At 43.3% G+C, this 143,384-nt stretch overlaps 7 protein-coding genes and 1 pseudogene across 10 annotated transcripts; 5 read left to right on the top strand and 3 right to left on the bottom strand.

Moving 5' to 3' along the window:
• Positions 1-26,436: 26,436 nt before the first annotated feature.
• On the bottom strand, positions 26,437-49,538 carry si:ch211-266o15.1 (zinc finger MYM-type protein 4). The gene is made up of 27 exons (XM_041854820.1): positions 49,027-49,538; positions 48,017-48,491; positions 47,772-47,876; positions 47,568-47,617; positions 47,295-47,459; positions 47,101-47,164; positions 41,619-41,937; positions 41,235-41,412; positions 40,876-41,088; positions 40,414-40,561; positions 39,779-39,894; positions 39,161-39,511; positions 38,682-38,832; positions 35,643-35,803; positions 35,189-35,351; positions 34,925-35,041; positions 34,630-34,806; positions 34,233-34,378; positions 33,891-34,017; positions 33,433-33,618; positions 32,633-32,727; positions 32,089-32,245; positions 31,697-31,851; positions 28,152-28,266; positions 27,777-28,019; positions 27,466-27,589; positions 26,437-27,271 (listed from the first exon to the last, which is right to left on the bottom strand). The coding sequence occupies exons 1-27, from the start codon at positions 49,060-49,062 to the stop codon at positions 27,040-27,042; spliced, it is 4,569 nt and encodes a 1,522-aa protein (XP_041710754.1). The 5' UTR covers positions 49,063-49,538; the 3' UTR covers positions 26,437-27,039.
• Positions 49,539-50,005: 467 nt separating this feature from the next.
• Positions 50,006-59,034, top strand: adprs (ADP-ribosylserine hydrolase). The gene is made up of 6 exons (XM_041854236.2): positions 50,006-50,431; positions 50,730-50,826; positions 50,925-51,132; positions 51,414-51,607; positions 58,198-58,301; positions 58,490-59,034. The coding sequence occupies exons 1-6, from the start codon at positions 50,245-50,247 to the stop codon at positions 58,846-58,848; spliced, it is 1,149 nt and encodes a 382-aa protein (XP_041710170.2). The 5' UTR covers positions 50,006-50,244; the 3' UTR covers positions 58,849-59,034.
• Positions 59,035-59,146: 112 nt separating this feature from the next.
• LOC121544316 (cyclin-dependent kinase 2 interacting protein) lies at positions 59,147-62,831 on the top strand. Of its 2 annotated transcripts, none has more exons than XM_041854235.1 (5): positions 59,147-59,278; positions 61,385-61,565; positions 61,729-61,861; positions 62,110-62,239; positions 62,488-62,831. In XM_041854235.1, the coding sequence occupies exons 1-5, from the start codon at positions 59,272-59,274 to the stop codon at positions 62,688-62,690; spliced, it is 654 nt and encodes a 217-aa protein (XP_041710169.1). In that variant the 5' UTR covers positions 59,147-59,271; the 3' UTR covers positions 62,691-62,831. The 2 variants fall into 2 exon arrangements, with proteins under 2 accessions (XP_041710169.1, XP_041710168.1); XM_041854234.1 differs by having other exon boundaries at positions 61,382-61,565.
• A 426-nt stretch (positions 62,832-63,257) lies between these two features.
• On the bottom strand, positions 63,258-70,084 carry LOC121544727. 2 transcript variants are annotated; one of them, XM_041854818.2, is made up of 8 exons: positions 67,723-70,084; positions 66,366-67,298; positions 65,880-66,083; positions 65,584-65,676; positions 65,181-65,327; positions 64,655-64,765; positions 64,402-64,495; positions 63,258-64,267 (listed from the first exon to the last, which is right to left on the bottom strand). In XM_041854818.2, exons 1-8 carry the CDS (start codon positions 68,560-68,562, stop codon positions 63,564-63,566), a joined length of 3,126 nt encoding a protein of 1,041 aa, XP_041710752.1. In that variant the 5' UTR covers positions 68,563-70,084; the 3' UTR covers positions 63,258-63,563. The 2 variants fall into 2 exon arrangements, with proteins under 2 accessions (XP_041710752.1, XP_041710753.1); XM_041854819.2 differs by having other exon boundaries at positions 66,366-67,295.
• Positions 70,085-74,258: 4,174 nt separating this feature from the next.
• Positions 74,259-85,157, top strand: LOC121544725 (annotated as a pseudogene).
• A 755-nt stretch (positions 85,158-85,912) lies between these two features.
• On the top strand, positions 85,913-142,511 carry LOC121544723 (TNF receptor-associated factor 3-like). Of its 2 annotated transcripts, XM_041854813.1 has the most exons (17): positions 85,913-86,084; positions 88,434-88,607; positions 88,995-89,136; positions 89,387-89,579; positions 89,871-89,919; positions 90,171-90,395; positions 97,313-97,445; positions 135,496-135,770; positions 136,209-136,260; positions 136,397-136,501; positions 136,745-136,909; positions 138,723-138,803; positions 139,008-139,082; positions 139,331-139,423; positions 139,843-139,983; positions 140,873-141,047; positions 141,441-142,511. In XM_041854813.1, the coding sequence occupies exons 7-17, from the start codon at positions 97,362-97,364 to the stop codon at positions 142,010-142,012; spliced, it is 1,818 nt and encodes a 605-aa protein (XP_041710747.1). In that variant the 5' UTR covers positions 85,913-86,084; positions 88,434-88,607; positions 88,995-89,136; positions 89,387-89,579; positions 89,871-89,919; positions 90,171-90,395; positions 97,313-97,361; the 3' UTR covers positions 142,013-142,511. The 2 variants fall into 2 exon arrangements, with proteins under 2 accessions (XP_041710747.1, XP_041710748.1); XM_041854814.1 differs by lacking the exons at positions 85,913-86,084; positions 88,434-88,607; positions 88,995-89,136; ... (2 more) ...; positions 90,171-90,395; positions 97,313-97,445 and adding an exon at positions 128,226-128,903.
• Positions 106,397-109,301, bottom strand: LOC121544726 (ankyrin repeat domain-containing protein 9). Its single transcript, XM_041854817.1, has one exon. The coding sequence runs from the start codon at positions 107,527-107,529 to the stop codon at positions 106,648-106,650; it is 882 nt and encodes a 293-aa protein (XP_041710751.1). The 5' UTR covers positions 107,530-109,301; the 3' UTR covers positions 106,397-106,647.
• LOC121544724 (REST corepressor 1-like) lies at positions 110,852-127,586 on the top strand. Its single transcript, XM_041854815.2, has 12 exons — positions 110,852-112,414; positions 112,514-112,573; positions 113,327-113,407; positions 121,591-121,805; positions 122,011-122,129; positions 122,280-122,358; positions 122,446-122,499; positions 122,623-122,829; positions 123,061-123,138; positions 125,598-125,655; positions 125,857-126,104; positions 126,321-127,586. Exons 1-12 carry the CDS (start codon positions 112,258-112,260, stop codon positions 126,360-126,362), a joined length of 1,398 nt encoding a protein of 465 aa, XP_041710749.1. The 5' UTR covers positions 110,852-112,257; the 3' UTR covers positions 126,363-127,586.
• Positions 142,512-143,384: the final 873 nt, after the last annotated feature.

Below are 143,384 nucleotides of genomic sequence, written 5' to 3'. Positions count from 1 at the left end.
AGTCAACTTTCTGTTACAGGAGAAGGGGGTTTCTTATCTTTTTCAGATGTTCCTGAGTATGTGGTCTTGGGGAGAGATGTTAGTTGAATTGGGCAGTTTTGTAAGTATTAAGATATCAGGAGTAGGCAGTGAAGGGAGCTACCAAATAAAATAAGGCAATTTTTTGGTTTTCACACAACCCACCTATGAAATGTTAGTTGGATTGGGTTTTTATTTTATTTTAGGGGGTTTTCAAGGGTTAGAAATGACGTATCTTAAAGGGACACACACACATGGAAGTGTTTGAAGTTTTATTTTCTGAGTGAGTTTTAATTAAACATATGTGATTTATTTTGATAAGAACTGTTATGAAGTATTACTATACACTTGGGATACGAAAATGTATGAAATGTTTTGAATGTTGTTAATGATTAGTCTACTATAGAATGAAACACTTCTTTGAAGGATTTGAATGACCTCTGACCTCTGTTCTAACTTTCTAGTGTGATTTGATCACCCACACTGGAAACCCGAGAGGCATAGGATGGTGAATTTAAGGTCATTTATTATAACGAGTTGAGGGTAATTTGTAATACTGATAATTATGACGAAGTTTATGGTTCATTATCCTATATATGATTCGGACCATGACAAGGACAGAGAGAGAGTGCTAGCCCTGTATGAGGGATAAGTGTCGCTAGTCAATTTTACTATTCCTGAATTACTTTATGGGATACAATTAAGTTAAGATATTATCAAAGGTTGTCATTCTAATTTCATTTATTATTTTGATTTAACAGGCAATGTTGTTGTTTTATTTTTTGAACCCATGAATCACGATGTGAGTCATGTGACCAGAAGGGGGAATTACTGGTCTTTGTGGTAAATATGCGAATTGTATTAAGAATATGAGCAGTAGTAATTCATGTGTTATGGTTTAGATGGAATGTGTTATGTGCAAATGAGCCTGTCTCTGAAAGATAATAGACTACAACGAGATGCATGAATGTGCACTTCCTAATCTCAAGGCTTCTCCTGACTGATGAGAAGACATGGTACAGTAGCATACTGTGTCTCACCTAACAATGTTCTTAAGACTTTCTTCTCACGGGTGAAGGTTTCTCTGCCCAACCTAGAAGGAGAATCTGTGAGTTGTATATGCTGGAGACTTTGTGGCGGTTAAAGACTACAGAAGAAATAGCTGGAAATACCCTAGGTAGAGGGGCCCGTACCAGGTGTTGCTGACTACCTCGATGATGGTGAAAGTGGCAGAGACAGATATCTAGATCTATGTGTCTCACTGTAGGAGAGTTCCAACCCCAGAAGAGGAAGATGGCCTCGCCATTGGGTAGCGTTATTTTATTTTGTGTCTGTATGTGTCTGTGTCTTTGCAGTAGTGACTCCGAGCTTACCTATTGGTAAGCTGCCAGAAGGACACTCTCCGAAGACCGATGTTGGTGAATTGAGAGGGAATCTGCCTGATCCGAGATCCTAGTGACGGAAGATTGTCCCGAGCCAAAGAGACCATACATCGTCACCCAGGCTACACCAACTGCTGTACAAATAGAGGGGAGCTTGCCCTGGTATCATCTAAACCACTTCGCCAGAGTACCATGAGGAAACCGCCGACCTAGCGATGAGGGAGCTGAGGATGATGGAGCTGGCCAGTATCATGAGATGGGAGGATGACAAGGGGAAGGCTACTGATGAGCTACATGCTCTGGCTGATTCGACAGGGTGATAAGGAGAGTATATTAGCAATTGGTATTAAGAATAATTGGTAAAACATAATAATTTGTCATATAGTCAATGCTTATATGGTTTTCTTGGACCAGATATGAACTTAACTAAACTGTTATGATCTGTCCTCTCTCGAGGTAACTACAGATGGTGTCTGGAATACATAGCAGGGATAATTCGGTCAAGAACGGTGTGAACCTCCCCAAAAAAAAAATACGCTTCTAAACCGGCTGAAGATGAGCAACAAGGCGTTGAATACGGTCCTGTCCAGCACCACTTCTACCTGCAACCGATGTATAGCATCCAATCGAAGCTATCAACTGTCTTTTATCTCATGCTTTTCTCGCGGGAGTCCATGTGGAGTGGGCATGGAGAGAGATCCGTTAAAATATAACATTTCTCATGTTGTTGGTATATTGGTTGGCAAATGGACGAGACAGAATGGGGGGTAGAGATGGTAGCTGCTCGGATGAGACATTGAAATTGGGACATTATCATGGGCAATTCAAGTTGAACTATGAAGCTGTCTGAAGAACATAATGAAGAAACGCCAGAAGATTGAGTGGCGGGGAAGGACGGGGTTGGTCAGCTGTGTCCATAATTAATTTGGACTTCTCTAAATTTGATAATTTGGGTATGAGGTTGATGTAGAAGGTATATACACTGCTACATTTATAGTAATTTGGACTAAGAATGCATTGTGATAGTGATCTGTAGTTATTCTCATGATGAGGAAGGTAATACTAGAATTCTGGATAGTTATACTGTATGTTAATATGTGTACATTCTGACAGGGGTAATGTGTGCTAAGTTGAGGGTTTTTAACTTTGAGTGATAGGACCAATGTGAATCACTGAGAATTGTCATGCTAAAGTTGGGCTAATTAATTTGATTGTCACGCCCTGACATTGAGATCTCTAGTTGGGTTGGTCAGGGTGTGAAATCTAATTTATATATTTCTATGTTGGTTCCCAATCAGAGGCAGCTGTCGGTCGTTGTTTCTGATTGGGGATCATACTTAGGCAGCCATGTTGCCTACCTTAGTTGTGGGATCTTGTTTCTGTTTGGCTTGTTTGATGTTTAGCCTCTTGAACTTCATGTTCTGTTGGATTTTGTTATTTTGTCGGTGTTTATTAAAATAAACGACTATGTACGCATACCACGCTGCACCTTGGTGCGATCCTTTACACAACGAACGTGACAGAAGATCCCACCACCAACGGACCAAGCAGCGTGGCCAGGAGGAGCAGAAATGCTGGACATGGGAGGAGATATTGGCCGGTAAGGGACCCTGGGCGAAGGAAGAAGCCCAGGCAGGAAAGGAAAAACGGCGACTCAAACACGGGGTGGTTGGCGACGCAGCAGGAGGCCCTGAAAGGGCTGACTGTGAAGGAGGAGAGAGCTATAGAGGAGGCCACTCTGAAGATGGAGGCCCTCCAAGTAGCTAAAGACCTGCAGCTCAGCACTCTGAGAGAGGAGGCCACCACCTTACAGGAGCTGTTAGTTAAGAGGGAGCAGGAGCTCTCCCTTCAGAAGGAGGCACTGCAGGAGGCCCACAGGGAGAAGGAGTCAGTGGATGCACGGAGAGAGGAGCTGGCCAGGCAACAGGAGGAGCTGAGAGAGGAGTTAACCCTCCAGCAGCAGAGTGCTCGGTCCTTAGAGCAGAGGCTGGCGGAGCCAGGTTTAGCAGAGCCAACTCCCCGCACTCGCTTTGAGGAGCGTGTGACCGTGCAGGCACCAGGCTATGCACCGGCTTTACGCCTTCACAGACCGGTACGGCCGTGCCTGCTCCTCGCACCTAACCAGTGGTGCGTGTCTCCAGTCCGATACGGCCCGTACCTGTTCCTCGCACCTAACCAGTGGTGCGTGTCCCCAGCCTGGTACGGCCCGTGCCTGCTCCTCGCACCAAACTAGTGGTGCATGTCTCCAGCCCCCTGCGCCCCGTACCTGCTCCTCGCACCAAACCAGTGGTGCGTGTCTCCAGCCTGGTACGGCCCGTGCCTGCTCCTCGCACCAAACCAGTGGTGCGTGTCCACAGCCCAGTGTGTCCTGTGCCAGCGCCCCGCACTGGCACGAAGCCTCCAGTGATGATCCATGGCATGAAGCCTCCAGTGATGATCCATGGCATGAAGCCTCCAGTGATGATCCATGGCACGAAGCCTCCAGTGATGATCCATGGCCCGATGCCTCCAGTGATGATCCATGGCCCGAAGCCTCCAGTGATGATCCATGGCCCGAAGCCTCCAGTGATGATCCATGGCACGAAGCCTCCAGTGATGATCCATGGCACAAAGCCTCCAGTGATGATCCATGGCACAAAGCCTCCAGTGATGATCCATGGCACGAAGCCTCCAGTGATGATCAATGGCACGAAGCCTCCAGTGATGGTCCATGGCCCGGAGCCTACTGCGACGGTCTGCAGTCCAGAGCCTCCAGCTCCGGTCAGCTGCTTTAATCCAGTGCCAGAGCAGTCCGCTCCACCGGTGCATAGTCCAGCGCCGGTCAGCTGCTCCACTCCAGTCATCTACCTATATTGTAGTCTACATGTAACTTAGGAATTGTTAGGAGGCAATGTATTTCCTTGGATGATGTCATGATGTTAAGCATTTATTTTTATGTATGTTTTTCTTGTATGGTCTATGTGGGATTTTTCCTGGTACAGTTGAAGTCAGAAGTTTACATAGACGTAGGTTGGAGTCATTAAAACCCGTTTTTCAACCACTCCACAAATTTCTTGTTAACAAACTATAGTTTTGGCAAGTCGGTTAGGACATCTACTTTGTGCATGACACAAGTCATTTTTCCAACAATTGTTTACAGACGGATTATTTCACTTATAATTCACTGTATCACAATTCCAGTGGGTCAGAAGTTTACATACACTAAGTTGACTGTGCCTTTAAACAGCTTGGAAAATTCCAGAAAATGATGTCATGGCTGTAGAAGCTTCTGATAGGCTAATTGGCATCATTTCAGTCAATTGGAGGTGTACCTGTGGATGAATTTCAAAGCCTACCTTCAAACTCATGGGAAAATCAAAAGAAATTAGCCAAGACCTCAGAAAAGAAATTGTAGACCTCCACAAGTCTGGTTAATCCTTGGGAGCAATTTCCAAACGACTGAATGTATCACGTTCATCTGAACTCTGTAGCTCAGCTGGTAGAGCACGGCGCTTGTAACGCTAAGGTAGTGGGTTCGATCCCCGGGACCACCCATACACAAAAAAAAAAAAAATGTATGCACGCATGACTGTAAGTCGCTTTGGATAAAAGCGTCTGCTAAATGGCATATTATTATTATTATTATTACAAACAATAGTACGCAAGTATAAACACCATGGGACCACGCAACTGTCATACTGCTCAGGAAGGAGACGCGCTCTGTCTCCTAGAGATGAACGTACTTTGTGTGAAAAGTGCAAATCAATCCCAGAACAACAGCAAATGACCTTGTGAAGATGCTGGAGCAAACAGGTTCAAAAGTATCTATATCCACAGTAAAACGAGTCCTATATCGACATAACCTGAAAGGCCGCTCAGCAAGGAAGAAGCAACTGCTCCAAAACCACCATAAAAAAGCCAGACTACGGTTTGCAACTGCACATGGGGACAAAGATTGTACTTTTTTGAGAAATGTCCTCTGGTCTGCTGAAACAAAAATAGAACTGTTTGGCCTTAATGACCATCATTATGTTTGGAGGAAAAAGGGGAAGGCTTGCAAGCCGAAGAACACCATCCCAACCGTGAAGAACGGGGGTGGCAGCATCATGCTGTGGGGGTGCTTTGCTGCAGGAGGGACTGGTGCACTTCACAAAATAGATGGCATCATGAGGAAGGAAAATTATGTGGATATATTGAAGCAACATCTCAAGACATCAGTCAGGAAGTTAAAGCTTGGTCGCAAATGGGTCTTCCAAATGAACAATGACCACAAGCATACTTCCAAAGTTGTGGCAAAATGGCTTAAGGACAACAAAGTCAAGGTATTGGAGTAGCCATCACAAAGCCCTGACCTCAATCCTATAGAACATTTGTGGGCAGAACTGAAAAAATGTGTGCGAGCAAGGAGGCCTACAAACCTGACTCAGTTACACCAGCTCTGTCAGGAGGAATGGGCCAAAATTTACCCAATTTATTGTGGGAAGCTTGTGGAAGGCTACCCGAAACGTTTGACCCAAGTTAAACAATTGAAAGGCAATTCTACCAAATACTAATTGAGTGTATGTAAACTTCTGACCCACTGGGAATGTGATGAAAGAAGTAAAAGCTGAAATAAATCATTCTCTCTACTATTATTCTGACATTTCACATTCTTAAAATAAAGTGGTGATCCTAACTGACCTAAGACAGGGAATTTTTACTAGGATTAAATGTCAGGAATTGTGAAAAACTGAGTTTAAATGTATTTGGCTAAGGTGTATGAAAACTTCAGACTTCAACTGTACATACTGTATAGGTAGGGGTAAAGTGATTAGGCAACAGGATAGATAATAAACAGTAGCAGCAGCATATGTGATGAGTCAAAAGAGTTAGTGCAAAGAGGGTCAATGCAGATAGTCCAGGTAGCTTTTTGTAGTCTTATGGCTTGGGGGTATAAGCTGTTCAGGGTCCTGTTGGTTCCAGACTTGGTGCATCGGTACCGCTTGCCATGCGGTAACAGAGAGAACAGTCTATGACTTGGGTGGTGGAGTCTTTGACAATTTTTAGGGCCTTCCTCTGACACTGCCTGTTATAGAGGTTCCAACCGCCGTGTCTTTGTGAGACGCATAGTAGGTGAACAGATTATCTCTGAAAGGGTTGGTGTGAGGTGTGACCCAGGTGCGGTGCAGGTTAGACAGTAGGCAGTAGGCAGAGATGGTGAAACAAGGAACTTTACTGATGGTCCCGAAGCCAGGATACAAAATAAAGGACTTTACACGAAAAGGAAAGGCGGAGCAAATAAGACTCCAAAAAACAGGCAGACAGCCAAAAATACGAAATACTAACTATGACTGAAATAATAACTAAACAGGGAGAACACTTCTCACGTACCTGTCCATACGTTCCGCGATCAGACACTGATTAGTACTGCTTGGCATGGTGAAACTAGCAGAGAAAACTGAGCAAGGGAACACAGGGAAGTGAGGGCATAACTTAACCAGTATGGCTACCACAGCATTCTGCAGCGATACGCCATCCCATCTGGTTTGCGCTTAGTGGGACTATCATTTCTTTTTCAACAGGACAATGACCCAACACACCTCCAGGCTGTGTAAGGGCTTTTTGACCAAGAAGGAGAGTGATGGAGTGCTGCATCAGATAACCTGGCCTCCACAATCACCCGACCTTAACCCAATTGAGATGGTTTTGGATGAGTTGGACCGTAGAGTGAAGGAAAAGCAGCCAACAAGTGCTCAGCATATGTGGGAACTCCTTCAAGACTGTTGGAAAAGCATTCCAGGTGAAGCTGGTTGAGAGAATGCCAAGAGTGTGCAAAGCTGTCATCAAGGCAAAGGGTGGCTACTTTGAAGAATCTCAAATATAAAATATATTTTGATTTGTTCAACACTTTTTGGCTACTACATGATTCCATATGTGTTATTTCATAGTGTTGATGTCTTCACTATTATTCTACAATGTAGAAAATAGTAAAAATAAAGAAAAACCCTGGACTGAGTAGGTTTTTTATCCATGTCACGCCCTGGCCTTGAGAGGCCGGTTGTCTTTAGTTGGTTTGGTCAGGGTGTGAATTTCTATGTGTTGATCTAGTTTTGTATTTCTATGTTGGCCGGGTGTGGTTCCCGATCAGAGGCAGCTGTCTATCGTTGTCTCTGATTGGGGATCATACTTAGGCAGCCATGTTGCCTACCTTAGTTGTGGGATCTTGTTTGTGTTCCTGTTAGGCTTGTTGTGTGTATAGCCCATAGGACTTCACATTTTCGTTGTTTTGTTATTTTGTCAAGTGTTTATTCGTCTTAATAAACATGTACGCATACCACGCTGCACCTTGGTCTGACCCGTCTCTCAACGATCGTGACAATCCAACCACAGAAGTCCACTCTCAATGTTCAAAATACACCAGGGAACATAATTTGGGCACAGAAGATCAATAGTTTACTTTTTTAAATACTCTGGATTAAGTTTTATCACACGCACATACAGGTTTTTGCCAAAATTAAGGAAACACCAACAAAAAGTGTCGAGAAGGCTGCAGTTTGGGCAGCATGTGCACCAAATTTAGGCTACAGCTTGTTGCTTTGTGGCCATAAACATATAATCCATAGAAGGGTTTTGTAACCCTGTGTCACGACTCCCTCCGAAGCTGCCACCTCTCCTTGTTCGGGCAGGCTTCGGCGTTTGTCATCACCAGCCTTCTAGCCACTACCGCTCCTCATTTCATCATTCCATTGGTTTTGTCTTGTTCCTTACACACACCTGGTTCATATCCCCTCATCAGTACCTGTATAAGTGTTCCCTCTGCCCTGTTGTCTTTGTGTGTGATTGTTTATTGTGAGGATAGTGAAGCTCGGTGGAGCTCCTTGTATTTTGCATCGCTGGGTTATTTTCCCAGTGTGCCTTGTTGGTTCCAGTGCGCCTGTTTAGCGCACTGGACTGTTTTGACGCATTACTGCGTAACTCTGTTTTCCGGAATAAATCCTGTTATTCTGTGATTTACCCTCAGGCGCCTGACTCCTTCAACTCACCCATCACACCCCGGGGCCTATGATTTCTTAATCCGGTCCTGCAAATGCATCCAACAAGTTTGTAGTCACAAGCTTGATGTAGTTATAGTGTGCAAGGAATATGGGACCAAATACTAAACTTTTGACTACTTGAATGTACTTTAAGTGAATTAGTCCAAATACTTATGAAGTCTTCAAATGGGGGGACTAGGTACATAAAGTGCTTTCATTTCTAAACGGTAAAACTGATACTGTATGTATGAAAATTACCTCATATGAACAATATGTATAGAGGCAAATTTAGAATTTTAGCTTCACTGTCCAAATACATACAGGGGTGAAAATGTGTGTATTTTTAAAGATACATATATTAATATGTATTTTTTTAAATAATTAAGGCACTGTCCAGAACCCCTAACTCTATGTAGAGGGCTTAGTAGTAGGCTAGGTCAGGTCTAGTCCCCAATGAAAATGGCAGTATAGAATATCAAAGGAAACCTGTTTCTAACCTATTCAATTGAATGTTTATTGTGCTCATGACTCAGAGGCCGATGGCCATAACAAAAGCAACGACACCCACTCTCAGTCATTTTGAAATGTGCAACGTTCACCTCACTCACTCAGAACACCATGCAAATGAAATCACCTCTCACTCTTCAACAAAACAGAATTTGCATCGCCACCACAGACAATTCAATACCCCTTTTCCAACTGCATGCTTTACACAATATAAAGGCAACAACAACCTTTATACAATTCAAAAGGCCACAACAATCTTTGTACGGTTCAAAAGCTACAACAAAAATACAGATAAATTCAAAAGCACTCCTTTTTCTGAAATCATCTCTTTTTACTCTCTCTCATAGGTTCTATCCCCCCGTCTGTGTTCTGAAGTCTCAGCCCACACTGCCTCTCTCTCTCTCTCTCTCTCTCTCAGCTAAAACGCCTTTTAAAATAGCACACTCCATCCGCAGCACAGCACATTGCCTGCCTGCCCAGTTACATAAGCGACACCTGTAGAATTTTACTTCCCTCCTACAATTACATTTCTCCATTATCAAAACACCTTCTCCCTCACTCTATTCTTCCCTCTGTCATCTAACCACAATAACCATTTCCTTTAGTGCTCTCTCGTTGCCATGGCTTACACAGCTTATTGTCCCTCATTCAAGAATTGTCTGATCCCACTGGGCACAGACGTCTATTCCACGTTGGTTCAACGTTATTTAATTGAAACGACGTGGAAACAATGTCGATTCAACAAGTGTGTGCCCAGTTAGATGGGTCTATCATTCAAATATCAATTGATGGCAGCCGATAAGGAAGAGCGAGGGTGTCAGATGTAGCTAGCACATGGCAGATAGTCTACTGCATGATTCACCCACTCGGCTACACCCACTCATGCAGTGTCCTAGCTGGCTTCATATCACACATACTGTAGAAACAAGCACACAGCATGCACCCCCACATACTCCTTGTCAAAAATGCAGGACCAAAATATATTTAAAAAAATTATTGAGTGAGAAAATAAACATGTTTAATCGTAAATATGTTCATATCTGTATTCTCTAATGATAATAATGATGATGATACATAGAGCTGTGAGTGAGTGCCAGTCTGTTTGTGCTATAATGCCAACTCCCTTCAATCATTCCCAAATGAAAGAAATACTACAGTTTACTATAGAATACTACAGTACTTACTATATAATTATATTGTAAACTGTAGTATACTGTAGAATACTAAGCTACACACTGTATTATCCCTCAATCATGTGTAGTACTCACTATAGAATGTTGTAGAATACTATAGTAAATACTACTGTTACAAAGGCTCATGGCAGCAACCAGGTTTTTCCTCTACTCTGGGTACGCCCCTCCCTGGTAATTACCATACCTGTTCCCACTGAACTAATTGAGATACCTGCACTATTTAGGCTGCAGTTTTCCCTCTTAGCTTTCAGTTGTGCTGGTGATTCCATGGGGTGGCCATCTTGCCTTTGAACCTTCTTTGTTGTGTGTGACTGACCAAAAATCACAACAATTCCATAACCTCCAAACAACCCAATGTGTTGTGTGTAATAAAATCAAGTATTGGATTCCACCTCCTCACTCCTGTAACATCATGTACCATAGCGGTAGCAACAGCCCTGAACCTAACTTACAGCCCACCCTAGTCCTAGCCAGTCCTTTTCAACTACAGTATTACCCGCAAAAAAAGCACTGTAGTAAATAATACAGTAACGTCCTCAAAAACACTACAGTAAGCGAAACCATTTTTTAAACTATAGTAAATACTACAGTATTAATTTGCATATACCCTGCCCATTCCAAAAGTGAGAAACCTACATTCCAAATATAGACCCTGTATTGTGTTCCCTACAGTTTATAGAAAGAGAAGAAGCACTGAACTATCTGTTCAGACCTACGTACATGTTATAGAAAAGTGTAGCTCAATTGGTAGAGCATGGCGCTTGTAACGCCAGGGAAGTGGGTTCAATCCCCGGGACCACCCATACGTAAAAATTTATGCACACATGACTGTAAGTCGCTTTGGATAAAAGCATCTGCTAAATGACATATTATTATTATAAGTTCTGATCTATCCGTTCAGGCCTACCTACCTAGATGGAAAATGTGCTCTTTTAGTATTTTTCCAATAGGTTTCCAGAAGGAGAAAGCCTCCACTTCTATGTCAAAGATAATAAAACAAAGACACTATAGTAAATACTACAGTCGTTTCTGCTAAAACACTACAGTAAATATTACAGTATAGTACAGTCCACAAAAACAGTAAATACTGCAGTATACAACAATCCACAAAAAACACTACTTCAATTACTATGGTATTACTACCGTTTTTTTTACCACAGTATTTATACTATAGTTACCTGTAAATACTACAGTATATAACAGTAAATACTGCAGTATTAACTGTACTTTAGTCCGCAAAAAGACTACAGTGAATACCTCAGTTGTCACGAATCACGAATTCAGCCGAGGCTGCCCCTCCTCCTTGCTCGGGCAGGCTTCGGCGTTCGTCGTCACCGGAGTACTAGCTGCCACCGATCCATGTTTCTGTGTTCTACTTGTTTTGTCTTGATTGCACACACCTGATTCCCATCACGTTAATTTGTTTCCCTATTTTACCCTCTGGTTTCCTCATGGTGTTGTGCGTGATTGTTCGTTGTTTTGCTGTCGTTCTTGTGAGCTGGTATTTTTTCTTCCCTGCGTGGAAGATATGCTCTGTTACTTTTGTTAAGTAAAGTACGTCGTTTACTAAGTTATGTGTCCTGAGCCTGACTCCTTCCTACCGCTACACACTGACACATGACATCAGTAAGGTCTGCAAAAACACTACAGTGAATATTATAGTATTTACAGTGCATTCGGAAAGTATTCAGAAACCTTCACTTTTTCTACATTTTGTTACGTTACAGCCTTTTTCTCAAATTGATTAAATCGTTTTCCCCCTTCATCAATCTACACACAATACCCCATAATGACAAAACATAAACAGGTTTTTAGAAATGTTTGCAAATGTATTACAAATAAAAACTGAAATATCACATTTACATAAGTATTCAGACCCTTTACTCAGTACTTTGTTCAAGCACCTTTGGCTGCGATTACAGCCTCACATCTTCTTGGGTACAGTGATGTAAAGTACTACTTAAGTAGGTTTTTGGGGTATCTGTACTTTACTTTACTATTTATATTTTTGACAACTTTATACTTTTACTTCACTACATTCCTAATGAAAATTATGTACTTTTTACTCCATACATTTTCCCTGGCACCCAAAAGTACTCGTTACATTTTGAATGCTTAGCAGGACAGGACAGTTGTCTAATTCACACACTTATCAAGAGAACATCCCTGGTCATGCCTACTGCCTCTGAGCTGGTGGACTCACTAAACACATGCTTTGTTTGTAAATTATGTCTGAGGGTTGGAGCGTGCCCCTAGCTATCCGTAAGTAAATTTAAAAAACAAGACAATGGTGCCGTCTGGTTTGCTTAATATAAGGAATTTGAAATGATTTATACTTTTACTTTTCATACTTAAGTACCAAACCAAATACTTTTAGACTTTTACTGAAGTAGGATTTTACTGGGTGACTTTCACTATTACTTGAGTCATTTTCTATTAAAGTATCTTTACTTTTACTCAAGTATGACAATTGGGTACTTATTCCACCACTGCTTGGGTATGACACTAAAAGCTTGGCACACCTGTATTTGGGGAGTTTCTCCCATTCTTCTCTGCAGATCCTCTCAAGCTCTGTCAGGTTGGATGGGGAGCGTCGCTGCACAGCTATTTTCAGGTCTCTCCAGATATGTTAGATCGGGTTCAAGTCCGGGCTCTGGCTGGGCCACTCAAGGACATTCAGAGACTTGTCCTGAAGCCACTCCTGCGTTGTCTTGGCTGTGTGCTTAGGGTCGTTGTCCTGTTGGAAGGTGAACCTTCGCCCCAGTCTGAGGTCCTGAGCGCTCTGGAGCAGATTTTCATCAAGGATCTCTCTGTACTTTGCTCCGTTCATCTTTCCCTCGATCCTGACTAGTCTCCAAGTCCCTGTCACTGAAAAACATCCCCACAGCATGATGCTGCCACCACCATGCATCACCGTAGGGATGGTGCCAGGTTTCCTCCAGACTTGACGCTTGGAATTCAGGCCAAAAAGTTCAATCTTGGTTTCTTCAGATCAGAGAATGTTGTTTCTCATGGTATGAGAGTCCTTTAGGTGCCTTTTGGCAAACTCCAAGCAGGTTGTCATGTGCCTTTTATTGAGGAGCATTTATAGTTATTATGGATCCACATTAGCTGCTGCCAAGGCATAAGGTGTATTTTTATCTGTTTTTTAAATCTGATTCTACTGCTTGCATTAGTTACCTGATGTGGAATAGAGTTCCATGTATTCATGGTTCTATGTAGTACTGTGCGCCTCACATAGTCTGTTCTGGACTTGGGGACTGTGAAGAGACCTCTGGTGGCATGTCTTGTGGGGTATGCATGAGTGTCTGAGCTGTGTGCTAGTCGTTTAAACAGACAGCTCTGGGCTTTCAACATGTCAATACCGCTCACAAATACCAGCAGTGATGAAGTCAATCTCTCCTCTACTTTGAGCCAGGAGAGATTGACATGCATATTATTAATGTTTGCTCTCTGTGCACATCCAAGGGCCAGCCGTGTTGCCCTGTTCTGAACCTATTGCAATTTTCCTAAGTCCCTCTTTGTAGCAACTGACCACACAACTGAACAGTAGTCCAAGTGCGACAAAACTAGAGCCTGTAGGACCTGCCTTGTTGATAGTGCTGTTAAGAAGGTAGAGCAGCGCTTTATTATGGACAGACTTCTCCCCATCTTAGCTACTGTTGTATCAGTATGTTTTGACCATGACAGTTTACAATCCAGGGTTACTCCAATAATAATAAGCCATTTAGTAGACGCTTTTATCCAAAGCGACTTACAGTCGTGCGTGCATAAATTTTTGTGTATGGGTGGTCCCGGGGATCGAACCCACTACCTTGGCGTTACAAGCGCCATGCTCTACCAGCTGAGCTACAGAGGACCACGAGGTTTAGTCACCTCAACATGCTCAATTCCCACATTATTTATTACAGTATTTAGTTGAGGTTTAGGGTCTGGTGAATGATTTGTTCCAAATACAATGCTTTTAATTTTTGAAATATTTAGGACTAACTTATTCCTTGCCACCCATTCTGAAACTAACTGCAGCTCTTTGTTAAGTGTTGCAGTCATTTCAGTTGCTGTAGTAGCTGACGTGTATAGTGTTGAGTCATCCGCATACATAGACACACTGGCTTTACTCAAAGCCAGTGGCATGTTGTTAGTAAAGATTGAAATAAGTAAGGGGCCTAGACAGCTGCCCTGGGGAATTCCTGATTATACCTGGATTATGTTGGAGAGGCTTCCATTAAAGAACACCCTCTGTGTGCTGTTAGACAGGTAACTCTTTATCCACAATATAGCAGGGGGTGTAAAGCCATGACACATATGTCTTTCCAGCAGCAGACTATGATCGATAATGTCAAAAGCAGCACTGAAGTCTAACAAAACATCCCCCACAATCTTTTTATCATCAATTTCTCTCAGCCAATCATCAGTCATTTGGGTAAGAACTTGTTGAATGTTCTTCCCTATAAGCGTGCTGAAAGTATGTTGTGAATTTGTTTACTGTAAAATAGCATTGTATCTGGTCAAACACAATGTTTTCCAAAACTTTACTAAGGGTTGATAACAGGCTGATTGGTCGGCTATTTCAGCCAGTAAAGGGGGCTTTACTATTCTTAGGTAGCGGAATGCCTGAGGGCACACACATTCTAGTAGACTTAAATTGAAGATATGGCAAATAGGAGTGGCAATATCGTTCGCTATTATCCTCAGTAATTTTCCATCCAAGTTGTCAGACCCCGGTGGCGTGTCATTGTTGATAGACAACAATACTTTTTTCACCTCTTCCACACTCACTTTATGGAATTGAAAATTACAATGCTTGTCTTTCATAATTTGATCAGATATACTTGGATGTGTAGTGTCAGCGTTTGTTGCTGCCATGTTTCTTCTTTTTATTCAGTTTAGTCACATGATTTCTCAATTTGCAATACGTTTGTCAATCGGTTGTGCAGCCAGACTTATTTGGCATTCCTTTTGCCTCATCCCTCTCAACCATACCATTTTTCAATTCCTCATCAATCCACAGAGATTTAACAGTTTTTACAGTCATTTTCTTAATGGGTGCATGCTTATTAGTAACTGGGATAAGCAATTTCATAAATGTGTCAAGTGCAACTTTTGTTTGCTCCTCATTACACACCATGGACCAACAAATATTATTTACATCAACAACATAGGAATCACTACAAAACCTATTGTATGACCTCTTTTACACAATATTAGGCCCAGCCTTTGGAACTTTGGTTTCCCTAGATATGTCTAATATATTGTGATCACTACATCCGATGGATCTGTATACTGCTTTCAAGCACATTTCTGCAGCATTAGTAAAGATGTGATCAATACATGTTGATGATTTCATTCCTGTGCTGTTTGTAACTACCCTGGTAGGTTGACTGATTACTGTTACAGTTTGAAGCATTTTCTTGAGTGGGCAGCTTGATGAAAGCCAGTCAATATTTCAATCACCCAGAAAATATGCCTCTCTGTTGATATCACATACATTATCAAGCATTTCACACGTTATCCAGATACTGACTGTTAGCACTTGGTGGTCTATAGCAGCTTCCCACAAGAATGAGGCAGATGAACCTGTAGCCATATTACTTCAACAGTGTTTAACATGAGATCCTCTCTAATCTTTACAGGAATGGGGTTCTGAATATAAACAGCAACACCTCCACCACTGGCATTTCTGTCTTTTCTGTAAATGTTATAACCCTGTATTGCTACCACTGTATCATCAAAGGTATTGTCTAAGTGCGTTTCAGAGATAGTAGTAAGTTATTAATTTCATGAATCTTGTTTCTTAAGCTACATATGTTAACGTGGGCTATTTTGAGCACTTTTCTGGGATGCTTGCTTGTTTTCATTGCTTTACTGGGAAGCTTAGCCGAAGTAGATATTCTCGTGTTATTTATGTTAGTGCAGGGTGAGCTGCACACAGTGGACTTCCTACTAGGGCATACTGCCTCAGTGCTAACAGCATACATCTGGTTCATAGACACATGATTGCTGCATACAATAGCTGTAGGATCAGAAGAGGCATTAAGGGCAGTTAGAGGGACATAAATTAGGTTACTTACATTGTGTCTACCAATGCCCCTGGTATAAGGTACATTTGCTAAAGCATTATGATGACTCAGCAACACAATAGTAGGGATTAACTGAGCTGGGCTTGGGTCATTGATAAATCATTGGCTCAACACAGCCTTATAATGCTGTGAAAGGATCCAGGAACCCAAATGATTTAGGTGGATCCCATCTTCCTTATAAAACATGTTTTGTTTCCAAAAGGTATCTGAATTGTCAACAAAAGTTACACCCATTAAGCTGCAATAATCACGTAGCCAGTTGTAAAGAGAACGAATCCTGCTAAAGCGGTCAATGACACGATTCAGAGAGGGCACAGTGGCTTCTGTCTGGCCACTACCATAAAGGCCTGATTAGTGGAGTGCTGCAGAGATGTTTGTCCTTCTAGAAGGTTCTCCCATCTCCACAGAGGAACTCTGGAGCTCTGTCAGAGTGACCATTGGCTTCTTGGTCACTTCCCTGACCAAGGCCCTTCTCCCCCGATTGCTCAGTTTGGCCGGGCGGCCAGCTCTAGGAAGAGTCTTGGAGGTTCCAAACTTCTTTCATTGAAGAATGATGGAGGCCACCGTGTTCTTGAGGACCTTCAATGCTGCATACATTTTTTGATACCCTTTCCCAGATCTGTGCCTCAACACAACCCTGTCTCTGAGCTTTACAGACAATTCCTTCGACCTCATGGCTTGGTTTTTGCTTTGACATGCACTGTCAACTGTGGGACCTTATATAGACAGGTATGTGCCTTCCCAAATCATGTCCAATCAATTGATTTTACCACAGAGACATCTCAAGGATGATCAATGGAAACAGGATTCATCTGAGCTCAATTTCCAGTCTCATAGCAAAGGGTCTGAATACTTATGTAAATAAGGTATTGTTTTTTATTTTTAATATGTTTAATTCGTTTTGTCATTATGGGGTATTGTGTGTAGATTGATGAGGAACTTTTAGAATAAGGCTGTAACGTAACAAAATGTGGCAAAAGTCAAGGGGTATGAATACATTCAGAATGCACTGTATACAATAGTATACTATAGTATTTTTTCATGTGGGTTGTCATGCCAATGGAGTTGGCAAGAGCACAAACAGATCTGGTACCAGGCTAATATAGAGTGCCTTAAGAAAGTATTCACACCCCTTGACTTATTCCACATTTTGTTGTGTAATAGCCTGAATAAAAAAATTATAAAAAAATGTTTTTCTCACTCATCTACAAACAATACCACATAATGACAAAGTGAAAACATGTTTTTAGAAATGTTTGCAAATGTATTGAAAATGAAATATATAAATATCTTTGTAGTGACTGGGTGTATTGATACACCATCCAAAGTGTAATTAATAACTTTACCATGCTCAAAGGGATATTCAATGCTTTTTTTTATCTACCAATAGGTGCCCTTTGCAAGGCATCGGAAAACATCTCTGGTCTTTGTGGCTAAATCTGTGTTTGAAATTCACTTCTCGACTGAGGGACCTTACAGATAATTGTATGTGTGGGTTACAGAGATGAGGTAGTCATTCAAAAATCATGTTAAACATTATTATTGCACACAGAGTGAGTCCATGCAACTTATTATGTGACTTGTTAAGCACATTTTACTCCTGAACTTATTTAGGCTTGCCATAACAAAGGGGTTGAATACTTATTGACTCAAGACATTTCAGCTTTTCAATTAATTTGATTTTTTTTTTAAGAAGATAATTCCACCTTGACATTATGGGGTATTGTGTATAGTCATAAAAATCTCAATTTAATCAATTTTTTATTCTGGCTATAACACAACAAAATGTGGAAACAGTAAAGGGGTGTGAATACATTCTGAAGGCACTGTAGAACAGATATTCTCAATAATAATATTTTGCAGAATCAATCAATTATGCAATAACCACGTCTGGTGTGTTTGAAGCACCCCGAAGCCACATGCCTCTGAAAGATCCTCATTGCATGAACATGTTCAGTGTATTTTTTTTAAATGTGGGGCCCTGTCGATCTTACACTGGAGAAGTCTCCTTCCTCAAGATGCTCAAACAAAAGGTTGATGTCATCTCTGTCATTCAATGCGCCAGAGCTCAATGTCAACTGTGCCACTTATTTGGGTTGGGGTAAGCAGCGACAATGATTCCTTCTACAAACAAAAATACACAACAACAAAAAAGAACAGTGGCGCATAGGAGTGAGTGACATTGTAATAGTATTGGGAGGTTAGTCACCCAGACAAACACTGTGGTGGTGGTGAAAGGACACTGATGTACTATTAGCCTGGGTACTAGTCTGTTTAGTGAAAAGGAAAAGGTGCAACGCTCGCTCACCATTAAAAATGCATTGTTTTATTTAAGCAAGGTTAAAAGATTAATGTTTCGGCCTTCAATTCTTTCCATACTAGTCTGTTTGTGCCATCATGCCACTCCTTGCCACTCCTTGTCATGTTTGGAATGACAAGGAGTGGCAAGATGGCACAAACAGACTAGTACCCAATGTACTACTACTCATACACAAACACAGTTTGTCTGTCAGCCTCCTCAGATAATGTGGGTATTGATCCTCATGTGAATTATAGCTGACATACAAAAATTAACTATTAATTACGACAGCCCCCACCCCCCACAATCACATCCACTTCCACCTCACTGGCCTGGTTCACAGTGATCTAATTAATTTGGCCTGAAATAGACAGACAGAGCCCTACATTTCTGCAATAGAGGAGTGTCGGCCTTGGATGTATCCACTTGCAGTAGTAAAAAAAAAATGTAGAAAAAATAAACGTGGGGCTTACTTTTCCCAACAGACAAAATGCAGGTGACACAGAATCCCCATTAGAGCCACCAAGTTAAGGTATTTATTTGCACATTTATGCATTTCAACAACAAGTCCTCATAAGATTGCACATACAATCTTTACAATAGCTCCCTTTATATGCATCACTTAGTATTATACACCATCAAGAACCAAGCAAGGTAGGCTACTGTAGATCAATAGTTAACTGCAAGAAATCTTCATAGCTTTACAATGCAAAATTAATTTCAGTGCACTTTATTATATATTTGGCAATGATCAAATATACCACATTCACTCATGATTTTCATTTATACAAGACCCAATCAACATAAATTAAATATACTGAAAAACATTAGTAACACCTGCACTTTCCATGACATAGACTGACCAGGTGAATCCAGGTGAAAGCTATGATCCCTTATTGATGTCACTTGTTAAATCCACTTCAGGGAAGGAGACAGGTTAAAGAAGGATTTTTAAGCCATGAGACAATTGAGACGTCGATTGTGTACGTGTGCCATTCAGAGGCTGAATGGGCAAGACAAAAAATGTAAGTGCCTTTGAATAGGGTATGGTAGTAGGTGACAGAGACACCGGTTTGTGTCAAGAACTGCAACGCTGCTGGGTTTTTCACACTCAACAGTTTCCCGTGTGTATCAAGAATGGTCCACCACCCAAAGGACATCCAGCCAACTTGACACAACTGTGGGAAGCAATGGAGTCAACATGGACCCGCATCCCTGTGGAATGCTTTCGACACCTTGTAGAGTCCATTCTCCGATGAATTTAGGCTGTTCTAGGGCAAAAGGGGGTGCGCAACTTAATATTAGGAAGGTGTTCCTAATGTTTTGTACACTCAGTGTATATAGCAAATGTATAGGCATGTCTGAAATTCACAACCTTTCATTCTAACAATCAGATTAAACATAAATACTGTAAATGAAAATCCAACAGCATTTCAATATCAATCAACTTGACAAATTATATTTAACTTATTTGATGGAATAGAAAATACATTAAATAAAGCAACTGTAGAAGGAGAATTCTTACATTTTGCTTATATGGTAATAGAAATCTATGAAGAATTAAGCTGTTATTAAGGTAGTATTTACTATAACTATCTTTACTGAAATTAAGCATGAATACCAAAACATACAGTGGGGAAAAAAAGTATTTAGCCAGCCACCAATTGTGCAAGTTCTCCCACTTAAAAAGATGAGAGAGGCCTGTAATTTTCATCATATGTACATGTCAACTATGACAGACAAAATGAGAAAAGAAAATCCAGAAAATCACATTGTAGGATTTTTTATGAATTTATTTGCAAATTATGGTGGAAAATAAGTATTTGGTCAATAACAAAAGTTTCTCAATACTTTGCTATATACCCTTTGTTGGCAATGACACAGGTCAAACGTCTCCACAAGGTTTTCACACACTGTTGCTGGTATTTTGGCCCATTCCTCCATGCAGATCTCCTCTAGAGCAGTGATGTTTTGGGGCTGTCGCTGGGCAACACGGACTTTCAACTCCCTCCAAAGATTTTCTATGGGGTTGAAATCTGGAGACTGGCTAGGCCACTCCAGGACCTTGAAATGCTTCTTACGAAGCCACTCCTTCTTTGCCCGGGCGGTGTGTTTGGGATCATTGTCATGCTGAAAGACCTAGCCACGTTTCATCTTCAATGCCCTTGCTGATGGAAGGAGGTTTTCACTCAAAATCTCACGATACATGGCCCCATTCATTCTTTCCTTTACACGGATCAGTCGTCCTGGTCCCTTTGCAGAAAAACAGCCCCAAAGCATGATGTTTCCACCCCATGCTTCACAGTAGGTATGGTGTTCTTTGGATGCAACTCAGCATTCTTTGTCCTCCAAACACGACGAGTTGAGTTTTTACCAAAAAGTTCTATTTTGGTTTCATCTGACCATATTACATTCTCCCAATCCTCTTCTGGATCATCCAAATGCACTCTAGCAAACTTCAGACGGGCCTGGACATGTACTGGCTTAAGCAGGGGGACACGTCTGGCACTGCAGGATTTGAGTCCCTGGCGGCGTAGTTTGTTACTGATGGTAGGCTTTGTTACTTTGCTCCCAGCTCTCTGCAGGTCATTCACTAGGTCCCCCCGTGTGGTTCTGGGATTTTTGCTCACCGTTCTTGTGATCATTTTGACCCCACGGGGTGAGATCTTGCGTGGAGCTCCAGATCGAGGGAGATTATCAGTGGTCTTGTATGTCTTCCATTTCCTAATAATTGCTCACACAGTTGATTTCTTCAAACCAAGCTGCTTACCTATTGCAGATTCAGTCTTCCAAGCCTGGTGCAGGTCTACAATTTTGTTTCTGGTGTCCTTTGACAGCTCTTTGGTCTTGGCCATAGTGGAGTTTGGAGTGTGACTGTTTGAGGTTGTGGACAGGTGTCTTTTGTACTGATAACAAGTTCAAACAGGTGCCATTAATACAGGTAACGAGTGGAGGACAGAGGAGCCTCTTAAAGAAGAAGTTACAGGTCTGTGAGAGCCAGAAATCTTGCTTGTTTGTAGGTGACCAAATACTTATTTTCCACCATAATTTGCAAATAAATTCATAAAAAATCCTACAATGTGATTTTCTGGATTTTTTTTCTCTCAATTTGTCTGTCATAGTTGACGTGTACCTATGATGAAAATTACAGGCCTATCTCATCTTTTTAAGTGGGAGAACTTGCACAATTGGTGGCTGACTAAATACTTTTTTTCCCCACTGTATGACTGAATGAATTGGTTATGGTGTTAAAAACCTTAAAAACTCATTTGAAATGTAATCAAAAGAATGTTGCGGGCTGCTTTAATCAGTGTGAGATCAACAACTATGAACCAGACTCAGACTTTGTCTGTGTCCCAAATGGCACCCTATTCCCTATGGGTCTTGGTCAAAAGCAGTGCACTATATAGGGAATAGGGTGCCATTTGAGACGCACCATTGTCTCTCTTCTCACACCTCTGTGTGGGTTGAGGAGTATGATGAGGATGAAGAGGAAGATGAAGAGGATGACGTGTCTTTTTTACTCGTCTGACGAGTGGAACCTTCAGCGGCCCTGAACTGCCAGGTAACCTTCCTTGGTTGATCAGTTACGGGGACTGTAACTTCCTCTGTCACTGGCTCTGTCACTGGTTTCACTTCCTCACAGAATAGATCAGACAACACTTCCTGCTCTAGTTCCTCCCACAGATCCCATGTTGGTTGTTTGATTGGTTTAGACTTAGGGCTGGACTCGGCCTCATCAGAATCCCAGTCACTGTCTCCAACCATGGAGCCGAGCACAAAGTCCACTCCGGACCCGCTGTCATCGGAGGAGTCGGACTCCTTGGAACAACTAATAAAGGAAGAGTGGCCTTCTGTGGCGAGCAGGTGGCACTCAGGACCCGCCAGATACACAAAGCTATCTGTTGAGAGGAAGTCACTCTCCTCAACGTTGGGGCAGAGCGGTATGGAAAGGGAGGTTGAGGGTATTGACTCAGTCAGAGAGGGGAGAGAGGGGGACTCCTCCTGTGCCAGTGAGACAGCAGGGGGCACAGACACAGCCAGGTATACAAAACTATCTGTAGTGACGAACGGATCCAGGTCACTGCTGTCCAGGCCTGACTTCTTCCGTGGCATCTCATGTCTGGAGGGGGATAAGGGGAGTGGGGAGTCAGTGCCCGATATGATCTTAACACTCTTGTTCCTCGGTTTCAATTCTGCCTGGTTTAAAGGGGTGAAAACATCATGTAGATCTGGATTATCTGGCCCTTCATTGTTGCTGGATTGCAGCTCACCCATTTCAGTGTCTTTCATCAAAGGTGCGTCTTCCTCAATCCCATATCCCTCACAGTGAGAGGAGCTCTTTAAGAGTGATGGGTAGGACCACTGGAGCTCAGTGCTCTCCTCCCTCCCCCAGTCTTTAAATGCCACCTCATCTTTATCCTGGTCCAGAGATGTGTTGCTCCCCAAGTCTGACTCAGTCAAGGGTCTGTCACTACCATCTGAGGCGTCGTATTCCTGGCTGGTCTGACTGGGGTTCGACATGAAGACTCCACTTGAATCTGACTCCAAGGTCAGGTTGGAATCAGGTGAACCGTCTTCCTTGACATTTGTTGTCCCTGTTGAACACCCCATGGCAAGGAGTTCCAGGCTGGGTTGGGTACTGCTCTGTTCAGGTTCAGAGACTGTTCCAGAAACAATAGACTGCCCTGCTGTGAGCCGTGAAGCTTTCTTTCTCAGAGAATCTGTCAGACATTGTTCTGCCACAAGCTCACTTTCTACATCCTTGGCCCTCCTCTCCAGCTCCAGGAGAGAGAGTTCAGAAGCAGCACTAGAGGGCGGGTGAGATCCTTCAAACCCAGAAGGGGGTTTGAGCAGAGGCCAGTGCCTCAGAGAGCCAGTGTAAGACTCTGCGTCCCCCCAGCCTTCATCCCACAGTGTGTTCACCATACCGAGCACTGTGTCCCACTCCTCCACATCCTCCCCCTCAGCACCACCACCCCCTGCTCCACCCTCCTGCTCCTTGCTTTCAGGATCTCCCTCCTTTACACTTGACTCAGTGCCATTGCTGCTTTTACATTCTGTCTCCTCCCCTCCTTCCCATTCCTCCTTTGGCTTTTGGAGAGTTTTTTTTGCAGAGTAGACCCTCCAATTGTCCAAGTGTTGCTCCTTCAAGGAGTAACCTACCCTACCCATCAACCCTACCAAGTTACCCTGGTGCTCAGAGAAAGGGGTGAGGCGGGGAAGGTTTTTTCTCTCCATGGCACTAAGTGCCACCAGGGAGGGCAGAGGGGGAAGGATAGGAAAGTTATGAAGTGCACCACCTTGTCTAACAGTTCTCTTCCTTACAATCAGCCTGCGAGGCCAGGTGGATTCCATAGGCTGGGGGCTCAGAGCACGAGCAGGAGCAGGTCCTGGGGAAATCTGATTGAGCAAGAGGGGGGTAGTGTCATGGGGTGGCTCTGGGGAGAAGGGAGAATCATTGTCAATGGCTGAGTCCAGTGCCTTCGTCCTCGGTGCAAAACCAAAAACCCCAACATTCTCCTCTTGAGACATGGAGCCCACTGAGTGGGAAACCGCTCTTTTATTCTCAATCTCTCCCCCTTTCTCTTTCTTTCTTTCTCTTTCTCCTATCCTTCTGAGATCCTCTTGAACACATTGGAGGGCCGTGACAGAGAGCTGGGCGAGAGGGGGTTTGGGAGGTGGGTGAAGAGGCTGAGAGGGGGGTGATTCTTCGAAGATGAAGTTCTGATGCTGAAACGGCAGGGGTTTGGCTGGGGAGTAGAACACAGGGGTGTGACAGCCAGAGGAGAGAGGTGACCCAGAGAAGGGTGAGATGAGAGGGGAGGTCGTGTTGTGTTGTGGGTAGAAAGGAGTCAAGAAATTATTCTCCATTACATCGCCAGATGAGAGTTCTAGATGTTCAAGATGCTTGGGAGGTGTTAGGACTTTCCAGGAGTGCCGGCCGTTGTCCCCTCTCTTGCCGCTGTCATGCTGGTGTTGATAATGTCTCTTGCCACTGGAGGAGGAATTTCCCCCAGGGGCTGACATCAAGGAGACACTGGGGGACACTGACCTCCCCCCAAACCCCCCTGGGGAACGGCTGCTCTGGCCAGCTTCAACCAGCTTCAGCTGGTCAAATATCACCCTTTCGTCTAGCCTCCTACCCATGGAAGGTATGGGAGTTGTGGATCGTGCCTCGAACGTGATCATGTCCCCGCAGGCACCTGCCCCTAACCGTTGGTTACCGTTGCTGGAGAAGTTGTTGTCCTGGCCTCCCCTGGAGATGATGGTGCTCTGAGCAGAGCCATGGTCAATCTGTTCATTGATACACATAGTGTCGTAGATGGAGCGCTGGGGGATGTAACCGTCCTCATTGTAGCCATCCCCGTCCACACTCTTCTGCAGGCAGCAGGGGCACTGCCTGAAGCAACCCGGTCGACTAAGAGGCTTCCCCATAGTGTTCTATCCACCACCAGCAGAAATTACTGTCAGTAAATGTTCCAAAAAGAGTAGTCCAAAAAGAGATGGTAATTGAAATATACTAGATTACAAGAGGTGCAGGGAGACAACTTAAAAATTAGTATGATGCATGTCAGCGCATTCCTTTTCATCATGCAATAGTCAGTTGCAAATATGATAAATATTCAGCTTGCCATCTGTAAAGTCTATTAAAACCGCCTCTCTCTCCTCTCAATAATACCAATAGAGGAGCTTGGAGAAATTATTTTTAGTCATACAGAGGCATATTAAAGAACAATTTCGCTCGCTTCCTCTGACAGAACTGCAGCCAACAACACATAAACAGATTTGCAAGGTGTTGAATAGAGTTGCAGCTTCAAAAAATAACACACGACTTCAACATGATTGCTGGGTAACTCACTGTTCTCTCTGTGCTGGTCCATTCAGAACCCCCAAAGTATTTCCCTTTGTCTATCTCCACATCGCCTTCTCCTCATACTAGTCTCTGCTGTCATCAACTTCCATCGTCCCCATCAATAAATTAGTCAAAAACTTGTCATTTCCATGGTAGCTGATTAATCCACACCTTTGCTTGCGATCCAGAATACAGCCTTTCTGAAATGAAGAAATTAAAGGTTTAAGAAACCATGTTAATCATCCTCGTCTGCTCAGAGACACTGATTATTTGACAAATGGTCTCTTATTTGAACACCAACGCACACTGCCCCCCTCCTCTCTCTCACCCGCTCTCCATCTCTCGCCCTCACACAATTGCAGATTCCCCTCCCCCATGTTTGTAAGGCTGCTTCAGGGCTTTTGTTAAGAGGTTTCTGTTAAAGACTAACTTTCTCTATTTTTTTCTTTCTCTCTGTCCCCTTTTCTCTCGATTTAGGTTTGACCTCTGTGGGCTTTGATTTCCTCCCCAGACATGAATCAGCAGGGGAAATCAGACGTTTCTAAAGAGGTGGTGAAAAGAAGGACAGTCACAGCTTCGCCATCTCCATTTTACACAGGTGATGCATGTGACATTGACAGAATGATATCCTTGAAATTACATCATTCAAAACGAATCAGAAACAGGTATAGCAAACAAAACATGTTCTGTTATATAACCACTTTCAATGTGTTTGGCTTGGCTGAGGGATACAGGAGAATAAAGCCTGCAGTTTATTTTACCTGCCTCCATCTCTCTCTCCCACACAAACTCTTCTTAGCTCAACACACTCAATCCCCAAGTACCACTTCTCTCAGTCCAGTGCCCTCTTCCCTCCCACTCATGCCCTTTCGCACATGCAATGAGAATGTGGTTTATCTCTTCTAAATGATTTGTCCAACAACACATGTGCTGTACAATAACCAAACTCCGCACTGCTAAAGCACGAGCACCACAGATACATCACCCCACCTTTGAACCATCAATTATTAAATCATGCAGTCAAGCAGACTCAACTCCACTCAGATTTGCATACAGGTAATTTACCATAACATTATTCAGAAATCTAAATGATGACTTTCACAGTGAAGGAACGTTTCCATTTGGTTTATGAGTTGTATTCTCAGTCAGGTTCTTTTCATCCCTTCAGACAACAGAGCAGACAGAAACGTCCTTTGCATAATCATGTTTCTTATTCAAGTCCACAACAGAGGGATCCATACAAAAAACAAAACAAACAACAAAACAATGTACAATATTATGCGATCACCTTGGTTTAGTTAGTAGTTTGGATGATCAAGACTATGGAATTAGTTGTGTGGGTTCTCAGAATAAGGCAGATTGGTAGAAAGTAACAATTACATTTTCAGCTATATTAAACTAGAAAAACAAACAGAAACGAATGTAACATGAACAGTATTTTAATGTTTTGTTAGACATAATTCCATTAATCATCTAAAACTAGAATCTAGAAACAAAGACATAATGAAAAACTAAATGAAGTGTCAGACAGTATCTTATCGTATAGGGTCTTTACATGATTGTGCATGTTTGCGGCTTGTCCATGGTTGTGCCCAAATGGCACCCTATCCCCTATATAGTGCACTACTTTTGAGTCCTATGGGCCCTGTTCAAAAGTAGTGCACTGCACTATATGGGGAATAGGGTGCCATTCCATGAGTAGGTTATTTCCACTACAAACGGTCATTGTCATCATCTGTGGAAGCTGCTGAGGCTTCAGTATAGTGATTATGCAGCGGAAGCTCATCCAGGTGGACCTCCCGTACTGCCAGGATGCGTGTGAGCATGCTTTCCAGCGCAGGGCCTTCTAGTTGCTGGCCAGAATACCACAGCAGGCTGTTGGAGTGACAGGAGAGCTCTGGCTGCAAGTAGAACAGGCCTGGTCTATTCTTCACCCACTCTGAGCTGCAGGTGGAGACAAAGGAAGAGGATTATAGAATTATCAACAGGCAGCCATTACAGAAATATTCTCCATTTCTCTTTTTCAGACTGCAAAACATTAAGGCATTAAAACATTGTCAATATCTCAAACAAGTCATATAGCTACAGTAAACTTAAGGGTGAAATATAACAGAAATAAAGATGTACTATGTAATCACCATTTGGAGAGGTAGAACTCATAGAGTCTGACAGGGCAGCGTAGTGGGTTCTCCGTGTTCTCAGGCATCTCCATGTCACCATCCTCTTCATCCAGACTTTTCTTGGCAGACAAAGCTAGAAGCTCTGGATATGCGCACAAAAGAGAAAACATCAACACACAACCTAGCACATTATGGAACTTGTGGATGATGTTATTGCTAGTGATATGGAAATGCCTTTCTTAATTGCTCCTAATGGGATAAAGAAAGTTGAATAGAATAAAATAGAATGTGATAGCCTTGAACACCATTGAGGTCGGAACTCAACTCACCGGGGGTGTCTGACACATCCTGACCAGGCCTAAACCTCAGGAAGGCGTTCTTGCCGTTCTTGGTGACCCTGGTACAGTGGGTGAAGTTGGTGAAGGACAGGCGTCTGTGTTGGCCCAGGGTCTTGAACTGGAACAGCTTGGTGCCAAAGAAGAGCAAGGTGTTGAGCAGCACGATTGGGGAGTAGGCTCCCAGCTGTTTACAGTCCCACAGGTACTCCTCCTCCACACGGGAATGCAGGTAGCCTAGAGAGAAACAGTGGCAGGAGGGACAGAGTTATGTGTCATCATTGTGTATGTGTTTCAAATGGTCCAACGATATTAAAGGGATAGGACAGGGGTAGAAGAGGAGAAGAAGAAGACTAGAAATATTCTTACCGCTGGGCAGCAGGGTAGGTCTCCAGTAATGTAGCATCATAGTCATCTCCATGCTGAACTTGTGGTAGAGCACATCAGTGAAGATATTCTCTATCCTTCCATTCTCAAATAGATACTGTAGAGACAAATGAGAGATGGTGAGGGAGAGAGGCATTAGGTACTGTATATCATATTTGGCAGAGGGGCAAATACAATTGATATTGCTGCCCCTGGGGCAGTAGTTACTATAGCAAAAGTGCGAGGCTCAACTCCTCCACTGTTTTGGTGCTCTAGCTACCACGCTGTGAACAACCCGTGCACATGCGCAGATACTATGTGTGACTGTGTGAGAGCGAAGTGTTGCATCTCAGTCATCTCAATATCCTAGCCTATTCATTGATGATAGGTCCTGCTTTACTGAAGTTGCGAGACATTGCAAGCCAAGAAATTGCGATACACAGCATTCCATTGCGAGATACAGCTTTTGATTGCTGATATATAGGCCCAGTGCACGGTTCTGACTGTCTGTCTGGTGGTCAACCTGCCTATACTGTACACCTCCCCTCTCTCTCAGTCCCTCGATAGATCGTTATGAAAGATGCAAGTGTTAGTGTTGTCGGTATGTATGGCAACTAATCAGTCTCCTCCATTCCAAAAATATTGAATCTTGACACTGAGAAATGGGAGTCGACGTGCAAGGAGTAGAGAAATGAATTATTTAGGAGTAGGCTCTCCACCACCACGTCAACTTCATTAACAGTTGGGAAAATGGCAGAGAAAGGCAAGCGACAGCAGCCAAGACCTGTATGGCAATACTTGGAGAAGTTAAATGAGAAGGAAATGCAAACGTTGCGAGGTGGGATTGAGCCCCAGTAGGGGTAGTACAGGTTAGGGGTCTGCGCGTGGCTGATCGCTTCATCCCGCTCCCGCCTGCACTCGTAGCTTTTCTGTCCCAAATCCCACCCGCTACAGCAAGAGCTGGTTTGAACTTAACCGCAGTCCCACAATGTTATTTTAGGGGTACGTGACGCAGCTCACCTGCCAGCCATGGTCCCAGACAATTTTGCGCCCTATAGGCAATACGCACAAAAATAACCTAAGAGATCGATTATATTAAACTATCATATTACTGGGCTATATCAACCAATAATATTATGCTAGTTTGAAGAGAGCTGAGTTAGAGACTTGCACTTTCTCTTGAGCTATTATTTTGTTTTGCCTACCTTTTAGGAGTGGGACGATTTTGGGTGGGTGATCAATATTTATTTCTAGGCAATGAAGTAAACTATAGCCTAATCATATTTAGGAAGTACATTTCCTTGGAAAGATAACTGCCAATGATTGGCCATCCATGCATAGGCCTCCTACTCTATTTCAATGAGACCACACATACAGTGCATTCTGAAAGTATTCAGACCCCTTCCCTTTTTCAACATTTTGTTACGTTACAGCCTTAATCTAAAATGGATTAAATAAACACTTCCTCATCAATCTACACACAATACCCCATAATAACAAAGCAGAAATAGGTCTTTAGAAATGTTTGCAAATTTATAAGAAAACAAAAACAGAAATACCTTATTTACATAAGTATTCAGACCCTTTGCTGTGAGACTCTAAATTGAGCTCAGGTGCATCCTGTTTCCATTGATCATCCTTGAGATGTTTCTACAACTTGATTGGAGTCCACCTGTGGTAAATTCAATTGATTGGACATGATTTGGAAAGGCACACACCGGTCTATATAAGGTCCCACAGTTGACAGTGCATGTCAGAGCAGAAACCAAGCCATGAAGTCAAAGGAATTGTCCGTAGAGCCACGAGACAGGATTGTGTCGAGGCACATATCTGCAGCATTGAAGGTCCCCAAGAGCACAGTGGCCTCCATCATTCTTAAATGGAAGTAGTTTGTAACCACCAAGACTCTACCTAGAGCTGGCCGCCCGGCCAAACTGAGCAATCAGGGGAGAAGGGCCTTGGTCAGGGAGGTGACCAAGAGCCCGATGGTACTGACAGAGCTCCAGAGTTCCTTCCAGAAGGACAACCATCTCTGCTGCACTCCACCAATCAGGCCTTTATGGTAGAGTGGCCAGATGGAAGCCACTCCTCAGTAAAAGGCACATGACAGCCCGCTTGGAGTTTGCCAAAAGGCACCTAAAGGACTCTGACCATGAGAAACAACATTCTCTGGTCTGATGAAACCAAGATTGAACTCTTTGGCTTGAATGCCAAGCGTCACGTCTGGAGGAAACCTGGCACCATCCCTACGGTGAAGCATGATTGTGGCAGCATCATGCTGTGGGGATGTTTTTCAGTGGCAGGGACTGGGAGACTAGTCAGGATCGAGGGAAAGATGAACAGAGCAAAGTACAGAGAGATCCTTGATGAAAACCTGCTCCAGAGTGCTCAGGACCTCAGACTGGGGCGAAGGTTCACCTTCCAACAGGACACGACCCTAAGCACACAGCCAAGACAACGCAGGAGTGGCTTCGGGACAATGTCCTTGAGTGGCCCAGTCAGAGCCCGGACTTGGACTTGATCGAACATCTCTGGAGACCTGAAAATAGCTGTGCAGCGACGCTCCCCATCCAACCTGACAGAGCTTGAGAGGATCTGCAGAGAACAATGGGAGAAACTCCCCAAATACAGGTGTGCCAAGCTTGTAGCGTCATACCCAAGAAGACTTGAGGCTGTAATCGCTGCCAAATTTGCTTCAACAAAGTACTGAGTAAACGGTCTGAGTACTTACGTAAATGTGATAATTCCGTTTTTAATATTTATTACATTAGCAAAATTTTCTAAAAACCAGTTTTTGCTTTGTCATTATGGGGTACTGTGTGTAGAATGATGATGGGAAAAATACAATTTAATCCATTTTATAATAAGGCTGTAACGTAACAAAATGTGGGAAAAGTCAAGGGGTCTCAATACTTTCCGAATGCACTGTATACTAGGCACACTTGATCTCACACGCCCAACTAGAAGAGGAGAGGAAGGCTACTGAAGTTGAAGCAGCGAATTCTGAGAGTGTGAATAATGTGACAAAGATTTGTTTTTAATACAACAGGTAGACTGACGCATACAGAGCAGAAAGAGGTCTGTTTCTAAATAATCTGCAGGACAAAAAAAATCATTAATCCCAGTCGTCTGTCTGAACAACCACGCTGCAATGATCTCTGTCGGGACCCGCAGAGTACAGGTGCAATGCTTAACCATCTCAAAGGGACTCACCGTGAAACAAAAAAACATTGCTGGCAGCAGCACAGCTGCATTGTGAATTCACATGGAATTTTATGAATTTTTCTTATCGTTTTAACACAAAACCAAAAAGAAAAATTAATGTTTAAATATTAAGAAAAACTTCAATTTGTCACATCCCACATTTGCAAACAGTATTAGCTGACATCACATCACTATAACCAGTATGGCCACTGACAGACAGAAAAGCTGGTACCGTAGTGGATAACATAGTATGGAATAAGGTATAAGGATTAACTGGGAGTACCTTGGATAACAAAGCATTGAATACAAATAAAATACTAGGGAGTAACATGGAGGCTCAATACCTGCTGAATGCCCAGACAGAGGTAGAAGATGCTGTCAGCAGGGTAGGCCTGACCGTTGGGGCGACGGACCTCACTGATGAAATGACAGAGGCCGTAACTAAGCTCAAAGGAGTTACACTGCAACACGTTCTCCTTCACAACCACGGAGTTAGCTGCTGTAAGGGTGAAACATGGACACAGAACACCAGATTAGGGAACCATGGATTTAGCTGCCGTATGGAGAAAGATGGGACACAGAACACCACAAGGTACATGAACCACAAAGGTTGCATATTTTAAGATCATATGGGCTGGGCATCTGAAATGTTGCAAGACACTTTAATTAACAAATCAATCAATTTACATGATAAGCAAAGACCTAAAATTGGTCTGTGCAGTTAGGTTTGACTCACAGGCGTCTTTGGAAAATTCACAGTCAATCTGCTTGTTTCTCTGCAGGACCCAATTCTTCCAGGCTTTCACCCCATACTTGTGATGGAGTTTTGATCTGGCAGGAGGGAGTGAAACAGTGTGCTCCACCATGTCAATAGTCCCACTTCGCTTACAACTCTGCAATATAGACAACCACCGACAGAAAGGGAAAGGAGAAAAAATTTGGACCAATTAACATAGTAGAAGAAACCACTTTTACTGTATAATATCTTTGACATTATTATCTAATAACACAACCCTATTGCAGTCAATAGTAATAATGGCGCTGATGTGATAGAGGTCATTCTACCTAACTAACTAGTTATGTTACCATTATATTACTATACGACTACTTTTTTACTAGTGTTATATTACCATCACCTAGCCCATGTGACCAGTAGACTAAGGGTGCATCCCAAATGGCACCCTATTCCCTTTATAGTGCACTACTTTTACGGTCAAAACATAGTGCACTATAAAGGAAATAGGGTACCATTTGGGACACAGCCTATAGCATTGACATACCCGTTTACTGGGAGGGAAGCCGTCTCTGGGTCTCTTGCGTCTTCTGATCTTTACAGTCAGTCTCTGCCCCTCCACTGCATCAGGATCAAACGACTCTGAAACAGCATGGAATCCACAGTGAAGTGATGATGCCCGAGATGCCGGTGTTTGGGGGATATATTGGAACGGGTATTGTTAGGCCCAAAATGAAGTCGAGGGCCGGCAAACCATGAAAATATATCCTCCAAACACCGGCTTCAAGGGCACTTTCACTTTTATACAACGGGTTACCAACATATTGAAATATTTGATATATTTACATTAAAAACTTTATTTAGATTAATTTATTCATACCATTTCATAAACTGGGTTGTTCGAGCCCTGAATGCTGATTGGCTTACAGCCGTGGTATATCAGACCGTATACCACAGGTATGACAAAACATGTATTTTTACTGCTCTAATTACATTGGTAACCAGTTTATAATAGCAATAAGGCACCTCGGGGGTTTGTGGTATATGGCCAACATACCGCGGCTAAGGGCTGTGTCCAGGCACTCCGCGTTGCGTCATGCATAAGAACAGCCCTTAGCCGTGGTATATTGGCCATATACCACACCCCCTCTGGCCTTATTGCTTAATTATACAGATGATACAAATGTGATCTGTGGGAATTTGCAAGTTCATCATTGCAAATAACAATTAGTTCTTAACGGACTTAACTGTATAAATAAAGTCTGAATAAATATTTTTCACAAAATAAAACCTGGGAACATGGGAGAGCTCATAAATGTATGTTGATGCTCTCAGAACCTTTCTCACCAGGGGGGTAGTCAGCTTCCAGGTCCAACATGCTGGGGGAGGAGGGGGCTGTGCTGGGGTGGTCGGTAGGCCTCTCGGCCCCTCTCTGGGGGTTGGATGTGGAGGTGGACTCGTCCTCTCCACCCCAGCTGTGGGGGGTGGACACAGCCTCCGACTCCAGGTCTCCACTGTATGCGCTGCCTTGATCTGTGGATAAACACCACAGACAGACAACATGTTATCTAATCGTTCAGTAAGAGCCTCCACCAAAGAGTGATTTTCGTTTAACAGGTTGCTTTTCAAACACTGTGCCTATCTATTAATACAGGTTAGTCTCATTATGGAGGTAAAATCTATTTTGCAAGAGAGACCTGTTCAAGATTGCAGCAGTCGGCTGGTGTGCCAAGCAACAATAAAGATAGTAACGTTCTCATACATGATACACAGCCACAGCTCAGAGTATAAACTATTCTCTTGACCTCCATGGGAGACAGGTTTGTCTTTCCTGTCCTCCTGCTCGGCCATGGTCCGACATGGAACATCGTCTTTCCTGTCCTCGAGCTCTGAACGGCTTAACGAGGGGGGTATTACCATGGGCACTGGCACCTGGACAGAGAGCACAGGGAACAGAATAATATGTCTTAACCAGCCAAGTTAACAGACCATTAAAAGGGTGTTTGTGGGGGCATGTGAGTTAAGGACATCAGGGATGGGTACTTCCCGGTAATTCTCGTTGAAAAATTGAAAATAAAGTATCTACTCTGAGGTATATAAAGAGACAGTGGATGTGGGCATGAGGAGAGGACGCAGAGCAGACGTACAGGCACAGGAATACCCATGGGCACAGGAGTGTACTGGCTGTACAGGTTCATGGGCACTGGAATGAAGACTGGCACAGGAACAGGCATCACAACCAACCGCACTTTCTCCCCGTTCTCTGTGTACGTAAACCCAGTCTCTGCGAACCCTAAACAACAATAACATCAACAACGAGAGAGAGGATGATGATCAGAGGTCATTACTAACACTTTAAACAAACTGGACATATTATGCACATGTAGTGCAAGGTCTGATTTACAAATAATGTGCACATATTATAACTTTATGGATGGGGCATCTTAAAAAGTAGCTGGTTCGTTGTAAATAATAAAAGTATATACATGGTTTTTTAAAGTAGCAAATTACAAGAATTGCAGGGTGTTGTTTTGGATGGTGTACCCATTGATTTCTCTGTGGTCTGAATCTGGCAGCTGGTCTGCTGGTCCAGCATGAGCGGTTTACAGATGATGGCCTTGTTCTTCATGATCCTCCGGCGGGCTAAGATCCTCATGGCATCCGTCTGGGTGCTCGCATCGCCCAGGCTCTTGCCATGAGAGTTAGACGTAGGAAGAGCTCCTGCAAGCAAAACAAAAAAACAGTCTTAACTACAAAGCTTATATTACTAGACCTCTTCTTCACAATGTCTTAACCGTGTTCAGTGTTAGCCAGTGTTCTAGATGAGTGTGCTAGCTACCTGTGAGGGCAGTGGCAGCCGTAGCATGGGGCTGGCCAGCAGGAGAAGTGGCCAACGATACAACATCAGCAATGACAGGAGCCGGCTTGGAGAAGGGGAATGGAGTTTGGGATGGACCTACAGTTGGAGAAAGAAGGGAAAAGATGAGAGACATGTTGAGTAGTATGCCTAAATCCGTCATTTAAACGGATATGTAGCAATACGTCAGACAACCAGATAGTAGATTTCAAAAGGAATTGAATTGAGTATCTAATTTAGTAGTACCCTGTGTAGCAGTGGTGCCGTTGCTAGTCCAAGGGTGCTGCTGGAAGGTCTGATAGCAGTACTGAATGACACACTCCAGGGCACAGAAGTGCTTCACAGCCCCAAAACACTTCAGTTGCTCTTTCATTTTCCCTTGACGTCTGCAGCACTCACACTTAGCCATCTGGGGAGGGAAGGACAACAAACAGGTCAGCAATTCAAAGGGCTTCAACCATTTGTGGACTACATAGACAGCTCCCAGTTATCAAACCAGGAAGTGGTTGTAAGGTAATCAATCTAGAGAGTGAGAGACCAGGGGCCAAATTCATAAAGCGTCTCAGAGTAGGAGCGCTAATCTAGGATCAGGTCCCTGCTGTCCATGTCAAACTGATCCTAAATCAGCACTCCTACTCTGAGATGCTTGCTACATACAGCCCCAGAGGTCAACATGCATAAAGATGATTTTAGCTCTGACCTCATAGAAAAGAATAGTGTAATTTGACATGCACGCCTCCCTGCAGAACTCCTGCATCTTGCCACCAAAGTGGTTGTGGATCATCTTGGGGCTGATGTCTGCACAGTAGGCACACATCCGCCATGGCCCCTTCATGTCATGCTTGAAGAGCAGCTTACAGCCTGTTACAGAGACACACACAGACGACACAGATAAATATGATGAGGTTTGTTGGTGTACGAGATAAAAGAGAGAAAATGACAGGGGTTAAAGAAAGAAAAAATCCCATGACTGAAACTTAAGTCGATGTCAGATCCATTGTCTGGGGCCAAGTTAACCTCCCTTTCATGTAAGAAAGCCATGATAATCATGCTTTTAGGGAAAGAGGATCATTTTGTACATGCATTAAACTGCGAGTTTGACCAATTCCAGTCCCCTTGCTTAGGGGGTGTGGGGTCCTCCCCGGGATAATTTTGATATACAAAATGAATGAAAATAAAATGATGCTGACACCATCTAAAATATAATTTCCACCTCCAGAAATGAACCCAAAAACATATTGATAAAATGTATTTTAACATATTTGACCATGCATATAGCCTATGCATGGTCTATATTATCAGATGTGCTATTAGCAATGTGCATTATCCCCTGTAGCTCAACTGATGCAGCATAGTGGCTATAAAATGAACATAGGCTGAAACAGTGGCTTTGACTATCTGCATTTAGCCCATTGGACACAACATCCTAGTTGTTGCTGGTTCTTCTTCTTCTTCTTCTTCTTATTATTATTTTTTAAATAATAAATATATATATAAATATTTACTCATTATTATTCACTTTATTCAAATTATTACAAAGTATGTCATTGCCCTTTTAAGACGAAATTGTCCCCTTTCAGCTGTTGTGTAGTGATGGTAATTCCCAGTCTTTTCTGTGAGCCGGATCACTTGGCTACGTTCACCTAAAATAACTGTTTATTTGGCTCCCAGACGGCTCTTCCTTCAGTAATGAGAAGAAAAAAAAATGTATGCACTCACTAACTGTAAGTCGCTCTGGATAAGAGCGTCTGCTAAATGACTAAAATGTATGTAAATGAAATTGACCTAAAACAAAGATTATGGATATACTGACAAGATACATGTACTGTATCTCCGTCCCCTAACAATGGGAGTCATTGTCCACAAAGCGGCACGGCTGGCTGTCTAGCTCCCGCCTACCCTTTCTTTGGATTTATGGATACATCTCATTTTTGTTGCTTTTTTGAATATTCGATGACGGTTGTTGACGTCAACCGCCTGTATTCAACGAAGAGAGATGCTATGCTACTAGCCTCACATCATGAATATGCATACCCATCTCGAGACAACTCCTAGTGTTTTTTCTCAAAGTTGCCGGGATGTCACGTGTCCTACTTTATCAGTACACTCGTAACAACTTAAGCATTACCAAACTTCTATTTGATCAAATAAACCTCACGTTGCAAATAAGCCATTCATTTATTCGTTGACCAAATTCGACACTCATTGAACTCCATACAAAAACTCCTTGCATGGTGGGCGAAACAACGCCACCTGCTGGAGAGAGACATATACTTTTTTTTACACCTTTGTTTAACTAGGCAAGTCAGTTAAGAACAAATGTTATTTACAATGATGGCCTACGAAAAGGTAAAAACCTGGGGGGACTGGGGCTGGGATAAAAAATATATATATATATATATTCCTCTTCTTCTCTGCCTAAAACCATGAACAAATTGTAAGTATCTAATTTAAAGCCTAAAACGTTGCCTACCATTGTCAGATAGTGAAATGTGAGTTAAAATACATTTTTACTTGACCAAATTATTAGATGGCCTGAACAAAAAATTAAGACAACATTTTACGTGGACCAGAATGAGGCTCTCTCCTCACTATATTGTTCCTGCACTAAGGAACTACCATCTTTAGAGAATGTTTTTATAATTTATCTGCAGATAATTGATGTCTGCAACTCAAAAAGCTATAGTAACTAACAGTATGAAAATCAGGGAGCCAAATCGACAGCTTTCACGATTCGGTTCCAGATGTTCACCAAAAAGAACCATTCAAAAAAAGCCGCTTGTTGCTAAAGACCCATCACTATTATTGTGCAGCTGCTTGAAACCCGGTTGTAAAACTGCATTTGTAAAACGATGCCACTCGCGCAATTGAAGGAGTAAATAAATAAAGTAAGCAATGGAAAATTGGGACCGAACTCTTAAAGAACAAAACTGCTTTCAGAATACATTTGACAAAACTGCTTTCAAAAGTGTTTTCCCGCGATTACATTAAGAATTGCTGTGCACTGACTGCTTGTCAGAATACGTTTCCCTCCCCTACAACATCACATGGCAAAAATAGTAGCACTAGAAAGTTGCATTCTAACCTGAGTGATAAAGTAGAGGCTTTGAATGACTTTGCGAGCAGCTACAGCAGGCTACACACCACTGTCTGGCGGTGGTGGGCATTATAGACCATTTCATTCCCTTCATCTGAACATCGGAGCATTAGCAACAATCATGCATGTCAATTCTGTGCACACAGCTTAACATAGAGTGCATTTAGAAAGTATTCAGACCCCTTTACTTTTTCCCCCATTTTGCTACTTTACAGCCTTATTCTAAAATTCATTAAATTGTTTTTTCCCCTCACACAATACCCCATAATGACAAAGCAAAAAAGGTTTTTAGAAATTTTTGCAAATGTATTAAAAATAAATCAATTTTAATAAATCAATTTTAGAATAAGGCTGTAATGTAACAAAATGTGGAAAAGGTCAAGGGGTCTGAACACTTACCGAATGCACTGTATGTGTATATAATAAAACATTTTAGTATACATTTATTGTCTGTATTAGGCTGTGTCATGTCCAAACTAGTACCGCCCCCCCACTGATTAAAAAAATGACTGCTCCAGAATCCATATGATGGAAATCTGTCAGTGACGGTGAACTTTAACCCCTGAAGAGGGAAAAGGACTAGGTGAAAGAGGGAAAATAACTAGGTGAAAGAGAGTGAGAGGAAGGGGATTCGGTACTCACTCTCACTGCAGAAGGGCCGGTCGATTAAGTCATATTTTATGACTTCTTTAACCAACTTCTCCAGTTTGCAGTATTCACACCTCACTATGACATTACTCTGTTTCTTAAACTCAAAACAGCAAGGTTTGGAACAGAACTGCATGGTGCGACCCTGAAAGAACACAACACAACAGCAGATAAAGACAGATAAAACTACAACCCCCATCACAAGAGCATTAGACAAAAACGACCACCCCCATCACAAGAGCATTAGACAAAAACTACAACCCCCATCACAAGAGCATTAGACAAAAACGACCACCCCCATCACAAGAGCATTAGACAAAAACTACAACCCCCATCACAAGAGCATTAGACAAAAACTACAACCCCCATCACAAGAGCATTAAACAAAACTTAAATCCCCATCACAAAACTACAATCCCCATGACACCTCAGATAAGTACAACGAGGTTCAGGAACGAGATTGAGGTACCTACATTGTACTCGTAGAGCTCAGGTTTCCAGCGGAACTGCTGAGGGCACTGATGGCAGGAGAGTTTCACATGCCCCTTGGGGGTGGAGGTAGAGGAGGAGGAGTGGGGGGGGGCCATGGACGGCCCTGGTTGACGCTGCCCTGCACCGTAGGCCCTAGCCAAGCCTGGAGCGGCTCCATAGGGTAGAGGTGGAGCAGAGGTCTGGGTTGGGGCGTATGGGTGGCCAGTGGTGGGGACCCAGGACGGTGGATAAGGATGGAAGTAGCCCTGGGGTGGTGCTGGAGGGGGAGGACCAGTGGATGAGGAGCCGTTCATCTGGCCCTTCTGGGGTGGAAGCTGGCTGCCTTCGGCCTCCTACCAGATTACATCGAAGGAGAGCACATTAAAAGAGCCATATCATGTATTCTGTAAAATCCATTATATAAAAGGCTAACTGGTATCTTAATTTTATGTATGGTTCTGCATAATTATGTAAAATATACCTAAACGCATGCTAGAAAATACATTAAATTCCTCTCAAATCGACCTAACAGAGACAGAACAGTCTATAATATACACACACAGAAAGCACAGATCATATGTAATATACAATCTGTTTCAATCCATTTAACCAATGAGCACCCGGAAGGTCTTGACGCAGGTGTAGGAGCAGAAGTTGCGGATGCTGCCGTCCACCATGGCCAGGTGGTACTGAGAGACAGCCTTCACTTTGCAGTAGGTACATGGGAATGCCGTTCCTGTGTGTGACAACAAGGGGACGTTATTATAGAATGGCAATTTTCCACACACTAGTCAGCAAGGTCACAGATGGGCTGAGCCTACCGCAAGCCATATTTAAAACAGTTCAGTAATAAACTGTAGATATCTATAAAAAATTGGATACAAATTAATAATAAAACGTTCTCTGTACAATCATGTATACTGAACAAAAATGTAAATGCAACAATTTAAACGATTTTGCGGAGTTACAGAAATCCTTCATTAGGCCCTAATCTATGGATTTCACGACTGGGCAGGGGCACAGCCATGGGAGCCAGTCCGACCCACTGGGGAGCCAGGTCCTGCCATTCAGAATTCGTTTTTCCCGAAATTTTTCCACTCTGACTAATAATTATTTGACTGAATGGAAATGCAGATGCATCCCAGAAAAGATTCTAGCAGTCAAAAACAGATTTCAGACAACATAAGGCCTAAAATATTGATAAATAAAATACATTTGCAGACTTCCGCTTATACCATGGTAAAGTCAATGCTACCTGACAGTTCGTTCTGAGGCCAGCTTTTATTGACACAGATGGAGTTGCAGAAGAGCTCCACCTTGCCCTCTGAGTCGGTGCTCTCCAACATGTCAGACATGAGTCTCAGGTCACGGCAGCGTCCGCACGGCATCACCTTGGTGGTCGTCTGTCATACAGGAACAATGGGAAAGAGTGGATAAAACTAGGGAGAGATTTGATAATGGCAGAGGTGAGACGGGGACTCAGTGAGACAAATGTGTGTAATATCAATCATTTATTCATAGAGAAACATTGAGAGGAACCAGCCTCAGAGGGGCGGCCCGTCTTCCTCTGACTATCTGATAGAACAGGGGTTCCCAAACTTTTTAACTCGGGGCCCAGCATTGGGAAACATATCCCCAAGGCCAGACAGTTTTCAAAAGTGGAGTACGGTTTCTATGGAGGACCGTCTGTGTGTACTACTTGACTGTACGTGCTTACCTGTTTATAAGTGCTAATACACGTAGGACTGCAGAACTTTATGGTGACGCCCTCTACTCGGAGTCTCCGGCAGTTCCTGTCAGCACTGGCGCAGTACTCGCCACAGCTCTCACAAACATTTATGACCAGGTTGTGGGAGGAGCGGAAGCGCATGAAACACTCATCACTGCACAGTTTGTGCAAGGAGCCCTGGTGAGTCACCTCGTGCTGAATCTGAGAGAGAGAGGTGGGTGGGGGGGATCCTCAAATCAGGCAAAATGATCAAGTAAAATAAAACATTTCCTCATGTAACCTCACCTGAGATTGAGTTAAAACTGGAAGTGAACTAGTCGAACCAGTGGTTGTCTCATGTCCCTTACCGTGTCGCTCTTCTTGCACATACTGCATCTCGGGGCGGCGGGCTCTTGGACAGAAGGCATGGAGAGAGGCCCTGGTTTCCTCCTGCGGTTGAACACGGAGAGGCAGAACTGGCTACAGAAATCCTTCAGGTTATTGTCTGTAATCACACTGATCACATCCTTGGGGTCCTCGATCTCCCTGAAGATATTAAGAGTTATAAAATGAGTTATAGACAGAGATAAATAGTTATAAACAGCAATAGAGTTAAGAGAATTTTACAGTAATGGGGAAGACCAAAAAATGAAAAAGTTATTTGGAGCACCACCACAGTTCAGCTGGAACTTGGATGACAGTAGAATGAGTGTAAGTTGGGGTTGAGTTGAGTCAGTGGCTGAGTGACTCACTTGAGGCACTGGTAGCAGGTTCTCAGTTTGATGACAGGCAGGGTGAACCCAGTGAGGCAGACAGTGGAGCAGAAGAGCTGGGTGGATCCTTTACGTTGGAAGGCAGTCTGACCTCGCAGCAGGATCTTAGAGCAGCCTGAGCAGGACACACGCACTGCGTTGGCTGAGTTGGAACTGCTGGGGGCCTGGGGTTGGAGCTGGGCAGGGGGTGGCTGGGGCACTGGAGCCAGGCTCCTGAGGGTCATCGTTGGCCCCTGTGGAACTAGACTTCTTCCTGGTCCAAATATGGAGGTGGTGTTCTGGGAGGCTGCCGTTGAGCCTGAAGGAGATGGCAAAATCAAGCACGTATTTTTTTTATTGTGAATATATATGTAAGAGCTTTTAAACAACATGATACAAGTACTGTATCTCCACATCAAATTGAGGAATGTAAACGCCTGCTCCTTGGAACCATCTGTAAATATTGGTAAAAAACGATAAAAGCTTCTACCATAACCAGAGACTGAGCGCATAAGATTCACCACCTTCTTACACTTTGTTTCAACATTTATTACATTATCTTTCCATGTATCTCTCTCATTGAACAACAGACCCAAATACTTGAACGTAGAAACCCCTTTTTATTTTTATTTTATTTCACCTTTATTTAACCAGGTAAGCCAGTTGAGAACAGGTTCTCATTTACAACTGCAACCTGGCCAAGATAAAGCAAAGTAGTGCAATAAAAACAACAGAGTTACATATGGGGAAAAAAAAAAAACATAAAGTCAGAAATACAACAGAAAATATATATACAGTGTGTGCAAATGTAGCAAGTTATGGAGGTAAGGCAATAAATAGGCTATAGTGCAGAATAATTACAATAGTATTAACACTGGAATGCTAGATGTGCAAGAGATTATGTGCAAATAGAGATACTGGGCTGTCCATACAAAAACTGTTTATCAGCAACTTTCTTCTTTGAGAAGAACATACAGCAAGACTTCGCCACTGATCATTTAAATCCCCAGTCAATCAACCATCTTTCAACAGCCAGCTGAACAAAAATTTGAAACACCATTGCAACAACTTCAAAGATTTTACTAATTACAGTTCATATAAGAAAATCCAGTCAATTGAAATAAATTCACTAGGACCTAATCTATGGATTTCACATCACTGGGAATACATACATACATACATACATACATACATACATACATACATACATACATACACACACACACACACACACACACACACATACATACATACATACACACACACACACATACACACAGTTGAAGTCGGAAGTTTACATAAACTTAGGTTGGAGTCATTAAAACTCGTTTTTCAACCACTCCACAAATTTCTTGTTAACAAACTATAGTTTTGGCAAGTCGGTTAGGACATCTACTTTGTGCATGACACAAGTCATTTCTCCAACAATTGTTTACATACAGATTATTTCACTTATAATTCACTGTATCACAATTCCAGTTGGTCAGAAGTTTACATACACTAAGTTGACTGTGCCTTTAAACAGTTTGGAAAATTCCAGAAAATGATGTCATGGCTTTAGAAGCTTCTGATAGGCTAATTGACATCATTTGAGTCAATTGGAGGTGTACCTGTGGATGTATTTCAAGGCCTACCTTCAAACCCAGTGCCTCTTTGCTTGACATCATGGTAAAATCAAAAGAAATCAGCCAAGACCTCAGAAAAAAAAATGGTAGACCTCCACAAGTCTGGTTCATCCTTGGGAGCAATTTCCAAATGCCTGAAGGTACCACGTTCATCTGTACAAACAATAGTACGCAAGTATAAACACCATGGGACCACGCAGCCGTCATACCGCTCAGGAAGGAGACGCGTTCTGTCTCCTAGAGATGAACGTACTTTGGTGCGAAAAGTGCAAATCAATCCCAGAACAACAGCAAAGGACCTTGTGAAGATGCTGGAGGAAACAGGTACAAAAGTATCTATATCCACAGTAAAACAAGTCCTATATCGACATAACCTGAAAGGCCGCTTAGCAAGGAAGAAGCCACTGCTCCAAAACCGCCATAAAAAAGCCAGACTACGGTTTAACTGCACATGGGGACAAAGATCTGGATTTTCAGGAGTCAAAGTCCTACATAATACTCTGTTGGCCCTATTTCTTTCCTCGAATAGCCGCAGAGCACTCGTCAGTCCACCAAGGAACCACCTTTCTTTCCTTACCCACTTCACTCACTGGTATATGTAAGTTCGCTGCACTCAAAATCAGAGAAGTGACAGAGGCAGCACATACATCAACAGGCCTCTCTAAAGACAACTCTCCAACAGACTTCAAACAATGTTCTCCAAACTTTCCCCAGTCCGCTTTAGGAAAGCACCATCTTCTGAATGGTACCTTATCTGGAATAGCGACATTAAAGTTCATGGTACATCAAATCGGGAAATGGCCACTCCCAACAGTAGAATCATCCATTACATTCACGCATGGCTGCAATAGAGTTAGAAGCCATTGTGAGGCCCAGGCAGGATGTAACCCCTCTGATATCCAATCTTGTACCACATCCATCATTAAGATATACTAATGCTCTTGCTACCATCATATCTTACACAATAGTACCATTAGCATCTGTATGTGCGCTTCCCCATAAACTATTATGTGCATTAAAGTCGCCACACCATATCTCTCTAGAACCCAAGTATCCTGATATTTCATCAATCATCGCTACAGATAGTTGTCAACAAGGACTGTAGAACTTGAACTGCTTAATATTACTACCTGTACTGTAGACTTCCACCATCACACATTCATATTCAGGTGGAACAGATACTGTATATTACGATACGCAAGACCAGTTGCTCTATCAGATCTGATTGAACAATAACCAGGAATAATCAAATCAAGATGTGATCTAAGCCACGTTTCTTAAACACATATCACATCAGGTTTAATCTCTAAATCAATTAGCAATAAGGCTTCTAGCATTCAATTGAAGGATGATGATAAAACCCATAATAACTATTTATTCTGTTCTTGATCATCTGACGTATCAAGGGTACTGAAACTTCAGTAATGTTTAGTATTTCTTGGGCTGCCTTCACTACTTCCATTATTCGTGCAGTCCTGCTCTTTTTCATATGGCCCATGTTGATTGCTCTACACAAGAAGGATATGAAGTCTATACGATTTACAACCATGGATTTCTCTGTAACCGCACATTTATACTCGCAAGTCACATTGACACTAGTCTGAGGCGCCATGGACCCCCTCAGCGCTATGGGCCCCCTCGGCGCCATGGACCCCCTCGGCGCTATGGGCATCCTAGGAGCCATGGACCCCCTCGGCGCTATGGGCATCCTAGGAGCCATGGACCCCCTCGGCGCTATGGGCATCCTAGGAGCCATGGACCCCCTCGGCGCTATGGGCATCCTAGGAGCCATGGACCCCCTCGGCGCTATGGGCATCCTAGGAGCCATGGACCCCCTCGGCGCTATGGCCATCCTAGGAGCCATGGACTCCCTCGGCGCTATGGGCATCCTAGGAGCCATGGACCCCCTCGGCGCTATGGGCATCCTAGGAGCCATGGACCCCCTCGGAGCCATGGACCCCCTCGGAGCTATGGGCATCCTAGGAGCCATGGACCCCCTCGGCGCTATGGGCATCCTAGGAGCCATGGACCCCCTCGGCGCTATGGGCATCCTAGGAGCCATGGACCCCCTCGGCGCTATGGGCATCCTAGGAGCCATGGACCCCTTCGGCGCTATGGGCATCCTAGGAGCCATGGACCCCCTCGGCGCTATGGGCATCCTAGGAGCAGCCACCACTGACTGCTAATGTACTGGAGCCAGAGCATTTTGATCAAAAGGCTTGTTCATTTTCCGAGCATTTTCCGAGCAAGGGAGACATTACTCGTTACTTTGCACCTCTGTGCTTCCATGGCTGGTTTTTGTACTTCACATCCCCAGTATGCTGCACTATGCGCTCACAGTTGCAACATTTAACTTTAGTATCAGATCTACATTTTCCGTACTCTTGATCCCCACCACACCTTGAACATCTAAGTTTACCTTTGCACACATTAGCAATATGCCCTGTCCTTTGGCATTAAAGCACTGAAGTAGAGGTGGCACATATTCTCTAACATGATAACTGAGCATTCCAAGCTGTACTCTGATTGGCAATATCCCTTCAAAGTTTAACAGTACCGTTGTGGGGTCCACTCGACTGCCACTTTTTGCTCAACATTCTTTTTGCTTCAGTTACTTTCCCACCTTTCAAGGAAGTCATAACTTCTTCCATGGTTACTGGTATCCCAGCAATTACCCACGTTTGGCCTTAGCAACAGGGATATAGCATTTCACCCGACCCTCATTAAGCAATTCTAACTTCAGAATTGTCTCCTGTATCATTTTACCGTTTGCATAAATCAATAATTAGCCGAATACCAAAACTTTGGTGTCCTTAAACACCCCTATATTTCTCTGAATTTATTTTGTCAACTGAATAGAATGACAGTGTTAGTTTGGTGGTTCAGAGGGGGGGGGAAACACACTTTGTAGCTCTCGTCTACAGTATAGTCCCCTTTTCTAAAGTAGTGCTAAGTTTTATAGCAGGCCTAATTTCAACACCACTCAATTCCCCAGCAGTATTCAGACCTCCATCACGATCCCTTTTGTTTCTGTTCTTCCTACTTACAACAGGTGTAAAAGGTTGATCCCATCATTATCACAATCAATATCACTACTGCTAACCACCTGCAATGCTGACCACAGTCACAGCACTGTCATGCTAGACCACCAAAAGAAATAAACCTTATACTGTTTGTACCATCTTATTATACAAAATCAAACGCAAGTTGACATTTTGGAAGAAGACCTTGTTTCCCAGCAGGTTATCCCATCTCAGCCAAGGAACTCTGTAGTTCTTTCAAGGTCCTTCTTGCCCGGTTGCTCAGTTTGGTTGGACAGCCAGCTCTAAGCAGAGTCTGGGTAGTTCCATATTTTTACATTTCCCAATGATGGAGACCACTGTGCTGTTGGAAACTTTCAACACTCTAGAAATTATTTTATACCGTTCCCCAGATATATGCCTCATCACAATTATATCTTGGAGATCTACAGACAGTTCCTTGGACTTCATGGTATAGCTTCTGCTCTGACATGCACTGTCAACAGTGGGATCTTATATAGACAGGTGTGTTGCTTTCTAAATCATGTGCAAACAATTAAATTGGCCACAGGTGGACTCCAATCAAGTTGTAGTGACATCCCAAGGATGATCAAAGGAAATTGGATGCACCTGTGCTCAATTTGGAGTGTAATAGCAAAAAATCTAAAAACACGTTTTTTTTATTTTTATTTGTCATTATGGGGTATTATATGTAGATAGGTGAGAGAGAAATCGATTTAATCCATTTTGAATTCAGGCTGTAACACAACAAAATGTGGAATAAGTTAAGGGGTATGAATACTTTCTAAAGGCACTGTAATATGCTGATTCTCTCACCAGTGGGCGAGCCATAGGCATTTCCTCCTCCAACGGAAAAGACAGAACTGATTCTCAGCTCCTCCTGTAACATAAAACACAGAACAGTCTGTATAACAACAATAATAATATAGCATCACAGAACCATCAAATCAATAGTGTGTGAAAGCCGGGGGAAGATTGATTGAAGGCAGGGCATGGGAGCGTTGGCTGACCTCAGGAGCTGTGTTGTCCAGTTCCTCCTTGATACTCCGTGTTGAGGGTAGAAGGGCACAGTCATATCCTTCATCTATGGGCTCATCCTTGATGTTCATGAGGGGAGAGATGGGGGGCTCTTCTCTGTCCACCACCGCTGGGTTCTGGAACACATTCTCTGACCTCTGGAGGTCAGGTCAAAGGGACAAAATTGATAAATGAAGGAGACAAAACAATTTATGTTCATAAAAGCATTTACACTACCTGTATACTTAAGTCATACAGGTACAGACCTCTTGACGGCTGGATCCCCCAGCCATAGACTGATTCAGACTTCTTTCATCTGACAGAAATGGATAAAAGGCTATTTAATGGAATCATCATCACAGCTCTAATAATGTGCATAGCATGTGCATGAAGTGGAAAAATCTGCAAAATCATGTTTTTTATTAAAATTACAGTTATAACTAGCAGGGCAAGGTTGCTTGAAGTCTTACCCAAGCTGTTCTCTGATGAAGGGGACTGAGAGGGGTTAGTTGAAAGATGGCTTTCTCCTTGCATGGTTAGTCTGTCCTCAGCTGTTTGACTAGCCTCCTCAGAAGCTGTCAAAAGAATGACTGTTGTTAATCACTGCACAAGAAGTAGGCCTAAGTAGTAAGAAAAGTTCTGTTGAGAAGTAAGAAATGCCTGAGGAGGAATGTCACAGGACAACTCAGTTTAGGCATCATGTTTTCATTCTCACCTGTTCTAACATTGGAAAGTGAGACTGCATCAAGGAATCTGTCAGTCGAATTTTGATCATCATCCTGAGTCTCTGCGTGTCGTGTGTCAGGCCGTCCGGCTGACTCTCTGTCAGACTCCACATCACCCAGTGCCATCTTGGGCAGGGCTATGTTCCACTCCTCCTCCTCCTCATCTACCCCAAACACAGGAACCCCATCCAGCTCTTCCTCTGGCTCGACCGCCCCCAGACCAGCCAGGGAGAAGGTGGCACTCGTAGGGTGAGAGATGTGAGGGAATACATGCCCCTCATCGTCACTGCTAAAATCATGGTTGACGTCAGGATGTCGGACTGGTCCATCAAAGACTGGTCCGGTTGTGATGCTGCTCCAGAGGGATCTGGTTGAGAGGGGAGTGTGCTGCCTTTGGGACTCACCAGCCGTGGGGGCTGAGAGCTTCACCGCCTCATCAAAAGCCTTGGACAGCCGGAGTTCATGCTGTGGGGAGGGAGACAACAGGTTTAAGTTACGACTGTTCCTATATAATTAATAGCGCAGCATGTTGAGGGGGAATGTTCTGACTGGGGTTTGAACCAGAAACCATATTGCATACAGAACAAGCACACTACTGCCTCTGCCATGAGAGTCCAGACCTCTGGAAAGTGACTGTAGTAGGTACACAAACAGCCTTAGTGGGCCTTGCTTGAACCAGCGACCCTGGTCTGCGGTTATAGACTGTCTGCCATACAGTTTCGGACCTCTTGGAATAGGCCGTTGTACACTTACACAGGGATACAATCTCATAACGTATTTTTGACAGAACTGTGGGCCCATCTTTGATATGAGGGTTGATTGTTCTACGAACACTGCTACGTTAGCTAGCTAGCTCCCGTTAGCTCTGTACTGTAAACTAGCTACTAATGCAGTTGAGGAGGTACATCTAGGAGCTAGCTGTAACATGGCTGAGCAGAAACAGATGTCTAACTAGTTAATAAGATAATAATGTCTTAATTATTTGTTAACATATTTTCACCTGAGATTTTTGTTTAGCCTCCTCTGACTCCGCCATGTTTTCGTTGCGCGCTGTTCTTCTCGGGGGTGTTTCCTTTGGATTTGCAGCTAACGCTAGCTAGGATGCACTGTTACACAATGTTATTGTTAGAGACAGTGCCAAAGCGACTTCAAACTGTGCATGAGGTAGATAATTATTTGCAGGATGTGTATGAAATAATTTTCATTGAGGGGGCATTCTAATCTATGCGTTATTAGCTGCTAGCTAGCTTTTCAATGGGAAGTTGCATGCACATCGAACTCTCCCTTTCTGCTGGTATGGCTGTACCGTAAAGTTCTATAGATGCGCGCATACTATGTTTATGGTCTAGTAATTTGATTCAATAACGCAATACATTAAATGTAACCAATCAGTAGATAGACATGGTACATATTATCTGAATTCGTTCTCCTTTCTATGGCTAGATAGCCAATGTGGACACCTTCTTTTGTTGTCGGTACACTACTAGCTAGTTTAGTCTTGACGTTGCAGATCAAAATTAACTGTAGATTGATGGGTAATATTACAGATAAAACAAGAAAACAGACTTTCACACCGGATATACAAATCTGAAGCATCCGGATGGAATGTCCACTCCCCAAATATGGTGAAGAGAGGAAGCCAAGTGGCTGGCAGTAGTATAGCGAGATGGAACTGGGCCGACATTCTGCTGCTTTTCTCATCGAAGAAAAGCCCGATCTCAATACAGTTTTCTGTTCACAAAACTCAAATCTGTTACGAACAGAGTGTGCTAAGCTTTGTAGACATGACCCTTTGCCAAAGTTCCAAAAATTGCATTGTTTACAAGGAGTACAATGGCTAATTTAGTTACTGCACACGCGCACTTTACAGAGAAGGTGTTCCCTAACGGAAATATGCAAATAATTCTAGAACTCACCAATAGGATCTCGGTAGTCCTTGCTTGTTCTGCCCACTATGCTTCATTTGCTCCCATTGAAAACGACACAGATGAACTATCTTGGGTTAGTTATTGTTCTAGCAAAATCGTTTATTTCTAGCCGCAACGCTCAACGTTTCTCACAGGTCAAATAGTCAACTAAACGTCAACAGGAAGCAGGAAAGGAGACTCGACATTGTTGTTGATTTGTTCTAGCTATCATCAGCGAACTGGAGATCAATCGCTTGTGCAGAGGAGGGTACAGATAATTTAGCAAGCAAAAGTCATTCACAAGTTACAACATGGCCATGACGGCGGTGCGGTCAGGGGGAGCGGGAGGACCAGCCTCTTTGTCTCGGTTCCGCGGTGCACTGGTTGCTGCGGTGCTGGGAGACTGCGTTGGTGGAGAATTTGAAGGTGCAGAGGAGGTGCCCATGGACCGCGTATTGCAGCATTTGAACGGATTGGAGGATGAGAGTCGCGGCGATGGTGAGACAAGATTGATCACTACTAATATTGAAAAACAATAGACTTATTTGTATACAGTACAAATACTCACATTTATCCCCATGTATCTACCTCAGCCCCCCTCCCCGCTTAATCCTAATCCCTATAAAATATGTGGATTGCTCAATGCAACATTAACCTATATTTAATGGGAAATGGCAACACATTTATAGCAGTCTTCTGTGAATGTGCCTCTAAGCCCAATATCAGACACCCACCAACACATTACCATATCGTCGTCATCATCAATTATCATCATCATCATTGTGTGTGTCCCCAGGTATTCTGCAGTACAGTGATGACACTGCCATGACGCGCTGTGTTGTCCAGTCTCTGCTGACCAGGGCAGGGTTTGATGAACAAGACATGGCACGCAGGTAAAGTAGACAGTTGGGGTCCGTCGGTGCATTACAGTTTCAGTACTGTTAAGCATCTATAAAATGTAAATATTTGTTGGGGTGCTTTTTCTCTGCAGGTTTGCAAAGGAATACAGCCATTCTCCAGGGCGGGGGTACGGGGCAGGTGTGATCCAGGTGTTGAGGAAGCTTGCATCTCCACACCTTAATGATGTCTTTCAGCCGGCTCGGGCTCAGTTCAGTGGCCGCGGCTCCTTTGGGAATGGTGGTGCGATGAGGGCTGCACCTTTCGCACTGGCTTTCAGTAACCCAGTTGACATTAGGAGGGTTAGTGATAGTGATAGAATGTGTGGTGGGGGCGAGTGGCTACTATTACTGGCCATCCTAGCTTGTTACATCCTCCTCAGATAGAAAACCAGCTAGCAGCTCAACAGATTCGCTGTTTGAGGAGGATATAAGGCTACTGTCACCCTAACAACCATTCCAATTTAACTGTCTTCATTTTGCTAGGCACTGCTATACTTAAATCCTCTCTCTCTTTCTCTGCTCTCGCTCTGTCTGTTATCTCTGTATCTCCTATCTATTTCTCTCCCTCTCTCTGCTCCCAGTACTCCAGGCTTGGTGCGATGTTGACCCACTCCTGTTCTCTGGGTTACAATGGAGCAGTGCTCCAGGCCCTCGCGGTCCACCTGTCTTTACAGGGGGGTTTGGAACTGCCACACAGGCCTACGTTTATCAACAAACTCATCTCAGAGATGGAGGAGGTGGAAGGAGAAGATGCTGCTCGCAGTGACTCAAGAGTGTAAGTACTTAAACAGATAGTAAAAAATTGTCCACGTTTATTTACCAAGTGCAAAGGATACAACAGGTGAAAACACAGTGAAATTCTTACCTTGAGAGCTCTTTTAGAAATTACAGCCCTTTTTGTACATAATCCCCCCAACAGTATTTGGACAAATTCATTTATGTGTATTAAAGTAGTCAAAAGTGTAGTATTTGGTCCCATATTTATAGCACGCAATGACTACATCAAGCGTGTTATTCTACAAATTTGTTGCATGCATTTGCTGTTTGTTTTGGTTGTGTTTCAGATTATTTTGTGCCCAATAGAAATTGTAAATAATGCATTGTGTCGTTTTGGAGTCACTTTTATTGTAAATAAGAATATAATGTTTCGAAACACTTCTACATTGATGAGGATGCTACCATGATTACGGATAGTCCTGAATTCATCGTGAATAATGATGAGTGAGAAAGTTACAGACGCACAAATATCATACTCCCAAGACGTGCTAACCTTTTTAATATGCCATTTAGCAGACACTTTTATCCAAAGCGACCATTTTTACATATGGGTGGTCCCAGGGATCGAACCCACTACCCTGGCGTTACAAGCGCCATGCTCTACCAATTGAGCTACAATAACAGGGGAGGTTAGCATTTTTTTGGGGGTATGATATTTATGCCTTATTCAATGTGCAGGGGTACTGGTGTGGTTGAGGTAGGTTTATACATAAAACATGACTGGTAGTAGGATATAAATGTAAACAGGGCTGAAAAGTGACTGGTAGCGGGAATATATAAATACGTATGGTAATACAGTAATATACATTGAGTGTACAAAACATTAAGTACACCTTCCAAATATTGAGTTGCAGTGTATATACAGTTGAAGTCGAAGTTTACACACCTTAGCCAAATACATTTAAACTCAGTTTTTCACAATTCCTGACATTTTAATCCTAGTAAAAATTCCCTGTCTTAGGTCAGTTAGGATCACCACTTTATTTTAAGAATGTGAAATGTCAGAATAATAGTAGAGAGAATTATTTATTTCAGCTTTTATTTATTTAATCACGTTCCCAGTGGGTCAGAAGTTTACATACACTCAATTAGTATTTGGTAGCATTGCCTTTAAATTGGTTAACTTGGGTCAAATGTTTCGGGTAGCCTTCCACAAGCTTCCCACAATAAGTTGGGTGAATTTTGGCCCATTCCTCCTGACAGAGCTGGTGTAACTGAGTCAGGTGTGTAGGCCTCCTTGCTTGCACACGCTTTTTCAGTTCTGCCCACAAATGTTCTATAGGATTGAGGTCAGGGCTTTGTGATGGCCACTCCAATACCTTGACTTTGTTGTCCTTAAGCCATTTTGCCACAACTTTGGAAGTATGCTTGGGGTCATTGTCTATTTGGAAGACCCATTTGCGACCAAGCTTTAACTTCCTGACTGATGTCTTGAGATGTTGCTTCAATATATCCACATAATTTTCCTTCCTCATGATGCCATCTATTTTGTGAAGTGCACCAGTCCCTCCTGCAGCAAAGCACCCCTACAGCATGATGCTGCCACCCCCGTGCTTCACGGTTGGGATGGTGTTCTTCGGCTTGCAAGCCTTCCCCTTTTTCCTCCAAACATAGCGATGGTCATTATGGCCAAACAGTTCTATTTTTGTTTCATCAGACCAGAGGAAATTTCTCCAAAAAGTACGATCTTTGTCCCCATGTGCAGTTGCAAACCGTAGTCTGGCTTTTTTATGGCGGTTTTGGAGCAGTGGCTTCTTCCTTGCTGAGCGGCCTTTCAGGTTATGTCGATATAGGACTTGTTTTACTGTGGATATAGATACTTTTGTACCTGTTTCCTCCAGCATCTTCACAAGGTCCTTTGCTGTTGTTCTGGGATGGATTTGCACTTTTCGGACCAAAGTACGTTCATCTGTAGGAGACAGAACGTGTCTCCATCCTGAGTAGTATGACGGCTGCGTGGTCCCATGGTGTTTATACTTGCGTACTATTGTTTGTACAGATGAACGTGGTACCTTCAGACGTTTGGAAATTGCTCCCAAGGATGAACCAGACTTGTGGAGGTCTACAATTTTTTTTCTGAGGTCTTTGCTGATTTCTTTTGATTTTCCCATTATGTCAATTATCAGAAGCTTCTAAAGCCATGACATCATTTTCTGGAATTTTCCAAACTGTTTAAAGGCACAGTCAACTTAGTGTATGTAAACTTCTGACCCACTGGAATTGTGAATTATGTGAAATAATCTGTCTGTAAACAATTGTTGGGAAAATTACTTGTGTCATGCACAAAGTAGATGTAAAAACTGAAGCAGGAAGCACCAGTGATTCGGCTAATAAAAAAGTGGTCAGATGACGCAGATGCTAAGCTACAGGACTGTTTTGCTAGCACAGACTGGAACATGTTCCGGGATTCTTCAGACAGCATTGAGGAGTACATCACATCAGTCACTGGCTTCATCAATAAGTGCATCGATGATGTCGTCCCCACAGTGACCGTACGTACATACCCCAACCAGAAGCCATGGATTACAGGAAACATCCGCACTGAGCTAAAGGGTAGAGCTGCCGCTTTCAAGGAACGGGACTCTAACCCGGACGCTTATAAGAAATCCCGCTATGACCTCCGACGAACCATCAAACAGGCAAAGAGTCAATACAGGTCTAAGATTGAATCATACTACACTGGCTCTGACGCTCGTCGGATGTGGCAGGGCTTGAAAACTATTACAGACTACAAAGGGAAGCACAGCCGCGAGCTGCCCAGTGACACAAGCCTACCAGACGAGCTAAACCACTTCTATGCTCGCTTGAGGCAAGCAACACTGAAGCATGCACGAGAGCACCAGCTGTTCCGGACGACTATGTGATCACGCTCTCCGTAGCCGATGTGAGTAAGACTTTTAAGCAGGTCAACATTCACAAGGCCGCAGGGCCAGACGGATTACCAGGACGTGTACTCCGAGCATGTGCTGACCAACTGGCAAGTGTCTTCACTGACATTTTCAACATGTCCCTGACTGAGTCTGTAATACCAACATGTTTCAAGCAGACCACCATAGTCCCCGTGCCCAAGAACTCTAAGATAACCTGCCTAAATGACTACCGACCCGTAGCACTGACGTCTGTAGCCATGAAGTGCTTTGAAAGACTGGTCATGGCTCACATCAACAGCATAATCCCAGAAACCCTAGACCCACTCCAATTTGCATACCGTCCCAACAGATCCACAGATGATGCAATCTCTATCGCACTCCACACTGCCCTTTCCCACCTGGACAAGAGGAACACCTACGTGAGAATGCTATTCATTGACTACAGCTCAGCATTCAACACCATAGTGCCCTCTAAGCTCATCACTAAGCTAAGGATCCTGGGACTAAACACCTCCCTCTGCAACTGGATCCTGGACTTCCTGACGGGCCGCCCCCAGGTGGTAAGGGTAGGTAACAACACATCTGCCACACTGATCCTCAACACGGGGGCCCCTCAGGGTGCGTGCTCAGTCCCCTCCTGTACTCTCTGTTCACCCATGACTGCATGGCCAGGCACGACTCCAACACCATCATTAAGTTTGCCGACGACACAACAGTGGTAGGCCTGATCACCGACAACGATGAGACAGCCTATAGGGAGGAGGTCAGAGATCTGGCCGTGTGGTGCCAGGACAACAACCTCTCCCTCAACGTGACCAAGACAAAGGAGATGATTGTGGACTACAGGAAAAAAAAGAGGACTGAGCACGCCCCCATTCTCATCGACGGGGCTGTAGTGGAACAGGTTGAGAGCTTCAAGTTCCTTGGTGTCCACATCACCAACGAACTATCATGGTCCAAACACACCAAGACAGTCGTGAAGAGGGCACGACAAAGCCTATTCCCCCTCAGGAGACTAAAAAGATTTGGCATGGGTCCTCAGATCCTCAAAAAATTCTACAGCTGCACCATCGAGAGCATCCTGACTGGTTGCATCACCGCCTGGTATGGCAACTGCTTGGCCTCTGACCGCAAGGCACTACAGAGGGTAGTGCGTACGGCCCAGTACATCACTGGGGCAAAGCTCCCTGCCATCCAGGACCTCTATACCAGGCGGTGTCAGAGGAAGGCCCTCAAAATTGTCAAAGACTCCAGCCACCCTAGTCATAGACTGTTCTCTCTGCTACCGCACGGCAAGCGGTACCGGAGTGCCAAGTCTAGGTCCAAAAGACTTCTCAACAGCTTCTACCCCCAAGCCATAAGACTCCTGAACAGCTAATGATGGCTACCCAGACTATTTGCACTGCCCCCCCACCCCATCCTTTTTACGCTGCTGCTACTCTGTTAAGTATTTATGCATAGTCACTTTAACTCTACCCACATGTACATATTACCTCAACTACCTCAACTAGCCGGTGCCCCCGCACATTGACTATGCAACGGTACCCCCCTGTATATATAGCCTCCCTACTGTCACTTTATTTTACTGTATATATAGCCTCCCTACTGTCACTTTATTTTACTTCTGCTCTTTTTTTCTCAACACTTTTTTGTTGTTGTTTTATTCTTACTTTTTTGTTTAAAATAAATGCACTGTTGGTTAAGGGCTGTAAGTAAGCATTTCACTGTAATGTCTGCACCTGTTGTATTCGGCGCATGTGACCAATACAATTTGATTTGATTTGATTTGAGATGTCCTAACCGACTTGCCAAAACTATAGTTTGTTAACAAGAAATGTGTGGAGTGGTTGAAAAACTAGTTTTAATGACTCCAACCTAAAGTGTATGTAAACTTCTGACTTCAACTGTACATGTAAACAGGAGTAATAGTGTGCAATTAGAGAATGGGCCCATTCTGCGCCAGGATAGCAAAAATATTTTTGGGCTATCTCAGATTGTTCTGGCAAATCTCACATAGAAACTTCATTGGGAGGAAAGATGCTTTTTACATTTGTATCGCAGACTGTTTTTGAGAATATCATAAAGAAAGTGGCCATTTTACATTTACATTTTACATTTTAGTCATTTAGCAGAAGCTCTTATCCAGAGCGACTTACAGGAGCAATTAGGGTTAAGTCCCTGTATATGTGCCTCCTGTAAGACCCTATGATCTGTGAACTGTACATGCTACATCTTGGTGTCATTATTCTCCTTATAGTGTGCTCGAAATTGTATTTTATTTTTGTACGTTAATTTATTCAACAATTTAAAATATTCATATTAATATCTCAAAATACCTATTTTTTTTTTTTTTTTTGGGGGTTATTTTTAGACATATTGTTTGGAACAATAAACAATAAACTCTTCAAACAATTCACATTTCCAGAGTGGACTCTGGTCTATCCTGGCGTGGAATCGCCCAATGACGAATTCTAACAAAAGGGTACTCCTTTTCTAGGGTGCTTGAAGAAATAACTGATGCACGGAGGAGAGTTTTTGGTTCTCAACTTTTCTTTCCTCTTCTTTCATTTACATTACATTTACATTTTAGTCATTTAGCAGACGCTCTTATCCAGAGCGACTTACAGGAGCAATTAGGGTTAAGTGCCTTGCTCAAGGGCACATTTACGTCATTTAGCAGACGCTCTTATCCAGAGCGACTCACCAATTGGTGCGTTCACCCTATAGCCAGTGGGATAACCACTTTACAATTTTTTTTTGGGGGGGGGTAGAAGGATTACTTTATCCTATCCCAGGTATTCCTTAAAGAGGTGGGGTTTCAAATGTCTCCGGAAGGTGGTGAGTGACTCTGCTGTCCTGGCGTCGTGAGGGAGCTTGTTCCACCATTGGGGTGCCAGAGCAGCGAACAGTTTTGACTGGGCTGAGCGGGAACTATGCTTCCGCAGAGGAAGGGAGCCAGCAGGCCAGAGGTGGATGAACGCAATGCCCTCGTTTGGGTGTAGGGACTGATCAGAGCCCGAAGGTACAGAGGTGCCGTTCCCCTCACTGCTCCATAGGCAAGCACCATGGTCTTGTAGCGGATGCGAGCTTCAACTGGAAGCCAGTGGAGTGTGCGGAGGAGGGGGGTGACGTGAGAGAACTTGGGAAGGTTGAACACCAGACGGGCTGCGGCATTCTGGATGAGTTGTAGGGGTTTAATGGCACAGGCAGGGAGGCCAGCCAACAGCGAGTTGCAGTAGTCCAGACGGGAGATGACAAGTTCCTGGATTAGGACCTGTGCCGCTTCCTGTGTAAGGCAAGGTCGTACTCTCCGAATGTTGTAGAGCATGAACCTGCAGGAGCGGGTCACCGCCTTGATGTTGGCGGAGAACGACAGGGTGTTGTCCAGGGTCACGCCTAGGCTCTTCGCACTCTGGGAGGAGGACACAGCGGAGTTGTCAACCGTGATGGCGAGATCATGGAACGGGCAGTCCTTCCCCGGGAGGAAGAGCAGCTCCGTCTTGCCAGGGTTCAGCTTGAGGTGGTGATCCGTCATCCATACTGATATGTCTGCCAGACATGCAGAGATGCGATTCGCCACCTGGTTATCAGAAGGGGGAAAGGAGAAGATTAGTTGTGTATCGTCAGCGTAGCAATGATAGGAGAGGCCATGTGAGGATATGACAGAGCCAAGTGACTTTCGTCTTGTTCTGTTTTCTTTTCTGTTTTGTATCTCCAGCTTCAGCGAGTCAGAGTTCCCATTCTGTGATCGTCTGCACAGAGTCAAGGACCTGATGGAAAGGAACAACAGTGTCAGCATTGAAGAGGTCATATCTGAGTTAGGTCAGTATTGACTTATGGGGTAAATGCAAACTATATTCAATGGTGGCATTATCCCTCTAGGATTTTGCTATTCTCTGCTGGTCTTGGAATATAATTTACTAGTTTATCACTTTTGTCACCAGCTAGTATGATAGACTAGCAATTTTAGTTCACTCTAAAGATGTATTTCTTTCTGTGTTTGTACTCAGGCAATGGCATTGCAGCCCTGCATTCTGTCCCCACTGCCATCTTCTGTGTGCTGCACTGCCTGGAACCCCGGGAGGGTCTGCCCGAGCGCTACAGTGGCCTGGAGAGGACAATGGCGTACAGTCTGGCCTTGGGGGGCGACACAGACACCATTGCCTGCATGGCGGGGGCCATTGCAGGGGCACACTATGGAATCGATGCTATCCCCCAAATCTGGCAGCGTTGTTGTGAAGGGGCAGAGGATGCTGATATAAATGCTGAGCGCCTACACACTCTGTACCACCAGGCACCGGCTGAGGGAGACTCTGGGACCGACAGTCAGCCACACACAGCAGCACATGATCCCACAACCACTAAATGACTTTGACAGAGATAAACATACATTGATAGCTATTTCATATGTCATCTTATTCCGTGGTCCTCCTTCTGTCATCTGTTCAACAAATTAGTTTGTCATGAAAACCCCCATTATGGATTTAACATGAGTTACTGTATGCCATTTTTTTGATGGAGAAAAGTATTTAATAAACAGTTTTTAATGTCAGAAGCTTTATGATGTATTTGTGTTTGTTACTGAGAATGTACTGGGAGGTGCAAGACACTGAAATCCCTTGTAGTTAAAACTCCGTGAGGTAGGTGGCGGTATGTTCACGGGCGCTGATAGTCTGTCAGACCCAGAAGAAGAAATATGCGGAAGTTTACTTAGGAAGAAATGTGTGTTTCAGAAGGCACTTCAATAAACTAACTTGACTTTAAGAACATAAGCCATGGATATACAATAACAATGGAAGGTAATGTAATAAATCTAGTGTTGTTAGCGAATGAGGTGGATGGTGTTCACAAATTCAATGTTGATTGACGACCACTGCTGCGCGAGCTAGCTACTACTAGCTCTGGTCTAGCTTCTGACGACGCCCTGGACCAGAGGTTGCTAGATACTAGGTCTGGGCGATATGGCTAAAATATATCACGGTATATATATATTTTTTTTTAAGGACGGTATGACAGTATTTGATGTTTTTGAATAATACAAGTTCTACATTTGCCGAGTAGTACGTGCCCCTAGGGTGGCAACACCTACATTCTAAGGGATTTCAATGGGTCTTTCTCCATTCTGATAGTTTTGTACTGTTCAATTTAACTTAAAATAAAAATCGTTTTCAGTATTTTCATCAATTTCTGCTTTTCCTGCACTCATTTGAGATAATTTCCATACTGCCACATAGGGCTGCACAATAAGGCAAACAATCTAGGCCTTATTTTTAACCAAATGTTGCAATTGCGATTTGACTTGTGATTTAGATCAAAACACTTGTGTGAACTGTTGAAATCATTCTATAGTTAGAATATAATAGTTGGCACTTTGATTACAGTGTTGTTTGACATGAAAATGCCAGGGAGGAGTTATTTTGAGAGGGTAGGAACTAAATTGTTGTGTTTCCTAGGGGATCCTATAATCGTTAGCTACATTTAATGTTCTCTTAGCTACTTCATGTAACTAACAAATTCATGCTTTGTGTATTCCTCTTTGATTTAGAAGATACTGTTTTACAAACAACATGCTGATTTAGGTCTACACCATCACTGGTATTATCAGGCTGTATAGCTAATTACGTGTCCTCTGACTCAGTACATGTATTAGCTAGTTAGTTAGCTAGCCAGCTAACTAGCGATTAGCGGCGAACAAGATTTAGGCCCATCTTGCTAAGAAAAGACAAACAAGCTGTTTGCAGATGTAATAAACACAAACTAATAGTAATTATAGAACGCTAGTGGATTTATATTAAGAAGCAAAGTGAAAACAGCATCGTTGTCATCAACATTGTTGCATGTGCTGCATTGACCATGCAGACTGAACGCAATTGTCTCGTGGTCAAGGACCAACAAATGCGCTCATTGGGTGACGGGGCGGGGCTAGGTCTGTGTGGAAAGCAACATGGAGAGAGATGACTCAAGTAGCGAAGTACGGTAAACTAAAACATTGAAGTTACACCTGACAGGTGTGGCATATCAAGAAGCTGATTAAACAGCATGATCATTACACAGGTGCACCTTGTGCTGGGGACAATAAAAGGCCACTAAAATGTGCAGTTTTGTCACACAACACAATGCCACAGATGTCTCAAGATTTTAGGGATCTTGCAATTGGCATGCAGACTGCAGGAATGTCCACCAGAGCTCTTGTCAGAAAATTGAATGTTCATTTCTCTACTGTAAGCTGCCTCCAACGTCGTTTTAGAGTATTTGGCAGTACGTCCAACCGGCCTCACAACCGCAGACCACGTGTAACCACGCCAGCCCAGGACCTCCACATCCGGCTTCTTCACCTGCGGGATTGTCTGAGACCAGCCACTCGGACAGCTGATGAAACTGAGGAGTATTTCTGTCTGTAATAAAGCCCTTTTGTGGGGAAAAACTCATTCTGATTGGCTGGGCCTGGCTCCCCAGTGGGTGGGCCTGGCTCCCAATTGGTGGTCCTATGCCCTCACAGGCCCACCCATGGTTGCGCCCCTGCCCAGTCATGTGAAATCCATAGATTAGGGCCTAATAAATGTATTTAAATTGACTGATATGAACTGTAACTCCGTAAAATCGTTGAAATTGTTGCACGTTGCGTTTATATTTGTGTTCAAAATAAATATATGGCTCTGGCTACATCCATAGAACCATAATGGTAGTTAGTAAGAAGCCTTTGTGTGTCAGCTGGTGAATCACTTGCTATGTTTTATTGCATCTTCTATCTATGCAATACAAATTAATCTAATATTCTCAACTACCCATTAGCTGGTTATCAGTAAATTACCTCTTCCCATATCTTTGGCCACACCAAAGACACTAGCAGGCAGGCACACTCTCTTAGGTCACACATATAAGTATGTCTGTCTTTTCCCCAGTAGGCCTACAAGGATCAGAGACGACCACTCCTGGCAGGAAGTCCCAGTCTGCAGTGACTGGCAGCGCAAGGAAAGTGAAGGACAATGCAGCAGACTGGCACAATCTGATTCTGAAATGGGACCGACTGAATGATGAAGGATCCACCATTGCAAATAAGATAGTCAATTTAGGATTCAATAAAGAGTAAGTCAATCCATGTTCTGCAATGTGTGGTTTCTACCAATGAGGCAATTGTTGTAAGATTTGTAGTGGGATAATAATACATGTATAAATCCATGGATTATTAGACAGAATTGGGAGGAAAGTCATGCCAATGTGAGAGACCTTATCCCTTTATTAAAATCAGTTCACAGAAAGAGATGCAAGTCATGATGGCGGGTCAGGACACCTCTGCCAGCTCTAATTCAGAGAATGCATTTGAAAACAATAGAGAACTAGAAGAGGAGTGTGACAAGTTGCTAAGTGTCATGGACAAAATGGTAAGTCAATCATTTGTGCCATTATTGAACAGAACCAAAGATTGTGGAAGAATCTGCCAAATCTTGATTGAGGATTGTTCCACCTTCTCTTTTTCTCTCTGGCAAGACCAACAATTGTAGCCTAGTTCCAGATCTGTTTGTACTGTCTTGCCAACTCAATGGTCATTGTCACAACACAAACATATCTGGGACCAGGCTACAATTGTGCTGTTTGTGTCATTACTGACTTTTTATTTTATTTCCATCAGACTCGTATTGTATCAAAAATGGAGAAGTTAGTTTCCTCTGAGAAGGGGATCATCGATCTGGAGACATTCCAGTATGGAACAGGAGGAAGACAAACTCCTTTGTTTCAGACCTGGCCTACGTCACAGTTCGGTGAGACTATTCATCAGTTTAAGATGCCCTGTGCTTTGAAAATACACATTGAACTGGTTTCCCAGACCCAGATTACGCCAAATTCTAGACTAAAAAACACGTTCAATGGAGATTCTCAATTGCGTTTTAGTTCTATGGTAGGCTTAATTTGTATCCGGGAAACTAGCACTTGAGGTATTTTTAGTATGGACCATTTATGTTCCATGACATGTAAAGTTTTATAAAATATGTCTCTATTTTCATTGCAGCGGACATCTCCTCCAAGCTCTACGAAGCCTACAAGCAAGAACTGACACTGAAACTGGCTATTCTTCAGGAACTAGCTCACACAACTAACCCAGACCTTTCAATGGTGTACCTCTCCTGCTGGCTGTATCAGCCGTACCTAGATGACAGGGCAAGGTTACTGTTAGAGGGTCTTCTTTTAGAGACAGGGCATAGGCCAATTTAACAAACATCAGTTGGAACATTCTTTTCATATTTGAATGGGATTCTATTCTATTTATGGACTTGTTAGTATTACATTTACATTTTAGTCATTTAGCAGACGCTCTTATCCAGAGCGACTTAGTTAGTGAATAGATATTTTTTTATACTGGCCCCCCGTGGGAATCGAACCCACAACCCTGGCGTTGCAAACGCCATGCTCTATCAACTGAGCTACATCCCTGCCGGCCATTCCCTCCCCTACCCTGGACGACGCTGGGCCAATTGTGCGCCGCCCATGAGTCTCCCAGTCGCGGCTGGCTGCGACAGAGCCTGGATTCGAACCAGGATCTCTAGTGGCACAGTTAGCACTGCGATGCAGTGCCTTAGACCACTGCGCCACTCAGGAGTATACTGTATTGGACATTAAAGGAACTCATGCACTCAATCAAGCACAGCAATACTGCTGGTTTCAACTCCATGAAATAATAGAATGATTTGGTTCTCGCATTCTTTATTAAGAGGAAAATGAGTTAAACTGTACAGCATATGAAATGGTTGTACTGCAACATGGAAATTAATAAAACCACAATTTCTTTTAACGTTTTATTTATTTTATTTCCCCTAGGGGAAAAATGTTACAGCCAAATATATAAAAAGTAATAAAATAGTGCAACTTTTTTTTGTACTGCTTTTGATATTTATCTACATATAAACATATCACAAACTAAGCACTTGTTAAAGGAAGGGCTATTAATGTGTCTATGAAAACACCACATCGAAAATAATGTTTACAAATTTACAAAGAATACCAGGAATACACTTAAAATCCACCAGATGGAAAAAATCAATATGGGAGATGTGTGCTTGGTGTCCGGGTGTGCAGGAACAAAACAAATCACTGCTGTGTTTTCCCCTCAGCCTCAATACCAAGCAGAGCATGGACTGCTTCCAGAGGGACTCCTTCAGGGGCGCGGATGTGCATAGTGGTGCCGTCAGGCCCGTTGACGATGATGATGCGCTCCGAGGCCAATTCGCCCTCCTGGCCCTCTGCTAGGTGCATGGTCAGCCCCTCAGTCTGGATGTAGATCTCCTGGACCTCCTGGCAGCCCTGGGCCTCCTGGCTGCCCTGTGCCTCCTGAACCACCACCTGGCCTCCTTCGCTAGAGGTAGAGACAGCCTGGGTCAGGCCACTCTGCTGGACTGGGGTAGGGTTGGACTGCTGCGGCTGAGTACTCCTGGGCTGCTGATCAACTGCGACTTGGTCTGTGGCCAAGGCCTTCTCTAGCTCCTTCATTTGATCCGCTATGTCACTGGTGCTCAGGACCTCAGTAGGTTCTGTACCAGACACACCCTGATCTGTCTCCATGGCGTCCTCTCCCACTGAGTCAACTGTTTCTGTCATGCTGTTGGATAAGTGATCCTGGATCAGTTCCATGGGTGTTATGTTGGTCTCTGGGTTAGATGAGACAACCTGTGGTGTGATGGTAGCAGTCTGAGTAGCTTGAGATCCTGCTGTGCTCTTGGTGGGCACCTGAGCATGTGGTAAAATGTCCTTCATGCTTGTTGTTGCGGTGTTCTCTACTTTGGCCTCACTTGATTCTGAGAGGATACAGGGAAATGAAAGCAGAAGATGATGACAAGTGATCTTCCATGATTTCTTCCAACTTTTGGTTTGGACATATAGCAAATATCTATCCACAAGTTGTTAGTAGCAGGTAAAAAATACAACATACCTTTTGTGGAAGTCTCAATGCCGTTCTGATGGATCTGAACACCAGCCTGGTTTTCCATTTTAAATCTCTTTGTTGGAGGTAACATTTTAGAATTCTAGGTAGAGAAAATAAGACTTGCATCAACCTAACAATTACTCAAATCTGAGCATCTCATAACAATTCATTACTATGAAAAAAATTGCATAATAATGCCATAATTCCATAACAGTTTAGAGAAAAGTGTGCAGTCTAACTTAAATTGTGCTTTCCTTACCTCCATGTAGCGGACATTCTTGATTGCCATGTTGGTGACATTCTGCTGCGTTGGTGGGTTCAGAACTTTCAACTTGTTCACCTCATCGAAGATGCCAAGAGATTTGGCAACCTAAGCGACAGGACGCACAGTATGAAACATTTCTCTGTACATTTTGCTTCCAAGATGGAATAATATTTGTGAATGCATTTTAATACGTTTCAACTTCCAGTGCAGTGATTCTAATAATGTGAAGTCTGTATACTGTATTATACGTTGAGGATCTTGAGTTGAGATCTGGCTTTATTAATTCTCCCTAGGGGCTACATTCAGTTGGATTGAATTGAGGAATATAGATCTACTTACATTTTACATTTTAGTCATTTAGCAGATGCTCTTATCCAGCGACTTACAATTAGTGCATTCATCTTAAGATAGCTGGGTGAGACAACCACATATCACAGTCGTAGGCAAGTACATTTTCCCTCAAAGTAGTATCAGCAAAGTCAGTGCTAGTTGGAAAATATTTTATTGTATTTATTTGTACCTCTATATTGTGGACCTCCAAGGCCATGTGGACACCCTGAGGGTTACTGATGTAGTCCTGGGCCATCTTCTTCACCTGGCTGTGGAGCTGCTCAAACTCCTGGTACACATCCGAAAACGGGGTTTTGGGTTGCCGCCCCTTCTCCACCTTAGGTTAAATAGGATACACATATTCAGTAAACTAAAAACAGAACGTCTTATTCTTTATTTGCCTGTTGCTAAGAATGTGATAAAAAGATCCCCCATTTGTCCAGAGGTAAATAGCTTCCATATCAAGCCTACAATTTGATCATCCAATTTTCCCACTATATCACCATGCATTCAAACATTGTGTAGCAAAAACCATGTATTGTGTAAAAAACTAAAAGTGGGGCATGCAACTGTTTTTCAGGTGGTGACCGTACCTTCATCAGGAGGAACTCCCAGACAGTCATGACCTTAGCCAGACGAGGGAGCACAATCTCCATGAGTTCTTCATTATCACATTCGTGTGTCACCTAAACAGGGGACAAGTGACATAGTAAAGTACTAGTACATACACATTCCTATCCTTTGTCATTAGTGCCATTGGTAGGTATGATTTTCAGATGTGATACTCACAGCATTGCTATGTGTTGCATTCTTAGAACAAAATGCCTTTGAGCACATTTTAGTTTTATGTCAGTAATGTTTTCTAATCCTGACGCTTAATTTGATGTACCTCTTTGAGCCACGCTTTCCTACTCTGGGCCTGCTGCTCCACACTGGCTGCTCCCCCTCCTAGCTTTGGAGGTCGCCCCCGTCTCACCGCTGGGTGTGCTTTGGTAGGTGGTCTGCCCCGTCCTCTGGGCCTCCCTGGTCCCCGAGCCTGGACCATTGTCTGCCTGGTAGAAGCTGCTACTCCTTGGGTTGCCGTGGTATCCGCCTTTGGAAGTACAACAGAATCAGTAAAAACACTATGGATCGGTTTCCCAGACACAGATTAAGCATATTCCTAAACTAAAACTATTTCAATAGAGATTCTCCATTGTGCATGATTTGTACTTTTAGTCCAGGACTAGGCTTAGTCTGTGTCCAGGAAACCGTCACTATAACAGACAGACATAACCATATTAGCTTTAGGCTAAATTAGCCGTGGGTCGTCAACATTCCAATGGTAATTTTTTGTCAACGTTTGATGAGACAAGGTAACTTTCTAGGGTCTTACTTTTTGTTGAGTGGTTGACGTTGCAGCAGCTGTTTTCTCTGAGGCCTCACTTTTCTCAGGAACCGATGTATTTTTAACACTGCTGGCATTACTTTCTTCAGTCGGCTTCTTATGTTCGGCCCCAGCGTCTGTGCTTTTACCAGGGCCGTCTGTTTTAGGGGTCCCTTCAGGAGGGGACTTCAGTTCACCGTGGGAGGGGTTCAGCCTGTAGTGTCTGGACAGACCTCCGTGGCCTATGTAAGCTTTATCGCACGTTTCACATTGAAAGGCCTTCCGCTTGTGACTGTAAATCATAGATGATGTTCCCTTTTTACCATCCTCACCATCCTCATCTTCCTCCACACTGATCTCAGAGTAGTCGTCAGAATCTGACTGATGGCTCTCGGCCAAGTCCTCTGTCTTGATGAACTTATAGTCCTTCACCTTGTACTTGGGCGGTCTGGACACCCTGCCGGAACGCGTTTTGATATTCGGTGCCTTTTTCATTCTGGTTTTGACCCTTTTCACTTTTTCCAGTGTGGGGACAGAGACAGACATGGCAGCAGCAGTGGCAGGTTTAACTGCTGTGACTGTTGTGCCATTGACCGGGGCCTTACCTGAAGGCTGCTGGACAGGGGTCTGAAAAGGTATGGGCAGTTTGTGCACAACGGGAACCAAGCTGCCAACCACGGGTGTTGAGCTCTGCAGTAGCAGCTGAATAGGAGGGTCTCCAGGGTTCTGCTGTAGGAAGTACTGTTGCTGTCCAACTATGGGTGTGATGTGGATGATCTGTGGGCTGCTGCTCACACCGCCGTTCGTAGACACTTTGACCTGCTGGCCTTGACTCGCCACAGCAAAATTCTTCTGTTGAGGGATTGAAATGGTAGTCTGCGTAGGTCCTTTCACCTCCTGCTTTCCAGAGGGCATCTGGACTTGGATTCGGATGGTTTCCTGCTGGTAAAATATAAACAATATTCATGTCAGTGGCGGTCATAATTGCCAGACAGTAGATTTGATACAGCTGATTAAAGTGTCATGATCGAATTTCTGCTTTTTTCTCCTTAAAACAGAATTTGACAATTGAGCATACTACATGCTACATGTGGTCCTCTGTAGCTCAGCTGGTAGAGCACGGCGCTTGTAACGCCAAGGTAGTGGGTTCGATCCCCGGGACCACCCATACACACAAAAAATAAAAATTATGCACGCATGACTGTAAGTCGCTTTGGATAAAAGCGTCTGCTAAATGGCATATTATATTATTATTATTATATTTACATATTCGTGAAAGTCACACGAGCTATTTAAAGCAATAATTTGGATTACTAGCTAGATTCTAACAGAATACATGAACAAATACCAAAAGAAAAGTTGTTACCTTTTTCTGAACCAGGCGTGTTCCATTGTTGGACTGAAGTGCCACTTGTTTCGCAACATTCTTCAGCTTCTGTGATGCATTCTGCATAGTGACCAGTGGCTTTGGGCTTGCTACTGCAATCTCTGAAGCTGCAACAGTCGTGAACAAGCCAGTTGTGGGGTCCAGTGTGGTCACAACCTGCTCCGATTCCTTGGGTGTCTGGGCCATGGATTGCTGAGATTTGGTAACTTGCTCTATTACTTGTTGCAGTTCGTTGGGAGCCAGTGCTGTACTGGGAATAGTATACTGTATCTGTGACGAAGTAGTAGGGAGTGTTTTGATGCCTTGATTTTGTTCAAACAGGCGAGCAGCCTCACTCTCAGTCACTGTAACAAGCTGTTGTTTGGCCAACTGCTCCACTAGCTGTTGCTGCTCCTCTTCAGTCAGACCTGATCCCTCAACAAAACTACCATCTGGTTGCACGTAAATGATGGTGGTCCCAGGTGCAAGAGCATTTACAAAGTCAGCACTGACTGTAGAATACTCTGCACCCGTTGCAATACATGAGGTCTCAACAATAGACGTTATGTTCTGTTCAGGTTGTTGTTCATTGTCTTCAGTTTGGCTGACAACCTCCTGGGAGTCCTTTGCAACGAATGTATCCTCTTTTGTGCAGCTTTGCAGGAAATCTGTCAAGCCATGCGCTTCGGTGATCTCAGGTGCATTTGCTTCAATGCATTTCTCGCCGATTTGGTTCTGGTTTACTGGCAATCCAGAAACACATGGAACTTGAGCTATTGTACCGTGATCTGCCCCTGTTGTTGTACTTGACATATTGCTCTCGTCCTCGTTGTCCGCCATTTTGACTGTTGTAGCTAGCTAGCTAGATATTCATGTGCAATCCTGAACCAATCGATAGGTTAGGTAACTTGAATTTCGATAAATGTTTACTGACCAAAAAAATGATCTACTAAGGTTACAGTATTGGTAAAAAAAAAAATAATAATAATAGCGATATTGTGAAACGGTGCAATCGTTAAACGCTACAAAAGGAAACAGTTCACGGCGTGAGCAAATAGACTGCTAGCTGTAGCTACCATATTTTTCTCCAACGTAGATATGCCATTTCCGTATCCGTGCATTCTCTTCTTCTTCTTCTTCTTCTTCTTCTTCTTCTTCTTCTTCTTCTTCTTCTTCTTCTTCTTCTTCTTCTTCTTCTTCTTCTATAATATAATAGCGGTCCGCAAACAAATGTTAGAGCTGCATGCCACCACCTATTGTACTGGAGTGTATAGTCAATCACAGTTTACAGACTAAATAATAATAATAATAATAATATAATATTCCATTTAGCAGACGCTTTTATCCAAAGCGACTTACAGTCATGCATGCATACATTTACCAGTAATTAAGATAAATTAAACCCTCCTATCTAATCCTGTACTACTAAGAAAATAAAAAAAAACTGCCCTACTAACTTCTATCAACCCATCCCCCAAATCCCTCCCAACACCCTCATCCCCATCCAACCTCAATAACCCTACACATCAATCTTTCTCTCTCTTCCACATACCGATACTTACAACAATACATCAACAAATGCTTCACTGTTTCATCAACCATACTCTCCATACACAAACCATTCAAAAAATGTATGCACTCACTAACTGTAAGTCGCTCTGGATAAGAGCGTCTGCTAAATGGCTAAAATGTAAATGTAAATGTGAATTTGCATGCTTGCCAACCAGATATAATGAGTTCAATGTACAATGTCCTAGATGCAACTGAGGAAACATCACCTCTTCCTTCCTAATCTGAACCTTGAACCTTTCTTTTGAGGGCATATAAATGCCGGCCCTTGGGCTCTGAGTCCCATCTCTTCTGCCACACATCTATCATAATGGCTCTAATCTTACATTTGGCCTCACCTCTACACAGTGGAGCACGAATATCAATTATATCTAGTTTTAAAGCCCTTTTGGCTACCTGGTCTTCTATTTCACTCCCAAGTGGGCTGGGACCCAGAAGAATTGCACTACTACTCTCTTGATTGTCCATAATAACATGAATGCCTCCAATAGTATTTCACTCCTATTAGATTTTCCGGATGATAAACTGTTCAATACAGACAGGGAATCTGCGCATACTACAATTCTGACTGGTGGAGCGTCCTCCACCCACTGGAGGGAAGCTACTACTGCCAACAATTAAACTGAATTTACTGACAGCTCATCTGTTAGCCTTTGACATATCTCTACATCAAATTCAGGAATGTAACTGCCTGCTCCTGTACAACCCAATGATGTATATTAACCCTGGATTGCTGATGCTATGTATTGGCCACTGAGAGGCTGTGAAGCCCCCGGTCGGCCATATTGGCACTCCCCAGTAGGAGCAGTCCTCCATAGGAATGAATGGAATTCTACAGTATTTCAATTAAATATTTCAAGGACAAAATTACATGTACTTAAGTATTTGTTTGTTGTAGTGGGGTCAGTAACATTAGTGCTCTCTAAAACAATACTTTAAGGAAAATGTTTTTGTTTGCTTTTTATGTTTAGCTCACATAATATAATTGAAAAGTATGCATTAGTATGTCTGTAATAGAATAAACGTGTCCAAAACAAATGTAAACATTAATTCATGCATTTCTATAGCTTCCCAAAATATTTTTTACAATGGAGGAGGAGTACCAAGATGGCTGTGCGGTGGCTTCAATACAGCCCCCATGTTAGTCATCCAGGGTTTATACCAGTGGAGGCTGCTGAGTGGAGAACGACTCCATTCCAGACATTATTATGAGCCATCCTCCCCTCAGCAGCCTCCACTGGTTTATACACATCACTATCTGGATCCTTTTAGACATTTGTAAAAAATGACCGCCACCAACTGGACTGGAGTGTGGACCAGAGACGGGAAGGTCTAAATCCTACTAATTACTCTTGTCTCCCTAAGGAAACGAAGTAAGGTAATGTGGTATGGGATTTTAACGCCCACAACACGCTTTGGGGGGGAAACAGATGGATGGAAATGGCCAAGTGATGGAAAATTTGATAGAAAATAAAGATCTGGTGTGCCTGAATGATGGCCGAGGGACCAGGATTGATGTAGCCACAGGGAAAGAGACTGCCTTGTACCTCACTCTGGTATCTAGTGCGATGGCAGGAATATGTGAGTGGGAGGTATGGGAGGAGTCGACAGTAGGGAGTGATCATTACCCCATTGTAATAATAATAATAATATGCCATTTAGCAGACGCTTTTATCCAAAGCGACTTACAGTCATGCGTGCATACATTTTTTTTTGTGTATGGGTGGTCCCGGGGATCGAACCCACTACCTTGGCGTTACAAGCGCCGTGCTCTACCAGCTGAGCTACAGAGGACCACACCACATTCACAGTAGGCTGGAGGGAGGAGGAGGTGTTAGTGGAGGGAGTAGGCAGGTGGGTGTTTGGAAGGGCAAAGTGGGATCAGTTTCAGGAGCTGAGTGAGCAGGTGATGGCTCGGGTGGATATGAGAGGAGATGTAGATAGTATGAGTTAGTGGGGGCAGCTACTGAGAGTGGGGCAATGGTGAGGATTAGGAACAGGGCATTTAGAGTACTGAAAAGGACGCATAACTTCCAACATCTGATTCAGTATAAGCAGGCCCAGGCCATGGTGAGGAGAACTATCCGTCAGGCAAAGAGGTCATGTTGGCATCGGTTCTGTGACACCATTGGAAGGGCGACACCTGTGGGAGAAGTGTGGGGGATGATTAAGAGGATGAGTGGGGTCAGAAGGGAGTGGGATTATCCAGTGTTGACGAGTGGGGAGGATGTGGCAGTAACATATGAGGAGAAAGCAGAGATGATGGCCAAAGCATTTGTCCAAGTGCATAGCTCAGCAAATCTGGCAGAGGGGCAGAGGGGGAGAGAGAACACGAGAGAGGAGCATCCTGGAGTGCTGGAAAGGAGGGAGGATGTAAATGATGTGTTGAGTGCACCATTTACCAGGGCAGAGGTGAAAAAAGCAATAGGTAAGGGTGGGTTAACTTCACCTGGGAAAGATGAGGTGTGCTATGTTATGTTGGCCCATCTTAGTGATGAGGCACTGGATAAGGTATTGGTGTTGTACAACAGAGTGTGGGAGGAGGGGAAACTACCAGGCAGTTGGAAGGAGGCAGTAGTGGTACCAAAACGGAAGCCTGGGAAGGATCCAACGAAGCCAACAAGCTATCGGCCAATAGCTTTAACATCACATGTATGTAAGATTATGGAACATATGATTACGGAGAGGCTAACTTACTTCCTGGAGAGCAGAGGGCTAGTAACGCCACATCAGAGTGGGTTCAGGAAGGGTAGGGGAGCGATGGATCCAGTGCTCTGCTTAGAAGCAGAGGTCAGGAAGGCTCAGGTGAACGAGGAGACTGTTGTAGCTGTCTTTTTTGATGTGGAGAAGGCGTATGATATGATGTGGAAGGAGGGGTTGTTAATCAAGCTTGATATTATGGGGGTAGGAGGAAGAATGTACAACTGGATAAAGGATTTCCTGTTTGGAAGGTCTATCCAGGTGAGGGTGGGGAAGTCTTTATCAGGCAGCTACTTGGTGGATAATGGTACACCGCAGGGGAGCGTGATTAGTCCTCTGTTGTTCTCAATCATGATCAATGATGTTTACTCTCAGGTACAGCCGGATATAGGGAGGTCGTTATTTGCAGATGATGGTGCCTTATGGAAGAGGGGAAGAAATGTGCCATACATAGTCAGGAAGGTACAGGAAGCAATTGATGAGGTAGAGCGGTGGGCATTAATGTGGGGATTCAGGTTCTCTGTAGAGAAAACTCAAACAGTGTTCTTTACCAGGAGGAAGGTGGGAGATGAGGTATGCTTGAGATTATTATTATTATATTATTATATTATTATATGGGAGAAACTTGGAGAGGGTGGGGGCCTTCAGGTTCCTTGGGGTATACTTTGATACTACACTGACCTGGGCAGAACACATTGAGAGAGTGGTGGGAAAGTGTAAGAAGGTGCTAAATGTGATGCGCTGTCTGACGGGGAAGGAGTGGGGGGCTGGGCGTTCCTCATTGAAGACCATGTAGGTTGCATTGATCCGATCTGTAATAGACTATGGAAGTATAGCATATGGTTCAGCAGGCCGGACCTCACTGGAAAGGCTAGATGTCATACAGGGGCAAGGACTCAGAATATGTAGTGGGGCGTTTCGAACGTCCCCAGTGGCTGCATTACAGGTGGAGATGGGGGATATGCCGTTGCAGATTAGGAGACAGCAGCTGGCAATTAATTATTGGGTCAACCTACAAGGACATGGGGTGTCTCATCCTTACAGGCATGCTGGGAACATGAGCGAAGACCGAACACGAGCTTTGGGTGGGTGGGTAATACCCAGGCAAAGGAGATGGGACTGTATGGAAGGGAGTTTAGTCCAACGGTAGTTATTCCTGTAAATCCACCATGGCTACTCCCGCCTCCAGTAGTTGATCTAGAAGTGTTGGAGAGACTACAGAAAGATAGGGAGGGTGTTGATCCATCTGATTTCTTTAAGAGACGTCTGGAAACTGTGTATCAGGATTTTGTGGCCATTTACACAGATAGTTCAAAAGATCCAAGGACAGGACGTACTGGGTCAGCATTTGTAGTGCAGGAATGTGGGGTGGAAGTCAGGAAACGTATTACAGATCATCTGGCTGTATATACGGTGGAGCTGATGGCCATACTGTTGGCCTTGCAGTGGGTGGAGGAAGTTAAGCCAGACAGAGTAGTTATTTGCTCTGATTCATGTGCAGTGTTAATGAGTCTCCAGTCCTTTAGCTCACGTAGCAGACAAGACCTGCTTTATGAGGTGCTACAAACCCATGGCAGGATTAAACAGATGGGTATTCAGATAAGATTTACTTGGGTTCCAGCCCATGTGGAGGTGGAGGGGAAGGAGGCAGTAGATGAACAGGCTAAACAAGCACTTAGTAGTGGGGATGTTGATGTTGAAGTGTCAATGAGCAAGGCAGAGGCAAAAAGACTGATATATACAGTACAGTGATGGTACAGTACAGTGATGGTGCAGGGAGGGGAGGATGGCAGGAAGAGACAGAAGAGAGGAGGCTATTTTTACAAGATTAAGGGTGGGACACAGCCAGTTGAATAAGACATTAAACGTGATAGGAAAGCATCCATCAGGAAAATGTGATTATTGTCAGGAAATAGAGACTGTGGAACATGTATTGCTACAGTGTGGGCAGTATCAGAGGGAAAGAGAGAGGATGAGATTTAGTATGAGGGAGAAGGGGATACAGGAAATTAGTTTAAAGAGTATATTGAGCAGAACGTCATTAGATATAGTCTCAAATATGTTGTTATCTTTTTAAGAGAAACGGGGTTGGCAGGTAGGATTTAGTTTCTCCCTGTCTCTGGCCCACATTCCAGTACGGTAGGTGGCGGTAATGCACCATAACGTTGGATGCCAACCGCCGATAAACCACACTGAAGAAGAAGAAGAAGAAGAAGAAGAAGAAGGCGGTCGCCATGCATCATTGTATTTCCGCGAGACAAGGAAGTCGTAGGGTTTGTTGACGTCCATAAATTAGCTCTAGACGGGGAAAGTCAGCGTGACAAGAGACGTTCTCGAATAATAATTAATGGAAGTGTGCGATAGCATTGTCGCCAGCTCTCTGTTTTATACATGCTTTTAGAGTAACGTATGTGTTATCTATATGATAACAGGATATAGGGACATAATCTAATGTAAGTCTGTGTAAACACTTGTGTTTTGTATTTGTAGTTAATGATAGCTAGGCTAGCTAACATTAGCTAGTTAGCTCATGTCTCAAAGTGAAACGTCAAAATTGCTGATAAACATCTGTTGGCCTGGCTGTGCTCAGTCCAAGCTCGTTAGATATACAATATTTTCGGTTGCAGGCGAATTCAATTTTGACCTGCCCAAGTAATATCACTAGCTGGTAGTTTCAGTTGATATGGATTGTTGCTAGCTAGCGAGTAGAAGGTGTGAAAAACCTCACCTTTAAGGATAACAACTGCAAGCTAGGTACCTAGCCTGTCCAACACTATGGACACTAGCCAAATATTTTATAATTGTATGCCATACATGTCATGTCTATCACCATGCGTTCCCACATATTTGATAGCCATGCCTAATTTTCTTGTCCACAGAGAGCAGAACATTGCCTGTTCACCATGGCTGCCCAAACTCCTCCACAGAGCGCCCTGAGGGAGTTCTGTCCCCTATACTACCTGCTTATTGCAATACCTACCAAGTTCCAGATAGGCTTCCACTCTGTAATGGTCTACCTGACTGCTCTGGACACCAACAGTGATTACATTGCTGTGGGGAGCAGTATTGGGATGCTCTACCTGTACTGCAGGCGAGTCAGCCAGATGAATAAGTACAGTGTAGAGGTGAGTATGCCACTGTTTCAGGCATTGCTTAGTTGATTTAATTATTTTGCACCTTCACCCCAAAGCACATTTGGTAACAAACATCCAAATATTAGCGAGTCTTTGAAGTAAATGTTTTGCCCCAAGTACAGTCAGGGAAAAAAGTATTTGATCCCCTGCTGATTTTGTACGTTTGCCCACTGACAAAGAAATTATCAGTCTATAATTTTAATGGTAGGTTTATTTGAACAGTGAGAGACAGAATAACAACAACAAAATCCAGAAAAACGCATGTCCAAAATTTTATAAATTGATTTGCATTTTAATGAGGGAAATAAGTATTTGACCCCCTCTCAATCAGAAAGATTTCTGGCGCCCAGGTGTCTTTTATACAGGTAACAAGCTGAGATTAGGAGCACACTCTTAAAGGGAGTGCTCCTAATCTCAGCTTGTTACCTGTATAAAAGACACCTGTCCACAGAAGCAATCAATCAATCAGATTCCAAACTCTCCACCATGGCCAAGACCAAAGAGCTCTCCAAGGATGTCAGGGACAAGATTGTAGACCTACACAAGGCTGGAATGGGCTACAAGACCATCGCCAAGCAGCTTGGTGAGAAGGTGACAACAGTTGGTGCGATTTATTCGCAAATGGAAGAAACACAAAATAACTGTCAATCTCCCTCGGCCTGGGGCTCCATGCAAGATCTCACCTCGTGGAGTTGCAATGATCATGAGAACGGTGAGGAATCAGCCCAGAACTACACGGGAGGATCTTGTCAATGATCTCAAGGCAGCTGGGGCCATAGTCACCAAGAAAACAATTGGTAACACACTACGCCGTGAAGGACTGAAATCCTGCAGCGCCCGCAAGGTCCCCCTGCTCAAGAAAGCACATATACAGGGCCGTCTGAAGTTTGCCAATGAACATCTGAATGATTCAGAGGAGAACTGGGGGAAAGTGTTGTGGTCAGATGAGACCAAAATCGAGCTCTTTGGCGAGTTGAGTTGAGTTGATGCCGTGTTTGGAGGAGGAGGAATGCTGCCTATGACCCCAAGAACACCATCCCTTCCGTCAAACATGGAGATGGAAACATTATGCTTTGTGGGTGTTTTTCCGCTAAGGGGACAGGACAACTTCACTGCATCAAAGGGACGATGGACGGGGCCATGTACCGTCAAATCTTGGGTGAGAACCTCCTTCCCTCAGCAAGGGCATTGAAAATGGGTTGTGGATGGGTATTCCAGCATGACAATGACCCAAAACACACGGCCAAGGCAACAAAGGAGTGGCTCAAGAAGAAGCACATTAAGGTCCTGGAGTGGCCTAGCCAGTCTCCAGACCTTAATCCCATAGAAAATCTGTGGAGGGAGCTGAAGGTTCGAGTTGCCAAACGTCAGCCTCAAAACCTTAATGACTTGGAGAAGATCTGCAAAGAGGAGTGTGACAAAATCCCTCCTGAGATGTGTGAAAACCTGGTGGCCAACTACAAGAAACGTCTGACCTCTGTGATTGCCAACAAGGGTTTTGCTACCAAGTACTAAGTCATGTTTTGCAGAGGGGTCAAATAATTATATCCCTCATTTAAAATGCAAATCAATTTATAACATTTTTGACATGTGTTTTTCTGGATTTTGTTTTTGTTATTCTGTCTCTCACTGTTCAAATAAACCTACCATTACAATTATAGACTGATCATGTCTTTGCAGTGGGCAAACGTACAAAATCAGCAGGGGATCAAATACTTAATTCCCGCACTGTAAGTAAGTATGTATGTCATTCTAAACATGTTATGTTGTCTTCCCAGGGGAAATCCGAATCTATCACAGCAGTGAAGCTGCTCAGTTGTTTTGACTTGGTGGCAGTGGGCACGGTGTCTGGTCGGGTTGCTCTCTTTCAACTGGTGTCTCAACTTCCAGGCAGGAACAAACAGGTATGCCAACCAACCAATCAATCAACTGATCTGTTGATATGACTAAAGATAGTGACATGTTTTGAGTGTGTCTTTTTTTGTATTTTATTCTAGGCAATATACTGTATACCAGGGTGTTTAGAAATACCTACAGAATGATTTTTAAAAATACGTAGGGGGGGGGTTGGGGTTACTGTTACTGCAATGCTAAAGCGCTGGGCCGCATGCTATGCCACTACATTAGTTAACTATCTTAAGATGTGCCAAATAAATTATTTCCAGCTCAGGGCTCAAGATGGATCAAGATCCCTGCTGTTTAATATTTGTTTTGTGCGTGCAGCAAACTGTGAGTAGCCTTTTATTGTTGTATAACTTGATGAGCTTGGTTGCAATTAGTTTATGTTCACTTGCGTATTGTTAGCATTAAGCAAACGTCCGCTATGGGAATTCGCTAGTAATTTGCTAGCATTATTAAATATTTATTTTCACGTTTGGAAAACAATAGCGGTGTGCACTGACGGTAATACTGTATACCCCGGTATGGTACAGGAACGGTAGGAAAATGTGGATATCGCCCAACCCTATTTTATTTCCTTCTAAAATGAATAGGTGCAAACATAGCACAGATGTAAGTGCTTAGTAAATGTGTCCCTTTGTGTAGCAAAACACTGAGGTCCCTCTATTTTCTGTAGCTAAGGCGATTTGATGTGGTCGGTTTGCACAAAAGCACAGTCACTGCCTTGGCGTGGAGTGCCAATGGAATGAAGCTCTTCTCTGGTGATGACAAAGGAAAGGTTGTGTACTCTGCTGTGGACCTGGTTCAGGTATAGCAGCTTTCATTCTTTCATTTTGGGTCAAGGTCTTTTTTTGTGAATGTTAGGTAACACTTTACTTAAAGCCCACAGATATAATGTATTATGCAGTTATAATGAGACTTGCCATAAGCATTTATTACCCCCTTATACTCTCTTATATCCTCTAATAACAGTTATCTACAGTGCCTTCGGAAAGTATTCAGACCCCTTTACTTTTTCCACATTTTTAACGTTACAGCCTTATTCTAAAACTGATTAAATACTTTTTTCCCCTCATCAATCTACACACAATACCCCATAACGACAATGCAAAAACAGGTTTTTAGAAAATGTTGCTAATTTATAAAAAATAAAAAACTGAAATATTACATTTACGTAAATATACAGACCCTTTACTCAGTACTTTGTTGAAGCACCTTTGGCAGCGATTACAGCTGCGATTCTTCTTGGGTATGACACTGCAAGCTTGGCACACCTGTATTTGGGGAGTTTATTCTCTGCAGATCCTCTCAAGCTCTGTCAGGTTGGATGGGGAGTGTTGCTGCACAGCTATTTTCAGGTCTCTCCAGAGATGTTCGATCTGGTTCAAGTCCGGGCTCTGGCTGGGCCACTCAAGGACATTCAGAGACTTGTCCCGAAGCCACTCCTGCATTGTCTTGGCTGTGTGCTTAGGGTCGTTGTCATGTTGGAAGGTGAACCTTCGCCCCAGTCTGATGACCTGAGTGCTCTGGAACAGGTTTTCATCAAGGATCTCTCTGTACTTTGCTCTGTTCACCTTTCCCTCGATCTTGACTAGTCTCCCAGTCCCTGCCGCTGAAAAACATCCCCACAGCATGATGCTGCCACCACCATGCTTCACCGTAGGGATGGTGCCAGGTTTCCTCCGGACGTGACGCTTGGCATTCAGGCCAAAGAGTTCAATCTTGGTTGCATCAGACCAGAGAATCTTTAGTTGCCTTTTGGTAAACTCCAAGTGGGCTGTCATGTGCCTTTTACTGAGGAGTAGCTTCCGTCTGGCCACTCTACCATAAAGGCCTGATTTGTGGAGTGCTGCAGAGATGGTTGTCCTTCTAGGAGGTTCTCCCATCTCCACAGAGGAACTCTGGAGCTCTGTCAGAGTGACCATCGGGTTCTTGGTCACCTCCCCGACCAAGGCCCTTCTCCCCCGATTGCTTAGTTTGGCCGGGCGGCCAGCTCTAGGAAGAGTCTTGGTGGTTCCAAACTTCTTCCATTTAAGAATGATGGAGGCCACGGTGTTCTTAAGGACCTTCAATGCTGCAGACATTTTTCGGTACCCTTCCCCAGATCTGTGCCTCAACACAATGCTGTCTCTGAGCTCTACGGACAATTCCTATGATCTTATGGCTTGGTTTTTGCTCTGACATGCACTGTCAAGTGTGGGACCTTATACAGACAGGTGTGTGCCTTTCTAAATCATGTCCAATCAATTGAATTTACCTATCAAGTTGTAGAAACATCTCAAGGATGATCAATGGAAACAGGATGCACCTGAGCTCAATTTCAAGTCTCATAGCAAAGGAATACTTATGTAAATGTAAGACATTTGCTAAAATGTCTAAACCTGTTTTCGCTTTGTCATTATGGGGTATTGTGTGTAGATTGCTGAGGATTTGTATTTATTTAAGCAATTTTAGAATAAGGCTGTAACGTAACAAAATGTAGAAGAAGTCAAGGGGTCTGAATACTTTCCAAATGCTCTGTATCTATCAATCACACTGTACTGTTTGTTTATTAACTTATTTCTCTCACATGTGTTGTAACCCAGTATCCCCAGGGTGTCTGTAACCCAGTATCCCCAGGGTGTCTGTAACCCAGTATCCCCAGGGTGTCTGTAACCCAGTATCCCCAGGGTGTCTGTAACCCAGTATCCCCAGGGTGTCTGTAACCCAGTATCCCCAGGGTGTCTGTAACCCAGTATTGCGGTTGGAGCTTTGATGTGTGTTGTATGCTCATATCCCTAGGGTTTGTGTAACCCAGTGATGCTGTTTTAGGAGCCCTCAGTCATAGTCCAGCTGGAGTACAGTCAGAAGGTCCTGCTCATCTCCTCTTATCAGAGATCCCTGCTGTTCTACACCCAGGAACAGGCCCTGGAGCAGCTGGGCGCCAAGCCTAGGAAGAGGTAGCCTACATGTTGTTCTTATTCATTAAAAGTACCACAAATTACGCTGAGTATACAAAACATTAAGAACACCTGCTCTTTCCGTGACAGACTGAACAGGTGAATCCAGGTGAAAGCAATGATCCCTTATTGATGTCACTTGTTAAAACCACTCCAATCAGTGTAGATGAAGGGGAGGAGACAGGTTAAATAATGATTTTTAAGCCTTGAGACATGGATTGTGTATGTGTGCCATTCAGAGGGTGAATGGACAAGACAAAATATTTAAGTACCTTTGAATCGGGTATGGTAGTAGGTTGGAGTCAACATGGGCCAACATTTCTGTGGAACGCTTTCGACACCCCAACGAATTGAGGCTGTTCTGAGGGCAAAAAGGGGTGGGTGCAGCTCAATATTAGAAAGGTGTTCCTAATGTTTGGTATACTCAGTGTATACATCAGTGCTTTTTCAGCAGCAAATAAATTAAGCTCCCTTCAGACAATTTGAGACATTTTCATTTTCTCAGCTGAACATCTTCATGTTTTTGTGATGTATTAAAGTAGAGTGGAATAGACGGAGTAATGTAACTATAGGAGCTTTGCTGTCAGGTCGTAGAACTCGTTATGTGTATGAGCTACACTGAACAAAAATATAAACTGTTGGTCCCATGTTTCATGAGATGAAATAAAAGATCCCAGACATTTTCCATACGCACAAAAAGCTTATTTCTCTCATGTTTTGTGCACAAATTTGTTCATATCACTGTTAGTGAGTATTTCTCCTTTGCCAAGATAATCCATCCACCTGACAGGTGTGGCATATCAAGAAGCTGATTAAACAGGTGCACCTTGTGCTGGGGACAATAAAAGGCCACTCATAAAATGTGCAGGTTTGTCACACAACACAATGCCACAGATGTCTCAAGTTTTGAGTGAGCGTGCAGTTGGCATGCTGACTGCAGGAATGTCCACCAACGTTGTTTTAGAGAATTTGGCAGTACGTCCAACTGGCCTCACAACCGCAGACCACGTGTAACCACACCAGCCCAGGACCTCCACATTCGGCTTCTTCACCAGCGGGATCGTCTGAGACCAGCCACCCGGACAGCTGATTAAACTGGGTTTGCACAATCGAATAATTAATGCATAAACTGTCAGAAACCGTTTCAGGGAAGCTCATCTGCATGCTCTTTGTCCTCATCAGGGTCTTGACCTGACAGCAGATTAGCGTCGTAATCGACTTCAGTGGGCAAATGCTCACCTTTGATGGCCGCTGGCACGCTGGAGAAGTTTTACTCTTCATGGATGAATCCCGCTTTCAATTGTACCAGGCAGATGGCGTGTATGGCGTTGTGTGGGCGAGTGGTTTGCTGATGTTAACGTTGTGAACAGAGTGCCCCATGGTGGCAGTGGGGTTATGGTATGGGCAGGCATAAGCTACGGACAACGAAGACAATTGCATTTTATCGATGGCAATTTGAATGCACAGCGATACCCTGACGAGATCCTGAGGCCCATTGTCGTGCCATTCATCTGCCGTCATTGCTTGGCAATCACCGGCTGACAAAATGTCATGACCACCACAGCCCTAGTGGTCACACCAGATACTGACTGGTTTTCTGATCCACGCCCGTACTTTTTTTTAAAGGTATCTGACTGTGACCAACAGATGCATATCTGTATTCCCAGTCATGTGAAATCCACTCTAGTGGTAGCATGAGCAGCAGGACTGCTACCTCCGCCTTTGTGCAAGGAGGAGCAGGAGGAGCACTGCCAGAGCCCTGCAAAATGACCTCCAGCAGGCCACAAATGTGCATGTGTCTGCTCAAACGGTCAGAAACAGACTCCATGAGGGTGGTATGAGGGCCCGACGTCCACAGGTGGGGGTTGTGCTTACAGCCCAACACAGTGCAGGACATTTGGCATTTGCCAGAGAACACCAAGATTGGCAAATTCGCCACTGGCGCCCTGTGCTCTTCACAGATGAAAGCAGGTTCACACTGAGCACGTGACAGAGTCTGGAGACGCCGTGGAGAACCTTCTGCTGTCTGCAACATCCTCCAGCATGACCGGTTTGGCGGTGGGTCAGTCATGGTGTGGGGTGGCATTTCTTTGGGGGGCCGCACAGCCCTCCATGTGCTCGCCAGAGGTAGCCTGACTGCCATTAGGTACCGAGATGAGATCCTCAGACCCCTTGTGAAACCATATGCTGGTGCGGTTGGCCCTGGGCTCCTCCTAATGCAAGACAATGCTAGACCTCATGTGGCTGGAGTGTGTCAGCAGTTCCTGTAAGAGGAAGGCATTGATGCTATGGACTGGCCCGCCCGTTCCCCAGACCTGAATCCAATTGAGCACATCATGTCTCGCTCCATCCACCAACGCCACGTTGCACCACAGACTGTCCAGGAGTTGGCGGATGCTTTAGTCCAGGTCTGGGAGGAGATCCCTCAGGAGACCATCCGCCACCTCATCAGGAGCATGCCCAGCCGTTGTAGGGAGGTCATACAGGCACGTGGAGGCCACACAAACTACTGAGCCTCATTTTGACTTGTTTTAAGGACATTACATCAAAGTTGGATCAGCCTGTAGTGTGGTTTTCCACTTTAATTTTGAGGGTGACTCCAAATCCAGACCTCCATGGGTTGATACATTTGATTTCCATTGATAATTTTTGTGTGATTTTGTTGTCAGCACATTCAACTATGTAAAGAAAAAAGTATTTAATAAGATTATTTCATTCATTCAGATCTAGGATGTGTTATTTTAGTGTTCCCTTTATTTTTTTGAGCAGTGTATTTATCTTGCATTGTTGTTTTCCTTGAAGCAATGGGAAGTTTGGCGCGTGCTTCTGGCTGTAGCGGACAGACGTAAGAGGGCTTGTGGTGGACACGCGTCTGTTCAACCAGGAGGTGCCCCAGTTTGAGCTGTTTGCCAGACCGGGCCCCAGGAGAGGCAGCTGGGCCTGGTGGGCTGCTTCCTCAGAGAGGGCTGGGTCCTCAGAGAGGGCTGCTTCCTCAGCTGGAACCAATAAAATGTCTACGTGTTGGACTGCTTCAACCAGGTAAAGATGTCCTCAGGCAGGAATGGATACTTTGTTGTTGAAATATTAATTTTCATCACAAAAGGGTACACAAGCAGGAACATTTCCATCATTCACTTATTACAAAGGAATGGATACTTTTACATGGATATCTGGATTAATGGATACTTTAATACATGGATTTTTGCTGTCTTAAAATGGATTTCCTCAACCAGGTAATCACTTTTGGATCGCTTTTGTCACATATTTTGATAGAGAAAAAGTAGTCAGGTGAATCTAGACTGTGAATCTTTAAACCTTTGTCCTGTCAGGGTGTCATGTTACAGGTCTATCTCTGTAATAAAATAAAATGCCATTCAAGGTGATCATCGGTGCACTGGAGAGCTGTGGGGACATCGTCTCTGTATCATGCACTGAAAATGAAATCTTCATTCTGAAGGGAGATCGGGACATTGTTCGCATCTCAAACGCTCCTGAGGACTTGGCTTCCAACAGTAAGATGTCAAACATAGTCATGTCATAATATATCAGAAGCACTTTGTTCATTTCAAACAAACCATAGATGGTTGAAAGAGAGAGAATCATGATCTCCAGCTAATGGAGGAGGAGGTGGAGGAGGTAGAGGAAGTGCTGGAGCAGGACCAGCTGAGTGACACCTCCAGGGCAGGGGAGGCGGGGGTGATGGAGAGAGCCCTGATGGAGAGACCCGAGGTGGGGGAGCGACTGGACCACCAGAGACGGGGCAGTGTAGGGGGCACCAGTGATTCTCATAGCCGCAGCAGTTCCATCACATCCTGCGACAGCGTTCAGGGCATGATGCTCTCCACCACCACCATGGAGCAGTCAGAGCTCTCCTCCAGCCGATAGTGCCATCAACCAGGAGGACTTTCAGCAGTAGCTGGTGGTCCAGACCATCAAAGTCAAGAAGAAGGCCAAGAGGAGGAGGCAAGGCGAGTGGCAGTTGTAGTGATTTGGTTAGATTTTTTACAAAGGATCAAGCAAACTTTGAAATCTAGTGTTCTATGCTGTGGTTGATCACAAAATGTAAAACAAATTGCTCCAAATTGCGTTTTTAATAAATTAAAAAACTGTAACAGCTTGTCTTAAAATTACCTTTCTCTTAGGATTCAAGCCATTAATGTTGAAACTTCTTGCTGCTATCCAACATTGGGCAGCAGGACCAAGACAAGACAGTAGTAGTTATACTAGTGGTTAGTTACATTACACACAACATGTTGTGACGTTGCAGCTTGCACCTTCCACAGTGTGTGTAACAGTACATCACATTCAGTTTCAATATGATACTATTTTGCTAGTAATGTCGCATCAAAATGAAAAGCAATGGATCATTTGATTGTTATTACCGTATTTTCCGCACTATAAGGCGCACTTAAAAGCCTTTAATTTTCAAAAAAAAACGACAGTGCGCTTTATAATCCGGAGCGCCTTATATATGGATCAATTGGTTAATTGGTTGATCCATACTGGTTGTACACGGCGCTCAAGGCGCTCTCAAAATGTTTCAGTATGAAAAACCAATAAAAACTATTTAATAATAATTAAATGTTTCAGTACGACTGGTAAACTACAAAGCCGCACCGCTTGCAGCATTACGGCTACCGTAGTCAGTAAACACCGGTACTGCGCTTACTCACAGTCCCACACCACTTGTGTGTGTATAAAGACCCCAAAATTGTTGTCGGAACGCTTAATAAAGTTAGACTTTATCTGACTGTTTTGTTGACATTCCCTTTAGCACAGCTCCATCTAGTGGATGCATAACGCAACCCCAGTCAAACGTTTGACTGCAGTATCTTCTATTCTATGCGCCTTATAATCCGGTGCGCCCTATATATGAAAACAGTTCTAAAATAGGCCATTCATTGAAGGTGCGCCTTATAATCCGGTGCGCCCTATATATGAAAACAGTTCTAAAATAGGCCATTCATTGAAGGTGCGCCTTATAATCCGGTGCGCCTTATAGTGCGGAAAATACGGTAGTCATTTTATGGCAGATTTATAACACACAAACCATTACTGTAGGATGCTGTGTCTGGTTTGAACTCTCTCCTCTCGCCCCTCCTGTAGTTGGCAGAGAGCTGGATGGGCTACACAGGGGCCAGGCTGTGGCATCCTCAACCTGGTTGTGACTGACCCATACGTCTGGTGTTTGGACTTTAAAGGAGGCCTGCACTGCAGTGCCCTCCCAGACGGGGGGCCTGAGCTGGCAGAAGTTTGAGGACAATGTGCAGCAGGTGGCACTGTCACCTTCAGGTGATGAGGATGTCTGGAATATGGTCATTTAGCAGAAGCTTTTATTCATCTATTATTAGATGCTTTTATGACTAAATCTGCAATATGTAACTTTTTGGGTGACCTGACCAAATTCACATAGAAATGGGAGTTATAGATCTGTCATTCTCATTGAAAGCAAGTCTAAGAAGTGGTAGATATGTTCTATGTGCGCTATTTCTATGCCTCCCGTGCTTAAGTTAAACTTTTGCATCTTTTACTATCGGTTTTCAACACAAGCTTCAAACAGCTAAAAATATAATATTTTTGGTTATTGAAAATATATTCCACAGCGGTTTATATGGTACAGTGATTCACTACACTATATTTGCTTGTTTTATCACAGAAACTGAAATTAAGCGAACTATTAGAATTTAAGCAACCAGGAAATGGCATAGCGATTTCTGCATATTGTACCTTTTTTAAGCTTGTATTAAACTTTTATTCAGTGACTGGGTCTGTAATGGTCTATCATGTATATCTTGTGGAAGAGATATAAGGCACTATTGTTGATGAGGGAGACCGTGTTTGCTGATGCAGTGCATCATAGAGATAGATCTATACTTTTAGGAGTTGGTTAGTTTGATTACCAAAATGACATCTTTGGATGTACATATTTAAGTATCATTTCATTTTAGGGTCCCTGCTATGGAATATGGAAAGAAGACCATGACAGCGTATGCATGTGGTAAAGTCACCATCAAAGGAAAGAGGCACTGGTACAAGGCCCTGGAGGATTCTGCCTTTGTGGCGCTTGGTGAAGACACAGCCTGGATCATCCGAACCAGCGGAGACCTCTACCTGCAGACAGGTGAGCTACTGGTGACTATTCAGTACTGTGTGTCCTTTTACTATCTATGGAGTATAGATGTACAGACCTGACTAGATTTAACACATTAAGACAAATTCATGTCAAAGAAAAGTTGCTTACCAGATTTTGATGGCAAATTATTTGAATGTATCTTAAATCAAAACAAATCAAATCAAATTTTATTGGTCACATGCGCCGAATACAACAGGTGCAGACATTACAGTGAAATGCTTACTTACAGCCCTTAACCAACAGTGCATTTATTTTAAACAAAAAAAGTAAAAATAAAACAACAACAAAAAAAAGTGTTGAGAAAAAAAAGAGCAGAAGTAAAATAAAGTGACAGTAGGGAGGCTATATATACAGGGGGGTACCGTTGCAGAGTCAATGTGCGGGGGCACCGGCTAGTTGAGGTAGTTGAGGTAATATGTACATGTGGGTAGAGTTAAAGTGACTATGCATAAATACTTAACAGAGTAGCAGCAGCGTAAAAAGGATGGTGTGGGGGGGCAGTGCAAATAGTCCGGGTAGCCATGATTAGCTGTTCAGGAGTCTTATGGCTTGGGGGTAGAAGCTGTTGAGAAGTCTTTTGGACCTAGACTTGGCACTCCGGTACCGCTTGCCGTGCGGTAGCAGAGAGAACAGTCTATGACTAGGGTGGCTGGAGTCTTTGACAATTTTGAGGGCATTCCTCTGACACCGCCTGGTATAGAGGTCCTGGATGGCAGGAAGCTTTGCCCCAGTGATGTACTGGGCCGTACGCACTACCCTCTGTAGTGCCTTGCGGTCGGAGGCCAAGCAGTTGCCATACCAGGCGGTGATGCAACCAGTCAGGATGCTCTCGATGGTGCAGCTGTAGAATTTTTTGAGGATCTGAGGACCCATGCCAAATCTTTTTAGTCTCCTGAGGGGGAATAGGCTTTGTCGTGCCCTCTTCACGACTGTCTTGGTGTGTTTGGACCATGATAGTTCGTTGGTGATGTGGACACCAAGGAACTTGAAGCTCTCAACCTGTTCCACTACAGCCCCGTCGATGAGAATGGGGGCGTGCTCAGTCCTCTTTTTTTTTCCTGTAGTCCACAATCATCTCCTTTTGTCTTGGTCACGTTGACCAGCAGGGCAATACTTAAATGTAAGTATTGTTCATGTACTATCTGCACTACTGCTTGATTCACTCTGTTTTAAGCAAGACTTCATGATTTCAGCCCCAAGTGGCCTCAGAGTATTAAGAATATTATATCACAACCCTGTTTATTGGCAAAGTCTCAACTCAGCAAATCAGTTCCTGAGATTAACCATTGGCCCTTAGATGGAGCTGTTCAGGCCCATAGTAAATAGTATCAGTAACCGGATAAATCAGCTTAGAGGTAATCATAATTCTGTACGGATGCCAAATTAAGTATCAAAATAATGAAGCCTAGTAAATCCAAAACATGCTTTTAGAAAGTAATATCTGACACACTGGCTGGCCCTGCCCTGCTGGTCATGACAAGTATTATATTATTATACAACGGGTTGGTCTAATCCTGGATGCTGATAGGTTAAAACCGCATTCCAGAGCGACTTACAGGAGCAATGATCTAGACATTATCTCCCATTTCTTTTAGACTAGCATTTGATTTTCGACAGTGGAGATTTGTATAAACCTTGCTGTCTGTCTCTCCGACATTTGCAACATTGTTTCAGTACTGAAATTCGATCTCCAGCTGTCCCATAGTAATGAACGTGTCCTACGGGAGTCGGGATGAGACAGACAGGCAGGTAGCTTTTGTCAGCCAGTCGAAATCATGAATGAGCTGGCATCATTTTTATGTATATATACAAAGAAATGTCCATATGTGGGAACTCCTTCAAAACTGTTGGAAAAGCATTCCAGGTAAAGCTGGTTGAGAGAATGCCAAGTGTGTGCAAAGCTGGCATCAAGGCAAAGGGTGGCTATTTGAAGAATCTCAAATATAACATATATTTTGATTTGTTTAACACTATTTTTTTGGTTACAACATGATTCCATATGTGGTTTTTCATAGTTTTGATGTCTTCACTATTATTCTACAATGTAAAAAATAGTAACAATAAAGCAAAACCCTTGAATGAGTAGGTGTGTCCAAACTTTTGACTGGTGGTGTATAGGATATATATAAATACATGTCATTTGAATTAGATATGATTAACTAAGAAACTAAAGGGAGCCAGCTATACTACTAATAGTTTAGACTTGGCATGATTAACATTCTGTTTACATACAGACTTTCCCGGCCCCTCACTCACTCACAAAAACAGCAAACACAACAAATGCCTTAACTCACAGACCGTAAACCCTGACTGTGTGGTCATGGTCCTGTCCTGCAGGTTTGAGTGTGGACCGTCCGTGTGTGCAGGCTGCGAAGGTGGCCTGCCCGTGTCGCATGGCCCAGCTCGCAGCGGGGTGGTGTGGGCCCTCAGCGAACATGGGGCCGTCTTCTACAGAGAAGGCCTCAGCAGCTACTGCTCTGAGGGGGAAATGTGGAAGTATGACAAAATCAGGTAGGACCTTTGCTGAAAAAGAGAAACCTGTGTGTGTCGTAGGCCCCATTAACAGTGATAGTAGAGTTAGCTCTGCTTGGTTGTGATGTGGTCGTTCCAGTTAATTGTAATTCAACAATGACTCTTTAACCTCTTTTGAAAAGTGGAAGGAAGATGTGTGTCATAGAGGCCTAGTAACAGTGAACGTTTAGTTAGTATGAACGACCAGGGTTCATATCCGGATCTCCAGCACGCCACAAGACTGTGTAAGCCTGCTTCGCTAAATCCTCCTAGGCATTAGGGGAGCTAATGCAAGTCTTCAGGACTCACTCAGGCAAGGTTAGCTATGCTTTCTTTGCTGATCATTACATATTTGTGTGTGTGTGTGTGTTTTTCCTCCTCCCAAAGTGAGAGCCAGGGTCTGGAGCCCATCTGTATAGCCCTGGGAGAGAGCAACACGGCCTGGGCTCTGGACACCAGCGACAATCTGTAGTTCAGGACTGGAGTCACTGCCAGGAAGCCCCAGGGGGACGATGACCACTGGTGGCAGGTTGGTATCCTACAGAATGTGTTCAATGTTACGCACACCCATCATTTCCATCGGTCCTCTATCTTGCACTATGATTGTTTTTTAAGAACATGTATTTTTAATGTCAAATTTAGGATGGTTTGCATTACAGACTTCACCCTGAGATGACTGGCACAACTTCTGATGCTTATACATTTCTGGCCTTTTGTTCCCTCGCTCTTCCCCACCATCCTTACCTCTCCCTCTCCCCCTCTCCCTCCCTCCCTTTCAGTTGAGCATCACAGACTACGTGGTAGTCTGCCATTCAGAACATGGCCAATCCTCGGTGGAGCGGGTGGCAGAGTGCCTCCGCGTGGCCTTCCTGTCCCAGTAGTGCCAGCCCAGCCTGGTCTCCTCCAACACCACCGGCGTCTGGATTGCATCCAGCAGGAACAACTTCAATGTCGCCAAGGGCAGCCTCAGTGGTATGAATTTATGAAACCTCAAGACGTGTTAGCTCCCCAAGCTAATGCCTAGGCTTTAGCTCAGTGGGTTAACACAGATGCTCAGTCATGAGGAATTTTCATTGTTGTTTTCTGCATTGGAATGCAATTTATGGAATGCACTTTCTGACATGACCACACTTCACAGAACCTAATCAGCTAAGCATTGCTTTACTGACACATTCTGTGTATGAAGTCAGTGTGATGGACAGGGACTTTTGTGTGAATACTGCAGGGTCTTCAGTGTGACAGTGATGTGTTGTGACCCCACAGGTACGTTCTGGCAGGGTGTGGAACCCAGAGGAACCGTCTCTGCCACCAAGTGGGTATTCGTCTGTTCCTCGGCTGTACTCAGTAAAGAAGGAAATACACAATATTGTAATAACATAACAACCCATACCCCCCCTCCACCTGATGGCATCTCAAATATATTAACAGAAATAAGGAAGACCACTCTTTTGACTTTACATTCCATACTGTCCCCTGTTGTGTAGTGACATCTGCCCCTGTTATCTCTGTCTCTGTGTAGTACATCACCAATATGTGACTGACTGTGTCTCTCTGTCTCTGCAGGGAGCTTCCTGTGGCTGGGCCAGAGCAGGAAAGACCTGTTCTGTGTTTGGGACCAGGATGGTCAGATGCACCCCACCACAGTCCAACTGCCCCAGGACACAGAGATGGTTCAGCTCTCTGCCTGCCGCGATGCCCTGTGGGGACTGAACCACCACGGCCGCATCCACATCCGCACCCTCTCAACTAGCCCCACCGGCATGCACCTGCTGGACCTCAGCCAGCTCGGTAAGGCCATTCTCTTCACATTTAGAAATAACATTGGACAGATCACAAGCTAGGGTAGCTAAGTGTAGACTAGATGGCAGAGCCTTATATTGGAGAAATAAATGCCTCTGCTAGATGCTCAATGCGAAAATAACTTTGTGATTTTGTTTGGAGCATTGGTGATTTTGTTGCCTCACAGGGATGTTGATTGCAGTAGTTTGTGGTGTTTCCTCTCTGTTTTCTGTGAAAACAAAATGTTTTCCACATTTCATTATACTGCAGTAACTGATTAATTTGGTCTGCAGATATTAAAGGAACATTTAATTGTATATATTGGCAGTAGGCATTATTTTTTTTATAGCCATTACATAACTGATCAGACTAGGACATCTATTCCTAGTCTCACATACGTATCTAGTACATGTTGTATCTAGCACATGTTGTATGTCTAGTCTGTCAAATGTCAGCCTGGCTTTTGGTTTCAGTTGCGTGTAGCTGCATACGGCCATCTTAGTGTCCCCACCAGCTCAGGTTGTGTCCCCCGGTCGGCTACGGTTCTGACGCCTCCTAGCTGCCGACCGTCTGACTCTGACCTAGTTCACGTCTCTACAGACCCCTTTCCAGTACACGACACACTGACGTCACGCACAGATGCGTGCAACTCTTGGCGGCAGTAAAGTAGCCATCGCCATCTGCACACATTCAACAAACAAACACATTAAGCAGGACATTTATACGAGCCTTAAAATCCAATTATAATCCAAAAGTAGTGTGAAATGCACTCGTAAACAACATGTAAATAGAGGCTTTTTTTGCTGGCGTTCTATAAGAACTCCCCCTTGTTCTGCCACCAACTTGCGCGCATCGCCCTCGTGCGTCAATGTTTGTAAACACAGAAAGGGGTCTATATGCGATTGTCTTTCTAGTCCTAGTTACGTCCCTCGGGAATGCAGGGAGAGCAATAAACTAGCACACCTGAAGCAGAGGATCTGGAGTTTAAAGGTAAGAGCCAGGTAGGTAGAAAGACGGTCTTACAACAGTATGAAGACCCGTTTTGTCCTGCTCTTGATTGGCTGCTGACACAGATTCTGCAGGCTGGGGGTCTCAGATGTCACTTGCTCCCCCAGTTTTACGAGGGAGGTGTTGATTTTTTAGGGTGTTGTCAGCTGGTACTTACATAAGACTTGTTTTGTAATAAGGTCCTCCTTGAGCAAGGTGTCAAAGTTCAGGCCAGGCAGGGAAAAGAGCAAGTCAAGGGTACAATCACTGAGACTGACCTGTCAATAGTCCATGCTGAAGGAATGTCAGATAAGTTCACCAAAGAAGAAGACCTTATCGGTTTTTAGGTTGAAATGTTGTTTACATGGCCTTTAGACTTTGTTTGTTTGCACCACATCTCAAGCAGTAAGCTGACATGTCTGCAGAAATCACATGATCCTAAACAGATATTGGACCGATGTGTTAGTCTCATTTGGCAGAAGGCCTGATCTTTAACTACTAAGTCCCTACTGGCGTTGATAATATCGAGTATCAGCAATATTTGACATTGAAGATATATGGTTGAGATATTGTGATGTGCAAGACGATACTCTATTTGAACTTTACAAATCAAAAGTGTGCAGTTTTATCAGTTGGGCTGTATCAATGAATTAGCTAAGGCCATATTTTTTGCCATATAAGTATTTTTTCATGAGAAGGCAACTAGAAGGTCACAAAAAAGAACAGTCTAGAATGATTTACTAATCATTAACAGCGCAAAACGATATTATCGGATAGCAGCGATATTTGGAGTAGCAATACCGAGGAATAGGTCTACCCAAATATTGCCCAACCCTAGTCCCTACCCTCCATTCCTAGAGGTCAGTGTCAATTAAAATCCATGGAAAGTAAGATGTCTAACAGCAGATACATTTCTATCCTTGGCTAGATCCACCAGGGACTTGGTAGAAGCCTCCGTGTTTGTTTATTGAAGAGGTTCAGGTTGTAAATGTTCTGCTGCTGGAAGGTGGTGGGTGCAAATAGACAGCCATGTGACGACAGCAGACAGCTGTAGCCACGTCCTATTGGACTCTAGAGGCATCACAATGTAACATGAGTGGGGAGGGAGCTAAGAGTGCACTCATTTTTAGCCCTGTTCTGTTAGTGTAATTGACCACATGATCTAAGTCTCCGCGCTACGACGCTGCACAGGAATTAGGACAGGGACAGAGTGTTTTTGACGCCTTTCACATTTCATTATAGTTCATGAAGGGTAGTTTCGAAAGTGATGGCATAGTGACATTTGAAAGTGTAGCTTCTTTTACATAAGATGTTCATTGGGTGTAGAACATTTGGTTGTTTATTATAAAAGATTGATTTCCATTATAGAGGTCAGAGGTAAAAGGGTGATGTCCAAGGTCATGAATGTCCAGAAAACATGAGTCCTTGATCTGAGCTTTGAGATAGCCACCCTGTGTTTGAAGCTGTGTCCCAATTCTACAACCTTTTCACTTGCACACTCCCCATCATGGATTTAAAGCATATGATTGGTTTAAGCATTGGCTGGAGGGAGTTTCCACCATGGTCAAATCCATGTGAAAAAGTGTGCAAGTGTACACTTTGTGAGAAGGGTGGAGAATCTGGTTGCAGCCTATACACAGAGTTGACCACCCAGTCAGCTGATGCCCCAGTGAGGGGGAGGTCAAAAGGGTTAAAACATTAGTCCTTGACCTGAGCTTTTTCCACATTTTTGTTACATTACAGCCTTATTCTAAAAGTGATTAAATTGTTTTTCCCCCTCATCAATCTACACACAATACCCCATAATGACAAAGCAAAAACATGTTGTTATACATTTATGCAAATGTATCAAAAGAAAACAACTGAAATATCAAATTTACATAAGTATTTGGCTGCGATTACAGCCTCAATTCTTCTTGGGTAAAAAATAAAAATAAATAATAATTGCCATTTAGCAGACGCTTTTATCCAAAGCGACTTACAGTCATGCGTGCATACGTTTTTTTTGGTGTATGGGTGGTCCCGGGGATCGAACCCACTACCTTGGCGTTACAAGCGCCGTGCTCTACCAGCTGAGCTATAGAGGACCACACAGCTAGTATGACGTTACAAGCTTGACACACCTGTATTTGGGGAGTTTCTCCCATTCTTCTCTGCAGATCCTCTCAAGCTCTGTCAGGTTGGATGGGGAGCTTCGCTGCACAGCTATTTTCAGGTCTCTCCAGAGATGTTCGATCGGGTTCCAGTCTGGACTCTGGCTGGGCCACTCAAGGACATTCAGAGACTTGTCCCGAAGCCACTCCTGCGTTGTCTTGGCTGTGTACTTGGAAGGTGAACCTTCCCCCCCAGACTGAGGTCCTGAGCGCTCTGGAGTAGGTTTTCATCAAGGATCTCTCTGTACTTTGCTCCGTTCACCTTTGCCTCGATCCTGACTAGTCTCCCAGTCCATGCCGCTGAAAAACATCCCCACAGCATGATGCTGCCACCGCCATGCTTCACCGTAGGGATGCTGCCAGGTTTCCTCTAGACGTGACGCTTGGCATTCAGGCCAAACAGTTCAATCTTGGTAACATCAGACCAGAGAATCTTGTTTCTCACGGTCTGAGAGTCTTTAGGTGCTTTTTGGCAAACTCCAAGCGGGCTGTCAGGTGCCTTTTACTGAGGAGTGGCTTCCGTCTGGCCACTCTACCATAAAGGCCTGATTGGTGCAGAGATGGTTTTCCTTTAGGTGCCTCTAGGCAAACTCCAAGCGGGCTGTCCTGCATGTTATATTTTTGTAATTTATTTACTTTTACCCCTTATTCGCCCCAATTACGTGATATCCAATTGGTTTTTACAGTCTTGTCCCATCGCTGCAACTCCCCTACGGACTCGGGAGAGGCAAAGGTCGAGAGCCATGCATCCTCCGAAACACAACCCTGCCAAGCCGCACTGCTTCTTGACACACTGCTCGCTTAACCCGGAAGCCAGCCGCACCAATGTGTTGGAGGAAACACCGTCCAGCTGGCGACCGAAGTCAGTTTGCAGGTCATCTCCCTGACTAAGGCCCTTCTCCCCTGAATTGCTCAGTTTGGCCAGGCGGCCAGCTCTAGGAAGAGTCTTGGTGGTGGAAGAGTCTTCTTCCATTTAAGAATGATGGAGGCCACTATGTTCTTGGGGACCTTCAATGCTGCAGTAATTTTTTTTGTACCCTTCCCCAGATCTGTGCCTCGACACAATCCTGTCTCTGAACCTCTACGGACAATTCCTTCGACCTCATGGCTTGGTTTTTGCTCTGACATGCACTGTCAACTGTGGGATCTCATATAGTCAGGTGTGTGCCTTTCCAAATCATGTCCAATCAATTTAATTTCCCACAGGTGGACTCCAATCAAGTTGTAGAAACATCTCAAGGAAGATCAATGGAAACAGGATGCACCTGAGCTAAATTTCGAGACTCATAGCAAAGGGTCTGAATACTTATGTAAATAAGGAATTTTGTTTTTTTAATTTTAATACATTTGCAAACATTTCTAAATACCAGTTTTTGCTTTGTCATAATGGGGTATTGTGTGTAGGTTGATGATGGCAAAACATTATTTAATCAATTTTACAATTAGGTTGGAACGTAACAAAATGTGGAAAAAGTCAAAGGGCTGAATACTTTCTGAATGCACTGTACACTATTCAAAAAGATATACAGACATGTTTAGGCCTTGCCCTGAGACATGGCTTAAGACCATGGGTCTATAGTCTTGACTCAGGGAACGTTTAGGACTAATCTTTTCATAGAATGTATTCAGCCCAGAAGCTCCAGGAGGGTCCCTATAGGTTATCAATGATTAACATATGAGGTCTTCCTTGGTTATCTGTATTTGGAGAAGTGGAAATCCTGATCTTCTGACAGGCTGGTTAAGTATGATATTAGCACGGGTTATGATAGTAAAATAAGTCCCAGTTGTGCACTGGGGCCTCCCACTCCTCTTTCTATTCTGGTTAGAGCCAGTTTGTGCTGTTCTGTGAAGGGAGTAGTACACAGCGTTGTATGAGATCTTCAGTTTCTTGGCATTTTCTCGCATGGAATAGCCTTAATTTCTCTACAAGAATAGACTGACAAGTTTCAGAAGAAAGTTCTTTTTTTCTGGCCATTTTGAGCCTGCAATTGAACCCATAATTGCTGATGCTCCAGATACTCAACTAGTCTCAACAAGGCCAGTTTTATTGCTTCTTTAATCAGTACAACAGTTTTCAGCTGTGCTAACATAATTGCAGAAGGGTTTTCTAATGATCAATTAGCCTTTTAAAATGATAAACTTGGGTTAGCAAACACAACGTGCCATTGGAACACAGGACTGGTGGTTGCTGATAATGGGCCTCTGTACGCCTATGTAGATATTGCATTAAGAATCAGCCGTTACCAGCTACAATAGCCATTTACAACATTAACAATGTCTACACTGTATTTCTGATCAATTTGATGTTATTTTAATGGACAATAAAATTGCTTTTCCTTCAAAAACAAGGACATTTCTAAGTGACCCCAAACTTTTGAACGGTAGTATACCTATCTACAGTTTGGAAGTTGCCCCCTGCCCCTGTCTCTCCCCACACAGACCTTTGTTACAGAATGTCAAATAGCTTAATCAAATAGTGATAATGTAATAAATGGAGAGAGCAATGACTCACCTCAAAGGGTTGTCCATTAATCATTCCACAAAAAAACTAAAGACAAGCAACTTTGATGTCTCTGTCTCCATAGCCTACTTCACAAATTCATTCACTTCATTGAGTCAGCAACCTCACCTAAAGATGAAAATATGTTTTTAAGTGATGAAGTGCAGTAATCTTTTTGTTCAGTTGAAATAATAACTTGGCTTATTTGCCCTATTGGTTAAAACCCCTTGGCCTTCACCCAGTACCCTTCCCTGAACTTAGTCACTGACAGTAACCGGCTACCACCCGGTTACTCAACCCTGCACCTTAGAGGCTGCTGCCCTATGTACATAGACATGGAACATTGGTCACTTTAATAATGTTTACATACTGTATTCTAGTCAAGGTCATCCTATTCAACTATTGCTGTACATATACTATTCTATCCTACGTATTCTACAGATGTAGTCCCCTGTAGCTCAGTTGGTAGAGCATGGCGCTTGCAACGCCAGGGTTGTGGGCTCGTTTCCCACGGGGGGCCAGTATGAAAATGTATGCACTCACTAACTGTAAGTCGCTCTGGATAAGAGCGTCTGCTAAATGACTAAAATGTAAATATACTACATATTCTATCGTGTTGAAATTTCATGGCCTGCAATGGTGGCGCAATGTATGTCACTCACTGAATGTTTGAAGTAGACGTAGCTACTGTATATACATGCATCTATAATAGTAATTATTAGAATAGAATAACTTTATTTTTCCTAGAGAGAAGTCAGAGAACTTCATTCTTTGGCTTTCGGATTAGATAGTAAACACATCACAGTACAGACACCGATAACAACAGATAATACAATACACATTATATAAAGTCATAAACACAAAGTCCCAAGAATATTGTGGATGGGATTGCTTTATTTGGAGGTCATTGTTTGTTTAGAGGTCGGCCAGCCCAAAAGTCAGATTCTGTAATCTGCGTGAGATTACTGTGACATAATAGTGTTTTGTCACATGGGTTGAGTGTGCTGTGTTGTGTCGTGCTGCACAAAGCAATAGCCATGGCTGTGGTTGCTGTGTTAGGCTACTTACTAAACAATAGTAATAGAGACTTGTACATACACTCTATATTACTCCCGGTTAAAATTAGCCTATTCTCAAAGTCGGTTACAACATTATGTAAAATATCTCTGCTATTATTAGATGTCTGAACCGATGTTTCTGCACAGTAGTGCCTTCTTCAGTGTCATGAAGAAAGACTTCCAACAAGCTGAAGAACTGACATTGGTTTGGTTTGCTTTGTCTTGCAGATCAGGTAAGGCTGATCAGCATATCGTGTGGGCGTGTGATGGCTATGGGATGGTCTATTTCCGCATGGGTATGCAACCCCTGAACACCAGCATGATGGTTCCTGCCTGGATCTGTATCGAACCACCAGAGCAGGTAAAGCCAGTCTAACCACAGTGCATAGTGTATATGGGTCTTTCTATAAACTAGGGTACCAGTGAGCATTTATTTTATTGGACAACTGTTTGGAGCTGTTACAAAGTAATTAATAATAAATCAAATTCATGTGAATACATTAAGATATAAAGGAGGAACATGGATACATTCAATATCATTCATAAATTGAATCAAAACCTAATGTTTAAACCCTTTCTCATACTGGAAATCTAAACAGATTTGGCAAAAATGTGACAAAACACTACCTTTCTTTCCTTACATTTATGATACTGTTGTTTGTTATTATAGCATATAGTAAGCATTTAACAATTGAATTACACATTGACCTTGATCCTGTGAAATTCCTGGATATTGCTGTCAGACTTCTTTTTTTTTTTTATGGATATCTCGGAATTGTACTGTAACATTTCGTATCTCCCTATGTTACGTTGTGAAAACAGTTTTCATGGGCACACATATCCAAAATGATGTATGTGATTGCAAAATCCAATGCTTCAAACAGAAAGAGTAAAGAGTAATATGATTAATAAAACAAAAATCAATACTGTCATTAACAGGGTTCTTCAATAATTACGCATAATAGCTATTTGATGCACGTTTGATGTCTAGCTGTTTAGTTACATGGGGACATTATCGTGCAACATCAGCTGATTCAGGAAAGGATTTTCTGATTGACAGTCAAGTGATAGAGCTTGTGTGATACTGCATGCGATTTAACAACAGCCAAGGTGCGGGAATTAATGTTTATCTTGAGGATTGACAGAACATTTTGGTGTCTATGTTACGGTGGTCAAGATAATTAGCCTATTTTTTTTACATTAAATCAAGATTCCTGAGGTTAGATTACGATCCATGTACGTTTTGATCTCTTGTTTTCCAGAGTTAAAATGGAGCAATCGGGAATGTGAAAACGGCTGTTTATTCATTTTTGAATAGTTTATTTTTTGCATATAAACCCAAAAAACTACTTGATATTTTGATGTTCAAATGTGGGTGGGGTCAAATGTGGAATGCCTGGTCAAGTGCACAGCCAACACTTTACATTTACATTTACATTTACGTCATTTAGCAGACGCTCTTATCCAGAGCGACTTACAAATAGGTGCATTCACCTTATAGCCAGTGGGATAACCACTTTACAATGTTTTTTTTTAAATGTTTTTTTTTTTGGGGTGGGGGGGTTGGGGTAAGGGGGGGTAGAAGGATTACTTTATCCTATCCCAGGTATTCCTTAAAGAGGTGGGGTTTCAAATGTCTCCGGAAGGTGGTGAGTGACTCCGCTGTCCTGGCGTCGTGAGGGAGCTTGTTCCACCATTGGGGTGCCAGAGCAGCGAACAGTTTTGACTGGGCTGACCGGGAACTATGCTTCCGCAGAGGTAGGGGAGCCAGCAGGCCAGAGGTGGATGAACGCAATGCCCTCGTTTGGGTGTAGGGACTGATCAGAGCCTGAAGGTACGGAGGTGCCGTTCCCCTCACAGCTCCGTAGGCAAGCACCATGGTCTTGTAACAGATGCGAGCTTCAACTGGAAGCCAGTGGAGTGTGCGGAGGAGCGGGGTGACGTGAGAGAACTTGGGAAGGTTGAACACCAGACGGGCTGCGGCATTCTGGATGAGTTGTAGGGGTTTAATGGCACAGGCAGGGAGCCCAGCCAACAGCGAGTTGCAGTAATCCAGACGGGAGATGACAAGTGCCTGGATTAGGACCTGTGCCGCTTCCTGTGTACGGCAGGGTCGTACTCTCCGAATGTTGTAGAGCATGAACCTACAGGATCGGGTCACCGCCTTGATGTTAGCGGAGAACGACAGGGTGTTGTCCAGGGTCACGCCAAGGCTCTTCGCACTCTGGGAGGAGGACACAACGGAGTTGTCAACCGTGATGGCGAGATCATGGAACAGGCAGTCCTTCCCGGGAGGAAGAGCAGCTCCGTCTTGCCAAGGTTCAGCTTGAGGTGGTGATCCGTCATCCATACTGATATGTCTGCCAGACATGCAGAGATGCGATTCGCCACCTGGTTATCAGAAGGGGGAAAGGAGAAGATTAGTTGTGTGTCGTCAGCGTAGCAATGATAGGAGAGGCCATGTGAGGATATGACAGAGCCAAGTGACTTGGTGTATAGCGAGAATAGGAGAGGGCCTAGAACTGAGCTCTGGGGGACACCAGTGGTGAGAGCACGTGGTGCGGAGACAGCTTCTCGCCACGCCACTTGGTAGGAGCGACCGGTCAGGTAGGACGCAATCCAAGAGTGAGCCGCGCCGGAGATGCCCAGCTCGGAGAGGGTGGAGAGGAGGATCTGATGGTTCACAGTATCAAAGGCAGCAGATAGGTCTAGGACAAGAGCAGAGGAGAGAGAGATAGCTTTAGCAGTGCGGAGAGCCTCCGTGACACAGAGAAGAGCAGTCTCAGTTGAATGACCAGTCTTGAAACCTGACTGGTTTGGATCAAGAAGGTCATTCTGAGAGGAATAGCAAGAGAGTTGGCTAAAGACGGCACGCTCAATAGTTTTGGAGAGAAAAGAAAGAAGGGATACTGGTCTGTAGTTGTTGACATCAGAGGGATCGAGTGTTGGTTTTTTGAGAAGGGGTGCAACTCTCGCTCTCTTGAAGACGGAAGGGACATAGCCAGCGGTCAAGGATGAGTTGATCAGCGAGGTGAGGTAAGGGAGAAGGTCACCGGAGATGGTCTGGAGAAGAGAGGAGGGGATAGGGTCAAGCGGGCAGGTTGTTGGGCGGCCTGCCGTCACAAGTCGCAAGATTTTATCTGGAGAGAGAGGGGAGAAAGAAGTCAAAGCATAGGGTAGGGCAGTGTGAGCAGGACCAGCAGTGTCATTTGACTTAACAAACGAGGATCGGATGTCGTCAACCTTCTTTTCAAAATGGTTGACGAAGTCATCCACAGAGAGGGAGGGGGGGAGAGGGGGGGGGGGGATTCAGCAGGTAGGAGAATGTGGCAAAGAGCTTCCTAGGGTTAGAGGCAGATGCTTGGAATTTAGAGTGGTAGAAAGTGGCCTTAGCAGCAGAAACAGATGAAGAAAATGTAGAGAGGAGGGAGTGAAAAGATGCCAGGTCCGCAGGGAGTCTAGTTTTCTTCTCTGTTCTTTCAAAGTAGGAGGTCACGCTTCTATTAATTAATTGATTAATAGCTGCCCATACCGTGCCACAGTGCCAAAATAAGGTAAGATTTCTCAATTTCTGCATAATATTTAGTGTGTATTGACTTATTAATTAACTGCTGTTACTGTAAATGGTTAGCGTACTGATATATCCTAGCTACCTAGCTAACCATTGGTAATCTTATTAAATGATGCTATACAGCCAAAACAACAGTATATGTTACTAGACTAGAGATATGCCCCTAGCTATAGTTAGTCAGGGGTTGCACATCTAACTAGCTGGAATGAAGTAAGGGTGTGAATAGTAGACGTAATTAATAATTTCACTGTTTACAGAAGGTCTCCAGCTACCCAGACCTGTCTGATCAGCCTGATATGGTGTCGTGGGTTTGTCCAGCTTACACCTGTGCAAATCTGTGTGTGTATAGCAATGGAATTAAACATCCAACCAATGTCTCGATTCGTGCTGTTGGTCCACCACACACCCAGAGGATTGTGGGGTCCTGTCCAGAAACAACCCCTAGCCCTAGAGAATTGGACAGGTGTAAGCTATACAACCAAAATTCCACCAAGCCTATCAGAGGGTAAGGTGGAGCTCTCACCATGTCACCACCCATCAATCCCTCTCAGATCTCCACAAGTGTCTAGACTCTGGGCAGTAGGGGCTGTGGGTTGTTTCTGGACAGGCCATGGGTATTATGGTAGCTCAGTCAGTCTGGCACTGTCAATAAAATGTAATAGCTGTCAAATACCTGCTTCCTCTGTGCTTGGGAGAATCTGAAATGGGCTGCATTGCATTTCTAAGTGGGCACTTTACTTACTGTATGTCTTTTTAATGTTAACCTCCTATGTACATAATAGATTCTAAGGCATCTGCTAGGTGCTTATGAATCAGTACGGATTGCACAATGGCTCTGTGGACAGACAGGATGGGATGATTGGTGTGTTACCAAGGGAATGGGGTGTGTCACCCAGCCCTCCTCATGCTGTGTACAACCAGTGTTTACTTTTAATCTAACCCAACCAATCCCAATTGAATGTAAATGAACTGATTCATTGTTATATTAGTTTTAAGTATTTTTAATAAATGACATTTTAGGAAGGCAATATTTTTTCTTCATTTTAGTTTGTTTGCACTTTAGTTGAAGTGAGAAGGTAACTGCACTCCCAGTGCACAGTACTAGTCAAGACTTGCTACCCTGAGACCGTACACAGGGCACAGCTCCTGTTTTCTTAGAAAACATCCTCTCTGAAAGGAACTTACTTTAGCTCTTGTTGTTTTTTACATATCGATTTATTCCGATGAATACCGTACGTACCACAGCACACTTAAGAGCCTTCCAATAGGGTATCTTCAATTAAAGATTTAGATCTGTCAGACCTCTAGTCCAGTTGAACCACTATCACCCACCTCAATGCCACAGGAGTTATATAGGGCCGTGGTCTTTGAGTTATGCTTTTATGTTGTTTTAAAGGAAACTACGATGGTAGTATGAAGGAGATCCATTTGCTTTTTTTTTTTTTTACTGTATATAATAACACAAGTGTAACGTGACTAAGTACTTGAATGGAGAAATGTATTATGTTAGTCACAGTGCAAGGGTACTACAGTGGCTTGCGAAAGTATTCACCCCCCTTGGCATTTTCCCTATTTTGTTGCCTTACAACCTGGAATTAAAATGCATTTTTGGGGGGGTTTGTATCATTTGATTTACACAACATGCCTACCACTTTGAAGATGCAAAATATTTTTTGGGGTGAAACAAACAAGAAATAAGACAGAAAAACAGAACTTGAGCGTGCATAACTATTCACCCCCCAAGTCAATACTTTGTAGAGCCACCTTTTGCAGCAATTACAGCTGCAAGTCTCTTGGGGTATGTCTCTATAAGCCTGGATCTAGCCACTGGGATTTCTGCCCATTCTTCAAGGCAAAACTGCTCCAGCTCCTTCAAGTTGTATGGGTTCTGCTGGTGTACAGCAATCTTTAAGTCATACCACAGATTCTCAATTGGATTGAGGTCTGGGCTTTGACTAGGCCATTCCAAGACATTTAAATGTTTCCCCTTAAACCACTCAAGTGATGCTTTAGCAGTATGCTTAGGGTCATTGTCCTGCTGGAAGGTGAACCTCCGTCTCAGTCTCAAATCTCTTGAAGACTGAAAAAGGGTTGCTTCAAGAATTTCCCTGTATTTAGCGCCATCCATCATTCCTTCAATTCTGACCAGTTTCCCAGTCCCTGCAAATGATAAAGAATACCCACAGCATGATTCTGTCACCACCATGCTTCACTGTGGGGATGGTGCTCTCGGGGTGATGAGAGGTGTTGGGTTTGTGCCAGACATAGCGTTTTCCTTGATGGCCATTAAGCTCAATTTTAGGCTCATCTGACCAGAGTACCTTCTTCCATATGTTTGGGGACTCTCCCACATGCCTTTTGGCGAACACCAAACAAGTTTGCTTATTTTTTTCTTTAAGCATTGGCTTTTTTCTGGCCACTCTTCCGTAAAGCCCAGCTCTGTGGAGTCTATGGCTTAAAGTGGTCCTATGGACAGATACTCCCATCTCCGCTGTGGAGTGTTGCAGCTCCTTCAGGGTTATCTTTGGTCTCTTTGTTTCCTCTCTGATTAATCCCTCCTTGCCTGGTCTGTGAGTTTTGGTGGGCTGCCCTCTCTTGGCAGGTTTGTTGTGGTGCCATATTCGTTCAATTTTTTAATAATGGATTTAATGGTGCTCCGTGGGATGTTCAAGTTTCAGATATTTTTTTATAACCCAACCCTGACCTGTTTGGAGAGCTCCTTGGTCTTCATGGTGCCGCTTGCTTGGTGGTGCCCCTTGCTTAGTGGTGTTGCAGACTCTGGGGCCTTTCAGAACAGGTGTGTGTGTATATATACTGAGATCATGTGACAGATCATGTGACACTTAGATTGCACACAGGTGGACTTTATTTCACTAATTATGTGACTTCTGAAGGTAATTGGTTGCACCATATCTTATTTAGGGGCTTCATAGCAAAGGGGGTGAATACAGTCATGGTCAAAAGTTTTGAGAATGACACAAATACTAATTTTCACAAACTCTGCTGCCTCAGTTTTGATGATGGCAATTTGCATATACTCCAGAATGTCATGCAGAGTGATCAGATGAATTGCAATCAATTGGGACAAAGTCCCTCTTAGCCATGAAAATGAACTTAATCCCCAAAAAAACATTTCCACTGCATTTCAGCCCTGCCACAAAAGGACCAGCTGCCATCATGTCAGTGACTCTCTCGTTAACACAGGTGAGTGTGTTGACGAGGACAAGGCTGGAGATCACTCTGTCATGCTGATTGAGTTAGAATAGCAGACTGGAAGCTTTAAAAGGAGGGTGGTGCTTGAAATCATTGTTCTTCCTCTGTTAACCATGGTTACCTGCAAGGAAACTCGTGCCGTCATCATTGCTTTGCTCAAAAAGGGCTTCACAGGCAAGGATATTGCTGCTAGTAAGATTGCACCTAAATCAACCATTTATCGGATCATCAAGAACTTCAAGGAGAGGTTCAATTGTTGTGAAGAAGACGTCAGGGCGCCCAAGAAAGTCCAGCAAGCGCCAGGACCGTCTCCTAAAGTTGATTCAGCTGCGGGATCGGGGCACCACCAGTGCAGAGCTTGCTCAGGAATGGCAGCAGGCAGGTGTGAGTGCATCTGCACGCACAGTGAGGCGAATACTTTTGGAGGATGGCCTGGTGTCATGAAGGGCAGCAAAGAAGCCACTTCTCTCCAGGAAAAACATCAGGGACAGACTGATATTCTGCAAAAGGTACAGGGATTGGACTGCTGAGCACTTGGGTAAAGTCATTTTCTCTGAATCTCCTTTCCGATTGTTTGGGGCATCCGGAAAACACCTTGTCCGGGGAAGACAAGGTGAGCGCTACCATCAGTCCTGTGTCATGCCAACAGTAAAGCATCCTGAGACCATTCATGTGTGGGGTTGCTTCTCAGCCAAGGGAGTGGGCTCACTCACAATTTTGCCTAAGAACACAGCCATGAATAAAGAATGGTACCAACACATCCTCCGAGAGCAACTTCTCCCAACCATCCAAGAACAGTTTGGTGACGACCAATGCCTTTTCCAGCATAAGGCAAAAGTGATAACTAAGTGGCTCGGGGAACAAACATCGAAATGTTGTGTCCATGGCCAGGAAACTCCCCAGACCTTAATCCCATTGAGAACAAATTTTGACAAACACCAAGCATTGATTATGCAAGAATGGGCTGCCATCAGTCAGGATGTGGCCCAGAAGTTAATTGACAGCATGCCAGGGCGGATTGCAGAGGTCTTGAAAAAGAAGGGTCAACACTGCAAATATTGACTCTTTGCATAAACTTAATGTAATTCTCAATAAAAAACCTTTGACACTTATGGAATGCTTGTAATTATACTTCAGTATACCATAGTAACATCTGACAAAAATATCTCATAACACTGAAGCAGTGAACTTTGTGAAGACCAATACTTGTGTCATTCTCAACTTTTGACCACGACTGTACACATGCACGCACCACTTTCCTGTTATTTATTTTTTAGAATATATTGAAACAAGTTATTTTTTTCATTTCATTCACCAATTTGGACTATTTTGTGTATGTCCATTACATGAAATCCAAATAAAAATCAATTTAAATTACAGGTTGTAATGCAACAAAATAGGAAAAACGCCAAGGGGGATGAATACTTTTGCAAGGCACTGTAATAAGTGTAGGTGCTTTCTATGCACATACTGATTGATTGATGTTTCTTTTTTTACTGTGGAATACTGTGCTCACTAAGGAAGGGATATTTGCAGGAGTTGGGCTGGGAGATTTATAACGTGTATTTTGTATAACTACCAGAAAGGGAAACTAACCAAATAATTGATTCAGTCTTAATACAGCTACTGTATAATTAAGGGAATCATGCATTTAATGGTATCATGTTGTTGCTTCTGAATACTGTACTCTAGTGCTACTTAATCCTTAGGAGCTTGCCAGTTCAATTCAGATTGACAAAGTGTAAGTCTCAAATGACAGCCTATTCACTATATAGTACACTACTTTTGACAAGAGCCCGGGCCCTGGTCAAAAGTAGTGCATGATCTAGAGGAATAGGGTGCCTTTTGACATGTAAAATCAGATGGTTCATTGAATGACAGATGTTTTGGAATACACTAGACAGGAAAACCCAAAGATCGAGTTGAAGTAACCCCTCTGTGTCTATATGGGATTCCATGGGATGCACTGCAAGTTCACTGAATCCTGTTGTATGAATCCATGCCTCTCCTTAGTATGAATGAACTTCCTTAATAAAGGTGTTTACAGTGACTCTGCCTGATGGTGCTGTATGACCACCATAGAAAGAGCAGTGTTTCTCAACTCCATAGGACTGCACATTTTTGCTCTAGCCCATCACTAACACAGTGCTGATCTGGAACAAAATTGCGGGGGCCTAGGACAGGACTGGAGTTGAGAATGTTTTTTCCTTCTGACGAGCCATGCAATCGTCAGCAGAGAAAACAAAACCATGAATGTGTGCAAAAAGCTCATTCAAACCATTGTGCCATGTTTTATGGGTGGGTGATACCATGCTGTGAAACGTTCATGCTGTGCTATAGTTTTGGACCTAGTCTAGTATTGATTCTGTAGATCTGTAACACTTAACATTGCTTTTCAGTTGCCTGTGTAGTTAGTGTGTAATTACTATAGTAATAACATGTTCTCTACACTGCTTCACTCCACAACCTCCAGATAATGGCCATGTAGGTGATGTACATTATGGATTAAAGAAAACAATGGCAACAGGTTCTCTTTTGTACACAATAATACTATTATTTACATTGCAACATTTATTCAATTCACTTTACTGTAAAGTATGACAAGTCAAGATGTGTATTCTATAGTGCATTGTTTTTAAACATCACAATTAAATAACCTTTTGAGATGTTATTGCTATTTACAAAGCCGCATACTGCATTTTGTTCACACTGTTGTTAAATCGTTCACACCATAGCCAGAACTAAACCTTTGAGTCCAGTAGTCAGTACAGTAGTTTAATCAGAGAGGTCTGAGATCATCTTTATCTGGTAGCCTGAAGTCCAGTGGTTTCAGAAAGTCTGGTAGAGAGTCCAGCTGTTTAACAGGTATAGACTGGGTCATCTTATGCATAGCCTGAACAAAGAGAGAGGGAGGCGATATTTCTAAGAGCCACTGGAACGCCTGCTCTCCAATAAGACTCTGCCACAGCCCTGGATTCTTCTGCAGCTGTCCCTTCATTTGAAAATTGAATTTTGGCATGAAGAGAATGAGATAACCAAGGCAGACGTGCTTGATGCGCATGTCAGGCTTGCCCTGGCTTATCTGATTTAGGAGGCAGTCCAAGGGGGTGTTCCCATCTCTGTCTGTGACATAAGGACTTGCACCGTGTCCTAGTAACATAATCAAACACTCAGGGCGCACCAGTTCGCACGCCAGATGCAATGCGCCTTTGCCGCCTTCCATGTGAAAACATCCACGACTGTTGAAGTAGCTCTGGCGCTCGCTATCAGAGAAGTATTTTAGGGAGTCCATTATCATTTTAAGGATAGTAATACGATTATAGCGGACAGCTACTGTGAGATGCGGTGTTGCAGATGCTTGGCAGCAGCAGAAGCTTCGACTGGGCATCTCCAGTGCGCTGACAGAGTATCTGTTGAGGATGTATTTGGCGTATTGTTGATGGTTGTGGACAAGTGCATACAGAAAAGCCTCGGATGAAGTAAAAGTGCACGCCCGCCCGTCTTCTTCCCAATGAAACACTTCCATTGTCCGCATGTCCTCGAGCACCCATACTGGTAACAGGTCCCGCACTGCTTGGTAGAAGGCAAAGGAGGTTCTTTGGCACTGTTTCTCGGATTTATAATCGGCCCGGCTGTCAAACACACCTAGATCGTAAAGCATTGTCACTGTGTTCTGCAAATTCGTTTAATTTCTGAATATACTTTTTTTTTTTGCAAGGTATAGCCTAGCACCTCTGTGCCAGGTATGTTAACACAGGGTGTCAACAGAGATGATTTTAGAAGATAACAATTATAAATAGATAAAATAATCAATAGCTGAATTTAGGGAACTTGCATAACACACTGCAAAAAGTTTTTCGAAATAAAAATAAAAGCCCATAGCAAACGAAAACGTTAAGGCTCTTCTGTGTCGCTGCTCTTGGAGTCTGTTCAGTGTGTTTCGGGTGTTGCCTTCCTCTGTTATTGACTTACTTCAAACCCTCTTCTGACTCCATCGGCAGTTTATATACCTTTGCTGGTGGTGAACAATAGTGGATCTCCCTAAACGACTGCCCTCGTTGGTCACTCACTGCGTCAACAAATATCCCCATTGGTTGTCTGATGACGACTCCAAGGTGAGATGAAATGTGACGTCCTCAGTTCCAAGTGCCCTTAACCTTAACGTATTTGTTTAGTGCGCCATGTGAACGATTTGTTTGGGCAACGCGTTATCGCCCCCATATAGTGTCCCCACTGCATACACTACATACAGAACCGTCCGGAAACGCACGTTGGGTTGTGGGTCGCCAGTGCGTTATGTAATTTCGCGTCTGGTGCAACGCGCCGCCTCTGTTTAATAATTTCAAGGAATTTACTTATCGTTTAGGTCGTGTTGTCCCATCAGGATTACGTTAAACCTATCAACTGTAGACCTCTAAAACAAGATATACCACATTAATAACATGGACAACAGGTCTAGGCAGGCAACAATATAGGCATTTCAAATTGTTTTTGAAACGTTGACATTCAAATTAACCTCAAATTGTGTAATAGCTTGTGAGTTCATGCAAAAGTCAAATGTATGTGTTATATAAAGTATTAGATTTTAGTAGCTTCAGTATAGGGCAGACAATTATAGGCGTATTTTCGATAGTCCACCACGCCATCTGTCTGATGAATACGTGTAGTTGCATGTCATGAATAACCTTGAATTGACAAAGTAGCATATGCTCATCTTCACCCTCATCATCACCCATTTAAATAAATTTTCAAACATAGTGTACAATATGTCCACACATGATGGTATGATCATATCTGACCTGTTGAAATGATTTATTATGAGCCATGCAGAAGTGTAAATGCAGTTTAAAATGGGTTATGAAGAGGGCAGTCAGTGTAAAATTGGTTCTGAATCAACTAATTTAAAATGTGTAGTAAAATAAAAATATATTATTATAGCATCCTTTCGGTTACTGGCCCAATGCTCTAACCGCTAGGCTACTTTCCGCCCATACTGGTATGGAGTTGCATGGGCTTCTACCATTCTCCATATTCTAGGTTGTGAGTAATAATAATCTTCATTTCCCAGTGACAATGCAAACAGGCACAGTGATGTTCCACAGTCATAAACCCCAACCCGACTAACATGACATTATGGCATGGGTAATCTGTGTAGCCTATGTAATGAGAAATGTAAGGTCACTAAAGATATTTAGATTTAGTGTATAGACGTGAGCATGACTGCTGCAGCTAGATAGGGCTGGGCTATACTGTATAAAACAGGCAACTTTACAGTTCAGAAGAAGCATGATGGATGAGTTTTTGATTAAATGAATGTTAAGCAGAGAATGAAATACATCACAATCTGTAACCACCACATCTATGTGGGAATGACAATGGAAAAAGGATAAGAGCAGAGGAAAAACCAAAACACATACAGTGAGGGGAAAAAAGTATTTGATCCCCTGCTGATTTTGTACGTTTGCCCACTGACAAAGACATTATCAGTCTATAATTTTAATGGTAGGTTTACTTGAACAGTGAGAGACAGAATAACAACAAAAAAATCCAGAAAAACTCATGTGAAAAATGTTATAAATTGATTTGCATTTTAATGAGGGAAATAAGTATTTGACCCCACTGCAAAACATGACTTTAGTACTTGGTAGCAAAACCCTTGTTGGCAATCACAGAGGTCAGACGTTTCTTGTAGTTGGCCACCAGGTTTGCACACATCTCAGGAGGGATTTTGTCCCACTCCTCTTTGCAGATCTTCTCCAAGTCATTAAGGTTTCGAGGCTGACGTTTGGCAACTCGAATCTTCAGCTCCCTCCACAGATTTTCTATGGGATTAAGGTCTGGAGACTGGCTAGGCCACTCCAGGACCTTAATGTGCTTCTTCTTGAGCCACTCCTTTGTTGCCTTGTCCGGGTGTTTTGGGTCATTGTCATGCTGGAATACCCATCCACGACCCATTTTCAATGCCCTGGCTGAGGGAAGGAGGTTCTCACCCAAGATTTGACGGTACATGGCCCCGTCCATCATCCCTTTGATGCGGTAAAGTTGTCCTGTCCCCTTAGCAGTAAAACACCCCCAAAGCATAATGTTTCCACCTCCATGTTTGACGGTGGGGATGGTGTTCTTGGGGTCATAGGCAACATTCCTCCTCCTCCAAACACGGCGAGTTGAGTTGATGCCAAAGAGCTCCATTTTGGTCTCATCTGACCACAACACTTTCACCCAGTTCTCCTCTGAATCATTCAGATGTTCATTGGCAAACTTCAGACGGGCCTGTATATGTGCTTTCTTGAGCAGGGGGACATTGCGGGTGCTGCAGGATTTCAGTTCTTCACGGCGTAGTGTGTTACCAATTGTTTTCTTGGTGACTATGGTCCCAGCTGCCTTGAGATCATTGAAAATATCATCCCGTGTAGTTCTGGGCTGATTCCTCACCGTTCTCATGATCATTGCAACTCCACGAGGTGAGATCTTGCGTGGAGCCCCAGGCCAAGGGAGATTGACAGTTATTTTGTGTTTCTTCCATTTGCGAATAATCACACCAACTGTTGTCACCTTCTCACCAAACTGCTTTGCGATGGTCTTGTAGCCCATTCCAGCCTTGTGTAGGTCTACAATCTTGTCCCTGACATCCTTGGAGAGCTCTTTGGTCTTGGCAATGGCGGAGAGTTTGGAATCTGATTGATTGCTTGTGTGGACAGGTGTCTTTTATACAGGTAACAAGCTGAGATTAGGAGCACTCCCTTTAAGAGTGTGCTCCTAATCTCAGCTCGTTACCTGTATAAAAGACACCTGGGAGCCAGAAATCTTTCTGATTGAGAGGGGGTCAAATACTTATTTCCCTCATTAAAATGCAAATCAATTTATAACATTTTTGACAAATGTTTTTCTGGATTTTTTTGTTGTTATTCTGTCTCTCACTGTTCAAATAAACCTACCATTAAAATTATAGATTGATCATGTCTTTGTCAGTGGGCAAACGTACAAAATCAGCAGGGGATCAAATACTTTTTTCCCTCACTGTACTATTGTATCTTTATTCATGTATCTGGACAGATGCAGTGCCTTCCAGAAGTATTTGGCCAGTGAAGTAAAAAAAAATTCAGAAAAAATTAATACAGGCAAAAGTAGCCAATAGAAAGTATTTCCTATTCCTATGGGAGGACCCCCATTTAGCAAGATATGAGTCTAGCTCAGGTAGGCTATTGACCTCCCCAAATATTGTTAGACTTCACCTGGCCAGATATTTTTGGAGGGCATAGTTTGCAACTGCATTGCCACATTGTTCTTAATAAATATGAATACGTGCACATATTTTGGAGTACACTAACTTTAGCCTACTTATTTTCAAGTAGACCAGAAGTAGCTTGATTGTGACAATGTGAATGCAAGCCATTGCTCCTTTTATAGGGCTTCTGAGGATGGGGACCAGGGGCTAGGGACAGATTTAGGTTACTGATCTAATATAGGCTTATGTATAATTTGTGCATGGTCACTGACATAAACATAAACGAAATTAAATGCAGTCCTTTAAAATTAAAAAAGGACTGAAATTCCTATGATTTTATGAATGTATTAATTGTTTTCAGTGAGATTATTTTAAGTAGCCTTGAATTTTTATTATTTCCATAAATTGGCTGTATTTGCAGAACTCATTTTGTTTAGTTACATAAGTTCCCTACTACCCAATTCATTAAATTAATTAATTGTAGCCTCTAGTTTCCAAGTAAGAAGAGAGTTGGTCCTCATCATTAGCTTGAGGGGCCTCTCTTCAGGGCAAGGCTTGAAAAATTCAGAGTTCCATTTGATGCAGTCAGGCACTTTATCAAGACCCCGTGGAGTGTGAACTAGCAACCGACCCACCTGGCAAGATTCTCGACACCTAGTAACGATTATAATGGACAAAAGTAGTCAGCTAACTAGTCAAAGTCTGTAGAATATCGTCGACAAATGCTGGTGTTAAAGCCACGTAGCTATGCTAAATTATTTCATAAATCAGGCTTGCTAGATGCTACCGCAACTTTTATCCAAGTAGCTGCAAGCTAGCAGTCAAGCATCCCTCGCTAACTTGGGTATTTTTTGTTAGCTAGCTTACTGGGTGGCTGGTTAATATTCAAAGACCCATACAACAGCTATTTGGCCACCCGTCATATTTTTGGAGCCAGCTAGCTATCTGAACTAATTTTATAATATAGCCGTCTTTAGCTGGGTAGTTGACCAGTTTAATCAATTGGTCATCATAGCTTCGTCCAGCTTGCCAGTAGCTTAGCTAGCCAACTTGCTAACGTTACTTTGTTCGCTAGCTAGCAAACTAGCAAGGTGCTGCTGACGACAGCCAGACAGTAGCGAGCCAAAATTCGAGTAGTTTTGTTGCTCTTTCTCCATTTAAAAAATGCCTGCAATGATGGAAAAGAGTGGTTCGGAAATGTCTGGGAAAAGAAGGGGTAGGAATGCAGTGAATAATCCTAACAAAAGTTTTGCTACAAATGGAAATAGCAACAATTCATGGGAGGAAGGAAGTTCGGGCTGCTCCAGTGATGATGAGCATGGTAGGTCAACACGAAGGTGGTAGCCTCAGTCACACTAAACTACTTCATACACTTGTACACTGATTCAAAATGTTAATATTGTGTTTGTTTTATGTTCAGGTAGTGGTGGTATGAGAGTTGGGACTCAGTATCAAGCCCTTGTGCCAGACTATGATCCAGGTGAGTAATTTTACTGTTCAGACAGTTGTAAAGCTAGAACACATTACCAGACATGATAGCCTCGAACAATTCCTGGTAGTCGATTCCACGAACCTTGACTAACCGGGCTTGTTACTGCTAATCTTGATTCTTTTGACATTCCAACTCTTGTCCACGGCTACGTTTTGTTTAATGTTTGAAAGGATATAACTACACAACTCAATCACTAATGTTAAAATATATACAATATATTTCAGCATTTTTAGATGCTAAATATTTTTTGGGGACTAATTAAAAAGTTTGTAATTTACACCAGTTGTAGCTAGGCCCTAATTGTTGGTCGAACGACCATGATTATAACCGTTTAATTCCTTTTTTATTGAGAGAAAAAAAACAATTGTCTAGATGTGACTGCTACCCATCAAGGAATTAAGCATTATGAAATGGATGATGTGTAGCTGCTTTCACTTTATGGTTGTAAGTCCTGACTGCTGATAGTCCATATTTGTTTTAAATTGTATAAATTATGTCTTCATGAGAAAATTCATTGGCTTGTGCTGCAGATAATGCATTTTGTACTTTCCAATGGAACATGGAATTTCATAGAAACTTTGTTTCTAGCTACATTTGTTGTATTCATGGACATTGGAAATGGGTTTCACTTTCACCAGAGTTTCACATTTTCAACTTAAACATTTAGGATAAAGGCAAGGAGTAGTTTAAGAGTAATGAAGTCACTGGTCCTCATTCGATCCCATTACCCCCCTATGACAGAGATTGCCAAAGTGGCAGAGGAGAGGGACAACTTGGGCATGCGGGTGTGGATCCCCAGCCGGAACCTGGCTGAAGCTAAATGTAAGGAACATTCAAGCCATTTCCTCATTATGTACCAAATGTAAATTAGTTGCTTTTACAAATCTGAAGTTTATCTGAAGCAAAATATTAACTATACAATAATAACAGAAATGTGTAGATTAGTGTTATTCCAGTCTTTTGTCTCTTTCTCTTTCTCTCTGTCTCTCTGTGTGTGCCTTTAGAAGGTATTCACACCCCTTGAATTTTCCCACATTTTGGATTCGGCTATTTCAGCCACACCCGTTGCTGACAGGTGTATAAAATCGAGCGCACAGCCATGCAATCTCCATAGACAAACATTGGCAGTAGAATGGCCTTACTGAAGAGCTCAGTGACATTTAACGTGGCACCGTCATAGGATGCCACCTTTCCAACAAGTCAGTTCCTCAAATATCTGGCCTGCTAGAGCTGCCCCGGTCAACTGTAAGTGCTGTTATTGTGAAGTGGAAACGTCTAGGAGCAACAACTGCTCAGCCATGAAGTGGTAGGCCACACACAGAACGGGACCGCCGAGTGCTGTAGTGCGTAAAATCGTCTGTCCTGGTTGCCGCACACAAGCCTAAGATCACCTAATGCAATGCCAAGCGTCGGCTGGAGTGGTGTAAAGCTCGCCGCCATTGGACTCTGGAGCAGTGGAAATGCATTCTCTGGGCTGATTAATTGCGCTTCACCATCTGGCAATCCGACGTAAGCTACCTGCCCCAATGCAGAGTACCAACTGTAAAGTTTGGAGGAGGAGGAATAATGGTCTGGGGCTGTTTTTCATGGTTTGGGCTAGGCCCCTTAGTTCCACTGACGGGAAATCTTAACGTTAAAGCATACAATGACATTCTAGACAATTCTGTGCTTCCAACTTTGTGGCAACAGTTTAGGGAAGGCCCATTCCTGTTTCAGCATGACAATGCCGCCATGCACAAAGCGAGGACCATACAGAAATAGTTTGTCGAGATCGGTGTGGAAGAACCTGACTGGCCTGCACAGAGCCCTGACCTTAACCCCATCAAACACCTTTGGGATGAGTTGGAACGCCTACTGCGAGCCTGTCCTAATGGCCCAACATCAGTGCCCGACCTCACTAATTCTCTTGTGGCTGAATGGAAGTCACTGCAGCAATGTTCCAACATCTAGTGGAAAGCGTTCCCAGAAGAGTGGAGGCTGCAAAGGGGGAACCAACTCCATATTAATGCACATGATTTTGGTATGAAATGTTAAGTGAGCAGGTGTCCATATACTTTTGGTCATGTAGTGTATTTTAAGCTTAAATAAGTTGCATGGACTCGGTGTGCAATAATAGTGTTTAACATGATTTTTGAATGACTACCTAATATCTGTACCCCACACATACAATTATCTCTAAGTGCCCTCAGTCGAGCAGTGAATTTCAAACACAGATTCAACCACAGACCAGGGAGGTTTTCCAATGCCTAGCAAAGGGCGCCACCTATTGGTATCAAATTAAATGTATTTGTCACATGTTTCATAGACAACAGGTGTAGACTAACAGTGAAATGTTTACTTAAGGGTCCTTTTCCAACGATGCAGAGTTAAAGATTAGATAAAAAAAAATATATATAGAAATAGTGACAAGGAATAAATACAGTGTGAATAACTAGTAAAAATAACATGGCATATATATATATATATATATACACAGTACCAGTCAAAAGTTTGGACACACCTACTCATTACATTTTAGTCATTTAGCAGACACTCTTATCCAGAGCGACTTACAGTTAGTGAGTGCGTACATTTTCATACTGGCCCCCCGTGGGAATCGAACCCACAACCCTGGCGTTGCAAACGCCATGCTCTACCAACTGAGCTACACGGGACTAGGGTCATTCAAGGGTTTTTCTTTATTTTTACTATTTTCTACATTGTAGAATAATAGTGAAGACATCCAAACTATGAAATAACACATGGAATCATGTAGTAACCAAAAAAGTGTTAAACACATCAACATTTATTTTATATTCTTCAAAGTAGCCACCCTTTGCCTTAATGACAGCTTTGCACAATCTTGGCATTCTCTCAGCCAGCTTCACCTGGAATGCTTTTCCAACAGTCTTGAAGGAGTTCCCACATATGCTGAGCACTTGTTGGCTGCTTTTCCTTCACTCTGCGGTCCAACTCATCCCAAACTATCTCAATTGGTTTGAGGTCGGGTGATTGTGGAGGCCAGGTCATCTGATGCAGCACTCCATCACTCTCCTTCTTGGTCAAATAGTCCTTACACAGCCTGGAGGTGTGTTTTGGGTCATTGTCCTGTTGAAAAACAAATGATAGTCCCACTAAGCGCAAACCAGATGGGATGTCGTATCGCTGCAGAATGCTGTGGTAGCCATGCTGGTTAAGTGTGCCTTGAATTCTAAATAAATCCCAGACAGTGTCACCAGCGAAGCACCGTCACACCACCACCGCCATGCTTCACGGTGGGAACCACACATGCGGAGATCATCCGTTCACCTACTCTGCGTCTCGCAAAGACACGGCGGTTTGAACCAATAATCTCAAATTTGAACTCATCAGACCAAAGGACATATTTCCACCAGTCTAAAAATCAAATCAAATGTATTGGTCACATACACATGGTTAGCAGATGTTATTGTGAGTGTATCGAAATGCTTGCAGATGTCCATTGCTTGTGTTTCTTGGCCCAAGCAAGTCTCTTGTTCTTATTGGTGTCCTTTAGTAGTGGTTTCTTTGCAGCGATTCGACCATGAAGGCCTGATTTCATGCAGTCTCCTCTGAACAGTTGATGTTGAGATGTCTGTTACTTGAACTCTGAAGCATTTATTTGGGCTGCAATTTCTGAGGCTGGTAACTAATGAACTTATCCTCTGCAGCAGAGGTAACTCTAGGTCTTCCTTTCCTGTGGCGGTCCTCATGAAAGCCAGTTTCATCATAGCGCTTTATAGTTTTTGCGACTGCACTTGGAGAAACTTTCAAAGTTCTTGAAATGTTCTGTATTGACTGACCTTCATGTCTTAAATTAATGATGGATTGTCGTTTCTCTTTTCTTATTTGAGCTGTTCTTGCCATAATATGTACTTGGTCATTTACCAAATAGGTATATCTTCTGTATACACCCCCTATCTTGTCACAACACAACTGATTTGGCTCAAACGCATTAAGAAGGAAAGAGATTCCACAAATTAACTTTTAACAAGGCACACCTTTTAATTGAAATTAATTCCAGGTGACTACCTCAAAAAGCTGTTTGAGAGAATGCCAAGAGTGTGCAAAGCTGTCATCAAGGCAAAGGGTGGCTACTTTGAAGAATCTCAAATATAAAATATATTTAGATTTGTTTAACACTTTTTTAATTTATTTTTTTCATAGTTTTGATGTCTTCACTATTATTCTACAATGTAGAAAATAGTAAAAATAAAGAAAAACCCTTGAATGAGTAGGTGTGTCCAAACTTTTGACTTGTCCGTGTTGGTGAGTTTGGACCATGATAGATATTTAGTGATGTGGACACAGAGGAACTTAAAGCTCTCAACCCACTCCCCTACAGCCACGTTGACGTGAATGGGGCGTGCTCAGCCCTCCGTTTCCTGTAGTCCATGATCAGCTCGTTAGTCTTACGGATGTTGTGGGAGAGGTTGTCCTGGCACAACACTGCCAGGTCTCTGACCTCCTCCCTATAGGCTGTCTCATTGTCGTCTGTGATCAAACCTACCACCGTCGTGTCGTCGGCAAACTTAATGATGGTGTTGGAGTCATGCACGGCCATGCAGTCATGGGTGAACAGGGAGTACAGGAGGGGACTAAGCACGCACCCCTGAGGGGCCCCCGTGTCTGGAACTCCAGGATCCAGTTGCAGAGGAAGGGGTTCAGTCCCAGGGACCTTAGCTTAGTGATGAGCTTTAAGGGCACTACGGTGATGAACGCTGTAGGTGTTCCTTTTGTCCAAGTGGGGAAGGGCAGTGTGGAGTGCAATAGAGATTGCGTGATCTGTTGGGGCGGTATGCGAATTGGAGTAGGTCTGGGATGATGGCGTTGTGAGCTTTCAAAGCATTTCATGGCTACAGATGTAAGTGCTACGAGGCGATAGTCATTTAGACAGGTTACCATTGCACCTTGGTCACAGGGACTATGGTGGTCTGCTTGAAACATGTAGGTATTACAGACTCAGTCAGGGAGAGGTTGAAAATGTCAGTGAAGACACTTGCCAGCTGGTCAGTGCATGCTCTGAGTACGTGTCCTGGTAATCCATCTGGCCCTGCGGCCTTGTCAATGTTAACCTGTAGAAAGGTCTTACTCACATCGGCTACAGAGAGCGTGTTCACACAGTCGTCCGGAACAGCTGGTGCTTTCGCACATGGTTCAGTGTTGCTTGCCTCGAAGTGAGCGTAGAAGGCATTAAGCTTGTCTGGTAGGCTTGTGTCACTGGGCAGCTCGTGGTTGGGTTTCCTTTTGGAATCCATGATCGTTTGCAAGCCCTGCTACATCCAACGAGCGTCAGAGCCGGTGTACTAGGAGTTGATCTTAGTCCTGTATTGACGTGTTACCCTTTTGATGGTTTGTCGGAGGGCGTAGCGAAATTTCTAATAAGCGTCTGGGTTAGTGTCCCGTTCTTTGAAAGCGGCTGCTCTAGCCTATAGCTCAGCACGGATGTTGCCTGTAATCCATGGCTTTTGGTTGGGATATATACAGTGCAGTCGAAGTATTCAGACCCCTTCCCTTTTTCCACATTGTTACGTTACAGCCTTATTCTAAAATGGGTAAAATAAATATTTTTCCTTATCAATCTACACACAATACCCCATAATGACAAAGCGAAAACAGGTTTTCGAAAATACCTTATTTACATAAGTATTCAGACCCTTTGCTATGAGACTCGAAATTGAGCTCAGGTGCATCCTGGCCAAACTGAGCAATCAGGGGAGAAGGGCCTTGGTCAGGGAGGTTACCAAGAACCCGATGGTCCCTCTGACAGAGCTCCAGAGTTCCTCTGTGGAGATGGGAGAACCTTCCAGAAGGACAACCATCTCTGCAGCATTCCACCAATCAGGCCTTTATGGTAGAGTGACCAGATGGAAGCCACTCCTCAGTAAAAGGGCTGCTTGGAGTTGGCCAAAATGCACTTAAAGGACTCTGACCATGAGAAACAAATTTCTCTGGTCTGATGAAAACAAGATTGAACTCTTTGGCCTGAATGCCAAGCGTCACATCTGGAGGAAACCTGGCACCATCCCTACGGTGATACATGGTGTTGGCAGCATCATTCTATGGGGATGTTTTTCCAGCGGCAGGGACTGGGAGACTAGTCAAGATCGAGGGAAAGATGAACGGAGCAAAGTACAGAGAGATCCTTGATGAAAACTGCTCCAGAGTGCTCTGGACCACTGACTGGGGCGAAGGTTCACCTTCCAACAGGACAACGACCCTAAGCACACAGCCAAGACAACGCAGGAGTGGCTTCAGGACAAGTCTCTGAACGTCCTTGAGGGCCCAGCCAGAGCCCGGACTTGAACCCGATTGAACATCTCTGGAGAGACCTGAAAATAGCTGTGCAGCGACGCTCCCAATCCAACCTGACAGAGCTTGAGAGGATCTGCAGAGAATAATGGGAGAAACTCCCTAAATACAGGTGTGCCAAGCTTGTAGCGGCAAACCAATGAAAACTTGATGCTGTAATCGCTGCCAAAGGTGCTTCAACAAAGTACTGAGTAAATGGTCTGAAATGTGAATGTGAGATTTTTTATAAATTTGCGAAAGATTATAAAAACCTGTTTTTACTTTGTCATTATGGGGTATTGTGTGTAGATTGAAGGGGGAACAAACAATGTAATACATTTTAGAATAAGGCTGTAACGTAACAAAATGTGGAAAAAGTAAAGGGGTCTGAATACTTTCCGAATGCACTGTACGTACATTCACTCTGGGGAGGACGTCGTCGACGCACTTATTAATGAAGCTGGTGGCTGTGGTAAACTCCTCAATGCCATCGGACGAACCCCAGAACATATTCCAGTCTGTGCTAGCGAAACAGTCCTGTAGCTTAGCATCTGCTTCATTGGACCACTTCCGTATTTAGTTTTTGCTTGTAAGCTGGAATCAGGAGGATAGAGTTATGGTCAGATATGCCAAATGGAGGGAGATTTTACGCGTCTCTGTTTGTGGAGTAAAGGTGAACTTCAGTTTTCTTTGCCTCTAGTTGCACAGGTGACATACTGGTAGAAGTTACATAATGCAGGAAAACTGAAATCCGTTTTAACAGGCCACTAGGAGCGCCACCTCTGGGTGAGCATTTTCTTGTTTGTGTATGGCCCTATACAGCTTGTTGAGTGCAGTCTTAGTGCCAGCATCGGTTTGTAGTGGTAAATAGACAGCTTCGAAAAATATAGATAAACTCTTGATAAATAGTATGGTCTACAGCTTATCATAAGGTATTCTAACTCAGGCGAGCAGAACCTTGAGACTTCCTCCTCTGAGCTTCCCTGACGCTGCTGTTTGGTCCTGCCGATGTATAGAAAAACCAGCTAGATTTATATTTACCATGTCCTTGTTCAGCCACGACTCAGAGAAACATAGGATATTACAGTTCTTCAGATCACATTTATAGGATGGTCTCGAACATAGCTTGTCCAGTTAATTCTCCAGTGATTGCACATTTGCCAATAGAACGGAGGGTAGAGGTGGTTTATCCACTTGCCGACGTAGCCGCGCGTCGGCCTCTAAAGCGCCGCCGCTTCCTTCTCAGAGTGTCTGGGATTTGGGTCTGGTATAATCAATATGTTCTCCACCTCTGACTCATTGAAGTGAAGTCCTCACCCAAATCGAGGTTAGTGATAGCTGTTCTGATGTCCAGAAGCTATTTTCAGGCATAGGAAACGATGGCGGAAACATTATGTAAAAAAATATATATATATTTAAGATCAGCGTCAAAAAAAGACGCAAAATAGCACAATTTGGTCTGGAGCTTTCTAGCTCTGCATTGTTGGGAAAGGGCTCATAAGTAAGCATTTCACGGTAAAGTCTAAACCTGTTGTATTCGGTGCATGTGACAAATACATTTGATTTGATTTTTCATTTTATTTGAGCCCGTAAAACAGCTGCTATTCCCTCCAGTGCCATTCTATGGGTTAAAAAAAAAGACATTGAATATACTTTTTGAGCATGTTGAAGTTATTAATTACATATTGGATGGTGTATCAATACACCCAGTCACTACAAAGGTACAGGCATTCTTCTGAACTGTTGCCAGAGAGGAAGGAAATCGCTCAGGGATTTCACCATGAGGCAAATGGTGACTTTAAAACAGATAGTTTATTGGCTGTGACAGGAGAAAACTGAGGATGGATCAACAACATTGTAGTAACTCCACAATACTAACCTAATTGAAAGAGTAAAAAGGGCGCCTGTACATACTAAAAATATTCCAAAACATGCATTCTGTTTGCAACAAGGCACTAAAGTAATACTGCAAAAAATGTGGCAAAGGAATTCACTTTTTGTCCTGAATACAAAGTGTTATGTTTGGGGCAAATCCAATACAACACATTACTGAGTACCACTCTCCATATTTTCAAGCATAGTGGTGGCTGCAGCATGTTATGGGTATGCCTGTAATCATTAAGGACTGGTGAGTCCCCCCCAAATAAATAAATATATATGTAACGGAATGGAACTAAGCACAGGCAAAATGATAGAGGAAATCCTGCTTCAGTCTGCTTTCCATCAGACACTGGGAAATGAATTCACCTTTTAGCAGAACAGTAACCTGAAACGCAAGGCCAAATCTTTAATGGAATTGTTTACCAAGAAGACAGTGAATGTTCCTGAGTGGCCGAGTTAGCGTTTTGACTTAAATCTACTTGAAAATCTATGGCAAGCTTGAAGAATTTTGAAAAGAATAATGGGCAAATGTTGCCCAATCCAGGTGTGGAAAGCTCACAGCTGTAAAATCACTGCCAAAGGTGCTTCCATAAAGTATTGACTCGGGTGTGAATAATTATGTAAATGAGGTATTTCATTTTCAATACATTTGCTAAAATTTATAAAACATGTTTTCACTTTGTCATTATGGGGTATTGTGTGTAGATGGGTGAGAAAATAAATACATGTAATCCATTTTGAATTCAGGCTGTAACAACAACATGTGGAATAAGTCAAGGGGTATAAATACTTTCTGAAGGCACTGTATACTATTATTTGTATTTTATTTTTTACAGTGGATGAATACATTGCAATTACCAAAGAGAAACATGGGTACAACATGGAACAGGCACTTGGGATGCTCTTCTGGCACAAGCACAACATTGAGAAGTCCCTGGCAGATTTGCCCAACTTCACACCTTTCCCAGATGAGTGGTCAGTGGAGGACAAGGTCCTGTTTGAACAGGGCTTCAGCTTCCACGGAAAAACTTTCCACCGTATACAGCAGATGGTGAGAGACTGGCGCCTCTGGGTTTTATTGGTTGAAAACCGAATACATCATTGACAAACGTATAACACATAGTTGATGATGACCATGGCACATTACACTAAATGCTAATTTGGGGTGCCCATTGTGTGATGTCTCTAAACAACAAATCATGCAGAAAAAAGTGTTTTCCTTAGTCATTGATAAGGTCTTCTTGTTCTTGTGCTAGTTGCCTGACAAGTCCATTGCCAGCTTGGTTAGATTTTACTACTCTTGGAAGAAGACACGGAGCAAAACCAGTGTCATGGATCGTCATGCACGCAAGCAGAGGAGGGAACGAGGAGAAGGGTTTGTTTCAAACGCATCAACCACATTCTCCCTCATACCTTTTCAAAACGTTAATTGGTCAGAAAAACATATTGTAATCTTCGAAAGTCAGGCCAAGAATACAATATATATATTTTTTCTATGTATCAATTTTTTTCTTGATCTTTTTAGTGAGGATGAGTCTGAGGAGACCAATGGGAACACTCCAGGGGATGTAGTGTATGGACCAAATAAGGAGGAGAAGAAAGAGGTTGGTCTATTCCGAGGCTCTTGTAACTTAATAAACAAAAGATATGCTGTTTATTGAACCAACTAACATGTAGATTTTCTGTTTTAGCTGGGTGCCGCACCTGAGAAACAGGAGCTAAAACCAGTACCAGTGGTACAGAAGGTAGCTTCTAAATTCTAAATATTTTCATTACCATTTCAATAGGAACATACAGAATTCATATTCAATTCCTCCTACTTTTGATGCTTCGGCCATTTTAACCCGAATGTATTCCTTCACGTCTAGCCGAATACTGGTGTGGCAGAGAAGCTGACCCAAGTCAAAAAAGAACCCCAGGGTCCTCCAGGGAAAAACCTGCACCGTACTAAGAAGAAGCCTCCTAAAGGAATGTACCTGAGCCAGGGAGACGTAGCTGCAATGTCCACCAGCACCCCTGCTGCAGTCAGCGTGCTGCGGCAAATGGACATGGAGCTGGTTGCCATCAAACGGCAGGTTAGTGTTAGTCTTAACATCAATACATTCATATTTTCTGTGATAGGATTTTCTTATCCTCTAATGAGAGTAAGTTTTGCAACAATCAGGTATTGATGTCAATGGGAGTTTTGTGTGAAAATTAAGAGCTGTGCCTGTGTACCTAAAGTATCTTCAGTATTCACCCCTGAGTCCGGATGAGAGATTAGTTAACCTAGAAATGTTTCCTTATTGAGTTTTATCCCCTTCTAGATCCAGAGCATCAAACAGAATAACAGTGCTCTGAAGGAGAAGCTTGACCTGGGATTGGACAACTTCAGAGTACCTGAGGTAACGCTATTGCTTAGTTCTGACCATCTGATTTGGTCACTTTCTCCATGGAATTAATGTTACTCTTGTGGCTTGTAACCAGGGGTTGGAACGAAAATGATTTTCCAATCATTCCATTCTGAACAGAACCATTTTTTCACTGAAGTTCTGAACGGGTTTGAACCCCCCCAAAAAAACAAAAACAAAACGGTATCTATAGTTCCTTTCTGTTCCTTTTTAAACCTCTGAAATCATTTTTTTTTTTTTACATTTAGCTCGTCATTAAATTACTTCACTAATCAGTGCGGATAGAGCAGCTTGCTATGGAGCGACTGAAATGTTGCAGGTGGGGAGAGAGGGTGGAGGAGTTGGCTTGATGCGCTGGGCATCTTGTTATGACATACATTATCTGAATTAGGCCCACAAAATTATACCTACGGAGGAGCGGCTTCTATGAACGAACTTGAATGTCTTTGAACTTCCGAGAGTTGGCTTAGCGTTGGACCAGAACTAGCTAACAAGCTTGTGTATGCAGAGTGGTACCAGAATTAAAATAAAAACACATATTACCTTTTTGTAGTTAATGAAGCCAATGTGAAACGTGATGAACTGAACAAAAATAAACGCAACATGCAACAATTTCAAAGATTTTACTGCGTTACAGTTCATGTAAGGAAATCAGTCAATTGAAATAAATTCATTAGGCCCTAATCTATGGATTTCACATGACTGTGAATACAGATATACATCTGTTGGTCACAGATACCTTAAAAAAAAGGTTGGGGTGTGGATCAGAAAACAAGTCAGTATCTGGTTTGACCACCATTTGCCTCATACAGTACGACATCTCCTTCACATAGAGTTGATTAGGCTGTTGATTGTGGCCTGTGGAATGTTGTCCCACTTCTCTTCAATGGCTGTGCGAAGTTTCTGGATTGTGGCGGGAACTGGAACCAGCTGTCGTACATGTCGATCCAGAGCATACCAAACATGCTCAATGGGTGACATGTCTGAGTATGCAGGCCATGGACAAACTGGGAAATCTTCAGCTTCCAGGAATTGTATACAGATCCTTGCGACATGGGGTGGCGGCGAATGAATGGCACGACAATGGGCCTCAGAATCTCGTCCCAGTATATCTGAGCATTTAAATTGCCATCGATAAAATGCAATTGTGTTCGTCGTCTGTAGCTTATGCCTGCCCATACCATAACCCCACTGCCACCACGGGGCACTCTGTTCACAACGTTGACATCAGCAAACCGCTCACCCACACAACGCCATACACGCAGTCTGCCATCTGCCCGGTACAGTTGAAACCAGCATTCATCCGTGAAGAGCACACTTCTCCAGCATGCCACTGGCCATCGAAGGTGAGCATTTGCCCACTGAAGTCGGTGACGACGCCGAACTGCAGTCAGGTCAAGACCCTGGTGAGGACGATGAGCACGCAGATGAGCTTCCCTGAGACGGTTTCTGACAGTTTGCGGAGAAATTCTTCAGTTGTGCAAACCCACAGTTTCATCAGATATCCGGGTGGCTGGTCTCAGATTATCCCACTGGTGAAGAAGCCGGATGTGGAGGTCCTGGGCTGGCGTAGTTACACGTGGTCTGCGGTTGTGAGGCCGGTTGGACGTACTGCCAAATTCTCTAAAACGACCTTGGATGTGGCTTATGGTAGAGAAATTAACATTCAATTTTCTGGCAACAGCTCTGGTGGACATTCCTGCAGTCAGCTTGCCAATTGCACGCTCCCTCAACTTGAGACATCTGTGGAATTGTGTTGTGTGACAAAACTGCACATTTTAGAGTGGCCTTTTATTGTCCCCAGCACAAGATGCACCTGTGTAATGATCATGCTTTAATCAGCTTCTTGATATGTCGTACTTGTCAGGTGGATGGGTTATTGTGGCAAAGGAGAAATGCTCACTAACAGGGATGTAAAAAATCTGTTCACAAAATTTGAAAGAAATACGCTTTTTGTGCGAATGGAAAATGTCTGGGATCTTTTATTTCAGCTCATGAAACATGTTACCAACACTTTACATGTTGCGTTTATATTTATATTCAATATAAATAGTATCCTTAACTTGCATTGAAAAAGTTAATCCATTCTTCCCTAATTAAAAATCTCTCCCTAATTTCTGAATACGCTGGTACACACTGGCAAAGCTTTTCAGGTGGCAGGCAGACACTGAAATACGTTTCTGAGTGACAGTGAGGACTTTGCATAGGCGCTTTGTTGTGTTTTTTCTGTGGGACGTAACAGAACGTTACTAACTGGTTCCCGTGCTTTTAAAATAACGCTTAGTTCAGTATAGATCACTTTTGTTGCCGGTTCTGATTCTTTTCCTAGACAAATGTTTTCTGTTCTGTTCCCTGAACCGGCTCCAACCCCTGCTTTTAACTCATTATGACCTGTTGTGTATGTCAGATGGAATGTTTGCGTGCCAGTGATAACATGTCCATTCATGTCTCAGGTGACCCAGAAGTTCAACACTCGCTGGACAACAGAGGAGCAACTGCTTGCTGTACAAGGTAATTTATTGCAAGTGCAACAGATGTGTAGGGATTAGAGAAAGGGAGGAGGTAGAAAATGTAAGCAACTGAAGTAGAGCCCATGTGAATAGTCGTGATATAAAGAATTCCATCTTAAGTTCTGTTTTGCTGGGGGAGCATGGCACGTAACAATCTACATTTGTTTAAAATGTTTGTTCCCTCCATTGTAACATCTACCAGCCATCAGAAAATATGGGCGGGACTTCCAGGCTATCTCGGACGTGATTGGCAATAAGTCTGTGGTGCAGGTGAAGAACTTCTTTGTCAACTACCGCCGACGCTTCAACCTGGATGAGGTGCTGCAGGAATGGGAGGCTGAGCACGGGATGGAGGGAGCAGCCAAGGGAGGAGAGGAGAAAATGGACACATCACCATCTTCCACTGAGGATGGAGCCACCATCCCTGTGGCACCAGAGGATCAAAAAGAGGTCTGTGACTTGCATTCCATTATGAATGGCTAAATTCAGTTATCAGTCTCAGTATGAAATGAGACTTCATTTGCACTGTGCCCTACTATTTTTGTGGTCCCCTTTTTATCTGCCCCATAGTAATAATTCAGAGGGATGAACAAAGAATTGCAGTCTAATTTGAGTTTGTTTTGCCAGATGTATTAATTGCAAATACTCCCCATTGTCCCTTTACAGCAATCGTCACCAGTGGAGGCACAACAACCTCTGGCATCCTGAGTGGTCGGCCATCTTGGATTATTCTGTTGGCGGAACTCCTCCCTTTTGAGATTTTACTTTTGTTCTGAAGAGGCGATGATTAATCTGAATCTGCACAGGTTACGTCCTGTCTGTGTGTGCTTCTTCAAGAAGGCCATTCCTGTTACCTCTTCCCCAATTCAAGAATGTTTTGCAGCTACCCACCAATTAACTTAAAGCACCATTCTTCAGCCGGGCTGACAGTCAAAGTAACCAGGATTATCTGACTGCACTTTATCCTATCACTATTTGTTTGTCACCTTGGTGAGAAGAAAAACTTCTGTATCAAATGTAACTTGTTTTTGTATCTGGCCCCTTTTACCGTCACTCTCAACATTACAGATGATCCCTATTTTCCAGACCACAATATCAGTTTGTGTCATTTTATCCTTTACTTTGTAAAGACTGGTTTTGGTTGTGTAGTATTTAATCACAATAGGTCTCAGTATGAAATGACCCTGTGGATTACTATCCTCTCGTTCTGTGTGCTGGAATGAGGACTTGACGAAGACGTCTTTGTACACCAGACTGCCATAAAGAAAAACAACCCAGTAAATGCCATCGCCGTGTTGGAGATGAGGGTGAGTCAGGTGAGTTGTACCCCCGACACAAACAAAGGGCATAGAGGATGGCATTTCCACAGGGACATTTCATATTGAGACCCAGTGCAAGTTAATACTACACCAAAACCATTTCTATTTGTCTTCTTCCTCCCTAACCTTTTGTCTGCGACCCTAGTGCATATTTAAAAATAATGCATTCATTGTTGTAATTAATGTAAGGAACTTTCATTAGGAGCTGTTAAACATTGTGAGGATGTCCATTTTCAGATTACTAGTAACCTCAGGAGAATGGGGTCAACACAATTATGTTAATAATTATTTTCAGTTGAAAAGACCGTTGAATGAGAAGTTACTTAAGTAGATGAATGAAAAAATAAGTGACATTTTAATTTAAACCTTTTTGAGTTTTGAAGTGTTTTATTTGTCAGTTCAAACCCTGGCCCTTTCGCAGCAACTTGCCTATGCTATTCAACCGTTTTTACTGTACTGATATCATGATTTAGTATACTGTTTTAACTTTTTTTATATATTTGTGAAGAAATTGTGAAGGCCTGAGGTGGGGTTTTAATGAGTGTATATTTTATTGCTGTAATTTACCAGTGTGTATTGTTCGCTCATCAATTAAATACATTTGAAGGATTTATAGGGACATTTAAAGGCATTCACTTGATGCTCATTTGTCTTTTCCAGCTGTTTGCGTTTAGCCTGGTCCCAGACCTGTTTGTGCTCTTGCCAACTCCATTGCTTATTGTCAGTCACAACATGATGGCACAAACAGACTGGCACTCAGGCTAATTTGTTCTGTCTTTCAGCACACAGTTTGTCATAAATATTTAGATCAGGTGTGGTTTAAGCTGCTTCGGTGTTGTGCCTGCTTTGGGGTCATGCATGCACCTTACTGTAAAAGCCCTGCAGTGAAAACTGCATTTATGGTCAGTTGGTAGAGCATGGCGCTTGTATAACGCCAGGGTAGTGGGTTCGATTCCTGGAACCACCCATACGTAAAATGTATGCATGATTGACTAAGTTGCTTTGGATAAAAGCTTCAGCTAAATTGCATATATTATACACTGAGTGTACAAAACATTAAGGACACCTGCTTTTAACATGATCAGGTGAAAGCTATGATACATTATTGATGTCACTTGTTAAATCCACTTCAATCAGTGTAGATGAAGGGGAGGAGACTAGTTAAAAAATTATTTTTAAGCCTTGAGACAATTAAGACATGGATTGTGTGTGTGCCGTTCAGAGGGTGAATGGGCAAGACAAAATATTTAAGTGACTGACGGGGTGGGTGCCACTATATTAGGAAGGTGTTCCTAATGTTTGTATACTCAGTGTATATAAAACCTTGAGTGATAAGCAGTTCAAAGGATGATGCCTTTGCTGAAGAAGGATCATGAAGTATTGTTTCAGAACAGGAAGAAAAAATGTTTTTACTGGATAGGAGGAAATGACTATAAAGTAGAGTAAGTGATGGGCACGGAATGTACAAACCATTACACGTTATTTGTGTATGTGACAGCAATTCCCGTAGTACAGTTCACAATTGATGATGACACTGCCATCTAGCGGAAATACGATGGAACACATTGCCTGTCACTGGCTGACCACAATTTTTTTCTTCATGACGGGGATTTCCTGGGGAAGAAATACCAAAGGGGGGCTTTCCAACTGAGAAATCAACAGCCAGAAGAATAAGCGGCGGCTCCATTTTGCTATGTTCCATCTCGATTTCTTTATATTTCCTTTAATATTATGTTTTTTAAATGTCAGCTACCGATAAAAATACTCTAGCTGCCTATTTTAAAAACGGTGGAGTTCGGTCGTTTTCATTGTAAGCGGTTACATTGTGGTGTTCGCGTTCATGAACGTGCCATTCACTGAAGCTCCATTTGTAACGTTGTAGCTCCTGAAAAACGGCGTTGCATAGGCCAACGTTACAGGTCTGATTCATGTAAGTATTGTTGCTAGCTGGAACAGCTAACTATAATATCGTCCATGTTACAATGTGGGAAGACAGCATGTAGCTATCTCTGTAAATAACATGTTGAGTAGCCATACAGTTGTGTACCAAAGCGGGGAGCTAGGGAGACTTCGAATTTGGGTATGAGGTAATTTCAAATATCCATTTTGGTGTACTGAATTGGCTGCGAGACTTAACCGTCTAAACCATTGTTAAAACATCCCAATAATAGCATATTCTAAAAATGTATTCTACATAATCACGGTGTCATGTTATTTTACATTATTGTATTACAAGTTATTCAGTATTACACCAATGCATGTGCAGTACAGTCATTGCAGTTATGACAAATTGGTTAACCAGTCGATGCATGCACAATGCAGTCATTGCAGTTACGACAAATTGGTTATCCAGACAGTGCATGCAAAGTAATTTGCATAAATGATTATTTGAGTGTGGTAAACAGGCTCACACAAGCTACACAGAATATATTGAGTGCAAAATACATTTATTTGTATTCAAATTATATGCTTAACATATGTCAATAATGCCTTTGAGACATGCCAAACAGTATGCCTGTATGCACATGAAACATTAACAGAATCTGTTAAATTTTTGATTGGCCAGATCAATGTGAAAAAGCATGATTCTCTATTCTCGGAAGATTTAGCTGTTTGGATGTCTGTTCACACAGTTGACACATGTTCTATTGCTTTCAGGTTATATACATATTACATGTGGGCAATTCCATGTAACAGAATTCCGATGAGACTCATATTTTTCACTTCAAAATATATACTCTGGATAAGAGCGTCTGCTAAATGACGTAAATGTAATACCAAACAAAAAATATTGACTTCAAAGTTTAACAAACTGTAGAACTCTATGCACAATAAGTACTTTTTACAGGGAACAATTCTGTGGAAATAGTTTACAAAAACACATTTACAGGAAGAACGGCAGATACAAAGTTTTGTAACAGAATAAAACTGAGATTCTACAGTAATTCTGTTACCAAACTTTGCGTCTGCACAGTTTTTCCAGTAACCAATTGATTTACTGTGTAAATTGTTCAAAGTAGCCATTGTGCATAGACCTGTATGGTTTGTTAAACTTTGAAATCAATAGTTTTTGTTTGGCATACATTTTAAAGTGAAAAAAGTGAGTCTCAGCGTAATTCCGTTACTGTGGAATTGCCCATGTACAATGACCGGTCAGTCATAGAATTCCCCTACATGTTTCATTTTTGTTTTGTGATGTCATGATACTCGAGCAGCATAACAAGACTTGGTTACATCTGTATGATGGGAGTGGAGAGACCAATAATGTCTGTGTAGAACAGATACAGTGGGGAAAAAATGTATTTAGTCAGCCACCAATTGTGCAAGTTCTCCCACTTAAAAAGATGAGAGAGGCCTGTAATTTTCATCATAGGTACACGTCAACTATGACAGACAGAATGAGAAAAAAGAATCCAGAAAATCACATTGTAGGATTTTTAATGAATTTATTTGCAAATTATGGTGGAAAATAAGTATTTGGTCACCTACAAACAAGCAAGATTTCTGGCTCTCACAGACCTGTAACTTCTTCTTTAAGAGGCTCCTCTGTCCTCCACTCGTTACCTGTATTAATGGCACCTGTTTGAACTTGTTATCAGTATAAAATACACCTGTCCACAACCTCAAACAGTCACACTCCAAACTCCACTATGGCCAAGACCAAAGAGCTGTCAAAGGACACCAGAAACAAAATTGTAGACCTGCACCAGGCTGGGAAGACTGAATCTGCAATAGGTAAGCAGCTTGGTTTGAAGAAATCAACTGTGGGAGCAATTATTAGGAAATGGAAGACATACAAGACCACTGATAATCTCCCTCGATCTGGGGCTCCACGCAAGATCTCACCCCGTGGGGTCAAAATGATCACAAGAACGGTGAGCAAAAATCCCAGAACCACACAGGGGGACCTAGTGAATGACCTGCAGAGAGCTGGGACCAAAGTAACAAAGCCTACCATCAGTAACACACTACACCGCCAGGGACTCAAATCCTGCAGTGCCAGACGTGTCCCCCTGCTTAAGCTAGTACATGTCCAGTCCGTCTGAAGTTTGCTAGAGTGCATTTGGATGATCCAGAAGAGGATTGGGAGAATGTCATATGGTCAGATGAAACCAAAATATAACTTTTTGGTAAGAACTCATCTTGTTGTGTTTGGAGGACAAAGAATGCTGAGTTGCATCCAAAGAACACCATACCTACTGTGAAGCATGGGGGTGGAAACATCATGCTTTGGGGCTGTTTTTCTGCAAAGGGACCAGGACGACTGATCCGTGTAAAGGAAAGAATGAATGGGGCCATGTATCGTGAGATTTTGAGTGAAAACCTCCTTCCATCAGCAAGGGCATTGAAGATGAAACGTGGCTGGGTCTTTCAGCATGACAATGATCCCAAACACACCGCCCGGGCAACGAAGGAGTGGCTTCGTAAGAAGCATTTCAAGGTCCTGGAGTGGCCTAGCCAGTCTCCAGATCTCAACCCCATAGAAAATCTTTGGAGGGAGTTGAAAGTCTGTGTTGCCCAGCGACAGCCCCAAAACATCACTGCTCTAGAGGAGATCTGCATGGAGGAATGGGCCAAAATACCAGCAACAGTGTGTGAAAACCTTGTGAAGACTTACAGAAAACGTTTGACCTGTGTCATTGCCAACAAAGGGTATATAACAAAGTATTGAGAAACTTTTGTTATTGACCAAATACTTATTTTCCACCATAATTTGCAAATAAATTCATTAAAAATCCTACAATGTGATTTTCTGGATTTTTTTTTTCTCATTTTGTCTGTCATAGTTGACGTGTACCTATGATGAAAATTACAGGCCTCTCTCATCTTTTTAAGTGGGAGAACTTGCACAATTGGTGGCTGACTAAATACTTTTTTCCCCCACTGTAGCTGGTGCGTTGCATGGCCATATGAGAGGATCTCACCTGAGAAACTATAACATGTAACATATCTCCCCCTACTTTTCTCCATCCACTCACTCTTAGACACACTTTGTCCTGTCAACATCAAGCATATGACCAGGTTTAAAGACTAGAATATTGGGCCAATTTCTCAAAATATCTTGTTCATTCTCCATGTAAATCAGTGTGTATTTAACAGGGGGAATACCAATTTATACATAATACTCTGCGTTTCATCAGAAACCGATTTCCCATAGAGGAAGAGATACCTGATTAATCTCATCCCTGGCCCAATTGTACCCGAGACAATCTCAACGGTACTATATGCTTTGAATTAGGTTATAACGAAGATGTCTAGCCTAGCCAATCTACATTTCAAACTTTTGCTGACCGCTTCTATTCAGCTGGGTCTAGGGTTTGTGTAGGCCTAAACCTGTGTGCAGTCAGTCAGTCAGTCAGTCAGTCAGTGGTGATAGACAGTGATGAAGCAGCATGTGGGAAAAGCCCCTTGACTATCCCAGGAAGTCCCCTGAGAATCACAGGAACTGGTCAGCCAATAGCCTAGGCCTAATCCACTTGCTCATCCAGTGATGATGGGCTGATGTACTTTCAACGTTGAGGGCAGACCTGTAGAAGTTGCCAGTCTTGATTTAGTAAGTGAGTCTGAATTGTTTCAGTTGCATGAATGAGCCAGTTGAACCATGTGAGACAGGATGTAGAGCTGAAGGTTCAGTCATTAGTTCAGAGTTCATCTCTAGCTTCATGGGAACCTTCCTCAGAACATTGCACATGCATGATGGAAGAATGTTCCACAGGAAAGTATTCAGACCCCTTTTTCCACATTTTGTTACATTACAGCCTTATTCTAAAATTGATTAAATAATTTCCCCCCCTCATCAATCTACACACACTACCCCATAATGACAAAGCAAAAACCGGTTTTTAGAAATTTTTTCAAATGTTTAAAAAACGGAAATGTTATATTTACATAAGTATTCAGACCCTTTGCTATGAGACTCGAAATTGAGCTCCGGTGCATCCTGTTTCCATTGATCATCCTTGAGCTGTTACTACAACTTGATTGGAGTCCACCTGTGGTAAATTCAACTGATTGGACATGATTTGGAAAGGCAAACACCTGTCTGTATAAGGTCCTGCAATTGACAGTGCTTGTCAGAGCAAAAACCAAGCCATGAGGTCAAAGGAATTGTCCGTAGAGCTCTGAGACAGAATTGTGTTGGCACAGATCCGGGGAAGGGTACCAAAAAATGACTGCAGCATTGAAGGTCCCCAAGAACACAGTGGCCTCCATCATTCTTAAATGGAAGAAGTTTGGAACCGCCAAGACTCTTCCTAGAGCTGGCCGCACGGCCAAACTGAGCAATCAGGGGAGAAGGGCCTTGGTCAGGGAGGTGACCAAGAACCCGATGGTCACTCTGACATAGTTCCTCTGTGGAGACCTTCCAGAAGGACAACCATCTCTGCCGCACTAAAGGACTCTCAGACAATGAGAAACAAGATTCTCTGCTCTGATGAAACCAATATTTAACTCTTTGGCCTGAATGCCAAGTGTCACATCTGGAGGAAACCTGGGACCATCCCTACGGTGAAGCATGGTGGTGGCAGCATCATGCTGTGGGGATGTTTTTCAGCAGCAGGGACTGGGAGACTAGTCAGGATCGAGGCAAAGGTGTACGGAGCAAAGTACAGAGAGATCATTGATGAAAACCTGCTCTAGAGCGCTCAGGACCTCAGACTGGGGTGAAGGTTCACCTTCCATCAGGACAACGACCCTAAGCACAGAGCCAAGACAACGCAGGAGTGGCTTCGAGACAAGTCTCTGAATGTCCTTGAGTGGCCCAGCCAGAGTCCGGACTTGAAACTGATCTAACATCTCTGGAGAGACCTGAAAATACTGTCCAACCTGACAGAGCTTGAGAGGATCTGCAGAGAAGAATGGGAGAAACTCCCAAAATACAGGTATGCCAAGCTTGTAGCGTCATACCCAAGAAGACTCCAGGCTGTAATCGCTGCCAAAGGTGCTTCAACAAAGTACTGAGTAAAGGGTCTGAATACTTATGTAAATGTTATATTTCATTATTTTTATTTTTTTATACATTTGCAAACATTTCTAAAAACCTGTTTTTACTTTGTCGTTATTGGGTATTGTTTGTAGATTGAGGGGGAAAAAATCAATTTTAGAATACGGCTGTAAAGTAACAACATTTGGAAAAAGTCAAGGGGTCTGAATACTTTCCGAATGCACTGTATGGAAGACCAGCTACATTTTTTGTAGAACCTTACATATGCTCTGATCAGTTGGATGTTGCTGGCTTTTAGGATGGTATATGCTGTGATTTGGGTTGGATGTTCTAGCCTAAATTGCTTTCTGTTGCTTGCCCTCGGAAAATGAATAATGTGTTGGCGAGTCTATAATAAAGGCTTGGGTCAGTCTAGATTAAGCTGTCCTGTCCTCCATTAGAGCTTGGCCATATGGTCAAAAACCCGTATTGTGATACATTGCCTGAATTGATGCAATAACGATAAATACATAGGGTGTGTTTGTAAATTCAATCTGGAGTGCCAGAGTGCGCTCGGGGTGTTCGTAAATTCAGAGTGTTGTCAGATTGTCTGTTCGTAAATTGAGAGCGTTTCGCTCTTGGAGCGTTCAGAGCGCACACCGAGGGTTGACCTGAGCGTTTTGGCCTCACAACGGCAGTCAAGCACCGAAGCTAACTGGATAACGTTGGCTAGCTTGCTAGCTACTTCCAGACACAAATGAGAGAACACCTCACTCTGACCATTTTACTCGCCCTTACAGAGCTGGTTAGGCTGTTTTCATGTTATCCAGAGCGTTGGTGACTAACTGTGCTGCTGGCAACAATTGATTTACGTTTTTTTGCCGACGTTTACCGACACCGCCCATATTGAACGGGTGTTGAGCGTTTGTAAATTCATCAGTTATTCTGCGCTCTGGCATACTCAGACGAGTGCTCTGAAATCGGAGTAGATGGCCAGAGTGAATTTACGAATTACCAGTTTATAACAACTTGCACCACCGTTGTTTTTTTATCCTTTACTAATACTACTATTACTATAGTTTGATTGTAGCCATCACCTGTCCAATTAACAATCACCCATATTAGCAAACTTATTTCATTTCAAACTTCACATTTATCTAGTATAAGTGATCAGTATGGTTGGTGTCGCTAACTTTTGGTTTATCGTCCTCCAGCTCTACTCAATCTACTTTTGGATATGCTCTATTACAGTCCCAGGCCGGGCCTTCCTGCTTGTGCACTGCACTCTGCTCCGAGTCAGAGCGGAGATAAAATTAGCCCCAGTTAACTATGTCTGTTATGAAGGGGTTTCCCAAGGTTCGGCCTGAGAGTCAGCAGCTGTTGATGTGGCAATGAATGCTCAGCATTAACACACACACACACGTCCTCAGCTGAAACACCATGGTCCCACTCCAAGACCATGTAACATAAGACAATTGTATCCTCCTTTTTTTATGAAATGCGTGTTTGTCCTGTATGTTGCAACTGTCAGGGTGCATATCTATTCAACATCGCTCCCCTCCTGTCTTTCTGTGTGTGTGTGCCCATGTGCCCTCCCCAGGTCATGTCAGCAGGGCGGAACGCGGACATGCGGGAGCTGCAAATCCCCCTCCAGCATCGCTCTCCCTCCCTGGCTGCTCTCTCTCTGGCCCAGCGCCCCTGGCCCAGCGACCCCGATGCAGGCTTCTTACCGCAGCGCGGGGGCTTCTGGGACCACTTCATAGCCACTCCAGAGCCCAAATACTGCTGCGAGGCCTGCAGGCTAGTGCTCTGCAACCCCAGGCAGACAGAGTGTGGACACCGCTTCTGTGAAACCTGCATCTCTGAGCAGCTCAGGTGAGGACAAGAGATTTCAGTTTCATGGAGAGTGAAGGGGTATGTTTTTTTGTCGTTGAGAAATGACAAATGTCTTCTTGTCTGTGTGTTTTGAAATGCCAGCTGTCTTCTGGTAATGAGGGTTATCATAATCGTTCAGTGATCGTGTGATGATTATGATTGAGAAATAATAATGTCATTGGCCACGTTGCTAAAAGGAGGATTTGATTGGACATGAGTTAATTAAGCCATATACCACAAACCCCTGAGGTGCCTTATTGCTATTATAAACTGGTTACCAACATAATTAGAAAAGTAAAAATAAATGTTTTTTTCATACCTGTGTCTGATATACCACGGCTGTCAGCCAATCAGCATCCAGGGCTCGAACCACCCTGTTTATAATGATTTATCACTCCGCATTAATAATCATCAGTAAATGTCTCGTCTTTTTTACAGCAAACCGAATCCAGTATGTCCAGCGGATAGTGAGCCGCTGTTCAAAGACAAGGTAAGACTATGAACGATTTGCATCACTGTCATCATCCTTATGGTACCCATGCTAAACAGCCCTATACTCTTTCTAAATGGCCGTGGGACATAATCACTGCGTGTGTCCTCACAGTAGCCGTTGTGTTTTCTGTCAGATCTTCCGTGACGTGTGCTGCCATAGAGAGATCATGGCTCTGAGAGTGTACTGCAGGAGTGAGAAGAATGGCTGTAAGGAGCAGATGAGTCTACAGCAGGTCATGGTAAGTGAATGACTGACTGAGGAAAATGGAAAAAGTCCCATTGTTACACACAGTCATTATTCAAACTCTAGAAAAGTGTTTATCTACAATTCTCCTTGATTTCAGTCACATTGGTTGAACGTTTCCTGTTGTAACTGTAATGACTACAACCCAAATGCAATCTTTTTTTTATAGGACTTCATAATAGGCTACATTTTCTTTACACCAAATCCTTATGATTCCTTTTCCTCCTTTTTTCCCCAGGATCATTTGAATGTGTGTCTGTATTTTGAGGTGCCATGCCCTTTGGGAAAGTGCAAAGAGAAGATGATGCGCAAAGACATTCCTGAACACTTGAGTTGGAAATGTAAACACAGGGAGACCACCTGTGAATTCTGCATGCATAAGATGGCCATGACTGAATTACAGGTAACTAGAACAACTTCTTGAGTTGGGCCGGTGCTCACCGAACCTCTACCTCTTAGAGAATATTGTGACCGGCACCCAACATTTGTACTGGCACATATTTTTGTCCACCTTAAAGGGCAATTCCGCCACTTTTCAACCAAATATTCATTATCTCCAGCACCATACCAGTGTCTACATATGTGAAAACAGCGCCTTTTTTATGATCTGTGGTTAAAAAGATAAGAAGAAATGTCATAAGGTCCCAGAGGGAGGGTATTTTCTTTCTCCCCACGTCACTGCGAATCTCATTGGGTGTTTCTCAATATGCATAGTACCGTGCTCCACACTCATGCTCCGAGTGCATTCTCTGACGACGTTCTCTTGAGTACGTTCTTGTGAGGACGAGAGTGTGGAGAATGCATAAAACATTACATTTGAGAAGCACTGGCACTGCCCCCTACTGTGTTACCTCACGCTGCACCTCCCCATTCACTGAACCTTCTTCCAGCCAAGACAAGGGCAACAATAGACGAAACAAGATATACACAAAGCAAACGTATTACTTCATAATTATCAGCTAGATATGTGAATCGTAATAATGTAGCTAACCAGATAGTGTAACAGGCAAAAATTACCTAAAATGAATATTATGCAAGGTAGATGTCAGTTCTTCGTGGGTAGCTAGCTAACAATTATTTGTGGCTATCTGGCTAGCTAGCTAACAGTATTAGCTAGCCAGTTAGCCCAATTGACTTATTATGGGCTTGCGATCTACGATATGTAGGCAGGTAAACATGCCAAAATTAACACAGCATGTATTTATTAACGTATCGAGATAAAATATTGTAGTCATGCAACATTTCATTCCGAAGTCTGAGTGTATTTTCTCTCGCTTCAGCTCAAATAATGGCCACCATTGATTTCAAGAAATGTTGCGTCATTTTTTAACGTGATGGCGTCATATTGCTTTGCATACTTTCCGTTGAAGCTTGCATCGATGTATGCTTCAAAATATGTACAAACGGAGTATGCATTCGAGAAGTGCCCTGCGTGCTCCGTTTCTCATACTTTGATTTGGACTCATACTCCGACCCTCCCGTGCTCCAATTTGCGTACTCGGAGCACGGTAGTATGCTATTTGAAAAACACCCATAGTGTTTGAAAATCACTGATGATGTCATCAGGTATTTATTTAATTTTTGTATTTTACCCCCTTTTTCTCCCCAATTTTCGATGTTGTCTCATCGCTGCAACTCCCCAACGAGTCATGCGTCCTCCGAAACATGACCCACCAAACCGTGCTTCTTAACACCCGCCCGCTTAACCCGGAAGCCAGCCGCACCAATGTGTCGGAGGAAACGCCGTTCAACTGACTTCCGGCCCACCACAAGGGGTCGCTAAAGCGCGATGAGCTAAGTAAAGCCCCCATGGCCAAACCCTCCCCTAATCCGGACGACGCTGGGCCAATTGTGCACCGCCCTGTGGGACTCCTGATCACGGCCGGTTGTGATACAGCCCGGGATCGAACCCGGGTCTGTGGTGACGCCTCTAGCACTGCGATGCAGTGCCTTAGACTACTGTGCCACTCGGCAGGCCCCGGGTAGAACTTTTGAACTTTATATTTGTTTCTACAAAACGTATACATTTGCAGTTTTCACATGTAGACACTGGTATTGTGCTGGAGATGATGAAAATGAGGTTGAAAAGTGGTGGAATTGCCCTTTAACCACTGACTACAATAACACTGAATATTTACTGTACTAGGTGTATTGTCCCTGTATTTGCTTTCCATAGTGCCAATTTCTCTTTACTAATAGCTTATTCAATTTTTCAGAAACACAAAGAAACCGTTTGTCCTTCATTTCCGGTGGCCTGCCCCAATCATTGTACTTCTCCCTCCATCTTACGAAGCGAGGTAAGGAGTGTATTCTAATGTTCGTAGTATGAAATGTATTCATGCGAAGGCCGTATGGGCATCTTTTCTCTTATCATCAGATGGATAAACATAGTTTTAGATGTTGTGATACAATGGTTGCCCATTTCATTGAGACCACATTGTAATGCAAATGCTTGGTATAGAAGGAAATTATTTAACCTAAATGTGTGTTTCTACTCTCAGCTGACAAGTCATCAACATGAGTGCCCCAAGGCTCATGTCACCTGCTCCTTTATCCGCTTTGGATGCAATTTCAAGGTCAGTATTAATGTTACTAAGACTGTTAAAAGGTAGTGGTGGTATTAATGAGGTAAAGGTAAAGGTGGTATTAATGATATGTTTAATATAAGTTGTAATATCATGCCCACTATGAACTCCTCATGACGTCTCTCCTACTCTGTTGTCTGGCTATTGTCCCACTGAATTACAACTCATTTAAGAGAACATACAGTAGTTTTAAGCTAGTATGTTTCTGATATGATATTTTCCCTGATATTCCTCTGTAGGGTCTCAACCAAGACATGAGGGACCATGAATCTAGCTTTGCCTCTGAACACCTGCGGTTGATGGCAACCAGGAACACTACACTGGAGGCCAAGGTAATCAACTCTACATTGTTCTTTATAACAATTTGCCCTGTGTACCATTTTAATGGAAAAATGTATAAAGTCAACATAATGAAAATTCACCAGCATCAAAACCAACTTCTATTTCAATCCATATGCAAGGCATACGGTGTATAAATATGTTGCCTTGTGTCTGCAATACCTGTCGTACTTGTTTTGACTCATGATCTAATCACAAATTTGAGTATGTGCTCTTACATGTTACACATTATAGCACATTCTAACAAAATGTATTTTGACAAGTACCCAAAAATAATACATTGAGAGAAATTAAACTGAATATTCAACCACAACTAACTTGTTACCAACCAGCTAATCATATGGCTGAATGGTTACTGTAGTTCAGGGTAATGAAATAAGCAATAATAACAGAACGTTTCCCACCCGTCTAGGTGGAGGATGTTAAAGGAGAGCTTCTGGAGCGCTACAAGGTTCTGCCAGGCCTGAGCAGCCGTCTGTCTGAAACAGAGTCTCAGTACGAGGAGATGAGGGAGAATAACAGACAGCTGGAGCAGAAGCTCACTACCATGCAGGTAAATGAAAAGGTCCAAGTACACTGAGTGTACAAAACATAATGTGAGTTGCATCACCTTTTGCCCTCAGAACAGCCTCAATTTGTCGGGGCATGAACTCTACAAGGTGTCGAAAGCATTCCATAGGGATGCTGACTCATGTTGACTCCAATGCTTCCCATAGTTGGCAAGTTGGCTGGATGTCCTTTGGGTGGTTGACCATTCTTGATACACACGGGAAACTGTTGAGTGTGAAAAACCCAGCAGCGTTGCAGTTCTCGACACAGTCAAACCGGTGCGCCTGGCACCTACTACCATACCCCGTTCAAAGGAACTTAAATATTTTGTTCTCCCCATTCACCCTCTGAATGGCACACACACAATCAATGTCTTAATTGTATCAATGCTTAAAAATCCTTCTTTAACCTGTTTCCTGCCCTTCATCTACACTGATTTGAAGTGGATTTAACAAGTGACATCAATAAGGGATCATAACTTTCACCTGGTCAGTCTGTCATGGAAAGAGCAGGTGTTTCTTATGTTTTGTACACTGTGTCATTATAAAACCTCCCAATAAAGACGGAATACTAGTCTTTGACATACATAATAATACTTGTCTTGTCCCATTTACAGATTTTTCAGTTGGAGGTAAAGTCTTGTCATGTATGGAACTTACATTTTAGTCATTTAGCAGATGCTCTTATCCAGAGCGACTTACAGGAGCAATTAGGGTTAAGTGCCTTGCTCAAGAGCACAACGGCAGATTTTTCAGCTAGTCGGCCCTGGGATTCGAACCAGCAACCTTTCAGTTACTGGCCCAACGCTCTTAACCACTAGGCTACCTGCCGCCTAGGCTACTTGAAGTGTGTGTAACTGTATGTGTGTGTTTGTGGACGGTTTCTCCATGTAGAACTTGATGAGTTCCCACTCTGAGAAGCTTTTGGAGATGGAGCTGGAGCTGAGGTCTCTGAGGACTATCCGAGAGGAGGTGGAGACACTCCGAGGCACCGTGGAGAGCATTCGTTCCAGGGTCGCAACGCTAGAGGGAGGACGGGTCGGGGCCAACCCAGCCACACACACACTAGGTGAGTTGCCCTGAATGCGCTCTCTCTCTCTAACTCGTGTCGGTCTCTCTCTCTCTCTCTGTTTCTGTCTCGTGTCGGTCTCTCTCTCTCTCTGTTTCTGTCTCGTGTCGGTCTCTCTCTCTCTCAACACTTGTCTTGGGAATTATGTTTATTCTTTGCTACTTCATTGTCGCTAAAACATTTTAGGAGTTGCTCAGAATGAGTGTAGTGTGATATTGGACCAATTTGATATGCTCAAAGTCTGAAGCGACATTATTAGCAAAGCAGTGATTGAAAAAACAGTGCTTTTATGGCCTGACATTGAAGTCTGGGAAAATGTAAGTAGCGGGAAGTCCAGAGTGGTGCAAACATACAGGACTCTTATTCCATTGGCTTGCTATTGTTTCTCTGCAGGTTCTTTAGAGACACAGCTCTCCCGTCAGGACGACATACTGAGTGTCCACGAGATCCGCCTGGCCGACATGGACCTGCGCTTCCAGGTCCTAGAGACTGCTTCCTTCAATGGGACGCTCATCTGGAAGATCCGTGACTACAAGCGGCGGAAACAAGAAGCCGTGGCTTCAAAGACCCTGTCTCTCTACAGCCAGCCTTTCTACACTGGCTACTTTGGCTACAAGATGTGTGCCCGGGTCTACCTGAACGGAGATGGCATGGGGAAAGGAACCCATCTGTCTCTGTTCTTTGTGGTGATGCGTGGCGAATACGACGCCCTCCTGCTCTGGCCCTTTAAACAGAAGGTGACTCTGATGCTGATGGACCAGGGCCCAGCCAGGAAGCACCTAGGGGATGCCTTTAAACCAGACCCCAACAGCAGCAGCTTCAGACGGCCCACGGCAGAGATGAACATAGCCTCGGGCTGCCCGCTGTTCGTAGCCCAGACTGTGCTGGAGAACGGTACTTACATCAAGGACGATACCATCTTCATTAAGGTCACAGTGGACACGTCAGACCTCCCTGACCCCTGACCCTTCACCTCTGGTCTGTAGAGAACAGCAGATGTATCCGGATCAGGGTGCCCTTGTGTGAGAGAGATTGCAAAAGATGGAATGGAGAGAGCAGAAAGAAGGATGGAGAACAAGAAAATAACAGAAAAGTTAGAGTAAGGTTTATTTGCAGATCTCAAGGTGCAGCCTAAGCCTGCAGAAAGAGCTGGGTGGACCTCAGAACAGTGGCCTTTGGTGCCTGTGTTGCTCACCAGAGAGGTGAGAGAAGGAAAGGGTTCTTTTTAAACCAGGGAGACATGTCACCAGTGGCAACCAGGCTGAATGTTACAAAATCTAAAGAATGCCTATAATACTCAAAGAAGGGAGAGGTATAAATAGCAATGGATAGTGGATCATTCTAACCCAAGTTATCAGGACGTAACCATCATCAAACTACATGGAACCAGTATGTATGTATGTACAGTTGAAGTCGGAAGTTTACATACACCTTAGCCAAATACATTTAAACTCAGTTTTTCACAATTCCTGACATTTAATCCTAGTAAAAATTCCCTGTCTTAGGTCAGTTAGGATCACCACTTTATTTTAAGAATGTGAAATGTCAGAATAATAGTAGAGAAAATGATTTATTTCAGCTTTTATTTCTTTCATCACATTCCCAGTGGGTCAGAAGTTAACATACACTCAAATCTTATTTGGTAGCATTGCCTTTAAATTGTTTAACTTGGGTCAAATGTTTCAGGTAGCCTTCCACAAGCTTCCCACAATAAATTGGGTGAATTTTGGCCCATTCCTCCTGACAGAGCTGGTGTGACTGAGTCAGGTTTGTAGGCCTCCTTGCTAGCACATGCTTGTTCAGTTCTGCCCACACATTTTCAATAGGATTGAGGTCAGCGCTTTGTGATGGCCACTCCAATACCTTGACTTTGTTGTCCTTAAGCCATTTTGCCACAACTTTGGAAGTATGCTTGGGGTCATTGTCCATTTGGAAGACCCATTTGCAACCAAGCTTTAACTTCCTGACTGATGTCTTGAGATGTTGCTTCAATATATCCACATAATTTTCCTTCCTCATGATGCCATCTATTTTATGAAGTGCACCAGACCCTCCTGCAGCAAAGCACCCCCACAGAATGATGCTGCCACCCCCGTGCTTCACGGTTGGGATGGTGTTCTTCGGCTTGCAAGCATCCCCCTTTTTCCTCCAAACATAGCGATGGTCATTATGGCCAAACAGTTCTATTTTTATTTCATCAGACCAGAGGACATTTCTCCAAAAAGTATGATCTTTGTCCCCATATGCAGTTGCAAACCGTAATCTGGCTTTTTTATGGCGGTTTTGGAGCAGTGGCTTCTTCCTTGCTGAGTGGCCTTTCAGGTTATGTCGATATAG

The sequence above is a fragment of the Coregonus clupeaformis genome, chromosome 29, assembly GCF_020615455.1.
Source record: "Coregonus clupeaformis isolate EN_2021a chromosome 29, ASM2061545v1, whole genome shotgun sequence".
Classification (NCBI taxonomy): Eukaryota; Metazoa; Chordata; class Actinopteri; order Salmoniformes; family Salmonidae; genus Coregonus; species Coregonus clupeaformis.
This window is presented reverse-complemented; position numbering and strand designations above follow the sequence as displayed.

Bases quoted from the DNA above. Each gene is read 5' to 3' on its own strand.
- si:ch211-266o15.1 (XM_041854820.1), bottom strand. From the start codon at position 49,062: ATGGCGGAGTCAGAGGAGGCTAAACAAAAATCTCAG. The intron at 47,165-47,294 runs GTCAGCCAACGC...TTTATGTTACAG, and splicing joins TGGACAACACAGCTCCTGAG to GAGGAGCTGAGAATCAGTTC. The intron at 35,352-35,642 runs GTCAGAGCTAAA...TTCCCTCCCCAG, and splicing joins ACACTATTCTTTTCTATGAG to ATGGCTAAGTGTGAGTGCTG.
- adprs (XM_041854236.2), top strand. From the start codon at position 50,245: ATGGCCATGACGGCGGTGCGGTCAGGGGGAGCGGGAGGACCAGCCTCT. The intron at 51,608-58,197 runs GTAAGTACTTAA...TTGTATCTCCAG, and splicing joins GCTCGCAGTGACTCAAGAGT to CTTCAGCGAGTCAGAGTTCC. The intron at 58,302-58,489 runs GTCAGTATTGAC...GTTTGTACTCAG, and splicing joins AGAGGTCATATCTGAGTTAG to GCAATGGCATTGCAGCCCTG.
- LOC121544316 (XM_041854234.1), top strand. The intron at 61,566-61,728 runs GTAAGTCAATCC...TATTAAAATCAG, and splicing joins AATTTAGGATTCAATAAAGA to TTCACAGAAAGAGATGCAAG. The intron at 62,240-62,487 runs GTGAGACTATTC...TTTTCATTGCAG, and splicing joins CTGGCCTACGTCACAGTTCG to CGGACATCTCCTCCAAGCTC.
- LOC121544727 (XM_041854818.2), bottom strand. From the start codon at position 68,562: ATGGCGGACAACGAGGACGAGAGCAATATGTCAAGTACAACAACAGGG. The intron at 67,299-67,722 runs GTAACAACTTTT...ATATTTTACCAG, and splicing joins CACGCCTGGTTCAGAAAAAG to CAGGAAACCATCCGAATCCA. The intron at 64,268-64,401 runs GTATGTTGTATT...GTATCCTCTCAG, and splicing joins CATTGAGACTTCCACAAAAG to AATCAAGTGAGGCCAAAGTA.
- LOC121544723 (XM_041854813.1), top strand. From the start codon at position 97,362: ATGGTCTATTTCCGCATGGGTATGCAACCCCTGAACACCAGCATGATG. The intron at 135,771-136,208 runs GTGAGGACAAGA...TCTTTTTTACAG, and splicing joins TGCATCTCTGAGCAGCTCAG to CAAACCGAATCCAGTATGTC. The intron at 139,984-140,872 runs GTAAATGAAAAG...TTCTCCATGTAG, and splicing joins AGAAGCTCACTACCATGCAG to AACTTGATGAGTTCCCACTC.
- LOC121544726 (XM_041854817.1), bottom strand. From the start codon at position 107,529: ATGCTTTACGATCTAGGTGTGTTTGACAGCCGGGCCGATTATAAATCC.
- LOC121544724 (XM_041854815.2), top strand. From the start codon at position 112,258: ATGCCTGCAATGATGGAAAAGAGTGGTTCGGAAATGTCTGGGAAAAGA. The intron at 122,500-122,622 runs GTAGCTTCTAAA...CTTCACGTCTAG, and splicing joins CAGTACCAGTGGTACAGAAG to CCGAATACTGGTGTGGCAGA. The intron at 125,656-125,856 runs GTAATTTATTGC...AACATCTACCAG, and splicing joins GCAACTGCTTGCTGTACAAG to CCATCAGAAAATATGGGCGG.